Below are 144,179 nucleotides of genomic sequence, written 5' to 3'. Positions count from 1 at the left end.
ATCATAACAAAGCAGTGACAACACGAAGTACAAATGCCGCTCAGCCACATTTGGACTTATCGTGAGCTTGTTTTGTTATGGTTCCAGACTACTAATACCCTTAAGCTTTAGGCTCTAACTTGAGCAGGAAGATTTTATTTTTGGAAGAAGAATCTTTCCTGTAAACGAGTTCCAATAATGCCAACAAATGTCCTTTTTTAAAAAAAACGATACACTGTACTGCATTGTTTGATCTAAAAAAGAGCACGGCTGCTACGACTTATTACAGAAGGCTCTGAAAAAGCTGTTTTTGAACAATGAATGTAACTACAGTGTCACAGTCAGATTCCAGCTACCTATGTAGTTCTGTTTTTTTGTTTTTGTTTTGTTTTCAATTTAGGTGCAACCCAACTCTAAACTGAATCAGGGTAAATAAGGCCCCTGGCCCCATCCTATAGCAACTAACTGCTCTGCACAATCCATACTGGTGCTTTAACTGTGGTTCCACAATCATGGAACCCATTAGATCTCAGAATGAGGTGGGCTAGAATGGAGTCCTACTGCTTTTCTAGAAGACCACTCTCTCCCTTTTCCTTGCAGACAGATACAACTGAATTAGCTTAATAACTCCACTCCCTGTTTTTGTTCCAACTTGGAACATTCCACTTTTTTCAAACTCATCCTACATTTATGCTTTTTTCTGCAACTCAGGTACTGGAATCAGGGCCACTGGGACCATTAAGGAGGGCGAGGCAGCCACTTTAGATGCAAGATACTGGAAGTCAACAGGATTTATTCATGGTCATGATGGGATCTGATGGAAAGGGACCCTATCATTTCTCCCAGCACTGAACATATGTGTGTTCACACAGAGAAAGCTATTATCACTACAACATTTTACTATGTATTTTAAAATAGTGCCTATATATTTTGCTGTATATCTTGGATGCTACTGCAGGTAGTAACTGGATCCTTTCGGAAGGAAGGAAGGCAGGCAGGCAGGCAGGCTAACTAATAGGACCCATGAGAAATTGGGTTGAGTGACTGGGGCCCCTTTAGTTCAATGATTAAGATTGGACTGAAGGCAGCATAAGGCAGTCTTCCACCATGTCCTCTAAGTTAGCTTTGTGACCCAAGGGCGGAACAGGACGTTTTCTCATCACCAGTTATAAAGCAACATTTTCCAGTTCAGTCTGATGTTTGATGTCAAATGAGGCATACCATTTTGCCCTTTGCCCCAAATGAAATAAATTACTCATAGCCCAGTTCAAAGTCAACTTTTCAGAGGGCAGCGCAAAAGGAAAGTAGAAGGGATGTAGCAAAGCAGTTTGCCTGAGCTCATTAGATGCATTTGTAGTGATCTAATCTAAAGTTGAGTGGAAATTTAAAGTAGGAACCACAGAAAATTTGCATCCTGTCCTATCAATACTTACTGATAGTCTCATCAGTGCTTACTCAACAGGTTCTACAGATATTACAAGAATTCATTCCCATATCATTGTATCACCTAAGTCATGATTACCCAGTTTCCCATATCTTTCCATGACTTTAAGAACTAAACTGATGTCTCTCCCCATCTTTCTCCTCTTAAATGAAGACCCGGGACTAGATGAAAAGTACATATCTACGTATTTCTAGATAGTGGGAATTGACAAGAAATCTCTACCTGAAAGTAAATATCGTATCTAAGAAGCTACGTGCACCCCCTTGGTTTCCTATTACAGGGGGGAAATGCTAAAGTGACCAGATACTTTTTAGACAATTAACATAACTCCCAAATTAAGGCAGCCTTTAAGTTGATATTTGTAAATGAATGAGATGATTCACCCTTATTCTCTCCTCTCGTCAAAGGAAAGGAGGAACCTAATTCTGTAAAACAGAACCAAGAGGAGACGCTACATGTTAAGTCAAGACAGATTCAGAAAGCTGAGAATCTTGGCATATTGTGAACAATCACTGTACTAGAAAACCCTACTTAGTCTCTTCCAGTTGTCTCCTCCTTCTGGTAACAACAGTCATTCTGTCCATAGTTCGTTTAGCTTTACATGAAAACTGGAAACTCTGGCTTCCACTTTCATATCCCATCCCACTTGACTAGATGACATGAGTCAAACTATTACAGAGATGACTATTTTTCTTTTGTGTCTGATAGTTCGCATGTCTTCCCAGCTGGAGAAAGCTGTCAACTTTTTTATCCAGATTTCCCATGTGCAAAGATCCACTGTGAGAAATGAAACCCTAGGATAACTTTATAACATGTACTGGTTATAAAGGAACTTCTCTGTTTGGGTTGTTATAAGACAAAATGTATAGCCATTGAATGGTGCTCATCTATCAGACAAATGCATTACATTTCTTAAGATGATTTATGTGGACTGAAAATCAAATATAGGACTGTGATGTCAGCCCTCCCAGATTAACCAGATGGGAAACACACCTAGATGAACTAAGTCTACTTTATTGTAAGGCTACATTAACAGAATCTCGCCAGTCTGAAAGTGCAAATCTCCCACCCTCCCCATTTACCACCTGAATAATTAGTGCGGGTCTTTCCTAAGTTTCTGTCCCTGGCCGTCACCTTGCTGAGGACTCCTTTCTCTTTTATCTGATCATTCCCTAGGTGGCATCTCTTTCTCCCCTCTTCCAAGGCCATCCTCACATTCCATCACATGTGATTACACGGATGAGGTTTATCCATAACATTTTGTTTTCTTCCTCTGGCTACAACACTGGCTTCAGTCCAAATGTACTATTGTTTAGTGAGTACAAATCATTTCCATGTCTGCAAGGCAAGGGGACTATATTTTACAGTTATACACACTCCCACACCAGCCCATTGGATCGTCATAAAAGATGTTTCTATGTAATTGTGCAGCAGGTAGGCAGGAATGGGCTTATGAGTTGTGTGCACAGAGACAACACTCTTACTCAGTCCAGGAAGCCAACCTATCTTCATGATATAACATTTATTTAAAGACTGTTCAATGAGGATATTTTGCTGCAACTGGCCATTATTTGTATCATAGGTTCCCTGAACTTTGCTATGCTTGGGAAGCAAAAACGGTTGTCGTTGCAAAAACAAAAAGCAAGAAAAACCTATCTCTGTTCCAATTTGCTATAATTAATTTTGAGAGAGGTAGCATAATTTGCATTGAGCAAGGAATAAAATAATGAAATTTAATTCAACATTGCAGGGAACTGGGGCAAAGAGTCTTTTTAACCCCCTTATTATCCGACTTCAGACATATATGTGAAGACCTAGCTCTCTGGACAAGGCTATAATGCAGGGAAAGATGAAAGGAAAAAAGAACAGGACAACCAGCGGCAAGGTGGGTGGACTCAGTTATAGGGCGACGAGTGCACTATTGGGAAACCTGAAAGGCCAGGTTAGGGACAGATCGTCATATGTGATTACTATCCAACTTGATGGCACATAATCAATGAATCAACGAATCAATCATTATAAGAATTTTAAAATAAACTCTACATACAAGAGTGATCCCCAGTAAGGTACTTCTAATCAATATTGGAAATGTGGAAAACTTGAAGGATTATTTTACCATGCATGGTGGACATGTGCAAAAGCAAAAAAAATATTGGATGCAAATACATACCTTGATGCAGAGAATGTTAAAGATTAATATTCAAATGAAACCAGAACTGTCCTATTGGGGCCTATGGATAGCCAATTAGAAAAGACCTATGGAAGATTGGTTTTGTATATGGTGACCGCAGTGAGTTTATTATATGCACAGAGATGGAGAAATACTGAAATACTCACAATGGAGAAATGGATTGTGAAGATAATGGAATTCCCAGAAATGCTAAAATTAACTTGTTTAATCAGGGATGAGAAAACAAGTACTTTATTAAAGACTGGAAACCTCTTATGGAATTTTTGCTGAAAATGGGGAAAAAAAGAATTGGTGATTTATGGATTTGTTGATTAAAAAAGGTTGAATATGGGAAGAAAGGAAATATGATGTAATTTTAAAGAGGACGGTGTGAAGATCTGTTTGTAACTGCTGTAAAGAAGATTGAGAGTCACTTTATATATTTTTCTTTCCTTATCTTGCTTCTAATAATCTTTTATACTTTTATACATCTAATCTTTTTTATACTTTTCTTATTTTCCCACTTTTTTCTTTCATTTCTCTAATTTCACTTTATATTACTTTATGTTTATCTTTTATATCTGAGAAAATGTTTAATAACATTTATTATTTAAAAAAAGAGTTATCTCAGGCAACATCCTGTCTTATTTTATTTTATGCATCTGTTATTTTTATATCCTGTCTCTCCTCTAAGACTCAATACTTTGTCTTTTACTGAGCAGGTGTTTTGTGATTGGCCACACCAAGCACAACTATTTTGTAAGAGTATTGCTACCGTGCTGTCAAAATTACAGATGTGCGTATGGACTCCCAAAGGATGGGGGTATCTTAAGCACTGCACCTCATTGGCTCACAGCTCTCAGGATATGCTGCTCTATTAAGCTATCATCATCTGCTACCCACATTTGACTCTGCTTCCATGCATCTGTCAAAGGATCTTTTCACGTAAGCGTTTCAGCTACGCTATTCCCTGTATGAGCCTGTTTGAATAAGCAGCTGAAATGCAGAAATGCCAAATCCTCACTTCATGATTTGCATCTGAATTTTGTTGGTATGCATGGGAGAAAGCAGAAAGAGAGAGAGTGTCCATAGGGCTAATAGGTACAAATCCAGAGAACCTGAGGATGTGTTAGCTCAACATAATAAATGTGAACAGAGATCTTAAGAATCCACAAGGAGATGAATAACTCCTTTTAGCTCATCCACTGAATACCTAGAATAAGATATAATATATTAAAACAGTTGCCTGTTAAACAGTTCTAAAACAGAACAGTGACAAATAAGGAAAGTATAACTGAAGAAGAGCACCAAGGATAGAGAAACATAACAAAATTATTTCAGATACATGCATCAAGAAATAATGGTCAAGCATCAGAAATAATGTGTGGTGCAAGGCTTATTCCTAAGTAATATAGACGGGGTTCTTGTTTTACCATCTTCTTTTCATTGCTCCATGCACAAAAACTACAGAACACTGTAGAAAAGTTTCAAAACAAATATTGAAAGAGGCCAAAAATTAATTGGCGTAGAAGAAGTGAGGCAAGAGCAACTGATTTCTAATATATTCAGTATACTCAGTAGCTAAAGAGAAGTTTCAAAATGTCCACAGTAGCCAGAAGAATCAGAAGATTAAAGGGGGTGGGGGATTAATGGATGTTTTGAGCCCATATTTGGGGCTCAGAAGCTAGAAGAATGAGGTGCCCTAGAAATACCTCATATGAATGACACAAAGCTCCAATGGGGTTAAAGAAGAATTTGTTGATGAATGTTCCCCTTACATTACAAGGGTAAAATTCAAGGTCATGCACTAAATTAGGGAAGAAGGCATATACTAGAAGGCTTCTTTTAATCCCCAAAATGCACAGCAGATTACATGAAGCTGCCTGAACAAAACAAGAAGATATTTGTAGAATTAAGGCATGCCAATGCTAGTTATGCTGCCAAGACTGAATACGGAAATTCTCGGAAGCAATGAAATGAAATGGATTAAAATATATTCCTTCACATCACAGAAGCATCAGATCTACTATACAGTAGACAAGAAAAGCATAGAAAAAATAGAGTAGCCATAATTATTAATGAAAGGATGCCAAAGTCAGTGCTTGTATACTACCCCAAAATGATAATACATTATGATCTCAATTTGAATCCAAATCAAATCAATAAATCCAAGTTCCAACCATAAATGGAAAAGAAGTGGACTTTGAACTCTTCTATGAAGACTTGCAACATCTTGTTGACACCACACACAATTTTTTTTAAAAAAACCTCATACTAATTATAGGAGTATGGAATGGTAAAGTGGGAAGTAAAATAGCATCTGAATTATGGGGAAACTTGGCCTTGGTGTAGAAACAAAGTGGAAGACAGACTAATGAAAAGTTCTGCCAAGAAAGCACAATGTTTATAATTCAAAATATTTCTTTTACCTTCTTCCAACATCCTGAAAGATTACTTGGAGATCACTAAATGGAGATTACCAAATGGCAACACAGAAATAAAACTGATTATACATTCTGCAAACAAAGATGGAGCACATCTACTCAGTCAGCAAAAAACAAGACCTAGTACTAATTGTGGTTCAGACTACAAATTCCTGCTTGCAAAATTGCAACTTAAACTAAAGAAGACAGATAAAATTACCAGGCTAACAAGATATGACCTCAGCTATATTCCATATAATTATGTGGTAAAGGTAAAAAACACATTTCATAGATTAGATTTCTGTGCCACCATGCTGTCTTCCTGGCTGGGAGGCATTTGGCCATGGTGTGCCACCCACTCCCACCTGAGACAACCTCCACCTTCAGTGTAATACCAGTGAGAGCTGGGTGGCAGCAGGGTCAATGCATCCTGTTGGCACCTTCAACAATCCTCTTCGCTGAGTTGTAGCTGGCTCCTGGTGAATCCAAAATCTGTTCCTACTGTGAGATGCTGATGTTGGACAGGCCATCCTCTTTCTGTGGCCAGGCAGTGAAGTACATCTACAAGCTGACCATTGCCTGCCAGTGGGTGAACTCTGCCATCATTCCTCCATGTCCCTTTCCAAGTGCTGCTGCTCCAGGAACTGAAAGACAACCCCTTCCCTCAGGATGAGTCTGTAGCCTCCTCCAGCTTGTTCTTGAAAGAGGAAGCGGGATGTATGAAGAAGTCTTCCCAGCTGGCAAATGTGGCTATAGAGCTCCCACAAATCCAGAATCAAGAATCACAGCACTGCAGCCTTAGAGTGATACAAAATAAATTACTTATTCCAATTCATCCATCTATATCTGAGCATGACCCAATGGACCCATTGTGGTCCTTGATATGAACCCTAACCCTATAATAATAACAACCACATGTTATTATTATGCAGTTAGCTGTACATGAAAAATATATTGTATGTATGATTCTGACAAACAGGTGTTTAAAAATTATAATTCAAATGCAACAATTGTCAGTTGCCTGGCTGAATGTCAATTTGACACCAAATGTGGGTTTGTTATTGTGTAATGTGACATGGATGGTTTTAGACTCAGAACAACAGCCTACCTAAAAGGAACCTCCTGAATGCAAACAATGCTGTGTTTTATTATTTAGAAAAGTATTTGGTAGAAACTACATTAATCAGATTCTTCCTAATCTCCTTATAATATATTTATATTACATTCATAACTTTATATTTATTTTCCTCTAGCCAGCTGGCTCTTATGCATAAAACAGATGCTGCTTCAAGTGATGCATTATGTTTAACCTGGATCTTTTCTTGGTCATTTTTACTTCTCCACCAGACACCACCTGTTGTGGATTATAGGAAAACTCACAATAAGGATTCCCTTATTTGAATATCTATAGTTAACCATACAACATGGTTATAGGGGTATACCAAATAAAGGCGAGATACGTTTTGGTTTTACTGAAACATTTTCATACCCATATCAAATATTTTCCAGGCTGGGTGATTGGGGGCTGCATGGGAGGCCTGAAGGTACAAAACTGATGGGCTCATGGATTTTTTGGGGGTGGCAGTTCTTTACATTTCCTCCCTTTTAGGAAAATGTACTTTTAGGTTTCCACTACGGATTTGTTTTTTAATTGTTTCCCACCACAAAATGGCAGGAAATTATACCATCAATTTACAGCAACTATAGTCAGAGGGACTCCGGTAGCGACTACAAATGGGTCTGTATTTTTCAAACTGCCCAGTCCTACTTTACTGCAATGATGACATGAACAAAGCTCATAATATTACTGAGCACTGGTATAAGAAATGGTATGATCTGCATTCTTGCCCTTTAACATTCTGAGATAGAGTGTTATAAACAATCTATGTCTTTCCAGAGGACAAATAACCTATCAACAATAACCTCTATTTAACCCATGCAATGAATCTGCTTATTCTAGCCTTTTCCACCCTTGGGATCCTCGATATGGTTGAAAGTCCCATCAGCCCCCAACTGTTCTATTGTTCGGATGGTGAGGAACTGAAGCCCAGTGACATCTGGAGTCTTGTGGCTTGAAGCAGCTGGTCTAGTCATTGCCTTTGCTGCACAGATTGACCTCTTCTGGTACAGGGCAGGTTATATGGTTAACTATAGATATTCAAATAAGGGAATCCTTATTGTGAGTTTTCCTATAATCCACAACAGGTGGTTTCTAGTGGAGAAGCAAAAATGGCCAAGAAAATGTACTCCTGGTGATCTTGAAGAATGATCTGAACCAGGGGCTAGGGATGTTGAGGGATGTGATTCTCAGAATAATATCTGGGCCATCCCTGGAATCATCATGGTAGGAGTCATTAAGCCTATGCAGAGACTTTAAGGTGGTACCATAGAATCATTGTTGATTCTGAGACAGACTTTTGTTTTTTTCTGCTTCCATTTCCCTTAGAAAGATTTCAAAGCATGGCAAGTAAATAAATAATGCTAAGTTACAGTAGTGTGACTAGAAAGTAAAATAGGAAAAAATGGGAAAAATTATTTTATCAAATTACCTTCACCTTTCTAAAGAACATTAATCTATAGGCAAGGCTGGATTGTCACTCATTCTGGAAAGAAAGCTCCCTGAATGTTCATTTCAACCTGGTCTCCATGGCCCTCTTCTCACAGCATCCCATATTGAGGTAATACTTCTTTCCCCACGTTTTTTCTCTGTCGAAGTCTACGACCCAGTAATTTGGAGTGTGCGAAGCTCAGCACATTAACACACATAAACACCACTTGGACTGATTAGTTTTATTACTCTGCATGAAAAGTACCAACTCTTCAAATCACTTTAAACACTGGACTATATTCTGGTGCCTGTGGCAATTTCCTCCATGGCTTGCTCCTAAAAAGGCTGAGCATGGTGAACCATATTTCCTGTTAACACAAGCAGAAGGAATAATATGCTACTGGCTGCATAGCCTTAAACTTGCTGCCTCCTCTGGAGGGGTCTCCGGAGGAGAGGTCAAATATGTTAACATGGTGACCATGATCATGAGACTGAAGCCCCATCTGCCTTTTACATGCATCATGTAAGATGAATTGGGACTACAATACCAAGCATTCCCACCTCCCATAGTCATTAACTGGGAATGCTGAAGGTTGTCATCCCAAAATATCTGGAGGTACCTGGATGGGGAAAACTAGATAGATAGATAGATAGATAGATAGATAGATAGATAGATAGATAGATAGATAGATAGATAGATCTCAACCCTGTTTCTTGGACCTTTTAACTGGTCACAGAATCTTTTTGCTTCATCATACAATCAATCATCTGACAGTATACAAATGCTGTGTTGCTTTAGTGTTACTTCTTAAAATTTTCGTAAAAAACCAATATATTTTGTCCCCACATTAATGTCACCATTCTTTTGCCATCTTTTCAAAAGATGCCCATAATTTTGCCCATAATTTTGATTGAAGAAGAAAGTATCACTCCTCTTAGCGAAAGGGCCCTTGTCTTGAGCAACGTCACTTACCACGGAAGCTGGCCATAATCTCCTGCCAAAGATGAGCAGTCTGCTTTCCTCAAGTTAAGGAAAACATTCTGAGTTTTGAATTATCTAACAGAGCATTCAAAATAGTTAAGTAGCATTGCAGATTCCTGATCAGGCTGTCTGTCTAGGCTACAGTCATGCCACGGGGGTGGGGTGGAACAAGAAGTCTCTATTGACAGATCTCTCATCTCTGAAAGCCCTTTGATAGACTGGCAAGCTGCTTGATTCCCCACGTTATATGTGGATCCAACAGGTCTGAAATTAGAAAGTTATAGCTGATCTCCTCAGCCACATGAAATGCAGCAGAGATTCCTTCCTAAAGCCAAGGGGGGCAGTGGCTTCAAACAACAGATGTAAGCTGAGCTCCCATAACTGTCAATTTTCAGAGGGTTTGCATTGATAGGAGAGGAGGTGCTCCTCTGATTGATATTTTAAGGCTGTATATAAAGTGGAAAAATTCTTCTCACTCTCTGCTTGTCATACTAGGCTGCATTTGAATCCAGGGGACTGGATGACTACTTGCTGTTATATTTGCACATACTGGGAATAAAGAGGAACTGAAACAATGCCAGAACCCACTAAAACAGAGGGTAAGTTTAACTGTTTCTTTGAATAAATGCAAATATCTCATCAAAATGCAGAAATGCACATTTTCAAACCAGCTTGCAAAAGAACAGAAATCAGAGAAGGCAAACTGTATTAGGGCTACATCGAATTACCGTTCATGGAGATCTGCTAAGGTATGCCATTAGCCTGAAACTAAAGCAATCTACACCATTAATAACCATATTTGAATGGCTTTGCAGTAAAGATTAAAAAGCTCTGCTTAACTGGAAAATTATGATTTGGGTTGCATGCAGGTCTATTTATCAGGAGTGTTGGTAGCTGTATTATTATTCTATTCTATGATTACTCCTTTTACTATGGTACTTAATTTTTCTGAAAGCATCCTGTCCTAACATCTACAGATCTGGAAATTTAACAGGAAGTTTTAGCTTCACCAATTCTCTCAATCTTTATCATGGTAAATAAACCACATTTTTAGGTTTATAATTTATAGTTGATATATATAAATACACTCTTTGTACCTTATGATTTATGCATTACGTTTCAAGGGTGTACCTTTGCTTCTTGCCTGAAGTTTGGAGAAGGACTTTATTCCTTTCCAGCAAAACCTTTACGAAGAGTTACAGTACATGTTTACCAACATTTAGTCAAGCACTGCACAGTGTAAAGATTGGCCAGATTGGCTAGCTGTTTCTTGACAGCTAGTTCTTGAGGTACCTCAACTTTCATGGACAGAAGTTCCCAACAGCCCAGCTATTTGGTCTTCCTTCTTATACAGCAGTTCTTCTTCAATCTGCTATGGCTCCAGGCCAGAAGCTTATTTCTTTGCTTTATACTATTCTTTTAGGAACACTGACAAGATCACATACAGGCCAGTTCTATACAGGGCTAGAAAACTTTGGGGATCACCATAGACATATTTGGAATTTTGAAAGGCTGTTGTGGGTGCTTTTAAAAATGGTTGTCCAGCATTTACAAAATGGCTGATAAAAAGGGTTAGGCCGTTCACAAAATGCCTATTTGCCAGGTGGTGAGGTACTGACGTTGCTGTCCACCCCCACCAGCTGAATGCCCTTTACAACCTTTGGCTTCTTTTTCCATGCAGGTCAAATAAAGGACTACATACTGGCCACCCACCATTCCATTTTTAAACAATGCCTCAGAAGCCAGTGTGCAGAGGTATTCTTAGAAATAAAGATGATCCTGGTTGCTGGCACTTTGCTTGGTCACACGTCACATTATTTTTCCTAAGCTAAAATAATAAAAAGGTTGAAGTCAGAAGTGGGGCAGGGAAGTTATTGAGTGCCACAGAAGGATGACTACAGGCACAATGTACCCACAGGTCTTGTATTGCTTTTCAGTTCTGTGTATTCTTTCTGGGAACAAAGTTCTATTAAGTCGAATGGGATGGCTGTCAAGTAAGAAGAGAAAGGATGGCAACTTCAATTCTCCCTGAACAAAGCCCGTCTGTTCCTTCTCACTACCATAGGTGTGCACTGAACATCAACTGTAGTGCCGTCCTCTTAGGAGAAATATGAAAACAACAAAATCCTTTCTTTGAGAGTTGATGCAGCTGTTGTTCAAAAACACCTCTTGTGGGATAAACACACCCTTTTTAAATCTATGAACATGGAAATGATATTTCCATGGATAATTTCCATGTGTGAAGGCACCATCCTTATTGCTCTCTGGATTAAGAGAACATCTGAAAAAGTATGTCACTATGCTAGCAAACTCACACCCCTGTGATGTGTTTGAGGGGATTCTGTGTGCTCATGCTGCAAGTATAACTCACCTCCATTTTAGGCATCTGGTAATACCCTCTGGGAATATTAGATAGTGCCACAATGGGGATTTCACCTTGTCTGTGAGCCTGTGGCGGGGATGTTCTGAGTGTTTTATGAGGTGCGCTTTAAATGACTGCCCTTACACAGCTAGTGTGTTTGACACCTTAGATCTTGTATTTCCTTTCTCTTTTTGCATTCTGTGCTGATAATATGAGTTAATTCATTAGAGGCATTCCTTTTATGGCCGACTTTGGTTTGCATGGTGGATTGAACATGGTATTTTTTTCAAAAACTTTCCAGCTAAGTTGTGACTTAGGCTAAAATCTATTGTGCGGTCTCTGATTTAATGGAGTGGTGTGAGGTTTGAGCTGTTGTTTCCAGCATTTACAGTTAACTTTCTGAACATGGTTGAAGCTACCTTGTTATCATGTGTATTACAAACATGATAAGATAAGATCATTGCTTATTTCCCTTTTATTGGCTTTGTTACAATCTGCCCGTTTTGTATTACCTTTATAATTGAGTATTTCCTTGAAGGTTTTGTAAGAAAACTTTAGGCAAACTTGCAAACTTGCATACCCTAGAAAAATAATCTTGAGAAGTGGTAAACACTACAAGGTTTAGCTGACAAGGTTTAAGTTCAGGATCTTTATTTTTAAAAATTCTGTTACAGTCATAAAGAAAAGGTATTTCTCTCTCTCTCTCTCTCTCTCTCTCTCTCTCTCTCTCTCTCTCTCTCTCTCTCTCTCTCAACCCTTACTTACTAATAATTTCTAAGACCCCTGTGCGGTCAGACCATTTTAATATCATAGTTCTTGATTGAACCTAAAGACAAAATTTAGTGACCCTTCAGGGTAATCCAGCCAGAGTGACATTTAAAAAACAAACAAGGAACAGAATGTCACATTAACAGATTTTAAATAAAAGGTACATAATGAGAAATATCTATCATTCTCCAGGATTAAGAGCTTTTAGAACATAGTTGTCTCCTTTCTGTCAAACCATGGAGATTAGGGACCTTTGGAATGGGGTAGTAACAAGGAAGAACACTGGTTGAGATGACCTTCCCCAACATGGGGGAATTGTAGTCCAGTATATCAGGAGGGCACTAGGTTCAGGACAGCTCATTTTCTGCAGCATTGGAGGAAAAACCAGCAAATCACTTCTTTACTTTCTATTAGATATTTTAAATTCAGGGGTCTGTGATTCGATTGAGAACTTTATACTACTTGCTGTTGAGCTATTTAGTTAAATAGTTTTCTGTTCTCAGTAGAAAGAAGAGATTAAGATCTCTGTAAACTAGAAGGATTTTAGCACCTCCAAATGGGATCCAGCACCATACAGGGCTGAGTCCAAGGCAACTAGCGATGACAGATTGAAAGGATTTATTGTCTTGCTGCCATAGCTCTGTAATGCTGGAAGACAATGTATGAAGTATCTTCCCCAAAATAGCTGTACAAAATAGGCATGCAAATTTGAAAGACCAAACCCTACACAGACCTTCCTTCTAAACTATTCTATTTGTAATGCAAATGGGATATATATATACACACACACATATATATACATACACACACACACACACACACACAAACATAATTTCTCTTCAGAGTAGGATTAAATTAGCCGTAAGGTCTCTATTGCCAGGATTTATTTGGATTCGCTGATTTGTGGATTGTGATAGAGAGGCAATTAAAATTATATTTACAGCTGAATATATAAGAAACACTAAGTTTTAAAAGTCTCATGATTCATCTGTTTTGTGGTTGTTATGCCAGAAAATGGCTGCATATAAAACTGAGCATCAGCTAACCGAATTTCTGTTCCATTGATCTATAGTTCTTTGGATAGAAATATCATTGATATGACTCAACACAATGGAACTATCTTAAGAGTATACTAGAATGAAAAGAGTCTAGAAATGATATGCATCACATGTATCAATCTCTTGCTATGTGTAGTGGCACCATGGTGTGTACAAAATATTTCATATAATGCTGCATATTCAGATTGTTTAATCTGTCCTACACACTCATAAGTGGGAGATTGCTACATGTGGAGAGCTGGAATTGTTCACATGGATATAGCAGTTCTCCAAATGGCCTGTGTGTATGCAAGACCAGAAGGAACATAACTTATGGATAGATGCTTGCTATAACATTCAGCTACATTGTTTTTTCACTTTCTGAACCCAGGTGTTATCTACCTCAGACTCTTGCCATCATGTGTCAATGCAAGGAATTACTTGTGTGCAAGTATTTTTGGACTGGAATTGCATTATCCCTTTTGTAATTCAAAATGCAAGTCAACGTTGTTCAATTAATAATGCGTAGGAGTCATTGATTGGCTTTTAACTTTCTCTAGTAAGCTGAGAGGTTCACAAGATTGCTAAATCAATTGAGTTTTATTATCTTTAGGCCATAGTAAATTCAATTCTCTTTTTTAATAGTACAATAGTTTAGGGGTACTGAAATTATGTTTCAAATAAGTGAAACTGAACATTATACAGCAAATGAGTTCTTTGCCTAGGTAACTTGTTTTTATCTTATTTTTAAAGAATATTTAAAAGTAATATAAAAATGAAGCTCCCTTCTTCTTGAACATGACTAAAGACCTCAGTAGACTGGGACAAGCACTTCAGGGCATCTCCTAGAGTTAGAATTTGTTTTTGTAACTGCCATAGTGTGAGGATATAATGTATTTTGTTCTTTCAGCATTCAAAGTAAATGTATTCTAATAGCTTTGGATTTAATGGTGGGAAGGTGATTGACGTTAGCAAATGTATGACATTTAGAATAATCAAATTCCTTTTTTTAGCTATAGAGATTCATGCAAAGACTAAAGGGACAAATGGAAAGCAATATTAGGACACCATTCTTCTGAGAGAGTTTATTGGCTATACATTGTTAACGGCTAATGAATTGCTATATAATGGCTCATTGGAACACCATAATAGAATGAGTGACTAATTGAATATTTGCTAATAGACAGACGATCTTTGGACGATCTTTTTCTGCAACTGAAAAATCAGTTTGTAACTGACAGATACAGTAAATGGAGCATTTAAAAAGGTAGAACAAGACATTTAGTTTCTCCTCTGCCACAAAAATACAGAAATGAATATCAAGGGGAAAGTTCTGAGAGCTTTGATCCTTTAATGTTAAGCACTAAGAGCTATGTTAATTGTCAGTCATCTTCCCGTCTTCCTTTTCAGGGGTGTCTGACCCACGTAAAAAAGGAGACAGGGCATCAATCATGTGGTTGCAGACATCATTTTGACTTTTTTGATCACCTCTGAGGATGCCCCTGTTCCTTTTTCAAGAGCCTCCAAGCTGAAGGAGGTAATACTTCCACTTTATTCTGCACTAGTCAAACTTAATCTAGAATCCAATGCCAGTGTGGGATGTTGTGTTATTGGAAGCATTATAAAAGCATTACAACCAAAGCAGATAGCATTATGAAACATAAATCTTATGTATAATTTTATTAAGGATTTTTATTACAACAGTAAAAAACTAATACAACTAAACTTAAAGAAAAGAGAACAGAAAGGAAGAATGAAAAGTGCAAGAATAAAGAAAAAGAGAAAGAGAAAAGGAAGAATATAAGAAAGAAAGAAAGAAAGAAAGAAAGAAAGAAAGAAAGAAAGAAAGAAAGAAGTGACTTCCAACATTCATTACAACAAGTATAGACAAATTTAGTAACTTCACACCTTATAAGGTTACAAACAAATATCTCTTCACCCCATATCCCATCCCTAATCTATAAGCAAATCCATAAAACATCAACTTTTCAATCCTGGTGTCAGCAAAAAGTCCATAATGGGTTGCCAGAACTTTGCAAAAAATGTCTTATTTTAACTTTGATTAAATAAACCAATTTTATATTCCTTCCTTTTACTTCTAACAGTTGTAATTGTTTGTTCATTCAAATATTGTTATAGGATTTGATTTCCCTTCAGTTCTTCTTTATCCTATCACACAGACTTCTTCAAGGGTGTAACAAGCCTCTTTTGTAGATCCAATAAGAAAAACATTTTCCAGATCATTCTCTTGATTTGTCATTTGCATTTCCCCTTTAATTTTTAAAACTTCAGCCAGTATCTTTTGTATATACAATAAAGTGTCCTTTTCCAAATCATTCTCTTGGCCTGTCATTTGTAGTTCCACTTTCAATACTTTCTCTGTCTTGTCAGACAAAATTTGCTCCATATCTGTCATTCCCTCATTAACATCTTTTGGACATAATCTGTCCATAAATTCAGACACCATTACTGACACTGTTGATATTGTAGCTACTAATTTCTGGCTCCATTCTTCAAAGACCTCCTTTAATATTTCCAATGTTGTGAGATTTTGTGTCGTTTTTTAAGTCCCAGTACTAACTGACATCAAAAGCAGGCTTGTTTTTTTCCCCCCTTCTACTTAGAATCTTTAGTCCTCTATAGTGTCCAGTTTCTAAAATCATAGAGTTGCTTATCTTTGGTATGATGTGCAATAACCTAAGATAGCCAAAATAAATCTGGTTCCCACAAGAAGCTATTGATTTTTTAGAGTTAATTCCAAAGTCAATATACCAAATTTAACTGTACCCTTAATCCATTTATAACTTTCTTAAATCAAAATCTTAGTTAGCTTTTTGCTGTTTATTTCAAATTCTTTAAATTCTTAAGCTTATAATTAATTTTTCTTTTATTCAAAGTTGAAGTTAAACTCACCTGGCGGCTTTTCAAATTTGTCATTCTGAAGGTCTCTAATAGTTTTTAAATGGTTAACAGGCAATTTCCAAAAGTGATTAGAAAGTGAGGGTTGCGAACTTAGTGTCCTTTAAAAGGCTCTGCCATGGTTGCAAACAAGATGGCTAATCCCAAAGAAGACTGCTGTCCTATGGTCATCTTGTGAAGAGCAGCCATCTGGAGCACATGTACATGATCTCCCATCCTCTCCTTGTCTGAAGAGGTTCCAAAGAACCGGTCTACTCACCAGTTTGCTGTGGTCATCGACTTTACTTTTGCGTAGATGTTTTCAGTTCACTATGCTTTCCCCAGAAGTCCATGAAAAATAAATCTTAAGAGGAAAGATTGAAGGTATAAAGGAATAGTAGCCTGGGCAACAAAATATTAAGGAGGAAATATAGTAACACATCAAAGCCCTGAAAAATGACCCATAGAAAAAAGCAACTACAGTAGTACTTGTTTTCTGCTATTCTGACAGGACTAGATCTAACAGGCTTAAAATCTAGAGGTAGATTTTGGTTGAGTTTCAGACCAATGTGCTTGACTACAAAAACAGTCTGACAATAGGGGCAGGTGCTTGCAGGACACAGAAAGTTCTTCTCTTACAGGAATGCTTCTAAGAGAGACCAAACAGCTATCTCTTAGGTAGGTATGAAGCAGAGATTTCACCTTAATGACTATGATTCTCTCACTTTGTGGGCACTGTCCACAGGGAAAGCTGAAGTCAATGATAAGGGCAAAAGAAAGGAGATTATATGGATAAAGGTTGCAACGAGCACATGCCAAGAAGTAAGAGCTGTTCTATCTCATGGCTCACAGGTTGAACTGATAGAATCTTGGACTTTATTTCTGTACATTACAGCTGGAGGTTGTTCTTACTTTTGAATGTTCCTTCTTTAAAATATCACTTTGCACTGAGTAAACTATCATGACAAAAAAGTATGCCATCATTGATGTGCTGGTTTACCACATGTAGGGCTTTGTTTTGTCTAAAAGGTTGACTTACTCACCTGCAGTCCAGATTGTTCTCATGTCAGTTTTGTCAGATGTGTGGAACAGTTTCAAACATAACCCAAATATTCTCTTTACTAGGGCTTGGAAGTCTAATATGGAGCAGTATAGGCTACCACAAGGTGGAAAAAAGTAAGAAAAATAATAGATCATGCTAGAGAATAGTCATGGAGACTCTGTACCTCCATATTTATTATCCAGACCTTTCAAGATCTGTTGGAGCCAATCAGAAGCACTGTTAGAACAGCTTTAATAAGCTGCTAGTTCAGACCCTTTTTAAGGAAAAGAGAGAATATACTTGTATAGTTAAACTAAGACATGCTGGTAAACTACAAGCTTTGCATGAAGAAGATCTCAGATTCAGTGCCTGGCATCTTAGTTTTAAAAAATCAGATTGCAAATGTTTGGAAAAGCCCCAGCTGGACATGATGGATAGCTGCGGCTAAAGTAAATCCTGAGCTAGATGGAAAATTATCTGAGTATAAACTTGCTCTTTATATTTCAGAAAAAAATTTAAGAGAGCAACAATTTATTTCATTTCAGGGCAATCCCATTTATTTGCCCTAATGGCCATTCAGCTGTTCATTCATACCCATGTAACTTTTAAGGCAGTCTGATTTAATGTGGAAAATAATTTTATTTTATCTCCTGCAAGAACAGTTAAAAATGCGATATTGCCTGCAGTTCTTCAAAGAGTGATATTATTCACATCTTTATCCCACTTGCTCATTATTTTAAGATTATTTTAACCTTCTTTGACCATTGCATTCAAACATTATCTCTTAAGAGAAGACCACAGACTCAGATTTTATGTTGATTTCTAATTGGCCATCTCCTTGTATAATAGAATGAGTCTTGGAAAGACGACCTAACTTCTGCTGGGAGGTTAAGGTTACGAATACTGCTATCTGACAAGTGTATTTTCATGTTCACCTCCCACACTTCCTCCTATGATATCAGATTAACGTTGACCTTCAAACCTCCCACTCATCATTTTTGTATCAAGATCATTATCCTTAATTGAAAATATGCATCCCAGTTAAATATGATTTAAATAGGCTGTTGCTGAATTGGTAAAAGTTGAAAAATATATAAGCCAACGTTGGATCACAAATTATAAGAAATTTAGTTCGCTACCATTTAGGGCTACTTTAAGCAATCCCAAGAGTTCATGACCTCTGGAGAATGTTTGATTATTTTACATTGAACATCAGATCCTTTCCCACACAAGCACATATTACAATGTCACAAATTATTTTTGAAATTTCTCAGTGGGGAAGGAGTTTGACAAATACAGGCCAAAGCACAGTTGTCAAGTTTATAAATCATAGTCCTCAACTAACCTATTTTCTCTAAAAGTTACCACACTGAATCCCAACTGACAGTTCTAAAGGAAGATGTTCTTATACCCACACTGTTGTAGTAGATACTTTCTGGTAAAGCATACTTCTACAGGTTGGATTTACCTTCAGATAATTCAAATCTTTCATGAGTTGACACTAAGCAGTGCTCCTGGGAAAATACAGATATCCACAGGTATGTGTAGCAGTCAAGAAGAAAAGGGAGCAAAGCATCCGCTTGCTGATGGAAATGCCAGTTAATCATTTTATGATTACTTTGAGAAGGAAAAAAAAAAAACCTGGTACAAACACTGAAATGAAATGCAAATATGATGAGCATTGCAGTCAAAAAGCAAAGCCAAGAATTGTTCCCCAAAAGAGAGATTTTTTTCTGGAGTGGGAATGTTTTTTTACGACATAAATTATCCTCCACAGCTTGACTGATTATTTAGCAGATTTGCATGCCACTGCAATCAAAAACAACCCTCAGCGGTTCATATAGGGAAAAAAAATACAATATAAACCAAACCTCATACAAAAATAAAAACACAAGAACACAACAGGAATAGAAGGAAAATACAAGATGGCAACAACAACTCAAATCAGGGGGAGGCTCTCAGAAAAAGTTTGGTCTTTGAGAGCTTGCAGAAAACCAGCAAAGAAGGTACAGCCTGATCTTCATGGAGAGGATCTTCCACAATAGATATATCCATCCTGCACAGGTGATATATAAGAACATGCAATTGACAATTCACTTTTCAGTACATGAGAGCATGTGCAGAACAGATCACACTTTTTTTTCTGCTTTCCTTAGATGCAGCTGTTGGGCAGATAAATTACAAATCAATTCTTTCTCTCTCTAACATTTCAATATAATAATTTAAGCATATTTAACAAAGCTGGAGAGCACAGGGTTGTTTTCCCCAGCTTTACACACAACTAACCCTACCTGATATATTTCGGTGTAGAGTGTTTGGAGCACAGCCCTCTTTGGCCCACAGGAGGACCTGCAGAGACGGGAAATTTAATGAGGTTTGTTGGGAACTCTGAATTTCCCTAATTATTATTTATTTATTTGCTCATTTTTTCAGAGGGAGCTGGGAAAGAGGCAGGAATGAACTCAAAAGAGCAAAAAATATTCTTCCGCTTGAATGACTGTGTACAAAAAAAGCTGGTGTGAGACTGTTGAAGTAAGGAAATTAATAACTAAATTAAAATGATTAATGTAGTTATCAGCCTTCTGCTTTGCTGTCATCGTTGTTTTGTATTTTGAGGTCCACCAGTTTATCTGGCAGGCTTCCTAGTTCGCAGCTTCCAAGTGATTTGCTGCAGCCTCCCCATGTTCACAGGCTAAAATCCACCTACCTTCTCAACCTATTTTTGTGCAAACAAGATTGAAAGAAAGGTGCAGACAAGAAAGACAGTGATGAATATCTAAGCATAGGATTCCATGGGCTAGAAAAGCATTGCTTCTAATCTGTTGGTACTCAGAAATTCTACTGAAGATCATTCTTTATCAAGTTGATGCTACAAGTTGTTATGATGTGTGGGCTACATAAAACAATTCAGGTAGTAAATACATATCTAATTTTAGATTACATTTTTGGTACAAAATGTAGCTTTAAAAGGCCTTTCAGAGTGGAGGGAGTACATACACAGATGCAAGCATAATCATGATTTTATTTTCCCACAAAATGGGAACTGTCATGCTCTTAAAGATGCGAACAATTAAAGTGTTTCTCTAATTGAGTGGTTGCACATTTTCTAAATGTTTATTTAATTATCTATGTTTGCAGAAAATTAGAGAAACACTGCCCTAAGCAAATATTTTAGAATCAAGGCAGCAGGAGCAAATTCAGTTTTATTTCTGTAATCATGAAGATGCTTTGATTTAGTTAAATGTAAATGGCAGAATTTAAGGATGGCAAGTAGCATTACTTTGTGGGGAGTTGTTCTAATATAATGAGAATATAGAAGCATTTGTAAAGCTTGTATAGAAGGGAGAAATATATTAGTTATGTGCTTTATAGTTGAAATAATATTTTTCACTATGTGTAATGTATATATAGCCAGAAATTTATAGACAGATGTTTTAAGGGGCCACCTAATGCTTTTCATTAATAAGCAGTTATTATTATCTCCTTCCTCTCTCTTTTTCTCACACACACATTTTACTTATTGATAAAGAATTTTGTAGTTGCCATACCTTTATCTGATGGAATAGCGATGGATTCCTTGGGGCCAAGTTTCATTTAAGGACCATAAATGAAGCAATCTGTCATGTACTACATACATCCTTTCAAATTAATCTGATTTTACATTCAGTCCATATGAGCAAACTGGTACTTGTTTGACAATACAACTGAGTACAGTAGACATAAAATATTTTAGATTGGACAGTGAAGAGGTGTGTTTCACAAATCTTTGCAAAATTGGTATGATATTGGTGTCATAATTCCTACATCAGTCTATATTTAAGTACTTTCCCTCTATATATGTTAATTTGTCCCAACTTGATTGTCAAACTATAAAAATAATTTAGACTGAAGGAGAGCACCATTTCATATTTGGATTAGCTAGGAAAAAATCTGATGACTATCAATAATTCAAATAGAAATGGTTAAATGTATTCATTCATTCATTCATTCAATTGATTGATTGATGGATTGATGGATTGATTAACATGGCCAACCAACTTGCCAAAGTTACTCTGGGCAGCTTACAATTGAATAGAAGAATAAAAAAAACAAAGGAACTAAAACAAATTCAGCAAACATCTAGAACCAAAAAACAGAATAATAGAATAATAACAGAATAATAGCGCAGGGACAAATTTAATAAATAAAATTAATAAAATCAATAAATTCAATAAAATCAATAAAATTAATAAAATCAATAAAATCAATAAAATCAATAAAATCAATAAATAATTGATTGTTACATCAGTTAAACATTAAATCAAGGTTTAATGCAAATATAGAAATAATGTGAGCATATGTTCTGTTTTACATGGCTGCTTCTATTTGAACGGCTGCCAGTCCAAATCTGACTGACGAATAACGAATCATAAGAAATCTGTGCTATCTTTTAGTCCAGCCCTTTCCAGCACTGGTAGGATTTCCCAGTGTCAGTCACCTCAGCTATCTGTCAATGGTACATCCCATGAGGGCCTTGTCTTGCCATGGCACTTCCTCTGCCTGAACTTCCTCCCATGTCTGCTGCCTCCTCAGGCATTCTCTCAGCAACTCATCTTTGGGTGCCATCTTACTGATGTACCCTTGGATGCTCTGGATTTCATCCAGGACAGTGGCTTTGACACTCACCAGACCCTGCCTGCCCACTTTCCAGCTTGTGTACAGTTTCTGGGTGTTGGACTTAGGGTGGAAACCTCCATATATTGTGAGGAGCTTCACATTCATGTCTTCCTTTGGCCAGCTCACTATACTGGCAGGGTATCTGATGACTGGCAGGGCGTATGTGTTGATGGTGTGGATCTTGTTCTTCCCATTGAGCTGGCTCTTCAGGACCTATCATATCCTTTGGTGGTACTTGGATGTTGCTGTCTTCTTTGCCTCCTCAACATGGTTCCCATGTGACTGGAATACCAAGGTACTTGTAGCTGGTCTATATGTATGCTGTGTGGCTCGCTGGTAGTTCCACCCCATCACTCTTAACTACCTTCCCTCTCTTTACCACTGTCCAGCCATACTTCTCCAGTCTGAATGACATCCCAATGTACTCACTGTAGATCCATGTCAGGTGGATCAGTGAGTCGATGTCTTGTTCACTCTTAGCATACAGGTTGATGTTATTCATGTAGAGGAGGTAAATGATGGTAGCTCCACTCTTGAACCTGTATCTGTATCCAGTCCTTGTGATTATCTGGCTGAGGGGGTTCAAGCCTATGTAGAAAGCAGCAGGGACAGTGCATCACCTTGGTATATAGCCACACTTGATGACCACTTGTGTGAGCTGTCTTGAGTTGACTTCCAGAGTTGTCTTCCACAGCCCCATTGAGTTCTTGAGGAAGGTCCTTAGTGTCCTGTTGACTTTGTATAGTGCCAGGCATCCACAGATCCATGTGTGTGGCATTGACTTGTAGGCTTTCCTGAATGCAATCCAGGTTGTGCTCAGATTGGTTTAAACCTTGAGTCTTAGGCGACTGCTTTATCTTTGAGCCTCTGGTATTGTTCCCAATGCCCTTCTGAGCTGTGCTCATGTACTGGCCCATATCGTCCTGAAGCTATGATGCCTGATAGGATTTTCCATATTGTGGGGGGGCAGGTTATTGGCCGGTAGTTGAACTGTTCTTTCATGATCAGCACTGTCCTTCCTTGTGTTAGCCAGTCTGGGTGATTCACCTGTTGCTAGGCATTCATGCATTGCTGTTAGTTTCTTTAGCCAGTAGGTGTGGATCATGTCCATGCCAGGTGCTGTCCAGCTCTTCATGTTCTTGACCCGCTGTTGGATATCTGCTACTGTGATAGTGACTGGTTCCTGTTTTGGGAGATTGCTATGGTCTGCTCTCAGGTCCTACAGCCACTTTGCACTGGTGTTATGTGTCTTCTCTTTCTCCCATATGTTCTTCCAATATTGTTCAGTTTAAGTTGTTGGCGACTCTGCTGTTACTGTGTTGTTGCACTGTAATTGTACACCTTTGATGGTTCTCTCGAGAAAGGACATTTATTTTTTTGGCTTCTGCTTCTCCAGTGTGCTTTGGCTTCTGCTTCTCCTTAGCCTGGTAGCCAGTGCTGTTACCCTTTGTTTAGTCTCTAGGGATTCAGATGGTGACAGGCCCTTATATTTTTTTCAGTAGCCAAGTCTTATCCTTACTCACCACACCCTTCTGTAGTTCCTCCAGCTGACTAACTTCTCTCCGAGTTGCCTTGATCTTAGCCTCCAACCTCATTTTCCGGGGTGCAGGGGTGGGGGGTGAGTGAGTGGGTGGGCATGTACTGCTATTCTTCTTGTTTGTGTAGCCAAGCATCTCCAGGATTACAGTGACTGTAGTGTATACCAATTCATTGGTTTGAGTTATGGTGATAGTAGGGATTGTCGTGAGGGCTCTATTGGCATCTTGGTAATGAGTCCTAAGGGTTGACTGTAGCTAGTTTATCCATGATCTTATGCCTCATATCAGCTACTGTGTTCTTTAATGAATGGTGTTGCAGTGCAGTGCAACTTCAGGTGTTGGCTGCACATCCAATTGTTCTTTCAGGTCTTCTTGAGTCCTGGATGTAAAGTGTAGTTGGTCTATCTCAAGTCGTGAGATCAGCTTCCTCTTCACTATGTTGAGTGTTGGGTAACTAGATGTAGGTCTTCTGTCCATCCATAGTTCCCTCATACATTTCACATATCCCCTCTCATTAGGTCCACTGTGATAGTAGCATTCCATCAATTCCAGGTTCTCTTGTCTCATCCATGTATGGTTTGTTCCAGTAGTCCATTTATCATCAGATTGCCCTGGTTCCCCAACATCTGGCATGGACCTTGTTAATCTGGGTGATGTCGGAGCTGGCATGATTGTCTTAGTACATGTCACTCTCATATCTGAGGTAGGCAGGTGAAGCCTTAGGGGGTGTTTGCCCAAGGACCCCTACTGGTACCAGCTGGGATTTGAACCCTGGTCTCCCACATCAAAGTGCAGCGCTCTAACCACTACGCTATCCAGCCACTCCATATATATAATGGGTATATGAGTGTACACATATACACATTTTCTCCAGATCTGTGCCCTCTTTAGTTCTTTACTTTTAAAAAAAAATAGCAATGTAGTTCTGTCTAAAAATAAGAGTGATGGAAGCGCATAAGTAGCCACCCTATTTTCATCAGTCAGCATATGGTCTGGCAGGAATCAGGCCCCTTGGCTAGCTTGGCTATTGGTGTAAATCAGGATCCATAATCCTCTTCTTGGATGGCTAAACCATGAAAGCATTTCTCTGTGTACACCTAAGTAACAGCTGTGCTTTTACTCTCTTAATTAGATGTCACATCTTGATATTCTAGGTATGTTCTTCTAGAAGTGTATAAAGCAGAGATGGGGTACTTGTCCAACCTTGTTGCATATAGCCTTCTTCAACAGGGCTGCCTTTGAAAATTCAGATCAACAGACACAGTAACACAAATTTAGATGGAAATCCATTGCATACTTTATTGGATACTGGCTCCCAGTGAACACAATGGAAGTTACTTTTTAGGAAATATGAGTATTTACAATTCATCTGGGAACATTTGATGAAAATGGGGGCTAGTTAATACAAAATAGCTGGAGGAGATTTGCTTTAGATTTTGTGTTTTGTATCTGATAGGGGGTGGATACAGGGGCTGAACAGCACAGCAGGAAGGAGACTTCTGCTTCACAGTGCAAACTGGCCACCCCATCATCATTTAAGCACTACATCTGTGCTTAAAGATAGCCTGCCAGGTGCTTTATTGGTTGCGTGGTACAGCAGGAGTCTCAGTTCTGCCTCAACGTGCAACTCTTTCCTGCATGGACCTATTGGCTGTTAAGTCCCAGCTGGCAAGCACACAGAAGGAAGGCTGTGCTGTGCAGCAGGAGAGAGATTCTGGAGCCCTGCGTGTCTGCCTCCTGAAGCTTTTCTGACCTGTATCAGTTGATGCGATAGGTTTCCCAATGCAGAGGGAGTCTCCCTCCCACAGCAGCAGACAACCTCCTGCCTCTTGTCAGCTGTTCAGTCTGCACAGAAGAGGCTAATACCTTGAGTCTCCAGTTCAGTGCTGGAGAGGTGGTATCCTTGCCCATTGACCTTTAGGGCTGCCTCAGGACTTGATCTCCCTATTAATAGTGAAGCCTAGTGGCAAAGGTTGATACTCTCTGAGAAGAAGAAAAATGAATTTTTTTGGAATAAATATTTCCTCTTTTTAAAAAATCTTAGTTTTCTAGATTATATCTTTGAAAGAGATATGGAAAATCTGGATTTTTAAAATGCAATTATACAGGTTTTCAATTATAAAATGTCTTAAAACATGCTTTAAAAGACAGAGGTGCTCAGAGATAGATTGAGTGTCTTCAGCAGACACTCTAGAGCAGTGTTGTCCAAACTTGGCCACTTTAAGATGAGTGGACTTCAACTCCCAGAATTCTGGGAGTTGAAGTCCACTCATCTTAAAGTGGCCAAGTTTGGACAACACTGCTCTAGAGGAAATGTGCAGAGTAAATGAAAAGATGTCCATGGAACATGCTCTCCAGAACTCTTCCAGTAAACTTCTCTCAATGTGGCTGAAGAGATTCTTCTGGGGCAGACAAGCTTTGAAAATGCAGGATGCAGGGTTTGCTGCTGCAGCATACCTGCAAATATTCTTCTTTCCATGGGTGCATTCTTTGTTTCTCAGAGTTGCATGCCATGACGTTTATATGCGTACGCGGAGTTGCGGGAAATATTCAGAACTGGGAATTTAACATCACGAATGTAAAAACATTTATATTAAAACTTCTTCAAAATGTCCACAGGACCTTATGTGACAACCCCCCACCCCCATGGATGCTTTGGTGTGGCCATAGACATCACATATAAGCCATAATAATGTCACACATGTTTTAACATTGCACAAATAATGCAGATTATATCATCTCTGTCATGTACAGTACATGACAACGTAGATATTTCCTGTCCCAGAGATATGAATGGCCATAGCCCTCGGAACCCTGGAAAAGTTATCCAAGTGTGATTTTTAATATCAGAGGAAGAAGAAATTGTTAAATACGTGAATGGTGAACAACCATATTCACTGCATTTAATGTGAATTATGTATAAATGTAAGGAAAGAAAATCACATTTAACTTGGCTCTATCCACGACTTTTCAGATTGTGGGCCCTGGGTGGTTATTCAAAGAAATATGAGTCAGAAAACAAAAAGTGTTACCTCCAAACTTTATGTTTAATTGATAGATACTCTGTGGGGGAACATGGAAATTGATCAGGGTCCTAGAAGAAAACTGAGCTATCTATTTAATTTTTTATATTGCTATTTATCATTTTTAAAAGAAATCAGGAAAGTAATGGAGTTTTTCTCAACTTAAATTGCTTCCATTGTCTCTTGGACAATAATGTCTAGTTAAATATTTTTTTAAAATGTCAGAGTAGCCCTCTAACTTTCAAATGTTCTCCCAACAGAAGAGAACATTTAGATGTATACATCTAAAGCACACTTTTTTGTCTTTTCAGCATTGACCCCCCCCACACACACACACAAGTAAAAAAACAAACCCTCCAAGGACCTTTTCATAATTTATTTATTTATTTATTTGATTTATACCCTGCCTTTCTTCCAGGAACTCAAGGCAATGTTCATAATATTCCCTCCTCCAAATTCATCATCACAGCAGAATCTCTGTGGAGTAGGTTGTGCTGCTAAATATCAATCACGCTAAATGTTTAATAGTTAATTCAGTGTTAAATGCTTTATTATAAATGCCCTTGAGAGTTCTAAATGGGAAATGGCATACGAATGAATGAATGAATGAATGAATGAATGAATGAATGAATGAATGAATGAATCAGCCAGCCAGCCAGCCAGCCAGCCAGCCAGCCAGCCAGCCAGCCAGCCAGCCAGCCATAGAATTCTGGAAGAAAAGTTTTGGGCCGGAGCTTGAAGGTCTGAATGGGACAAAACGAGCTAAAACTGAACCCAACCAAACTGTATGTTTTGTGCAGAAGGGATCTCTGTCAGCTCTGAATGGGCTGGTATCCCCCTTGAAAGAGCAGGACTGTGACATGAGGCTCTAGGACTCATAGTTACTGCTAGGTAAGCAAGTGGAAGCTATGGGGGAAGGGGTGTCTTTTACTCAGCTTTGGCTGATGCATGACTGTGGTCCTTTCTGAAGCAGGACTCCCTGATAAGGGTGACTCAGGCACTCATCAACACCCAGTTGGAGTACTCTAGTCACTGTCCATGGTTCTGCCTTTGAAGACCACTTGGAAACTGCAAGTGGTCCAGTTGGTCCAAAATGCAAGCAAATTGGATTCATCACAGTCATATAACACTGGTTTCTCAGTCGCTGCATTGGCTACCAATAAGTGTTCAAGTGCAACTTAAAATACTACTTTTAACTTATAAAGTCCTATGTGGCTTCACAGCTAAGTACTTATAAGTGCATACAGGTCTGCCTCCTTCATGTAGAAGTGGCTTATCCAACCTATTCAGAACATACACCTTGTACAATCTGTGATGTTCTCCCAGGCTGGTGAGATGAAGAGGTGAGAGCCCATAGCCAACACTCATACCATAGAATGGTCCCCTCTTGAAATGGGTCAGCTTTCAGAAATTATTTCCAACCAAACTCTCCTGAGGTCATTTGGGGAATGAGAACTGTGACTATCGTGCTTATCTGCATCAGCTGTATTTCTGCACCTGATTATTTTTATCTTGATTTTGTTCTGTTTTTATATATGTTTTATGCTTTTATGATATAAACTCCTGGGAGTCCTTATGAATTACAGCAGAACAAAATGCAGTAAATAAATGAAATGTAAATGTAAATCTTTTATGTCTTCACTCATGCTGTCTAGTGACCATTTTGACTGATTTTTTAAAAAAATGTATTAGCCTTGCAATTTTTCAGCTCAATGCTATTGGGTTGTATGTTACCTGAGATAGTCTGAGAGGGTGGCAACATTTGGCTGACCTTGTACAACCTTGGAAGTTAAGCTGGTTTAGCCCTGGTTATTACTTGAATGAGAGATCTACAGGAAATAGCTGAGCTGTAGGTTAGACTGAGAAATCAGGAAATAACTTGGAAGAAAGCAGTGGCAAACAACTTCAGTATTAATACTAAGAAAATTTCATGGATGTACAGTATTTCTGTTGTCCCCAGAAATTGAGTTTAACTTTTTTTCTACTGAATCTTTCAAAATGCATTTTGAATTTGTGAAATCAACATGAAAATAAATATTGCTACTTTCTAAAGCATAAAGATTAGACTTAAAGGCCCTTAAGTCTTCTCTTATTCTGCAATTCTGTTACATGTATTTATAATCTTTTTGGTCATGTTCTATTTTTAGCCTGAAGTACCTTCAGCTTTCCTGGCTAAAATTGTATTGACATTTTCCCAACCTTGGCAGCTGAAGAGGTTCCTCATGATTCAATGAGGAAAACTTCTCGCCCGAGGGGATGGAATGCTTTGTCAGGCATTCAGTGTGAGGAATTGATCCATAGTATAACCCTTCACAACATCTAACCAGAGAACCTTGTAAGGCAACTGGATGGTAAAGAATGACATCTAGGGACTCCACAGAGCATGCTGGATCAGGAAAGACAGAACAGCTACGGCAGTAACATGTTCTCTTTTTTTATTGTTCTTTCTTTCTTGGCAGAAAAGTCTATCCTGAAAGCTAATAGTCTGCTTAACCTTTGGCACTGGGAGCTGTGATATATTTGCTACTGGGTTGCTTCAGAACTGAAGGTGCCAGCCAAGGACACCTTATTGTTGATAGATAACTGAACCATGCAGTCCAGGTTAATTGCCAACTGAAAGAGGAAATCTACTGTGGGCCTAAGTTCAGCAAATGGATATCAGTGCCAGTTCTTGTCTTACCATTTGGACCTAATCTTGCTCTTTCCTTCAAGTAGGCTACTATTGCCTTTCCCATACCCATAGCTGAAGTGTATTAGTATCAGGATGCTTCTCAAGGTAAGGGCTCTTCTTGGTCTTTTGAGTGATGTGTTGGAGTCCACATTCCAAAACATAAATGGAACTAGGACCAAGAAGTGGGCAAGGCCAGGAGAGAATTTAAATTTAATAATTAAATATTCAGCCCCCTCTGCCACATATCAGTGCCCACTACTGCATCCTACAAACCTACAGGGCTTCTGAAGAGTTTAGAAAGCTGAGCTGATTAATCTTGAGCTCAACTTCTGGGACAGAAGAAGTACTGCAAAGGCAAATTTGCAGTATTTCTTCTGGAACATGGAACAGGTGGCTTCCCAATCTTGGGAGCTCCTGCTTTGATCCCTTCTTGGTTCCTGGCTTTCTCCTCTTCCCATCTGAAGTCAAAGCATCATAATGCTCTGACTTCTGCTTCCCAGTCTCCAGGAGTATTTAGAGGGTGGTTTGGCTGCATCTCCACCTAGTCACCCTGCAAGAAAATGCAGTGTGGAAATGAGGAGAATAAAGAATAGGGTGCTAGCCAGAGCACCCATTTTTCTGCTCCCCCATTGGGCATCCAGATGACCTTTCCTTCCTTCCCCTTCCTCATCCACCAAAATCCCAAGGAAAAGCCATGAAACACAGCAGAATATGAGGAGGAAGGATGGTAGCTGTGTGGTAGTGTCAGCCTTAGTAGGTAGACGAGACAAGAAACATGACCAGATAAGCTAATTCTACTTTATTGTAAAGCTACATTAACAGAATCTTGCAAGTCTGAAAGTACAATTCTCCTACGATCTCCTTTACAGCCTGAGAAACTACGGAGGGTCTCTTCTGAGCCTCTTACCCCACCCACTATGCAGCTGTGGGCTATGCAGTCTCTTGTCTGACTGTTCCCTAGGCGGCGTCTCATGGCCTATTCTCCCAAGGTCTTTCCTGCATACTGTTACAGGTAGTTAATATGATTACTCCATATATATTGAATCATTCTCCCCCACCAGTAACATTTGGAAGGACTTTGAAGTCTTTATCCAAGGTTTTGGAAAGCTTCAGGTTGCACATCCTTGGCTCTGTATTGGTTTGTTTTCAGAGGTCTTCACTGTGGTTCTTCAGCGTTTAGTGTCATAAGTTAAATGTCATAAGTTGGTTGCAAAGAATCAAGTATCTAGAGCCAGTGCAATGGCAATGTACACTTCAGTGGTGATGGTGGGAAAGTACAAAACAAGTACATGAAAGAAACTGCTGGCAGAAAAGTGTATATTAAGTGAAGTAGTGTATAAAAATGCATATAATGGGGGAAATGTGCACAGTGGATATTTTAAACTAATGGTTTAAAAATGAATGTGAAAAGAAAGCATAATGAATTCAGGATTGGAAAAAACAAAAAGGTGAGAGAAATCAGAATTATTATTGATTGATTATGTGCCATAAAGTTGGTGTAGATTCAGCAGCCACATAGATAATTTTCTCCATGACAATCTGTCCCTAACCTGGTCCTTCAGGTCTTCCAACAGTGCACCCATCACTACTGAGTAATTGAGTCCATCCACCTTGCTGCTGATTGTCTTCTTCTCCTTCCTTCCACCTTTCCCAGCATTAGAGCCTTCTCCAGAGAGCTAGGCCTTCACATAATGTATCCAAAGTATGATAATTTGAGCCAGGTCATTTGTGCCTTAAATGAGAATACTGGATTGATTTGTTTGATGATCCATTTATGTTTTCTTGGCTGTCCATTATATTTTCAGGAGTTTTTTCTAATACAGTACCAAATTTCAAAATCATCAATGTTCTTTCTATTCTGCTTCTTCAAAGTCCAACTTTCACTTCCATAGGGTGTCACAGGAAATGCCATTGCTTGCATAATTCTGATCTTTGTAGGCATTATTATTAATGCATCTGTAGTAAATAAGTTTTGTCCTTGTCTTCTAACTCCTTACCTACTTGGGAACAACCTATGTAGATCCTGAAATCCAATATATCATCTTTAGTACAGTGGTACCTTGGGATATGAACTTAATCCATTCCGTGACTCTGGTTGCAACTCGAGTTGGTCTCAAGTCGAGGTAAAGTTTCCCATAGGGTTCAATGTAAATCCGGTTAATCCTTTCCGCCCTCCGAATTTGGTCGTAACCCGAGGTAAATTTTCCTGCTGAAGGTGGTCGTAACCCGAAATGTTCGTTAGTAGAGGCGTTCGTATCCCGAGGTACCACTGTATTTTAGCCATTCTGATTTTGTAAATTAATTGCAGTAAGAAGAGCTGAAGGAAATTGAACAAACTAAATGGGCACAAGCAGGAATCTCCAGAATACAAGCTTTTCATTTGATGCAGATGCAACCACTCTGTAAATATCTGGTTACTCTATCTACAATGGTAGAGCTGTAATTATATAGAAGTTAATTCTTTTAGTAAAGAAAGGTTAAGGAACCTGTGACTGTTTAGTTTAAAAAATGACTAAACTGGGACATACCCAACAATTGCATTTCATTTTTTTTCTCCATCTCTATATACAAGAATTTGAAATACCTAGTGACAAAATAAATTAATTAACTTGTGGAACCATGAGAATTGGCTACTAGCTTTCACTAGCTTTCAAAAAGTGTATAATGCTATTACAACATCCAGGGCAATAACTCAAAGTTGTTTTCAAGCTTTGGAACTCCCTGTTAAGGAAGGACAAAGTAATTTCCATTTTGTGTATTTTTCTGCTGGCAGACAATGTTTATATTTAGGCAGGGTTAGGTACACAAGCTGGTTTTACTAGTGAGTTGGGTGGGTACTGAAGTTTAGTTATTTATTTAGATATGCACCTTTGTCACCTTTCAAACCTAAGTTGCCCTTTGTATTTTACAAGTCCAAACAGTTAAGATTAGAACAGCAACACAAATATCAAGAAGTGTTCAAAGTGTTGTGGTTCAGGTTTGCATTTGGAGGGGTGAGGCCAGGTTGAAATCTCTACTCAGCCACAGAGATCAGAAGGTGGCTTTGCGCCAGTCGCTCTCTCCCAGCCCTTTCAGTTTCTGCAGGCATCTGGTGCAAAGAAGGGTGCTGAACTAGGTGGACCAGCGGGGCACCTCTTTGTGGTAACATTATTTTAAATACTTCCTTTCTGAAATGTTTCTGCATAAAACAATAACAAGAATGTTTTATAAATGTAATATAGCTAAACCAAGCCATAAGAAAATAAAGATCAGGATTCCTACTGGAATAGAAAACCAGTCTCACGAATGTGTGTGAACATAAGAGAATAAGAATGCCTCTGGAGTCCTTGGGGTTCTCTGAGCTGACTCCACAGTTCAACCCCGAGCTACATATATTCTCTTCTAAGAATGCCTCTGCTAGATCAGGCCAAGGTTTATCTTAGCCCACCCAATGTTTCTCACATTGGCCAACCAGATGCCTCTAGGGTGCTTGCAAACAGAAGATGGTGGCATTCCTCCTTTCCATCTTTGTTCCCCTTGTTGTAGGAAAATTGCCCACCTAAATAAGGAACCAAAGCATTTGGAGATAGATGCCATGAAGTAAATTTTATTGGCATGAACAGCTACAGGGATCACTGGGCTCCTGGCCAAAACATGCAGAACAGCCCTGGTTTCAACAGGGGTATTGGAGTCATACACCCTTAGAAATGTTACACAACACTCATAAAGGCAACATAAATTATAGCATGACCTTACAGGCATATGGGCTGATCCCTTATGGGCTGACCCAGAGCCTCTAAATTCTACATTTCTAAGGAGACTCCAAGCACCCCCTTTCTAGTGATATTAACTAAGGTAAACCAAGGAAAAGACAACAACCTGGTTTTGTTATCTGACTCCTTCCCCTTCAGACTCATTAGGCAGTTTCAATTTGCCAGCTCCTTGTGCTGTGCAGACCAAAATCCCTCACAGCAATCATGAATGCAAGGATAGAATATGTGTATTCTCCGTACCCTGCAGGATTTGGTATTTGGGAGCATGCTGCCCCCCAACCTGGAAACACACATTCAGTCTTAAAACTTAATAGCTCTTAACAGACTCCTTCCATGAATGTATCCAGTTCCCTTCTAAGCCATCAAATTAGTGGCCGTCATCATCCCTTGGAGTAGTGAATTCCCACAGATTAATTATGCTTCCTTTTGACTGCTCTGCAATGAGTCAGCCTCACTGGTCTTGATTTCTCCACGCCTTGCATAATTTTATAGATCTTGATCAAGTCTCCACCTCAGTTGCTTTTTTTTCCAAGCTAAAGACAAACATTCTTGCCTTTTCTCATAGGAAGGGGATTGAGCTGCCTGATAATTTTAGATAACCTTTCTGTACTTTTTCAAGCTCAATTAAATCCTTTTTTTTTTTTTCAAACCAGAAATGTATAGAGTTTTTCAGATAGAGATGTACCATAGGTTTATAGGAGAGCATTACTAAGTTGAGCATTTTATTTTCAACTAAGTTGAGCATTTTATTTCTGAATGATCCCTAGCATGGAATTTGCCTTTTTTACACACTGTTGGCATTTCCATCCATGTGCCAGCTGACACCCTCAATAAACTCTAAACTATTGGAGAGGCAGGATTTAGCTCTGCAGAATCCACACAGATTTTTTTTTCCAAGACTTATTTCCCTCTGTGCTTAGTTATTTTTTCTTTGATTAGTGTACCAATTTGCCAGGATCAGACATTAAGCCAACTGGCCTATAATTTCCTATACCTCCTTTGGGTCCATTTTTAAAAACTGGTGTCACATTGGCTACCTTCCAGTCCTCTGGCAGTGAGCCCAACGCAAGGGATAAGTTACATATTTTGTTAAGGGGTCAGCAATTTCACATCTGAGTCCTTTATAAACTCTTGGGTAGATGTCGCCAGGGCCTAGTGATTTATTACTGTGTAGTCTCTCAAGAGGTCCTAGAATATCTTCTCCTGTTACTTCAATTGGCTTCTCTCCATCAGAGAGATAGGCATTGTCCTATAGCTTCTGTAGCAAATACAGAGGCAAAGAATTCATTCAGTTTTTCAGCAATCTCCACAGGAACCCTTTTTCTCCTTTGCCATCTAACAGCCCAGCTGCTTTCTTGACTGGTTTTCTGCATGGAATAGAGTGAAAAAAAAGTTCTGATGGATTGATTACCATACCACCTCCTCAAATTATTTTTTCTTCCTCATGATCACCTCACACCTTTTCTGCCAGAGTTTATACTCCTTTTTGCTCTTGTTCCTGAAGGAAGGCTTCTTTTTTTAAGGCTTCATGGAGGAGTCATGTGGTCCTGTTGACCCTTTCTTACATTGTGAACACTTGGGCTTCAATTGTTGTGATTTTAAATAATTTCTAGGCGTTATGGAGAAATGTGGTCCTCTTAACTTTTCTGCCTCTTTTTAACCAGTCCTCTCATTTGTAGTTAACTGTGACTATGGCAGTTTCCCACTTGTACGCAAGTTAAAGGTAATAGCATTATGGTCATTGTTTCCCATTAGTTCATTTGTTTATTTATTCAATTTGTATAGGTACCCATCTCAAACAAATGACTTTGGGTGTCATGTTTGTGCGTCACACCAGATTATGGCAACCACCTGGGTTTAAATCAAGGTTGTCTCTCTTCTGGTCAGAAGCACTCCTAACAGTTCCAAGGCATCGCTATTTAAAGCATCTAGAAATTTGCTTTCTTCGTCATGTCCACAGCCATGTACCCAGTTTATGTGAGGGTAACTGAAGTGCCACATTACAAGAACTTATCCTCTGGATGCTTCCCTGATTTTTGTCACCCAAACAGCATGTGAAGAAACTATGGGAAAACAACTCTCCATCACTGCCATTAAATGTCAATGGGCTCTTAGAAAATGTCAGTAAAACAGGTGTAGGCAACCTGTGGCCTTCTAGGCATTACAGAACTACAGTTCAGGGCAGCCTCAGCAAAATGGCCAATAGGAGGAAACTGAGTATAGTACTTTAACAACATCTGGAGCACCACAGGATTGCAGTAGGATGATGCAATGCATTCAGAAAAGGTCTTATTCAAAACGCACTGGCGTGCATGAAATACCTTCCATGAGGGTAAACCTAAAGTAAACTTCCAGGCAGTTGCGTTGTATTCCATGTTCATCTGAGCCTGCAGGAATTCTTAGGATGCTATGTAAGACAGGGCCCTCATACCAACCATCCCTGCTGTCCCCCACCTAAAAGTCTATTGCAGGCGCTCAGTAGCTAAAGTTGTCCAGGAAGGATTAAATGTTCTAATACAAGGACAAACTCACTTGTGTAGACAGCCCAGTCCCAAAGCCAACTGTTCAATGATCCACTGATGAAACCATGATTAACCGTAGTTTAGTTTTGTAAATTAGGGGTTAGCAGCCTTATTTTTTCTGATGCAGAATGTGTATCGCCGTACAGTAAAACAGAAAGCATCAGTGTGACTATTTCTTTCTTTTTTTTTCAGTGTGTTATAAATATCTTTCTTTTAACCTTTTCAGATAAACCAGAAACAGAAAGTGCACCTCCTCCTCCTCCCCCAGGTTAGTAAAAAAAAAAATATATACATTGGTTAAAATAGCAGAGTATTGTAAAGAACCCTGTATTCTCCTAGGGTAATATCTTGGAGAATGCATTGCCAGCAGGGTTTCAGCAAGTTCAGAGCTAAAAGTGGGTATGGATAATTATTGTCTAAAACGATCCCCTCCCCTATTCTCTTTCCAACAACCTTTCCTCTCTTTCCCAGGCCATGGGCTGCAGGGGAAAAACAGAAGTCTGAGCAGGGATCAGCACTGGCTTCTTTCAGAGCAGATTGGAAATTAGATTGAGGGTGGGATGAAATTGGGCTGAAGGCTACATGAGGTGCTAGACCCACCCCTGCTGCCAATCCTAGTTTTGCTTGGAGAAAAAGAATCAGCTTTGGCCCTTGATATTTTTAGGTGCCCTGCAATCAATTTTTCCAGACTTGGAGGCAATCTGGATTGTTGGCACTTTGGGGACAGTCCCTTTTTGTATTAAATGTTTGCCAAATATTGTGCATTAATGTTTGCTCATAATAACAATAATTAGCTATTTATTATAGAAAAGGGGGAGGGAACCTTCTAAGGTGAGTAGTTTGCTTAAAAAAAACCCCTCTGAAATAATATACCATATGGTCATAGGTTATATGCAAAAACAATCCAGTCGTATACAAATCCATAATAGGAAGAATAATATTGTAATTTTTTAAAACTATCACAATGCATCACCGTACAGTAAAACAGAAAGCATCAGTGTGAATATTTCTTTCTTTTTTTTTCAGTGTGTTATAAATATCTTTCTTTTAACCTTTTCAGGTAAACCAGAAACAGAAAGTGCACCTCCTCCTCCTCCTCCTCCAGGTTAGTAAAAAAAATATATACATTGGTTAAAATAGCAGAGTATTGTAAAGGTCTCATTAGGAACATGAAGACGTGATTACAACATTAAACTTGTTCTACAGCACATTAATAAAGGTTTTTTCCCCCTGTCAGGGGTCTCTGAGAATCTCTCTAAGGATGCAGTTCTTAGCATTCTATATTGTCTTGGAAATTGAAAGAATAAGCTCCCTCAAATTAAACTTGCCTCCTGTTGACTACAGGGACACATCCATATTGGTTTGTTGTTGTTGTTGCTGTTTTTTTGGCAGCATCCTCTGAGATGTATATCTATATTTATCCAGTCTAGCCTACCCAGTCCATGGATTTGCTGGTAGTCTCCCATCCAGGTAATAACCTGTACTGACCCTGCTTAGTTTTTTCAAGATCAGCCAAGGTTCAAAGTGCTGTCAATTGCTGTGGTATCCTTGGGAAAATTATGGAGGTTTATTTATAAAATAAGCCATCATATTTCTACTTTAGTACATGAAGCAAGCACAGTCCTTCACATTCAGAAATATGAAATTTGCACATATGCATCTTGTTTTACTACCTCCTACCTGTAGGAATTTTGGAGGGCGCTGGGCTTAGCCCATATTAAGTTCTACTGTTAAGAGCTATCATCCTATTATTAGATAGAATCGTAGAACTGAAAGGGGGTTTTTCAGTGTTGGAACCATAGTCACTATAATCAAGTCTATCTACCTTTCTCCTGGTTGCCCTCTTTTTCTCTTTCCTTCCATATTTCCCTGCATTATAGATGTCTCTAGAGACCTAGGTCTTTGCAGGGTGTGTCAAAATATGATGATTTGAGCTTGATTATTTGTATCTTGTGAGAACTCTGGATTAATTTGCTCTAAGGATCCATTTGTTTATTTTTCTGGCTATCCGTGGCATTCTCAGCATGGCCACTTTGCTCCAATGCTCCTACTTCTCGTGCTTCCTAACCTTACTTCTTCCGTATTGCTTAATATCATCAAGTTAAAGTTAACTGATCTGCCTTGCTCTTCTTCAACTCCTTGAAGGAGGAAAGTGTCAGCAAGACATGTCAGGAATTTCTTGGAAGGACCATGCTTTACAGAGCTTGTCTCCTAAGAGATGTCTGGAGTCAGAAAAGTATAAATACTGCTACTTCATGCCTCTTTGAAAGATCTGCAAGTTTGCTTCTGGAAAGTATAATCCAGATCTTCTCTTTGGTTAGGTGGGAGATAAAAGATACCAGCAATTATACTACTTTTATTAATTTTCTCCATGTATTTGACACATTGAACTTACAGTGCAACTCCTTCTTTGCTATTTACTTCTCTTTTCAAACAGAAATTGGATTCTTCTGTGCCTGAAGAAAAAATTAGAGATAATAAGTTAATATAAAAACTGTGTTTAGTTTCCATGGCAATATATTTCTTCTAATTTATCTAATCATAATGAGTGACAAGTTCAGTTCCTTTATTATTATTTATATTTATATCCTGTCTGTCTTCAGGAGCTCAAGACAATTTTACCTGGCAATCATGCTTCATTTTATTTCCCCCTCCAATAATCTTTGGGGGGGGTCAGTCACAGTGACTGTCCCAAAGTAACCCAGTGAATTTTTATGGCTGAGGATGGACTTGAATGTGGAACTCCCCCATCATAATCCAATATTTTTTTTCATAATCTTAATTTCATTAATGACCTGCCATGTTGTCTTTCTGTTTAAGAGTCCACTTGATTGAAAGGAAAAGAGCAATAATTTAACCATAACAACAACTCGATTCAAATATTTGTTCATTTCACTTGCAATCTCAAGAAGTTAAAAAAAATGTTTTTAAAACTTTTATGCTACTCTAAAATTCTCTCCAACTGTTTTATCACTAAAATGCATATTTAATATTTTGAGCTGTTTTTGTTAAACTAAGCTTTTTTAAAAATAGCATTACAGAGTTTCTCCATAAAACAGTCCTGTAATAAGCTCTTTAAATTTTTTTACATCCTGAAGGGTATTTATTTTACCTTGTATAAAACAGATCTAATTCTGCCAGTCTTGTAAAATAACGATTTCTCTCTCTTAGTTTTTTGAGCAAATGAATTTTGTCAGAGACCTTCTTGAACAGGGCTATCAACTAAATCTTCTCCAATCATTATTTGTGTAAGAGATTATCCAAATAATTCCAGTGATATAATTATTTAATTGACACTATGGAATTTCTTTTCCAGAGTGTACAAGTAGTATACAAGTGTATAGTGTGCAAGTACATTTTACAAGTAGCTCTATAAAGGCATTCTGTCTGAAACTTCTTCCCATTCAATTCAAAATTGTCTTCCCAATAACGCTGCTTCCTAACATGGCTGCATCTGTCACCCCTGCTTTTCTCACCCTCAGGTAATCAACCATCACCACGGCTTTGATTTTCTTCTAGGATATGAGTTATATTTCCCTATTCTTTAAAGAAGTACAGAGAATTTACTTCCTGTCATTTCAGCCCCTCTGTATTTTTGCTGTGGAATTGTGGCTGTCATAATTTGTGTTATATCATGACCATCAAGGGTTTATCATTAAGATCGAAACACCACCTAACTCCACTGGGTTATTCATTCAAGATATGGTATAGGGAGTAATGGAATTTTAATCCAGCTGTCTGGGGAATTCTGAAAGTTTTGCTTCCAACACATCTGGAAAGTAACAAGTCAGGGAAGGGAAGGCAATTTATCCTGCAAAATATATTTTGGGAGTAGGGCAGTGTTTTTCAAACTTGGCAACTTTAAGATGCATGGACTTCAACTCCCAGAATTGCTGGCTGGGGAATTCTGGGAGTTGAAGTCCACACATCTTAAAGTTGCCAAGTTTGAAAAACACTGGATTAGGGCAAAGAGAAGATTCATTGGAATTAGCTTTGAAAAATATGTTTTTTCTTGGTTCCAGTGGTTAATTGGTTTCTACAAAATCTATAAATATGTTGGTTATAATTTATCAGTACAGTTTACTTTAATTGTTGTATTTTTTGTAGTTCCATAAGTTTCCTAGACATTTTTAAAGGTTACAGTTACTTTATAGATCTTGATCTTTTGCTATAGATCTGTTACTGAAACAGACTCTTTTAAGTCACAGATTAGAATTTCAGTTTACATCCAATAAGCCATCTCATTCTATCTTGGCTTATGTACCTTCCCAATTCCTTACTGTTCAGGCTATTCAACTCCTTTTAACTTTCCCTCCCACATTTGCAAACATTGACTTTACTTCCACTTTTCTCTTTTTTTCTTCATCCCTATTGATTACTCTGTTCACAATCTAAACAGAGGTTTTTTCCATAGCTATTGTTAGCAGATGTCATTGCATTATTCCATCTCCAGCACAATTATCCACATTTTAAGTGCAGACTGATGGAAACTGTAATCCACCATCTGTATTTGGGTGTTGTTCCAGCCCTTGAGAGGGTGCATGCTAACAAGTGTTTTGGATTTTTTTTTACATAAATGTATATATTCAGCTTTATACTGTGCTAAAGGTTTCAAGTCATTTGTAATGCTGCTATGGAGTATCCCAACAGCTTAGTTTACACATTTAAAATGTTGATATAATGTTAACACTACTAGCTGAAACATACACATTTATGATCAGGGTGTTTCTTCTAAAAAATGTGCTTCTACTTCCTATACAGAACAAACTAAACTTCAGGAAGATGGGAATCCTCCAGAAAAAGGTGAGTACAATTATTCTTCAAAAGCTAGATGAGATTCTACAGTTCAGGTAGATTATGTTTTTGTTCTTCCTTGTTCCAGCCAGTCCCCTACTGGATTTGGATTTCATTTCTTTTAAAAATGTAATTAAGTATACTTCCTGGATTATTTTCTTACATCTCTCAGGGCCAAAGTTTACACAGTGTCTTTTCTCCCTTTTTCTTTATCAGGTTGAACTGGTACATAATGTGCACCCTTTTCTAGAAAGGATAAATCTAACTTTTCTGGGTGGGGTAAAACAATCTGGAATTATTCATGATTTAGCATCTTAATACTGGATTATTGCAGTATACATTATACTGTATCTACTCTGGAAAAGCGTACACAAACCTTCAGCAATATAAAATGTCACCTCCAATCTGGAATAAAATCATTAAAAGATATAATTCCAGTATTATTCAAGTTTCATTTAAATAAATATGTGGGTTCCTGCTCTAAATCTGGGTGTATACATATGTTTGTTTGTACAGACATGCAATATACTGTATATGTATCATTGTTTCTCATATATCTTATTCCATAATATGCATTTATTAACATCTTTTTTGCAGAAAAATATAGTAACTACAATATGCTTATAACTTGGAATACTAACATTAATTTACTAATTTTCTCTAAATTCCATCAGGTATCCAGTTATCTAATGAGCTATCTGTTAATTTCATTTTAATTTCATCTAGCCAGGTTCTACCCTGTCAACACATGCAGTTTGTGATTGCAGTTTTTGTGAAATCCCTCTACAAAACTCTCTTGCTTTCTAGAATATGTACTTTCACTGTTTTTAAAGTTGGACCAACCATGACAGATCTGGAGAGGAGGCACAGACAAATTTTCATCCCAAGTTTCAACTCATCTCTACATCTCATAAATACTAAACAAGTTGTCCTTTTCCTTCTTTCATACTATACTCTTTTAACAGCCATTAAACTAAATTCACATCATACTATATTCACAGATCATCAGGAGAAACACTGGAATCTCTGTGTGTAATTCTACGGTTGTTATTTCTTTATTACACTTTTATATTTTATTCCACTTTTACATGAGTAGCATACATTTTATGACAACAACTCCCCTCTTTTCAGTATTTATTTCTTATTTATGTCTTCATTAGATTTTTACAAAGCAGCAATCATACAACTCTGTGCAGTGTATGGATAAAACAATTATTATAAATATATGTAAACTTAAAAACAATTCAAGAAAACAGTTTTGCAAACGTTTTCAAGAATTGCATTACTAAATGTATTTATTCTATTAAAATTTCAATTGCAGAATAAAAGAGTGAAATCATTGCAATATTTCTACCATCAGGTCTGATTTAGGGGCACTATATTTGTTACTTTTAATGACAGTGTTAACACAGGTTAGATTTTTTTTTTCATTTTAAGTAAGTTAAAGTTGTTAAATCATCATGCCTCCATTTCATAGGGAAGAGAATCCATTCAGTCCTAATTTCAGAATCAATTAGGAAAATCAATTAGGGAGGAAAAAAACAATATTAACCCTTTCTGTTTGGAAAAGATAGGTTCTAACGGTTGTTGGAATTGCAGTTGTTTTGTGTACCAAATAATTGCTTTTTTACTGTTCTAGTATCCCAGATCTTTCAACAAAATAGTAACAAACTAGGGCACTCTTTTAGAGGATAACCATCTTCAATTTGGATAACACGCATGACCTTGCAAACGTTGTGCTGGCTGAGCTAACCATATGACTTAGTTCTTACATACTTTCATTAACCACATATATTCAGAAGAAAGAAAGAAAGAAAGAAAGAAAGAAAGAAAGAAAGAAAGAAAGAAAGAAAGAAAGAAAGAAAGAAAGAAAGAAAGAAAATGAATTGATGCTGCAGTAATGAGCTGGCAATATTTGAAGCCTATTGTTATCTTTTGATCAATTAGCACAATATGTGGTTCCTATATTATCAAACAGCAATCATTTATTGCAGTTATAGGTAATCCTCGGGTTACAACAGTAGCTGGGACCAGAATTGCCATTGCTAGTGATTTGGTTGTAAAGCATGATATCACGTGACCATGTTGCTTAGCAACAGCAGTTCCAGCAGTTCTGGTTGCCATCATTAAGTGAGGACCACGTGGGTCATTAAGCAAGTACCTCATGTGATCATGATTTCTGACTCCCTGCAGGCTTCCCCACTGACTTTTCTTGTGCGAAGCTGGCAGGGAACTTTAGAAATCGCAATCACATGACCATGCGGCTGCTGCAACGGCCAGAACTCCAGGGACCAGTTGTACATCCCCCTCGTTCAGTGCCGTTGCAAGTTTGAATGGACGCTGAACAAGTGGTTGTAACCTGAGGAACAGCTGTACAGCTCTGAAGACTAGCATATTCATGCCATACTACCTTACACAGTCACATTTTACGAGTTGGGCAGCCATACAAATGGCTTAAATAAACTAATTCCACCATTCATAGAACTGACAAATATTTTGAATCTGTCAAATTTTGTTTATTGGAAAATGAAATATTTTTCTCGCAATCAGAGAAATTCTTGCTATTTCAGATAAGCCAGTGTTCTGACTGCTTACAAAAAGCTCTTGGAATCTCTTCTTACAAGGCTTTCCTTCACAAACTATATCAGTAAGGTCTGTTATTCACAGTGAGGTGGACAACAGGTGGTGCTCCGAAAATTGCAAGGCTGCATCCCTTGTCATCCCTTGCCACTGGCCGTGCCAGCTATTCTGATGGAGTCCTACAACGTATTGTGGCCATAGGCTAGCATTCTTGATTGACTGGATTTCAGTTGTATCAACACCTCTCTCTCTCTCTCTCTCTCTCTCTCTCCTACCATTTCTTAAAAGATCACTACTCCAAAAGTTGACATTTTGATTTCTCAAATTTCAGCTCTGTATTGAAAGTGATGGAGATTTCTGACGTATTACCTGTCTTTTTCTTGCTTTTTTCTTTTCATGATTTTGACTGAAAGACAGTTTGCTTACACCAGTAACACTGTGGGGAGGGGGCTATTTTCTGGATCTTTTCCTCAGCTAAGGTGTGCTTCATGCAAATTGCTTCCTTTCTTGTAATGAGAAGCAACAGTTGAGAACTGGAAAGGAGATTTTGAAAACATGGGGAGGATTAAATATGTTGTCTATTGCTATTTCTGCTTGGAAGTGGGCAGTTAAAGGGGATCAATGGTGTGTGTGGGGGTCAAAATGGGATCTCTGACCACGTGATTGAAGCCCTGTCCCTTTTTAATGTATGTCACAGTGCAACACAATTTTAAAAAAGAGCAGGACTTCAATCACATGTTTGTAGCTGCCATATTTACTTTTTTCACACACACACAAGCAGATACTCCTGGGTGGTTATATTCAAGTGTAAAAAATTTTTTTAAACGTTTTTTTTCTGATGTTAATATTAGGATTCAGAAGGCAGAATCAAAAAGCCTGATTTTGTCTTTACAATTTGGTTATTAATAAATAAAAAAATAATAAATTAATAAAACATGGAGGCACAGAACATGCACTATAACCAGTTTTATTTTTATAAATTTGAATAATATAAAATTTTAGAGACATATATTCTAAAACAGGAATAAAATAGTTTGGTTGCTCACCATCTCCTCTGAAGTAGCAGTATCTTTGTGTTTAAAACATTTCTACTATTTTCCATTTACTCTTATTAATTATAGCCTTTCACAGAACATTGAGGTAAAGCATAAATTATAGCAATAATACATAGAAAGATTTACATAATCTTTCTAGCCTTGGGAACCCAGTGCTCTCTAAATTGATGACAGTTCCTATCTGTCCCAGCTGTAATTGATGATTCATTATAGTTTACTTTGTTGAGGATGGATAGATAGATAGATAGATAGATAGATAGATAGATAGATAGATAGATAGATAGATAATCTTAAATAACTAGATGTAACATTACAATGTTAATGTTGCCAGTATAACTTCTTCTTTTCATTTATCATCTGAATTTAAACACTGTGACAAGCCAACTGAAAGAGTAGTGTTTAAGAAATGGATTTTATCTTGATTCCAGAGCTCATATCTGTAATTGATTCTAACCCAGAATGTTTAAGGGACACAAGTATCTTGATAACCTTCTAGAACTCTGCTGATAATTTATTCACTGTTTCTTAATATCATTATAGAAGTAAGTAATATTGAATGAAGTCCTCATTATTGTTTTTAATTGATTTGAGTTTTAGGGCCTATCAACCTATGATGAGTAAGACCATGCTTAATTCTTCCTTTGAAAGGAATGGAACACTGAATGAATGATCTCTTAAATTGCAGTCTTCTACTTGGAAGAAAAGCCTTTTGAACTCAGTAGGCATGCATACAACATTTTGTAAGGCTGGGTTCCCACAACATACTGAACACTGTACAGTATAGGTTAGCAAAACACAATTGCTGTGTCCATGCAGCATGCTATATCCAAAAACATAAACCCAGATTGTGGCTGAACATGATGGCCTGTTTCACATAATATGCTATGACAATAGCTACATTCCTGCAACAGGCTGAACCATGATCTACCCATGATCTAGCATGTTATGCAAACCCAACCCTGTGTCTTAATTTTGACAGAAACAATAATAGTTACATTGTTTTTACCTAGACATCTTAATATGAATGAAGAAAAATCATTGTTGGATTTCAGCACTTTTTGTTCTTTTTATTCTTATTATATTATTTTTACCTCTTAAAAAAACCAAAAAAGTCATGATGATGAATGTATCTATGGTACACATTTTACTTGCAGACGGGAACGTCATTGAAACAGCATCTTCTTCAGGTCAGATCTGTGGTTGACCTTGATTTTCATTGTGACTTTTTTGTATTCCATTTCCCTCTTCAGTTTTTGTATTTTGTATCTAACAAACACAACCATTTTGAAAACTCCCATTCAAACCCATGTTTTAATAATAGATTACACGTCATATCCCATTTTTGTATTTGCGTGAAGCATTAAAGTTGACCACTTCAGCTGCTCGATCCCATAAAGCTTTTTCCATAAGTTTACCCTTGTCATTACCTGCTCCCCAGCTATCATGGTTTCCCCTTCCTTCTATTACAGGTTTCTTGTTTTCATTCATTTTTACTAAACTACATTGTTGCTTTTTCTTGCCACAATTCTCTATTTTACCTGTTATGTATTTCTTTTTACAGATGAAGAGGATTCTTCAGCAGCAGGTTAGAAGGATTATTCCATTTAATGCTATATAATGCTGGGATAAAATATAAAGAGGTAGTAAGGTTCAGTGCTTCTGCTCCCAATTCCATCTAACAGAAAGTAGATGCGTTAGTAAATTCATTTACTTTTGAAAAAATTGAAAAAATTTCAAGTTGATTTCACTTCAACTCCCCTAATACTTTAAAGAGAGACTTTAAAAGACTGTCTTTTAAAAACCTGCTATCCTTAATGAAGAAATGTATTTCAAAATATCTTAAGGAAGATTTAAAAAAAATAGCCTAACATTTATTTGTTATACATAATTTCTTTATCATGATGAAACTCAAGAACAGGAAACTTATGATCATTAGGTTGATTAATGAGAATATAAATGGTTCTGCTGGATCTGGTGAAAAGTCTATGATCAGAATTAGAATAGCCATAAACATCCGGGGGGAAGCAAGGAATGGGGTAAATGATCATCCAGGTGTCATGATATCATCATACAAATGATGCAAGCTGTGTGCTTGTGTCAGATAGCATGACATGAATAATTGCACCATTTACGTAATGATGTCATGACAGCTATGTCATCATTTTAACGTCACTGTTGTTGACACCTATGCCAACCAGGGTGCAGAAAGAAGCCATTATGGGGGCATTCTCTGAAATTACTAGGAGATGGAATTAAGGAATCCACACTCTTTTGTGCCCCTGGAATGAGAAAAACATATGCCAGTCTTGAAGAGTCCATAGTTCAAATTTAAGAACAAAACAAAACAGATGATGTTCTTCTCTATCTTCTTCCCTTCTGCTCTGCTGAGGCCAGGGTTTAGGAAATATTTTCTAAGGCTCTACCATAGCCACCCAAAATCTTTTGGAGTGGGCAGCCATAATAAATTTAAATAATAATACCACCACTAATAGAATTCCTTTCCACAGGTAGGATTGCTCTACCCATTATCATACCCATGTGGGGCTCAAACACCAACTTGCTCAGCTTTGACAAAATTACTGCAGTGATATACTTCCCATTGTCCCCTTAAACAATCCCATTATAGTGTACAATTTCTTCATTTCTTTTAACATAGGATGTGTCCACAATCCTACATAGCCAATTAAACAATCAAGATAATAACTTTTGAATGTTGATATCATCCAGTTTATGCTTACTTTTCAGACGGAAAAAATAAACCTGGAGACAGAAAGGACTCAGGTGAGATACACAAAATCAGAAAGGAAGAAGAGAAAACTCAAGACATTCCAATTTTCTCATTTCCTATTAACAATTTTTTTTGTAGCTTACTTTTTCAGTTTCGATGTGGTTTATACTCATGATAACTTTTCATTTTTGTTTTATATTTGTTACAGATCTAGATAAAGAGCCTGCTTCAAAGACTCCTGAAGTCCTAATGTGCAAACACAGCTTCTTATGAGCAGGGGCTTCCCCACTCTTGTCTCTGGAGTGAAGTTAGAAGCCTCCAATCACATGAAGCTTTGGAGTACATTAGTGCATAGTGATATTTAAATGAACTGTGATATATGAAATGCATTTGGAAAAACTAAACACAGACCTTTTTTCATATACCACTGGAACTTATTTTTACAGTGGAAATATTAAAACAAAAACAAAACCTATTTTAAATATTTCATATTTGGAGAGCTATTTCTTATTGATTTGTTTAGCAAAATGCATTATTCTTTTGAATTAGTTATCAAATATATTATATTTGACATAGAAGGTATGTATTCAAGCTATTTTGATGTATTATTTTTCTTCCCTCAGGATTATACTGCAGACTAAGGATTATATAATTACTGAAGTATATAGCTGAAAGAAGGGAGTCATCTCTAAGATGAGTTCCTTCACAGAGAAACACACATAGACCAGCCTGATTATTGATGAAGACATTTAGTAGCAACACTTGCAATAAAAACTTATCACGTTTTTGCCATGTAGTCTAGTATACCTTGCATATGATACAGATAGAAATATGATAAAGTTTGGTACATTCATCCATCTAACCATCACTCTTTGGGAGTATACCAGTACTTATATATAAGCAACAGTCACCAGTCAATTGTCCATGACCTATGTATGGATCCAAATGCCGGTACCAGAAGCTGTTGGAGTACAGGATGCATGGAGTAGGGGAATTTCTCTGCTGGTTGTTGAAACCTCTCTGCAGGTTTATTATTAAAAAGGCTATTCTTAGTTATCCTCTTTTGTCTCATAAGATGACCCAGGCTTTAATATTCACCACCCCACAAAGTTGGCCAGAGGACATAAAGTTATGACCATAAGATACATATTAACATGCAACTTTCTATAGCCCAGTATACTTCTTAGATTCCAGTAGCATATATCTGTCTAGACTCTAATCCAGAGATTAATATCTTGTACATACCAAACATATGTCTGCACATGCAAGGGATTATATGAAATTTGTCTTCTATTGAAAGGATGGAAGAGAGCTTTCACCAGTAGGATAACTCCTGGAACAGCTGATATGGAGGAACTATTCCGCCAGGCAAAAGAATTTTACATTTTTCTCAGGCAAGGTCAAGGATTAGAAATTGAAAGACTTATTTGCTATTGCCCAATACTTTATAGTTAGCCAGTAGGGATCTGGACTTCATCTCTGACATTCAGCACTAAGTTTTCCACCTCTTTTGGATCCGGGGATAGAATTTTGCTTAGTTGCCACGAATCTATACTTTGAGTCCTGACATGCATGTCCCCAAGACTCCACTTTCATTCTACAGCTGGGTGCAACCTAGAAGTGAGATGGGATCACCATGCTATGTGCCTTAAGGCTTGAAACACAAGGAAACATGCTGTGTTCACTGTTAAAACAATGAAGCAGTTCAAGATCAGTTACAGCTCAAATCATAAGTGTGTGCTCTATACGACGTGTAACTCCTCTTATTTCAGTAACCTCATCTTACCCTGAAAGAGAGTTCTGGGGAGTGCGTGTCTATTTTTAAGAAGTAATATTAAAGCTGAAAGAAAGAACCCAGGTAAGCATTGTTTGACTAAAAGGTTCATTCTGATAATAGTTAATTTCCCTTATTTTCTATACTAGTATGGTCTGCAGGAGAAGAAGGAGAAAAACAAGATTCCCAGAAATCTGTTTTATTTGTTGAAAAACCAAAAGGTGGATCAATTAGTGTAGGTAAGTGTAAAAAGAACCATTATACCTGCAATCCTATTCATATCTAATTGGCAAAAAGGGACTTACTTCTCTGAAAGCATGTATCAGGTTGCACATGTATGCCTTATAAAGTTCACTTGTATATACTATGATTATAAATTAACATTTCTCAGGGACCTCTAGTCAGTGAATGTGAATATAATAAAATCATACAATCATACAACTCCCTCACCCACCCCCAACATTCAATCAGAATCTCCCTTCCATAAGTTAAAGCTATTATTCCATGTCCTGCATCCCAGAATGAGAAGAACTTGTCTTGACCTTCCTCAGGGTGACATCCTTTCCAGCCTTGTAAGAGTACTATCAGATTTCCCTTCAGGCATATTTTCTCAAGGCTAAACTTACCCGCCACTTTAAATCTCTTTTCCTAGGATTTAGCCTTTAATCCCTTGATCATTTTCATTGTCCTTCTCTGAACCTGTACCAATTTCTCTCCACCCTTAAAGTGTGGTGCCCAGAATTTGCTGTTGATACAGCCTAAAATTGCATTTTTGCTGTTTTTTTTGGGGGGGGGCAGCTATATCTCTCGGCTAGTTCATGCTGAATTTGGAATCCACTATTTCTCCAAGCTCTTTTACACAAATACAGTTACTCCTATCCTATATATATATGCATGTGATTTCTGTTTTTCAAGTGAGGAACTTTACAGTTTGTCTCCACTCAGTTTCATGTTACTTTCTATCCATTTTTCTTTTAACCAATTGCTTTTCTGACATCTGGGCTACCTACCTGTACTCTTCCTTTGGCTCTTTTTCTTCTTTCTGTATCCTTTCATTTTCAGTAAGCTTTACATGTAGCCCTGCAGAGATGACACTATACAGGTCATAAAGGCATAGCAATGATGCAGTTGACCTAATTGTGGTACTTCATGTTGTTCTGGGGCCTTTTCTACTACCTCCAGGAGTGGGAAAAAGCAATGAGTGAAATGAGTGACCATACCCCCCCCACACCCCACACACCCCCATCCCCCCTTCAGATCTCTATAAATACCCACAAAAGGGTCACATCATCCTGGGCACAGAGAGAACTGCTCCTGTCTGTGCTCCTGCTCTCTGAAGATGCCGGTCACAGGTGCTGGCGAAACGTTAGGAAACAAAACTTCCAGAACACGGCCACACAGCCCGGAAGACCCACACCAGCCAGTGAGTGAAATGTTAAAGAAAACCCCCAAGCAACTTGTCATGAAGTGATGCAGCAGGTTCTTTAAAAGCAGATGAATGTGTTGCCTAGTCAAGCACCTTCAAAAGACCCCCTCCATCACTTCAGCTATTGGAACTCAATGCTAGGTTGAAATTATGCACATGAACCTTTCTCTACTTCCACTTCCTGTTGCCCAGCAATCAGATCCTTAGATAGGGGCTGGATACTGTTTCTTTTTCCCTGTTTCTCATGCAACAAATGAACCATAGTTTAATCACGTGCTTGAGGGCTCTAGGCTCCCTTCTGTTGAATGAGGAGATTTCTTTTAACAAAAATTTAATGAAATAAATAATTTGGTATTGAAATCTCTTTTTTTTAATTAATTTTTACTGAAGAGATTTTTTTACAAAGTAAAAACAATACAAATTTTAAAAAATAAAAAAAGTAAACGAAGAGTGATAAGTAAATAAGAAAGAAGTAAAAGAAAAACGTCAGAGAAGAAAGAAAAAAAGAAGAAAGAGATATAAAGCAGCAGCTCCTGATCTTCTTTACACAGTTATAAATGCATTTATATTTTATTCTCTCTATATATAGTTTTATCGTAGCTCCCTTCTTTCCATATTCTACCCTTTCTAATCATCAAACTTATAAGTCACAAGTTCATTTTTTTCTGGTTTCAGCAAAAAGTCCACAAGGGATTTCCAGTCACTGACAAATGTAGTTTTTGTCTTTTCCCTAATCAAACAAGTCAATTTTGCCATCTCTGCAAATTCTGTCATTTTCGCCAACCATTCCCCCGTTGTGGGTATTTCAGAGTCTTTCCATCTTTAGAATTTGGTATTTAAATCTCATTTAGATGTGTATAGTTTTTAGATATTCCCTATTGATTAATTCCATGTTGGTTTACATTGGTTGGCTTGCTTGTTTTCAGGGCAAAATATCACATTCATAGCCAAAGTAGAAGCTCAGGACCTTCTTCGGAAACCAACTATTAAGTGGTTTAAAGGAAAATGGATGGACTTGGCAAGCAAAGTAGGAAAGCACCTTCAACTAAAAGAAACATTTGAGCGACAAACCAAGGTATATATAGATGATCTTTTTCAAAATATACCAGAAGGTACAGATTTATCTTTTTTTTTTTTTTTTGGAGTGTACAGTCCATCAGCTTTGAAGTCAGGTCAAGGGATTTTAATTTCCTAGATAATTCTACAAGTTATCAGGTAAACTTGGGGTGGGAATGCCTATATATGCCTTACGAGATGTGCAAGATCCCTGCATACAGAATGTGTGAACTTGTCTCAACTAGGGATGCATGAAAAATGACATGATAATACTTGAATTAATGTATGGATTCAGCAATGGATATCCATTAAGTTTTGTATGGTATAACCTAATTCTCAGTAGTTTTAATTAGAGCTCTGCTGTGACTTGAGATAAAACCCAGACCCAGAATAAATTGGGTTAATTTGAGGCAGATTTTATTCACTTTGTTTTTAACCTCCATCAAGTTTTGCCCCCAAATTGTCATTTGGAATTCTGCTAACTTGCAGATGTTAGCACCATAATAAGTACACCCAAAAAGGAGACAATTTAATGGTGTTGGCTGGGTGGGGAGCATTTGTCTAAAATGATTTGCTTCGAAGAAAAGAAAGAGGATATGGGATTCAGTGATCAAAATGATTCTTGTGAGTACACAATTATGGATTGCCTTAGACTCAGCCTTTCAAATGGATAGTGAGATCAAAAGGACAGGTCATCACAGGCACTGATTAGATAGTGAAGGAGAAAAAATGCAGAAATCAAGGTTCAACAAGATGGAGGTAAGTCCCGGGCAAATTGTGAGTTCATAATATTGCTGGGACCTGGGGAGTTGCTGTAATCAAAAGGATAACCTATGGCAGATCTGGACTCAGAATAAAGTTATAATCTAATCTGAGAGACCCAGAATTGCTGTCATCTAAATGGATGGCCAGAAGAAAGTCAAGATGGGGTTGGAAATGAATTATTGGCACATTAGTATGGCAAAATAACAGAACTGTAACTGAGAACATATGCAAGAGAAGTAGAAAATGAATCCATTTCATTATGTCAAAATACAAGATGCACATAAGTAAGCATGTGTGCATGTGTGTATTAGTTTCCAATTATTCTTGTGATTTTATATGAGTAATTGCATTATATCTTTGGATTTCAGATTTATACATTTGAGATGCAAATAATCAAAGCTAAGGAAAATTATGCAGGAAATTATAGATGTGAAGTAACATATAAGGATAAGGTTGATAGCTGTTCTTTTGATCTGGAAATCCATGGTAAGAATCCTTTTTATATTTCTTTTTAAATAATGAATATATGTCATATATTGGGATAAAAACTTCTTTTACCAGAACTGGCCCTGAACTTATTTTCCTATAGCCACGTTAGATTTCAGCTCCCATAATTCTACAGCCAGAATAGATTAACTCTGGGCAAATGGGATTATGGAAGATGAAATCTAGAGACATCTTTCCCAGGTTTGGAAAGGCCACTTTATATTTATGTAAATTTCAAATGGCCCCCAGGTTAAGTATTTTCTTCCATATTTTAAAAGTATCCTTCTGTATTTTAGGCACTATTCAGAGATAGTGAGCAGAAGCGTGCTTTCCTGAATAACATTTTAGAGCTGGAACTTAAATCTACCTTAAAAAGGGTTAAAAGAGGCTTTTGATCTGGCACTGTGAAGTAGGGTTAAGGAAACTGAACTCAGAAAGAAACCAAAGAAAAGATCAAGAGACTCATAGGAGATAAAAGCGTCAAGAATGGAGCAGAGTATCAGTTGTCAGACCCAATATATTTAGAACCAAATGAGTACTTCACCCCTAGAATTTTGCACCTCTGTCTCCATTTCAAAAAGATGTCAATCATATCTGGAAATAAGAATGGTACCAATATATTGTGATAATTTGGCACCTAGTTCATAACCTAGGCTTTTAAATCCTAGGGTATAAAAGATTCCTGACAAAGACTTTTCAGGATACAAGCCCATTGAATCTGATAATGGGTCTAACTAAAACATCCAGGAAGTCCACAAGGAGAACCTTCCAAAAGTCTACAAGGAAGACTAAGGGTCCATTGCTTTTCTCTACTGCTATTGTTGCATCCCAGCAACTGGTATTGAATAGCTAAGTGCTTCTGAATGTGAAGGTTTCATGTAACATTTTGGCTAGTATCCATAGAAAGTTCTATCTACCCTCCACCATCTTTTAAAACACTCACTTTCATTCACAGTTGGCTGGAAAAATAATTCAGAATATCTTTGAGTTGATTAGCTCCTTGAAGCAATTATTTCTGAAGTCTTTATATTTGGAAAAATGTATGATGAATAATAGTGCTGACAGTTCAAGACTATAAATTTATCCTTTATGAATGTCAAAAAACAGCTTTCATCTTTGTATTGTCGAAGTCTTTCACGGCCGGCATACGATGGCTGGTGTGGGTCTTCCGGGCTGTGTGGCCGTGTTCTTGAAGTTTTGTTTCCTAACGTTTCGCCAGCACCTGTGACCGGCATCTTCAGAGTGCAGGAGCACAGAGTTGCTGGGCACAGAGAGAACTGCTCCTGTCTGTGCTCCTGCACTCTGAAGATGCCGGTCACAGGTGCTGGCGAAACGTTAGGAAACAAAACTTCAAGAACACAGCCACACAGCCCGGAAGACCCACACCAGCCAGCTTTCATCTTTGCTTGAGCAAAGGCTTTTCCTGTTACCAGATGAAACCTCAAAAGAAAGGGTATTAAGTCTTGAACTCTGTTGGAAGCAAACTCTTCCCATCCTTGTAGACAAAAAGATGAAATAAAAGGCCAGCAGATTTTAAACTCTTTTAGCTTAGGTATAGACTAGTTTACCAAAAAAGAAGAAGAAGAGCTTATACAGACATGTATGCAGAACTCTCTTCATATTGCATGATGAATACATGGTGACTTAGAACCACCAAAAAAACAGGAGTGTCTACCATTAACACATCCTATTCTACATTTTTCTAGGAGGGTGAAGCAATTGCCAGGAGTCAACTGGCAATCGACTCCAAGGCACCAAAAAAAAAAAAAATGGTCCTATGGGAATCTGGGGCATATAGTTTCTTTATTTATGGATTGAGACTATCCAAAATCAAGGATTTTGTTCCTCAGAATGCTACAAGTCTAAATCCTGATTGCTGACCATGTGGCTTCAGCTGTCAAGAACATCTAGGCAAGCCTTCCAAATATCCAAGACTTCCAGTAGTTTGGCAGCAAACCCATTAGATGTTCATCCTAGCAAAACAAGCCTACCAGATTACCAAGGTCAGCATCCTCATTAATCAGCCAGGGGATCAGGACACAATCAATCAATCAATCAATCAATCAAATCTTTATTACGGTCATAGATCAGCATAGATCAGGGCACGTTAATGGAATATCTAGCAGCTGACAGCCAGCTAACCAGACAAACCACAACCTCTGACTCCATTCAGAAGCACACTGGCAAGTAGCCAACCTCTTGGCAGACATAAGCTTTCTGCAAGAGTGAATTGTTTTATCTAATTACATGGCTAATCAACACAAGGTGAAACTGAACTCTGCATTTACCAGTTTATTCAGATGTTTTACTGACTTCTAAAGCCATTTTTTCAATGAGTATGAAAAATCTGATACCCAGTTTATAGAAACACTTATGATTTATTTTAGATTTCCTGATTATATAATCTTATCCTCTATTTCTTAGTCCACTGTTATTTTTAGCTGTAAGAAAGAGATTTTTTTTCCCCCAGGAAAAATCAAATTATATCTAATTTGGGATTTTTCTGTGGCAGCATAAGGAGCATGAAATGAACTCCCTGGAGTTCTTAATATTTTTCACACCCTCCTATAAAAGGAGATATGAGAACAAAGGAAAAATTCTTCACCTTTATTACTGTTAGGAGGCTTCCTGTCTGATCCTAAGAGTAGACCTCATCCAGAAGAGTTCTCTGTAGACATTTTAAAGATGGCTGCCAAGTTCCCAGAATGGTTGGAATCCAATCATATGCTTGGTAGAATAGAATGGGAAATATCCTTTCCTCCCACAACCCTCCAGGCACTTTTCAGAAACTGCTCCAGGGGATTCTCCTGTCTTCCAGAGCAGATTTGAAAGGCCTTCCAGATGGGGGAAAACAGAGAAACTGTGTTAATAGAAGTCTGCTTGTACAATGTTGGATTCTATCCACTCTACTTTCATGTCATTTTACTTTGTTTCTAGTTATCTAAATATCTACCATCTTTAGAATGACAGCTGCAACCATTTTTAAAATATATTTGCATATATACACACAAACCTAATCACTGCAAGATGAAACTCTTTTCATCATTGAAGGTTATAAATTATATTCCATCATGCAACTGTAGTGTAGGATGGTAGGTAGATTTTTTCAACCCAGCCTGGCCTGAGAGGGAATGACTGACCCAAAGTATCCAGGGGGCTTCTATGCCTACAGAGGACTAGAACCTGGGTCTCTCCACTCTGAGTCTAGCATTTAACCACTGCACCACACTGACACTTTCTCTTCTTTATTCTGGCTTCCTCTCCCCCCCCCCCCCGTATATAATTTCATTGCTTATTATATTTGATTACATTGCAGATTCAGGCTTGCAAATTTGCTTTCATTTTATGAAGTGTCTCTTCCATTGCTCTCAATATTTATCATTTCAGGTAAAGAGTTATGAATAATGAATTCCACTGCAAAGAAATTTATAATACTGTTCAGAGTTGGATCCTTTTGTCACTTGCCAATAGGATTCTATTCACCATGTATACATGATTAGGTGGGCTGCCAAAATCAATACATAATATTGAACTAACACCACGTGGGCCATATCACATTCTAAATCAGATATATGTCATGTATTGCATAGTCACTCTGTGCCCAGGTTTAATACTTGACAAATTACAAAAATTAAACATTCAATTTTTATTTCATTTTGTAGAAGTAGAATCTGCGCCATCAATAGATATCCGGTCTGCATTCAAAAGAAGGTAATTTTAAGTGATCTTGGAAACTTCTTCAGTAATAGGTATTGAAAACATTGCACACGTTACACTATCTTTAAAAACCCATTATAGGAAGTAAGTAGAAACAAAGCTAAAATGAGTGGCTACTCTGATTGTCCCCCACAGAACCCCTTCCCTGACTTTTCTGTTCCCAAGCTGGTCAGCTTAGCTCTAAGTAGAGATCACTACATCTCTGTTGCTAGTGCTAGCCAAGAGGCAACCATTGGAAAGAAGAAGAAACAAAGTCCCCACCACTACGATTTCTAGCAACTCTGCACAAATTCTCTACTGCAGTTCTGCCACAGGAATGCTGGGAGGAAGGAAGATGGGGAAGATGTTTCTAATTATGGGGATGTATGTTTGTATATGTCTGAGAAATGAGAAAGGCTCAAACATCCTTAGCAACTTCCAATTCTCCACAAAGCAGTTGAAAAACATGAACAACAAGGTGTTTGGAGGTGTGGGTATGTGTGTGTGCTAATTTAAGAGCTCCTTCTTCATCCTCTCCTGTCTCCTTGATTCTGGCCAGTGAGATCAGCTTACCATAAGTGTAACTTGGTTTTACAATGTCTTGAATATTTGGTTCAGATCAAACAGCAGGTAGTATATCTGAGCTCAAAAATGTTGCTACTGCCTTCTGAAATTATCTGATTGTGAGTTCTATGACTCCTACAGATTTAGGGTGAATTCCTGGAAAATTTGTGGGGATCTGCTCCAGATATGGAAAGACTCTGTAACCCTCTCTTCTCTGCTATATTTCACGAGGTCATTAATTGGCCTCCACTGAGACCAGATATTCTACCATAGAAAACATGCATTGCTACTAAGCCAAGAAGGCAAGGAGGACTATCTCTTTCTGCCAACTAATTTGCAATGATACGGTCTCCTTTGACCAGCCATACCTACATGGCCTGATCACTTCAACAAATTAAATAACCCCAGAAAAAGGTGCAGCCAACAGAGAGTGTAAATCAGTTGTAGAGCTTACATTTCCTAACACTTCCTTCACTTAAGAAGCAGTTGAGAGGAATGATTTTGTCTGAGACCATGAACAGCTGCTGCCAGTTAGAGCAGACTGTAAGATTTAAGCTTACAGACAGCTTGGCCAGCTGTAAAGTAAAAAAAACAATTAAGATTCTGACTCAGAGATATATTATGAAATGGCTTTCTATGGTTTAAGACCATTTAGTTGCACCACATATAAGGAGCATCACATGTCTCAGAATTATTCAGACTTAATAACTTCTTAAAAAGCTGGTGCCACAAGGGAGAAATATTATGAACATTTTAATAAAATAATCTTTCCTTAAAACTCCTGATTACATTTCCTATACAGAGTACTTCCTATACTTTTTGTGACTATTGGACCATTAGTCCCTTGTTATTAAAGAAAGCCATCTGAGCAGCTGAATCCTTTGTTGACACAACTACCCCCTGTCCAGCTCCATGTAGAAACTGTGACCTCCCTACTCCTTCACACAGTCAGAAGGACTCAAATGTTTTCAGACATTCAAGCATTTGATTCTGCACAAACTTGAAGCTTCTCTATTTCTTTTTCCTGCCAACATCCAGGTTCTAAGTCAGGCATTGTAGGGAGCCAAGGAGATGACTTTGGAGAAAATATTCAGAAGCTGTTACAAAAACCAAAAGTTCAGAAGCATGCCTTGAGCCTTGGAAAGGAGAAAGTATCTGGAAGAGACTCAGGCTGGCTCCTCCCTGACTCCTTGTGGTATAAGATGGAGGGAAGGGAAAACACAATCAGACTTGCATATATTCTTTGAATATAGCCTATCTCAAGAAAGCATAGTTCTAGTCCTCTTGTGGAGTCTGTTTCCTGATCTGGACAATCTCAAAGGACTGACAGGCATTCATTTTTAACTGGGCAGTGCAATTGCAGAAGAATGCTTTTATAAAGCTTAAAAGGAACTTTTATACCCAACAGAAAACAATGGTTAATGGCATCCTCAATACCAAATTAACTTTTCTTAGTATTTTTTAATAAACAGGAATTTTAGATTCTGTTTCAGGAAAATACAAATTGTGATTTCAATTTTTTAAAAAGACAAGACTACTCAATTTCATTTGTTCCAGTACTCCATCTAGTGTTATTTCTGGTGACTTTGGGTTTCGATGTTGGAACTGATGGAATGGAAGAGAAATGGAGGGATCAGAATAAATGTGGGTTGCATATGCATTAGTGCACAGGGGATAGAAAGTTTTATCTGTGCAATTGATTGATTAATTGATTATGTGCCATCAAGTCAGTGTTGACTTTTAGCAACCACGTAGATAGATTTTCTCCATGACAATCTCCCTAACCTGGTCCTTCAGATCTTCCAGTGCTCATTGCTGCTGTAATTGAGTCTACGCACTTTGCTGATGGTCATCTTCTTCTTTTCTTTCCTTCCACTTTCCCAGCATTAGAGCCTTCTCCAGAGAGCTAAGTCTTCACATAATGTGACCAAAGTAGAATAATTTGTGCCTCAAGTGAGAACTCTGGGTTGGTTTATTCAATGAGCCATTTGTTTGTTTGTTTGTTTTTTGGCTGTCCATGGTATTCTCAGTTTTCTCCAACACCAAATTTCAAAAGTGTCAACACCTTTTCTATCCTGCTTCTTCAAAGTCCAACTTTGCCAAGTTCAACACTCACACCGAGTGCCACTGGGAATACCATTGCCTGCATTATTCTGACCTTTGTAGGCACAGACACATCCTGACATCTGAATATCTTTTTCAAGGCCTTCATGGTTGCTCTACCAAGTACTAGCCTGTATTTATTTCTTGACTGCTTATTCCTTTACTGTTGATGGTTGATCCTAAAAGCAGATGCTATCTCCCACTTCAATATCTTCACTGTCAAATCTAAGGCTGGTTGTTGTACCTGTTGTCATTAGTTTGGTCTTCTTTAAATTTAACCTTAGTCCTATTTTTTTTCACTGTGTTCTTTGGTTTTTATTACTAGAGCTTGCAGACCCTTTGCATTTTCAGCTATCAGAGTAGTGTCATTAGCATAGCACAGGTTATTGATGTTTCTTCCTTCAGTTTTAAAACCACACCCATCTTCTTCCAATCCAGCTTCCCTTAATATATATTCTGTGTATAGGTTGAATAAATAGGGGGAGAGTATAACATTTTTTCTCATTCCTTAGCCATGCAATAGGAAGAGAGAATGCCCCATTCACACACAGACAAATCAACAACCCAGCTGTCCCTTTTTTTTATTAGATACTAGTTATGCATTTTCCCAGTCATTGTACAGCAAGCCGGCCTGGTTTCTACATAACCAGCTTTTTATCTCCTGAAAAGCTGGATTATCTTCAAGATGCTGAATTCAGTGCCTAGGGAATCCTTAGAGAAGCAAAATGCATTAAGTGCTATTTATAAATATTGCACGGATAGTGTTAATGCTCAACATGTTTTAGAAATGAATTGGTCTATATTTAATCCATCTTTCCCCATGGCCGCCCATCTTTAAAATCATGCAACACATTATGCATGTGAGAGAGATAGGATCTCAGTTTCTCCTTGCTAACTAGTTTAAAAGAAACTTAACTTATTTTATACAGTTTTGCATTGTTTCGTGCAGCATAGATAACAATGCAAATATTTGATTTACACTTAAAACTGAGTTCAGCACAAGCCCTTTGTTTTTTTTAGGTAGGCACACTGGAAGATGTTAAAACAAAGCCCTGTGTGCTAACTCACCTTCCAACACGTTTGTGTTACACAAACATATAACACAAATTGGGGCAAATTTATGATTCAGCTTACAAGAATTTGCCTGAACAGGTATAACTTGGAGCAATGCAAATCTTTGTGTTCATGTTTCACAAGGGCTTGTTAACAGAAGTTGTAAATCCTGTGAAAAAGAATACAAATTTGTGTTGACGTAATAGTCTTTCTTGTGTGTCTGCATATATATTGCATTGGTAGGGCACCTAGGATATATGCAATATGTGTTGTTTGACTTTCTGCATATTAAATGAAGACTTGATCTTTTTTTGTTTGTTTGTTTGTTTGTTTATTAATAACAGTGGTGAAGGACAAGACGATGCAGGAGAACTTGACTTTAGTGGTCTCCTGAAACGTAGGTGAGAACCAAGTAATGAAGTGAACAAATGTTTATTCAAACTGGTTAAGTTCGTGCACAGAAAATGGCAGGTGTAGAGTTAACACATTCAAACATGCTATCATTGCTTCTTTTCCTTTATTTTACAAAAGCTGAATTCTCAAAAGAACAACGCTTGCTCAGATTTAAGCCAGTTGTCAGCACGTTGACAAGAAATCACTTAAGTCCTAGGATATAATACTCTTTCTTACACGTGATACCATATTTTGCTTTAATAACCCTGAATATCTCAGAAAAGTTAAGTTATAACATGGGATGAGGTCTTTCTGTGTTTGTTTCGTCTTGCATGCTATTTTTCCCTACACGGGGATGAGAAATTCAAACAATTGATCCTGGTATGGAAGTTTTAAAAAGAGAAAATAAAACTAATCTTGAGAACTTATTTTCAGGGACCACAGATGCAACTGCAGCATTTTAAGCTTTTTCGTAGCCTGCTTTCTGCTAGATGTTACAAAATGATTTACTGAATTCTAATAGTACATGCTTTCATTATGTGACTACAAACATAAGCATCTCTCTGGAATTTGAGAAGGTATTATAAAATGAGACACATGGAAACATTTTTTAAAAATTTAGAATAATCCAAGAAGCTGTCAGCTGTACTTAAAATCCTGAGATATGAATAACAATATGAACAAGTGTTCAGACATTTGTTTGTTTTTTTACATATGGTTTCAGTTTTCAACACCCTATTCTGCTCAATAGGCTACAAGAACAATTCTACTCAGTTAAGGCTCCAAGACTGAGATCCCATTCAGACTTACCCGTGAAGAAGGTACATACAGCGTCCTGCAATGTTTCTTTTCATTTCTTTTCCTTTTAATTATATTGTGAGCTGCCAAGAGTCACTTGGAGATGGGTGGTGCCTAAATTGAACTATTTTATTTTGTGCCTTTGAGTCAATGTTGACTCCTGGCAACTGGCTGGACAAGTCCCTGCAGTTTTCTTGGCAAGATTTCAGAAGAGGTTTGCCCTTGCCTCCTTCCTAGAGCTGAGAGAGAGTGACTGGCCCAGGGTCATCCAGCTGGCTTCGTGCCTAAGGCGGGACTGGAACTCATGGTCTCCTGGTTTCTAGCCTGGTGCCTTAACCACTGCACCAAACTGGCTCTCAGTGAATTAATTAAATAAAAACAAACCTGTGGGATAGGCAGTGTACAAATCACAGCAGATACTGCTCTCCAATGACATCTTTAAAAAGTAAAACCAATCCTTTTTTCATTCGTTCCTGCCAGGTCTTCATGTTCTCTTTCTCTTCCCGTGTGCATATTGCACGTGTTTGGCTTCTTCTTCTTCTTCTTCTTCTTCTTTTTCTTTTTTTTTGTTGTTTCCTACTAAGATGCAACTTAACGCGTGGAAAATATTTTTATTAGAGTTTGTGAGAGTGTGAAAGGATGGCTTTGGCTGCTATTAATCTGTTGCACATGGATAGAAATGTCTCTAGATTGATGTATAGAAATATATTGCTTTATTGATCATGGGTAATCATGCTTTGAAGTGAATCTGAGGATTTCACTTAAGTATTAAAACTCAGACTTCGGTCACCAAGGTTAGGATACTGAAAATCAAGATGAACATTGAAATAGGCTTCTACTTCCTTTCTAAGCATAAGGGAATTTTGATTAATTATCCTACTTGCAATCTACTTTTCTATTTGTAACTTCAGTGCTTTTAAGACAGTGCTTATGCCAAATGTACGGTACAATTACTACATTTATTTTACTGGGTTTTTAAAGCATCCAATTCTGAAGGTCACACAATACAATTCTGCAGATTTTAAGCTGGTAATGGGGGAATATCAGTCATTTAAAAACCATTCAGTAGTGCTGACTTCCATAGAATAGAAGCCACATTACATGGATTGATGTCAGATTACATTGCAATCCATGTGAGCAACTGATAACCTGATCGTTAGACAAATGCATAACTGCATTTGTAAAATGTGAGCCTTTGCTTTGCACCAGATAGTGGCCAGATTCTAGATAAAACTGTCAATGGGAATGTAATCAACTTAATTTCAAAGGCAGGGGGACATGTGCCTAACTACATCATTCCCTGAGCAGGGAAAAAGGGGTATTAGAAGCTAGCTTGATTTAACATCTTGGTTGCAATGGACATAATAGTTAATAGCAGGACTTTAATTATCTGAGCTGCTTTTTGAATCTAAATGAATAAAATAGTTCACATATTTTAATGATTTCTGTTTTTAAAAAATCAGACCATGTTTAACAAAGTATTTTCTAGGAAGAGAGAGAAGAACTACATCATCTTCTAGAGATTTGTCTAAACAAATGAAAGATCCATCACATTATATATCCAGCAACAACGTTTTCATCCATGAGATGAAATTGTGGTTCCACCAAGATGTTGTTCTTCATTCAACTAAAGAACAAATCCTTGTGGAAGCACCACGTTCAACTAAATGAAGAGGCTGGAAAAGTTTCTTATAATGGTTTGAAAATCAGGAGGCATCTTATTATTTAAAAAAATAAAGGGGCACATCCTCATCTTGATTTCTGTTGATGGATGTGGGTGTCTTGCTGGCAGCTTCCATAGCTAGAAAGCACAGTCAGTGCACTGAAATGAAATATTGTCTCTTGAATGTGTGCTAGTTCTACAATATGCTTGTATTGTGACCTGACCTTTGGGAAGGTACTGTATGGTTTTTCAGTAAGTAGCCAAGCTCTGTAAACTCTAACTGTAATAAATAAATGAACAAATAAGCAGTAAGACACTATCATAAACATTAATACTACAGTTTAATTGCGTTGATATTCCATAGCTGCTTACAGTTTCCTTAAAATATATTGACAAGCTGAAAATGTATAATTGTAACATGTGTTGGCTCGCCATGTTGTTATACTAAAAGAACAAAAGATTTTTCTGCAGGGTGTCATTATAATACCAGCTACAGTCTGGAAACATCTAGAAAAACATTTGGAAAAATCAGGTTGGAGAAGACTGGGCTAATTTCAAAGCAAATTTGACTGGCCACTTTTTTTATTCCAGAATTATTTCAGTAAAGTTCCATGGCAAAAGTAATCTTGAAATATCAAAATATTGATCTTCAGTACTACACTTCTGATGATACTTAGAAACTGATATGAATGGCTAGTAGGCAGAATTCTTCTGAACTTGTCCTCCTTCCATGTTGATTTCTCCAGTCCATGGAGAAAAACTTAGTATGTCAGGGGAAAATAATCTAATCATCACTTTGTAAAAGAGGTATTGATATCCTTAGAATGTCTTCAAGGCTAACTTTCTTTTTGTAGGTCAGTAAATGACTTCTCATTAAGATTCAGACTGAATTTTTAATAGCATAATGGTCTATAATGAGATCCTTCACACAATGGATCTAACTAATCCATTTATTGTTAATCCCAGGCCCTTTGAAATTTTCTAAGTACATCTCACAGTTTTCTTTTCATCAGTTGAATTCCATATTTTGAAAAAACAATAGATTGGTGCAGAGCTCTAGTTTCATTCTTGTGAAATTGCATAGGTTTCAACTCAAAAGGGCTAATTCAAGATCTGTAAATTATTACCCACTGAAGACATGGGGTAAGTGTGCATCCTGCTATTCTCTTCCTTTCTGCTATTAAGATGTTTAGTCATACAAGCAAACATTTTAGCTCAAATCCATTCCTAAGCCTTGGCCTTAATACTAAGCTTAGCTAAAGCATTTCAGACATAGTCTTTCTTGGACTTGATTTCCACTTGCCCAATTCATAATGTAAGAGATCTCATTAATCTGTGCCGCATCCCTTTTCTTCTTTCTTTTCTTTTTTTAATCCTTGTTCCTGATTAGGGAAATTAAACAGGAACCAGAAGAGCCAGAAGTAGATGTGTGGGAACTCCTGAAGAATGCAAATCCCAACGACTATGAGAAGATTGCATTTCAGTATGGAATTACTGACCTGAGGGGTATGCTGAGACGGCTGAAGCGCACTCGCAGGGAAGAAAAGAAGAGTGCAGGTATTGAATGCTTGGAAAAGTTGTACCATTTTTCCCCAGGAAGCCAGAAGAAAATCTTCCTTTAAAGCTTTCAGAAAGGAATTGGTTTTAATTAAGCAACTCAGTTTCTTTTTACTGAATAAAATAAAGTTGGTCTTTGTGTACATTATGAGTTTAAGTATCCGACTCCATAGACAATGACAATTCAGCCGTCTTTCCTTCACATGTTTCTCTGAATACGTGAAGGTAAAAGGTAGGTACAGGCCAGGCCTACACCCTAGTATGCCTTCAAATCTGCTTTATGTGCCCTTCCTTTCATTCTCAAACCACCTCATACAAACACAGTGCAGTTAAGACTGAATCTCCAGAGCTCCACACATTCGAAGGGAGATAACTGTGTAGAAAGGTGTACTGAAATTCCAAAGAACATGAGACATGACATTTGTAAATCCCTAGTTTATCATTCTTATTTATTCATTTGTATTTTATTCCTTTATACCTTTTTCCTGTTTCTTTTTCTTGTTTTTTTCTATATTTTCTTCAAAATGTTTAATAAAGAAAAGAAAAAAGAAAAGATCCCCTTCAAATGTCATACTTAATGCAAGGATGCCCCAAAAACAAAAGCAGGGACAATACCAAGACCAACGTGTGTGGCCATAGCTCATTATATATTCCTAATCCTTGTACATTCATAGGAATGCATGAAAAAGTTTCCTATCTATCTACTGCTGGTTCCCATTACAGTTGCCCTATTTCCCTTTTTCATTGTTTCTGAGACATGTACCATGTACATTAAGAGTAAGAAATACTGTGTCCTTAAGCATTTAGTTTTCAGTGACTTTTGTTGAGTTCTGTGCACAAAAATACTCAGGCTGCCATCTGGGACAAAGTAGGATCAAACTCTAGTTCTCATTCTGCATATTGCAACAGGGAATTTTTAATTTATACTCTGGTTATGTCAATTCATTTTTATGGGTAAAGGTCAACCTAAGGACAAACACTGAAGTGGAAAAGAAGTTCTGAGTAGCCAATATCTTAGGAGTTAATGACATGAGAGAGAGCAGTACCGTTTTCCATTCTCCTGATGGTATATTTGGGTTGTATGGGAAGAACCAGTATATTTCTAAGGTTTCCAGATTCTCCCCAATCTCTTGAATCTGGAGAATATGGGAAGTGGCCCTGATTTCCTTCTTAATGAATGACTGCTAAGTCCAGTTTAAGGGAAGAGCTAAACGAAGTTGTATTTCAAAACACATGCTTGGATCAGATGAATGGTGAACAGAAGAACAAAATTAAGTAAATGTAGGTGAGAAATGTGGAAAGAATTGGGGAAAGAATTGAGACCCTTCCTTCTCTTTCCCTGTCCAAACTGAGTTTTGGGAAGGAAAAGTTAATTCTTAAGAAAGTTAATTTTTATCTAATGTAGGGCTGCCACATATAGGCTGCAAAAATACAGATGAGAGCAAGATGTTGTTTTGTACCTTTTTGCTACCCTGTAATAATCATCTTGAGATTTACAACTCAGATCTGGAAACCCTACTATAATATCCATTCATTCATTACCCCAGGATTCCCTACCAATTCAATGATACAAGCTACATGTGAATAGCTTTCATACAAATATATATTTTCCTGGTAATTATTTGTATTTATCTTTTCTATCAAGTTAGGATAACTTCAGCATTTTGTAAACTGCAGTGTATCATTTGAAATGTCTTACACATACTGATAAAAGAATCAGTTAGAATATGTCATTTAGACTTTGTAAAGTTAAATACAAATTTTTAGTTTCCAAAGGCTTTCTTTTTTTACTTCCTATTCCCATTGTCTTTTTCATCCAACAGCTTTTTCTAAGATTCTGGATCCTGCTTATCAAGTGGACAAAGGAGGTAGAGTCAGGTTTGCGGTGGAGCTGGCTGATCCAACAATTGAACTAAAGTGGTATAAAAATGGCCAAGAAATACGACCAAGTGGAAGGTAAGTATATGCATGTGACTTAAATATAAAGAATCTTCCTTATTCATATTCTATTGGCGGTGTTAACCATGGCTGCTATTAGGCATTAGTGAGATGAAATTCATATGTTCAGATTCATAAATATATGGGCCTGGAGAGAAGCAATCTTGGCTTTATTTATTTACTGTGCAATTTTAAAGTTTGTTGGTTGGTTGGCTGGTTTTGTGCCTTGGAATCAGTCTTGACTCCTGATGACTTTCTGGACAGGTCCACACACTTCTCTTGGCAACATCATGGAAGTGGTTTGCCACTGGTTTCTTCTGGGATGTTTTTTCAACTTTCCAATCTAAGGATTAGAGAGAGTGACTGGCCCAAAGTCACTCAGCTGGCTTCCGTTCCTAAGGGAGGACTAGAACTTGGGTCCCCTTACTCCTAGTCAACACCTTTTCCACTGCAGCACTTTGGCTCTCTACACTTCACTGGCTCTCTCAGCATTATAGATTACCCCAATCTGGGTGACATGGGCAGTCATGTGATGACACCATGCCAGCAGGGTAGAACTGACACTTTTGTAAAGATTTTTTGATGGGGGGGGGCAGTGAATAGGAAGGAAATCTTTTTGTTTGAGTGTAGTTGCATTATGTCTTTTATTTTGAAAATCTATAGAAAACTATACCATTTAGAATACAGTTACCGCCAAATGCCAACAATCTCTTGTGGCTGTAAAAATGATTTGGGAATCTATGCAACCCATTAGTTGTTGCAACAGAAAGAAAAAGAAACAGGAAGGCATAACTCAAACGAGAAGCAGATGCTCCCATAAAGTCTATCCCACTGCTCCATTTACTACCCCAGCTTTTACTCAAGGGATAGTTGAATTTAATTAATATAGTAAACGCTTGCAACCATTTTATGGCCTTTGCCATCACTAGGCTTTACCAGGGAGAAGCCATCCATCATGCAGGTCAGCTTGAAGAGAACTGACACATATCCAGTGGTCTTCACTGGATACATTTAAATTAATTATCTGATGGTCGGAGGTAAAGTGGAGCAGCATGGGTTGAAGCCAGAGAGCCTCCAAGCTTCATCCTGCAGTGCTTCTTCTCACATGCAATATGTGAAGTTAGCTATTTTTTGTTTGTGTGCTTGTTTGTTTTGAACATATGTCTAGTGGTCTTCCAGAAGACCATCAGACATGTGTCAAAAATGCCCCCTTTATCTTGTACTCCATCTTCAGGCTGGCAAGAGAAGATGGGAAGAAGCAGCTCTTTAGCTGCCAGTTGATTGGAGAACCAGCAGCAAAAGAGCAGTTTCCCCACATTTCTCTTTCTCCACTTTCTCGTGCCATCATTCCTGTTCCTAGGAGTTGGAAGGGTGACAAGAGAAGGGGGAAATTTAAGTGCAGGGAAGCAGTTCTTTGACTGCCAGCTCTCCAATCCTTTGGGTCGCTTCATGGGATCAGAGAACTAACTAAAGACCTAAACTAACTAACTAAGAACTATGAGAACTAACTAAGAACTAAAGGCTGCTTCCCTCCCAGAGCTTCTTTGCTAGCCCTTGAAGCCTGGGGATCTCCAGCCCAGTCAGGGGTGGCAGAAGTGTGGAGCAATTGCTCTTTGGGGCAGGGGGAGAGCCTGGTTTGAAAGAACCAGACTCTTCTCCTGGCAAAAGCAGAATGGCTCTGGTCAATGGTGCCCAGACAGAGGGGGCATGCCTGCAGCAGCCACAGGTGGCCAATAGGAGAATCATGGCCCTGATCATATCATGAGAAATGATTAACAAGGGATGTTTGCCCTGCATTTCGCAAGACATTTACCAAGCTGTTAAATCATGGCTGCCTCCATCTTGAGACTAAATCTACATTTTGTACTCTTCCCTCCCCATGATAAATGCTTCTAGAGAACTCTGTTTGCACCATAATCTGTGGTATGTTTGTTCTTTTCAGTAAAAGTATGGGGGGGGGGGAGATTCTGCTGAACCAATCTGAATAGCTTTGCCTTAAAAAAATTCAAATGAAGATGACTGCAGTAGGTCCTTGCTCTTGTGTAAGCTCTCTCCATCCCTGTTGACTGAGCCATGGCCATATGTTCGTTAGCAATGAAATCCAGAAGAAGGAAGGAAGCAAGGAAGGAAGATGAGCTAATTAACAGAATGCATAAGAAATTGGGTTAAGTGACTGAAATCACTTTAGTTCAGTGATTAACGTTGGATTGAAGGTGACATAAGATAGTCTTCCACCATGTCCTCTAAGTTAGCTTTCTGACCCAAGTGTGAAGGAGTTTTGATTTCAAAAATACAGTCTGTATCTCTATCTCTATCAATGCCTTCTCCAAAGCCCAGGACTTCTCTTAAGAACTAACTGACCTGAATGCACCAACTCCAGACTACTGAGCAACTGCAGGATGGCAATCAGCTTTGGTCATTACTGACCTGAAACAAATGTGAACCAATGACCTTAAGGTGAAAGGCACCATATCCCATTACCTATCCCATGAGCCATATGGCCTACCAGTAATGTTGGCTCCTTTACCCCAGCTATTATTGTACTTTTGAAAATATGTCAAGAGTGCAGGAATGGAACCTAGGCTCCTGTTACGGGTTATTTCTATCTTTCCTGAGCTAGAGTTTCAACGACTGTTGTGTTCAGAACTCTTGAAGTTTGCATTTGCCCTGCATATTTCCCCACACCATAGGAAGTTTTAGGGCCAAATGTTAAATTCATCCATGCATCAGTCTTGGACCCTAAAATGCTAAAAAAGCACTGAACATATGGAGGTGGGGGAATTTAGTACCAAAAACATTAGCTGGAGAGGAGAGGACAAGAGAATCATTAGGATTGCCAGAGATCATCTTTCCTTTGGGGAAAATCCCTCATTGTTGCCAAGACTGGAAGGCAGGAAGGAAAGGGCTAAATTGCTGCTATAATCTCTGTCTATACATACGCTATCTATCTGTAGTTTTAAAAAACTGCATGCCAAACACAGTGACATAATTAGATAAGTGTTTTCAATACCTCCTGTTGCATCAGTCACTTAACACTGAAGTACCCACTTAGGATATGAAGATTGAAGAATAATTGTGTCAGCTAATAATTCCAACATCGTTAATCTGCCATTTTCCAACAGATACATTTTTGAATACAAAGGTAATGAGCGAATCTTGTTTATCAACAACTGCTCGATGACGGATGATGCCCATTATCATGTCACCGCTGGAACTGAGAAATGCTCTACTGAACTCTTTGTTAGAGGTACAGTAATGAATCATAATCTTTATTCCAAAGCTTCTCTCTGTTTCTTTAGTAGAGTCAAACCTCAATTTAACGGATGCCAGTATATCAGATCTCAGATTTAACAGACAAAATCGAAGCTCAGTTTTATCCCCATTTAGCAGACAATCACCCCCATTTTGCAGACAAAGGGGAATATTTCAATAAGATCTACAAATGGAGGATCCGATGTGTCTATGCAGGAGTTCTGCCATTATTGCAGGTTGAAAATAGGGGACTGGCTTGCTTCTCCTTTCTTTCTATGACCCACAGATGATTGTAGACTTTTTGTAATAGTGTATAGCAGTGTTTCTCAACCTTGGCAGCTTTAAGCTGTATGGACTTCAACTTCCAGAATTACCTCACCAAGTGCTTTATGTAGATGCTAAAGAAAAGTAGGAGGAGAGTAGAGGTCTGATGCATCCTGTAAAGCAGTGATCTAGGGCTAGACCTATCTCCCCCCACCAACACTGACTGGAACCAACCTCAGAGGAAGAATGAGAACCACTGCATCACCTTAATTCCCACTCCCAATCCCCTGACCTGCTCCAGAAGGATATCATTATATCAAACCTATGTTGTCTCAGTATCACGTCCCAGTCTGAACACAGTCTGAAATGGGACCAGAAAATCTGTATCCCCCAGGGCTCTTTGGAGCTGCAAGCCAATCACCTTCTCAACAATCTTTCCTGAAAAGGGAAGGTTGGAAACAAGACAAAAACTGTCTGTTGGATCCAGAGAAGGGGTAAAGCACTGTCTTCTTAAGAGTCAGTGGAACACCCCTTCTTTATTATCCGTGTACCATTATATGTGGATCTAATCACACAACATCACCCTGAAGGCCTTGACCAGCTAGGAAGGGCATGGAACTAAAACACAGGTGGCCACTCCAATGGGTCCAGGGACCTTGCCCACATCCTCAGGACTAACTGGCTCAAACTCATCTCAGATAATTGAGCAGGTCTGTGTCTTAGTCAACTCAACAGGACCTCATAATTGGAATCCAACTCAGAGTGGATCCAAGTGCATAACCCTGAAATTTAATGTCTGACCAGCCTCTGAAATCCCTGAGAACTTCATTTTTTCAGGTGGTATGTAGGAACTTGGTCTTTCTGAGTCAAAGGAAGCTGCAGCATGAGAAAACATCTAATGTCAGGGTTGGCTTGTTTTTATTTTTATTTTTTTTAAAAGATGAGTCTTTGTGATCATTTGTTTCTGATATAATTTCTTTTTCCTTTAGAGCCTCCAGTAATAGTGACAAAAGGCCTAGAAGATACCAATGGTTATATTGGTGACAGAATAGAATTATCAGTTGAAGTATCTGAAGACGATGCAAACGTGAAATGGTATGTCACCTACCTCTTTCTTTCATAAATATTTTAAACCTGATCTCACTAAGGTTAGTGATAACTAGTCAAGACACTCACGTGTAATTTCACTCCCATTTCTTTTACCTGGGTTTGATTATGACTAACTTTAGCTGGAGGATCCTTATGATCCTTTTATTTAGTGAAAAATAAGAGGTCTTTTTAATACTTGCTAAAGGAAGTCATCAAAGCTGACAGTAAATAATGCAGGGCCTTGATAACCTTTCACAAAAGCACATAGCATAAAATGAAGACAAATGGAAACTGTCCTGAAAATAAGGTTTTCATCAGGTTTTTCTAAACTGGAACAAAAGAGCCAAAATGCACATGAAATTCTGCTCAAGTAAGGAACTTGCATGTCCGTGTGTGAAGTATTCCTCAGCAAAGAGGAAAATAGAGCTTTCCTTGTTCTTATCAAAAGAAGCCTTCAGTTTGCACACATGTTGATCATAACCTAAGCAGTCAGATTACAAATACATGGATGTCTGTGATCCCTCCTGATCGCCAATCTGATTCACAGCTACTGAATAAAACTTGACTTTGGTGAAATTTAATAATGGTGTAGAATTATATTTGATGGTAAAACTCTTGCACTAGATAGGAGATTGGATCTTATGTCCTAAATGATCCTTCCAACTATATGGAACTATGATTTTATGAAAGTGAAAAACCAAAGGTAAAGAAAATGCTTATTCGCTGGTGGTGGTTACAGCTACATGATCAAAGCCATGTAACTTTGCGTATCCATGCAACCATGAGCTTGCGGGTGCACTCACTGTTAAAAAACAAAGCTAAGCTAAACACTGTAACTTTATAGAACTTTCATGATTCATCCTGAGCTTACATGTGAGGGTGATCCAGAAGATTTCCCTCTGCCCCTCCTTCATTTGTCTTGTAGACCAACCTTTTCTTTGTCTTGCTTCATTTGAAAGATGGCTTTTTTTCCAATCAATTTAAGATTATGAGGCCTTGTTTTAGTAAAAGTACGATCAAGTTATTTATACCATTTTGGGTTGTTGTTATTGTTCATCAGGTTTAAGAATGGTGTGGAGTTGCCCCTTGATGGTAAATCAAGATACAAAGTTAAGATCGAGGGTAAAAAGCACACTTTGATTATTGAAGAAGCAACTAAAGCTGACAATGCAACTTACTCAGTCATGACAACTGGAGGACAATCAGCTGCCAAGCTGAATGTTGATTGTGAGTGAAGATTGGATTTCTACATCTTCAATCTTAGAAGGAATCTTTTTTAAAAAATTATTTCTATTAACCTGTTATTGCTACCTCATGGATAGGCTTTGTAATGCACTATACGTGGGGCTGCTTTGAAGATGACTTGGAAGGTCCAGTTGATCCAAAATGTGATGGCTGTCTGTTCACATGTCAGTAGCAGATTAAGCAATCTAACATTTTTACTGCAGGGCCAGCACTGGTTCTGGGTCCAATTCAACACACTGGTTATCACCTTTTAATTCCTATATGGCTTGGTGCCTAGATACTTAAGGACCACCTTTCCTATCCAGATCTTGCTTATCCTATGTAGTTTCTGAGGAGGGATATACTAAGGCTGCTGGGGACCTAATCTTTTATCCTCTCCATTTGAAGCCCCATGCCTCCTGAGATAAGGAACGCCCCCAATCTGTTCTACTGTGGCATCATTGAATAAATACAATAAAACAAGGCTACCATTCTCTCATTCTTCATTTCTTAAGTGAGGCCACTGAAGATATTGCGTGGACTGGAAGATCAGACTGTGAGGCTCGGCAAAGAGCTCTCTTTGAAATGTGAGGTTTCTGAGAATGTAGAAGGAAAGTGGTACAAGAATGGGCAGCTGCTCCAGCCGAGTGATCGCATCAAGATATATCACAAAGGAAGGTAAGCTTTCAACTTAGATCAGGAGAAATAATTATAGAAAAAGTGGTGGAATCAATCCAGGATATTCCTAAAGGTATTTGTGAAATGAACTAGTGTTTTCAGCAAAAGTAATTTGGGGAAATGCCTTGTCCTAACCATTATTTTTCCAAATCCTTCCATTTATGCCTCAACTAAATTTGGGAAAATTTGATTGTGTGCAAAAGACTCTTCCAGTAGTAGAATGTTCTGATGTTGAACAGAATATTCTGGCTTTCACATGGTATGTGCCAACCTGGCCATTCTGGGAACAATCCCTTGTTTTCTGAGTGCTGTTTGCCAGATCAGCCATGTCTGGGATGAACTATGCCTGGAACCATTTCCAGAATAATCATTACTGGAACATGTTGAATAACTTCAAAACAGCTGGATCAATGCATTCTGGGAGAAAAACAGAAGATTCCAGGGAACATTAGAAAATTCTGTTACCAGAACACAGAATGTTGCACATCTATATGAAGTTCAGATATTCATTTCTGTGAATATCTCAAGCTTGGTTCATTATGCTTGAGAATTCTTTTCTTTTTTTAAATTCATGCTAAAAACTGTATTTTGTTGTCCATATCTCCAGATATTTGTATTTTTCTTTGCAATTTTGTTTACTGTAATCATGTTTTTCAAATACTTTTCCTTAATATTACACATTTTTGCATATTACTTTTATGAATATATGTATTTTTATACAGCTTTTTCTCACCGTGGGATAGTTTTTAATGATAAAAAAGTATGATTTAAAAAATAAAATATTTTTAAATTATGATGGTTGAACTAATTTCAAAAACTGGAGAACTGTGAAGAAAATTTATTTCATGTATTGGTCCAACATTCAATTCAAACATGAACTAAATGAATTTATTCCCCCACCTCTAGCTTCAGTGTATTTACTTTAATGAAAACTGCAGTAATAATGATAAATAAATACAAATGTACCTACGTACCTGGGAATATGTTCCATCAAACTCATTGAGCCTTATTTCTAATTAGACATATTAGACAATCCTAATTAGGATTGCTTTGTTAAACTCTTTTCACCACTATCCTTTTCCTGAAGACTGTTACATATCAACCTCTTGAACTCAAGATTCTATTTTCAAATAAAGTATCTATTCAGGTTTTTGCAATACCTCCTTATTTTTTAAAAAATATATATAAAGTATAAGCACATTTTTTCATTTGGGGCTTACTTAATATTGCATCTTGCACACAAAAGAAATGGCCGATATGCTGAATTTGCCAAAGTTCAAAAAGTACTGTTGGGCTATTCCATTGCCTTACCTTTCCACAACAACAACAAAGCCTATTGTAGGTTCTACACAAATTAATTGCAGGCTTGTGAGAAGGAGTGTGAGAGAAGAAAGACAATCATGTGAACACTATAGATGGGATGTGATTACATCTCCTCCATTATTTTTTCCAGATTAATCCTTTCCCCCACAAATTACTATATGGACCACAGGGGAAAATGTGCAGGTATTGATAACTCCTTCTCTTTGTACAAGGTTAATCATAACCACAGGGATATCTTAAAGTATTTATAATTCTCCCTCTCTCTTCCCCCGCTCCCCCCACCACAAATGAAACATAAAAAAGTAGTTTGAGAGGAATAATGAATTTGAAAAATGGCACGGAAAAATGGGGTTGCAATTTCTCTGTTTTGGAAATAACAATTCAGGATGATTTAGAAATCCTGTGGCTTGTTATGACAGCAACAACAAAAGGGAAGACTCTACTCTCAGATATTCTTGGTAATATCTAATTTAGCCACTAGATCATGCAGAGCATCTTTCCAGCTTAGCTGTCCTTTTTCATTTAGCCTCACCCAATTTCTCCAGGATGGGACCCCCTGTCCCATATAGTTACCTGGCTTTGCAGGAAGAGGATATTTACTTTGGTTTTTCTACCTTGATTTTTTACAGAATCCATCGGCTAATTATTGATAGCTCACTTGTGGATGACGATGGTGAATACATGTTTGTTCCAGATGCCTACAATGTCAACATCCCTTGCAAAGTTCATATTATAGGTAACTCCTGTGTGTCTCTAGTCTTTGGCTCTGCCATGTATTTATATTCTAAGACGAGTGGACAGACTGCAGGAGTGATGCTTCCAAAATGATCACTTGGATGATCTAGGGGTGACCTCAGGTACTCCCCTGCTGTGTTAGGACTGCAACTTCAGAATTCCCAGACAGTCGCCAGGTCTTCCAGTCTGAGATGTGTTCCCTGCATTTCAGCCCTGCAGAATTCTAATGCTACTTAACTTGCAGTAATTGTGTTGGCCACTTACACAGCAACACTTCTTGTAGCATTTTAAATACTGTGGGAGATGGTCCAGGAGATGCTGACCTGGACTGGAATTAATCAGGAGGAAAGCATTAAAGATCTGGATTGTGGACTTCCCCAGCTGCTATTTAATTAAATAAATATTTATGTGGTTACTAAGTGCATGGATAATGTCACGCCCCATATAGATAATATACTGTATGTATCTATGTATATGTGTGTGTATCCTTAGGGCTTAGTGCAAAGCATTAAGAGACTTCACCTTGATGAAGGTTTGTGCAAAGGACTTCTTCAAAGCAGTTTTATGATGCAATACCCCCCCCTTCCTTCTAAAAATAAAGTGAAACTGTTACATTGCTTTACTTCACATCACTCTCACATGCCTCGCCTCCCTGAAGTGCATCACATCATGGAGGCAATACAATTATCTTTGCAGAGTGAGAAGGTAACACCATTTTCCTTGATAAAGTGCTTTGCTTTTCTCTGAATCACATTTCTGGCAGTTTTGGAAGAGAAAAAGGGCTGAGCATATGCAGCAGCCTAAATTTTCCAGTTTGCCTACCCTACAAAAGCACACCTAGCTGCTTCTTTTAATTTCCTTTCCAACTCCAGCTCAGGTGGCAATTTATTATGGTCTTTGGCTTTAATCATTGCCTGGGGTTGTTTTTTTTAATTTCCTAAGAGGCAAGATATCTCCTTCAAGATCCCACAGAGATATCTTGCAGCCACACATAATACAGAGCGACTTCAAGTTATTAATGTTTCATAGCATACACTCAGCTATTTGTCCATGATTAGGAATTAATTGCTCTAATGGGATTTAAATATCCTGGATAATCCTCATTTTTCCCATTTCTGGTATAACTTCAAGATTGTCAGGCTGTCTGAGGTGAGGCCAGATGGACCTATGAAACCATGCAATAGACATTCACTGTGAAAAACTACATTTCAACCCATGAAATAAACTATAACAATAACAACTGGAAGTTGCCAGATTAATGCAGTTGTGATGTGAGAGGACCTTCAGTTTACAACACTATTAATACCAAAGTACCTAGGAAGTTTAGTGCCTAACTTGTACCTATTTACTTAGATATATTGGGAACCATTCATAAAGAAATTAGGACACACTATTTGTCCATATAGTGCTGACTAGATCACATCATCTTTTACCAACTCATTTGTTTCTTCTTAGAGATGCCAGGCACTTAGGTAGGACCTTTTGAACATAAACTATCAATGAGTAGTTTTTATCCATATATCCATATCTGGCTGCAACAAGAATTGGAATTGGAATTGGAATTGGAATTGGAATAGAATAGAATAGAATAGAATAGAATAGAATAGAATAGAATAGAATAGAATAGAATAGAATAGAATAGAATAGAATAGAATAGAACAGAACATGAATTCGGGTAAATCAGATATATTCCTGATTATAGCACATGAAGGAACTAAAAATATTGACACTGTTTTTATTATAGCATCTGAAGGAATCCGTTTTTGGGACAGTATATAGGAAGGATTGATTTATAAATAATAAGGAATATTAACTTTTTAAAATGGACATGTAGAAACTGTTTGTCTGCTGCCCTCTGTACTATAGGAGAATTTTTCCAGGGATAGGTTTAAAGCAGAGACCAGGGCACAATTATATCAAAGCATAAATTAGGATATGGGGAGTGTTGGAGGCAAAGACAGCTTAGAAAGATATAGGGTTATGTGCAAATTAGGGTATACATGTGAGCAGCAAGTATTTGATTGGGTGTAGCACATCATGGACTGTATCTAGTGAAGTCAGTGAAGCAGTTAGGGTGTAACTATGAGATAGAGGCAGAACTGCAAGGACAATGTGGGCTTTGAAAGAACAAAAAGGCTTTCATGAACATAGTTTCTTTCTGAGGACTTACTGTTATAGGGTTAATCAAACTGTCCCTAGTTCCCAGGGTCTATGTTTGCTTCCAGGTATCACTTCCCAGAGACCGTCAGCATTCCTTGCCTTCTAAATGTTTTATGGCTGAGCTAATAGTTTAGTTTCTCTGGGAAAGTGTATTTGGGGAAGGGGGAGGGGTTTGCTTAATTTGACACTATATAGCTGAGCCAGTGCTGTGTTTTCTCTAGGAAGATGCATTTGGGTTAGGGCCTTTTAGCGTGACTCCCAAAATTCTTCTTCAACATTATATTAACATTGGCTTTGTATATATGGAGATGTTTCTCCATACTGAGATGGAAATGTTTCTCTCATCCTATATTCAAATATTGAGATGCTTCTTTTATCGTGGAAACTCCTTAGTACCTTGGTTTTGCAGATCCTCCTAGACTTCACCTTGACGGCCTTGGTGACGATAACACAGTGACAGTTGTCGCAGGAACTAAATTACGTCTTGAAATCCCTGTTTCTGGGGAGCCTACACCAAAGGTTATGTGGAGTAGGGGAGAGAAGGTAAAACTGTCATTTAAACATATACATATCATCTTATGTCTAATCTTTTAAATAAGCTGTAATAAAATATGCAATGGTACGACAGTACTCAGAATCTCTTGTACCAAAAGTACCACGAATTTGAACTAAATTTGGCAGGGGCTATGATTTGTTGCAGTTGCAATCATATCTAACAATCTACTACCAAATAATTAGGTATATTAGGAACCATTCATAAAATATCACAGGTATCCAGAAAAGAAAAAGGATAGAAGGGATAATTGGCATCCTTGGGACAAGAGGTGACAAACAGTGGATAGAATTAAGAAAATGTTAAAAACAGATCAACATTCTTTAAATTCTTCCCATGAATTTAAGTCTACTATCAGGGATGTCCACAGGCAATGGTCAAAAAAGTCAAGATGGCAGCTGTGATGGTTTGATCAAAGTTCCATCTGTTTTTTATGTGTGATGTACATAAAAAACAAGCACAGCTTCAAATGCACTGTTATTACTGCCATATTGACTTTTTTGACCATACCCAGTGGATACCTCTGTTCCTATCCTTCTTAGTTGCTAGAGCATTGTTTCCTAAATGTTTTGAAAGCCGTGACAAAAAAATGCAGGCAGTCTTTGTTTAGCGACTGCCTCGTTTAGCAACTGTTTGCAGTTACAGCAGTGATGAAAAAATAACTTTGCGACCAATCCTGGCCTTTATGACCTTTGCAGGTCTGTAAAGCAAAGGAAAAATGAAATAAGATCATAAGCACAGTCACAGGTTTGCTTAGCCACTGCTTCGCTTAATGAACAAGTTGCCAGTCAGAATTGTGGTTGCTAAACTTATTTAGCTAGATCTCAGGTTGTACATCTAGTCAACCTGAGGCCTAGTCCTTGTTTAGCGACTGCCTCATTGGTACAACGTGAAAAATACTGCTACTGCTGTATGTATTAGCTTCCTGAATGGCTAGAGCAGGGAGATAGATTTTAAGTATGTAAGTATTTTTCAAGGGGGAATTCAATAATACCTGTGACTGGGCCAATGGGCACACTTGAATATGCCGCTCGCAAAACACCCATTTATCAAAAGGCAAATTCGTAAGGTTGCTGCTCCTCCCCCTCCCCCATTTCCCTTCATTGGCTGAAATGGTTTCTGTCTCTCTCTCAATAAATGGATATACTTCCAAATCAAGACTAAGTTGCAATCGTGCACTTTTAATTTTTCTAAGAAAGCCTTGAGGACACATGTTGAGCCACAGGTAGTCTTAGACATAAACATGTCCTTGTGGTCTGGTACTTTGCTTTATGGCATGCCAGCCTCTCATTCTGATTTAAAAAATTTTTAAACACACACAAAAAACCATTGTTTAAGGTCAGCCAGAAAGCCTAAGGCACCAAGAACGTGTCTGTGGACCATTTGATCAATTTGCTACTGAATTTGTACAGTTTCTTATTATTTATCCTAATTCAATCCTGATTTGCCAATCTTCTGGTGGTTTCTAATTCACCTCTTTTAAACTATTTTTCTCCCTACCCTATTCCCTTTTGCAAAATGATTGGCAGTGGATCATGGATTCTGCAACCAGAATACGGGCAGAGAGTTATCCAGACAGCAGTTGTTTGGTGATTGATTCAGCTGAAAAAGATGACTCGGGTGTTTACAGAATAATGCTGAAGAATGAGGCTGGAGAAGACGCAGCCAACATCAATATAAAAGTAGTTGGTAAGTCAGCGTAGTGCAAGACTTTTGTACCAGAGTAGCACCGATGCAGAAAGCTCCTCCTATTTTAGCCTTCTCCAAACTGATGTCCTCCGTAAGTGTTGAGACTGCAAACTTCCATAATTCCCAACCAGCATGAGAATTGGCCTAATGACTGAGAATTCTGCAACTGAACAAGTTGCAATTTCAATCTCTTTGGAGGGTGTCACCTTATCTTTGCAATAACTCTCTGAGTTAAAATAGGACTCTAAGTGATTTTTCCCAAATTAATCTCTTTCTAGTTCAGCAGGGATTTCAACCTGGATCTAGACCAGTGTTCCTCAACCTGAGTAACTTTAAGGTGCATGGACTTCAATTCCCAGAATTGCTGGCTGGGGAATTCTGGGAGTTGAAATCCACACATCTTAAAGTTGCTGAAGTTGAGAAACAGTGATCTAGACCATAACATTTGTTCGTAGTCTGTCCGTTTCATGAAAACCTAATGTGAAATCCCAACTAAATCCTCCTTAGAGCCAACCTACTGAAATCAATAGGATTTAGCTTATTCCTGGTTAATTTAAATTCCATAATTTAAATAAGCCCACATTTGGATTTTTCCCTTTGTTTTTGCTCCAGTATAGCTATAAGTAATTCTGTTTGAGATGAACAAAAATATCTGCTTTTCCAGTGAAACTGTAACAACATTAAAATTTGTGATTGTAACAGATATCCCTGATGCTCCAGAGGCACCTAATGTGATTGAGGTAGGAGAAGACTGGTGTACTATGACCTGGGAACCTCCAGCCTATGATGGCGGATCCCCTCTTTTAGGTACGTAGACCCATCATTGACACTGGTATTTTAATGTTTTTGTACAATTATTTGGTAGTTCTTTGAAGTGGAAGCATATTCATAAGCAGAAGGGTTTCAGCTGAGAGTTTTTGCTCAAGGAAATGTGTAAGTTATTATTATTATTTAGATAGCATGGTACTGACTAAGTGAAACAGGTCGTGTATATAATAGTTGCATTTGCTCTTTTTAGAAATGCTGAGCCATTAACTAACAGTTTTATATTTATGCATATTTATTTAGGATACTATATTGAAAGGAAAAAGAAGCAAAGCTCCAGATGGATGAGATTAAATTTTGATCTTATTAAAGAAACAACTTTTGAGCCCAAAAAGATGATTGAGGGAGTTGCCTATGAAGTCCGTGTGTTTGCAGTTAATACCATTGGGACTTCCAGACCAAGCATGCCCTCAAAAGCTTTTGTGCCCCTAGGTAAGTAAATAATATCTGTGTATTTAAATATTCAAAACTTTTATTAAATATGTTATTTACTGTAGTACCCTGGACATTAATTTAAAATGCAAGAGATATTCATTGACATAAAATCCAGGAACAAAGATAGTTGACTTATTATTCAGTTTCAGAGAAGACTTCAGAACTCTGTAGAAATAGGAAGCTGGAAAAGAAATTAATGTTCCTCACTTGACATTGCAGCATGTGCTGCTTTGGTCTGGTCCGGTCTGGTCCGGTCTGGTCCGGTCTGGTCTGGTCTGGTCTGGTCTGGTCTGACATACTGGATACCATCAGAAAGAAATCCCTTTACCAATAAAGTTAACTAATGTTAAGCATAATTATTACTGGTGATTCAGTATTGGTTGCAGCTTCATTATTTTTTTTATTAACATATATTTTTTCTCAGAAGGTATTACAGAGCTATGTATGGTCATATGTTCTAGAGCAGTGTTTCTCAACCTCAGCAACTTTAAGATGCATGGACTTTAACACCCAGAATTGCTGGCTGGGGAATTCTGGGAGTTGAAGTCCACACATCTTAAAGTTGCCAAGGTTGAGAAACACTGGTCTAGACTCCTGCACTCTTCTCAGTAGCACCCCATTTAGAATTTCTTAGTGTAAAAAGTTGTTCCTGTGCTAACCTCTGCCCTATCTCCCTCATCTTTATTTGAACAAACATCTCCATTCTAATCCTTATCCCATTCACACGGCCGTTTCATTTCTATAATGTGCTTTGATGATTTTAAGGTGATATTTCTTTTTTAAAAATCTGATTTTTCAATTGTTTATCTTAGGGACTGCAAAAGATGAACTCAAAGGTTCTAAATCTCACCTAGTCTAATGAAAATAACATACAGTAGGTATACAGATGAAGAGCTGGTGTTATCACCTATATTTTCCTAAGGCAAAGTTCATTTAGATTAGTAGTGGGACATTGAAAGTCTTTAACAGGCTTGTTAATTTTTAATGTGCTGTAAGATTATTTACTAACTAATATGACTACCATGGAAATTGGTTAGTGATCTACAACAGATTATGAATATTTTATCTTGCTAACCCAAACTCTCTTTTGTTGTTTTTAGCTGTCACCAGTCCTCCTACCTGTCTGGTGGTTGACTCTGTTACTGATACCACAGTTACCATGAAGTGGAGACCACCAGATCAGATTGGAGCTGCAGGTTTAGATGGCTATGTTGTAGAGTATTGCTTCGAAGGAAGTAAGTGCCAATCATATTTCATGCAAAAGGTGAAATATATCCATGTTTTCCTATTCAACAGCAGCTTTGGTTTTACTTATACCTATAGGCCAAAGTATATAAAATGTAAAGATTCTCCAAAGTAAAGTAAAAAGTCCACTTCAAAATTTGTACTGAATTCACCTCAGAAGACGTTACTAAGTGACCAGTAAGCTATGTGTTGTTCTGTTCTATTCAGCTTCTCAACTGTTGAATCAGTGAAATATAAATGCAGTTTCAATATATAAATATAGTTTCTAGAGTTTCCATTGGCATTCCAGGCATATAACACTAATAAGAAAAAGTCATGTTTGCCTTCAGTGGGAAATATTTGTTTACCCATAAGGAAGACAGGAAAACAGAATTAGTATACGCTGAAATCAATTAAAGGTAGTAATATCAAGCCGCACATATAAACTTGTGTGGGCTTCAGTGTGAGTCCTGCTCTCCACATGATCCAGGACACAAACTGACATCTGGCTGCATGGGATTTGTGCCACCTATTATACTGAAGACAGCCATGTTGGATTTTTATGAACATGAGCGTACTGACCAGACCGGAACTTCCAAATTGTTTCCACGCGCTTCCCAGAGCCTTAATCTAAGTAGAAAAGATACTGATCTGAAGCAATGAACAATGAATGTTGATTTTAGTTAGAAAGAGTAAGGAAACAAGGCAAGAATGGAATGGAATACAAAACACATTGTATTTGATGATGATGATGATGATGATGACGACGACGATGACTACTACTACTACTATTATTGTTGCTGCTGCTGCTGCTACTTTTATGGAACAGCTCAAGATAGCTCAGAAATCTCAAGCACCATAAGTGTAATGTGAACTGATTTATTGGTGCAGCCAGCATATACAATTCTTGATTCATAAAAATCTGGCAGCTGGTTTGGGAAATTTTCTTTCCAAAGCAAGTAAATGGAATATACAGTAAACTGCAGAAGAGTGGGAAAGACAGCAAGGACACAGCTGAGAGCTTTCAGTTTATACTTTACCCTCCTTAGCCAACCATTTATCATTTCATCCTCATAAATATTTAAAAGCAAGCGGCCTTAGTCTCCATCTCTTGCCTTCTCTTGTCAACAGTTGTCTGCTGAACAAAGTACTCAAGGCAATTATCTGGAATGTGTCTGCTTTAGAGCAGAGATGTAAGGATTTGTGTGTTGTAAAAGTAAGAAGTGTTGTATTTCTAATTATAGCTGAGCAGAAGCAGTTTTTCCAGGTCTGGCCTTAAAAAAGAAAAAGTGCCATTTAGATTCATTGGCTAGGCAAAAAAATTTCTATCCTACTGGAATTTAAATTTCTCCCCATATTGCTAGCCAATTCCATCATGTGGAATTGGTTTTCAGAAATAGAAATTACTTTTTTTAAAAAAGCAAGTAAGCAACATTTCATAAGCTAACTAGGTACTTCAAGAAACAAAAGAGCTTAAACACTGTTGTTTCACAAGGAGGAAAAACATGTCCACAGGTATCATAAAGGGACTCCTTGAGAATGATTCGTTGCTTTTCAAAAGAAAATGTGTGTATGTGTGGGCAGGGGGTGCCTTCCATCAGTCTTGACTCCTGGCAACTGCCTGGACAAGTCCCTGCAGTTTTCTTAGCAAGGTTTTTTGGAAGTGGTTTGCCATTCCCTCCTTCCTAGGGCTGAGAGAGAGTGACTGGCCCAAGGTCCCCCAGCTGGCTTTGTGCCTAAGCGGGACTAGAACTCACCGTCTAGCCTGGTGCCTTAACCACTACACCAAACTGGCTCTCAAACATACATGGTTTTTGTTTTTTGGCAGTATTCCTAACAAAAAACAATCTGTTCATAATGCACTGGGCAAAATGCAAGAATAAATCAGTTTTCTATAGGACTGGAGAAGTTTTCTTTTCTTGATAAGCCATATTTCAACTTTACAGAAGACTGAATTTGCCAAATGTTTAGTTCAACGCTGCTGTTGATTCAGTTTTCAGAAGAGTCAGAATGTTCTGAGGCACAATAATAAAAATTAATTAGGACATGAATATCGTCTCTTGTTAAATCCAGGCTGAATGTATAACAAATTCACTACAGGTTTATTATAATTGTAAAATTATAAATTATATTGTAATTAGCCTGATGTTTATGACTCTCATAACTCATTTATTGTAGTAAACCTTAAAATGTGGGATATGGATAGCAGTGTTCAAATATAAACTCAAGACCTATGTGATTATTCACGAAATCAGTGCTGTGCATGGGTATTTATGGGAGGAAGGGGGGCAAATAATTAAACATCTGTAATAATCATCATGCAAATGCCACAACCTACTTATTTGCATCAGACAAAGATGCAGTGTCAGCATTTCCATGATGCCTCCATAGTTTGCTGTGGATGTACCTGTTTCCACATTCTTGGAGAGAAAAAACAAACTGTGATATTATCAACCCATTTATTACTTCATAAAGTGTATATCCTTTGTTTTCTTTTTTTTTAACCATCTCAAAGTGGGGATATATGATCAATGGGTAAATATGTGTGCTTTAGCCACCATTCAGTTATCAGAGAACAACTGCAAAAAAACCCAACCCTCACTAAAACCATGGTGAATGGTAAAATAATAATAATAATAATAATAATAATAATAATAATAATAATAATAGTCTTTTTCAAATATATTTCTGAGTTCAGCATGTCAAACATTCTTGTGAAACTGTTGAACAGAGCAAGCCCTTTACTTTCTTCATTCAGATAAGTTTAAAGTATTAAGAACGTATCTCAAAGTGTAGCTTGTATCTGCCATTTTGATGTTACCCATCTTGGATAAAATACAATAGTGATGTTCTTTACAAAAAATATTGTGTGCAGTCTGTATATTCTATTTGCACCTCACATATCTAGATACAAATTATACACGTCCACATATACTGTCTGTCTGTGTACCTGTATGCGTGCAAATACACCCACACACAAAATTAATGTCACTCATGTATATATTGTAACATTTTAGAACAGAACTATCTAGCGAGTTAAACAATGCTTTGTGTTTACTGCTATATCTCTTGCTACGTATTGTTTCTTTTCTGTGTTCTTCTGGTATCTGGATTTCTCTGTTCTTCATCTTCTTTCCTACAGTACTTTTCTTTCCACTAATGTCTCTACAAAACTTAATCTTTCACTCGGATCTTCAGCAATTCTTTCTTTGACTGTCAATCTTTCAACTCCACTTCTTCAGTTCTACCTTTTCTTGCTTACACTTATTTATTCTATCAACCAATCTCTCTTTTCTCTGCTTTTCTCTCTTTCTTATCTATTACCCTTGAATGGGGTATTAGTAGGGCCACTTTAATCATAGGTAAATTTTATTTAAAAAAATATTTTCAAATATACAAAACCAGCCTTAGAAAAATAGACAAACATCGTGGCTGTTTAAAAGTTAATAAAAATATCCTCAGCTTTCATTGGAAGCGGTATTATATTCTAGATGCACTGACATCAGTAGCTTCCAAGGATCAAACATTGGTGTACAGATGTGATCAAATCTTAGGTCCCCTGTTCATTTACATTACAAGAATGGAGTGCAAAGCATTTAAGAACTGAAAATAAGGGAGCAAACCTGCCAGTTTCTCCTGTTTTGCCTGTTTTTGTCTCAGATTAACAACAATGAAAAATAGGTGAAGTAAAAATAGACTTATTTTTGTAAATTCAGAGATAGGCATTATTCAGACATGTTCTTCAGGTAGTGAAAAAGATTATCATAAAGTTATCCCCATATGTGTCTTGCATTTCTTTTTCTCAGGTATCTGTACAATATTTCCTCTAAACCTATCACTCAGTGGAAAAGCTGGCATACAATCACCTGAATGTTGATCCAATAATTTTTGAGCAAAGATTATGATATAGTAAAATATGTTTTCTTAGATTGTCAGCTGCAAGGAATCACTAACAGAAGTGTGGATTCTATTGAAATCACTGTACCAATTCTGTGGTTGACAGATTTGCGACATGCCCCAGAGCTAATTGTCCAGGTCCTGCACATGATGGTCCAAGGCACACCCTCTTCCATACATACAATGCAAGGTATAGTTTAGTTGCAGGATACAAAAGGCAGAGAGCTACAAATGCAAACTGTTCAGCAGGAAATATCGGCAGACCCTGAGTTTCTGATAATTAGTCAATGGATTTCAACGATAGTCATGCCAGTAGTCTTCCAAACCATCTTAAACTAGTATATCCCTCCATGTATATCTTTTCTTTTTCTTCTTCTTTCGGTTTCCTCTTGCTTATCCTGGAGTATGCTTTAATTTTCTCTTCTTCTTAAACTCTTTTTCTAAATGGATGCCTCTTGCCTATCTCTTCTTTTCACATTTCTCAACTGTCTTGGTTTCTGACTCTCTCTGGGTGCTCAGTTATATCAGTCCAAAAGGCACTTCTGCCTATGACTGTAAATCCCCACCTGTGCTTTCCAAACCATTTAGGTCCCCCTGACTCTGGTTCAGAGCAAAATATTAGTGAGGACACAGCCGGGGGCCTGGCGCAGACTGAAGAGAAGACAGCCAAACCCTGTGAGTGTTCAGCATCAAGCTTTTTCTTCCCCTCTTTCTCTCCTCTTTTCATTGTACCATTTTCTTTTGATCAGTGGTTGGAGCTGAATGAAAACAAAGGGGGGGGGGAAGCAAACAGTGTTTTATCCTATAGGAATTGCTGGTACCCCACATAAACGCATACTTGATTTTACTGTCTCATCAACTCTGTGATCACAAGCTCCTCTTCAAGGTGCAGTATGTGTCTCTGTGTACTCACTAATAGAAAGTACTAACTGCGTTGTGTCTGTCTGAAAATGGATGTCTCTGAATTAATAATAAAGATGAATCCCAAATATGGTCTACTAACAGAAGTATATGATGCTGACTTTCTGGAGGCAACCCATAACTTGGAAGGTAAAGTATGCAAGATATTTAAATATTCTTCTTGAGATAGAGATAGAGATAGAGATAGAGATAGAGATAGAGATAGAGATAGAGATAGAGATAGAGATAGGGATAGAGATAGAGATAGAGATAGAGATAGAGATAGAGATAGAGATAGAGATAGAGATAGAGATAGAGATAGAGATAGAGATAGAGGTAGAAGTAGAGGTAGAGGTAGAGGTAGAGGTAGAGGTAGAGGTAGAGGTAGAGGTAGAGGTAGAGGTAGAAGTAGAGGTAGAAGTAGAGGTAGAGGTAGAGGTACAGGTACAGGTAGAGGTACAGGTAGAGATAAATAGAGATAAATACAGATAGATAGAGATATTTGGATAGATAGGTAGATTGCAATAAAGACAGCATAATTTGGAAAGCTTGGGAAATGATCAAGGAGCTGAATTCCTATTTTAATACATACAAGTGCTTTTCAGCTCATGCCTTTATAGCATCTCTTTATAGCATCGTTATTATTATTATTTTATAAGTGGGATATGGAAAGTAAGAAAGAGTGGATGAACCAGAATTTGAACTTGGACAGTTTAGAGCAGTGTTTCTCAACCTCAGCAAGATGTGTGAACTTCAACTCCCAGAATTCCCCAGCCAATTGCTAGCTGGGAATTTCTGGGAGTTGAAGTCCACATATCTTAAAGTTGTTGAGACTGAGAAATACTGGTTTAGAGGCCCAGATCCAATGGCCCAGCTACTGGGGTCTTTTATGGTGAGTCTTGTTTTGCAAGAAGACATTATTCAAACTGCATTGAATGCTACTTTTTTTTTTTTTTTTTAACATAGAACGCACTTTTGGTCTCAAAAGAACTTTTTAATAGCAAACTAGTTAAGGCAATTTATTATTGTCGTTGGAAGTGTTTTTTGTCTGTATGAGAGATGTATGTTCCATTTATATTTCTGTTATCTACAGTATGTCAGTAAAATTATATTTTATTTGATGGTATCCAGACAAAGGCTAAAATGCAGTCTAAAGGCATATGTGGAGTTCTAATGTACACATTGAACTTTCATGCAACGTGGCTTTCTCCATGTAGAACAATTTCAGGGACAGCTCTATGCACACATTTTCATATGTCTGTCCACAGCTTTCCTCCCTGGCACTTAAATAAATTGGGAGGCGTAAGGTTTTTGGAGCTGTATGATGTCTATTGATTGATTGACTTAAGAGAATTATAATTGTTTTTCAGAGACTGCCCTGCATTTTTAGAGTGGTGCCCACAGGAAGCCTAACAACATAAAATAACCTCTTTACAACTCTTAAAGGGGTAAAACATCAAGGCCCAATAAAGCATAGACTGAAATAAAAGTACTTTAAAAATTCCCTTAAAAGCTTCAAGTACGGAGGCTCACATGTTTTTGATAGGAGAGGATAACTGGGGAGTCATTACTGATAATACTCTGCCCCTGGTCCCTGCCCACTTAATATCTCTCATTTGTGAACCAGGCTTCAGGGCCTCAGAAGCTGAGGCTGATGTACAGTTCAGGTGCTCTTACAAGTTGAGAGTCCTTCAACTTGCTGGTTGACCACACCCTTCGGTTCTTTAAAGCTAAAACCAACAATTTGAAGCACCAATGAAATAAACGTCTAAATGGTGACCTGTTCATGCGGCCGCCCCACAAACGTTTTCTTCTGCTGTGCTCTGCATCAGATGAAATTTTCAAGTTACCTTTGAAAGCGCTCCCATGTGGTTCTAAAAGTTCTAAGAAATTAGGCTAATCGATTTTATATGTAACTAGGTTATTTGTCATTAAGCTAACACTACCACAGGTAAATGCTGAATCCAATTTTATAAGTATTCATAAACACATAAGACATTTGCACTGGGATTAGTTCACTGGTTCCTAAGTTTAGGTATCATTTTGTTTTCATTTTATGCTAGACATGGTTGTAAGTAAATCCTATTACAATGTAATATATAAGGATATATAATTATTTGTCTCTATTAGTTCTTGTACAAGGTAGTTTCTTTCTATGTCAGACAAATGCTGAAAAGAAACCCATTCACGTCAAGTAATTTTTATGAATCTAGCCTCTTCTTAATCAGTTGTAGTTTCTGTTCATATGAGTACTCCTGAAATTCACTAATGAGCACAAAAATAAAAAATAATCAATCACGTGAAGTGGCTACAAATAGGCATGGCAAATCATTTGTTCCTAAACTCATGTCTTCTAAAGAATCAGCCATTGACATTTTTTCCCTACTAGTGTTTTTACTGTTCTAATTCCAGAATACCTAAACAGAAAAAAAAAAATCAAATTTGCATGCTATACAAGAGAAAAACTTACTACTGTCATGTTGAACGGTAGATGTCGGCATTTGAACTTATTAGTGGCAGAAACCAGCTGAATGAGATCACACACATTTCTCATGCACTTGATTGATTGATTGATTGATTGATTGATCAAATTTATACGCTACCCATCTCACTGCATAAGTGACTCTAGGTGGCTTACAAGTAAAAAAGAAAGCTATAAAAATCTTTACAAAAATATACAAAGTTAAAAGACAGAGTATCCTCAAGCCACCAACCACCCCCAGTTCTGTGAACCCCCATGTGATCCCCATGCTAGTTGGCAGAGCCAGGTCTTGTCGCTCTTCCAGAAGGCCAAAAGAGTGGGGGCCAATCTCACTTCAGGGGGCAAGATATTCCACAGGGCAGGGACAATGGCAGAAAAGGCTCTTTTCCTAGACCCCGCCAGTCAAAATTATTTAGCCAACAGGGTCCATAACATGCCCTTCCAGTGGGATAGATCAATATAATTGAGACAAGACAGTTCCTTGGGTAACCTGGGCCCATGCCACAAAGGGCTTTAAAGGTAATAACCAACACTTTGAACTGGACCCTGAAGCAAACCGGCACTCAATGCAGCTCACGCAGGAGAGGTGTTACATGTGCAGCCCTAGAGGTGCCCATAACTGCCCACACCACTGCATTCTGCACTAGCTGCAGCTTCTGGATACTTTTCAAGGGCAGCCCCATGTAGAGTGTGTCGCAGTAGTTCATATGGGAGATGACCAGGGTATGCGTGACTGAGAGAAGGGCTTCCTGATTCAGGAAAGAGTGCAACTGGCACACAACACAGAGTTGAGCAAAGGCCCTCCTAGCCACCACTGCCACCTGCTCCTTGAGCAGGAGTCATGAGTCCAGGAGGACTCCCATCGGGTCTGTGTGGGGCAGTGCAACCCCATCCAAGACTAGAGATGGTAAGCCCCCAGATACATGAGAGCCCCACACCCACAGCCACTCCATCTTACCAGGGCTCAGTTGAAGCCTGTTGTTTCCCATCCAGACCCCCACAGCCTCCAAGCACCATAAAAGAACATCCACAACATCACTTAGTTCTCCTGGGATGGATATGTACAACTGAGTATCATCCGCATACTGATGATACCTCATCCTGTGGTGATGGATGATCTTACCCAGTGGCTTCATGTAGATGTTGAAAAGGAATGGAGAGAACACCAAGCCCTGTGGCACCCTGCAAAGCAGGGGCCGTGGGCTGGACCTCTCACTCCCTATCAACACCAATTGGGACTAGATTCAGAGAAAGGAGGTGAACCAGCACAGAACTCTGCCCTCCACCTCTAACTCCCACAGCCAACCAAAATGATACTATGGTCAATGGATTGGAAAGCCATGGAGAGGTCAAGAAAAGCCCGGATGAATACACTACCCCCATCCCACTCCCACCAGAGATCATCTAAGAGCACGACCAATGCTATTTCTGTCCCATACTCAGGCCTGAAACCCAGTTGGAAGGGGTTCAGATAATTCATTTCATCCAGGATCCTCTGGAGCTGCAGTGCCACCAGCTTTTCTACCACCTTTCCCAAAAACGGGGGGTGAGGGACTGGACGAAAATTTACTTTACCAAAAATTACATTCTGTATTCAGAAATATCACAGTTTGCATCACATAAAAAATAACCTGTTTATGCAATGTCTTCACATAAATTAATTCAATTTTCATGCATAAATTAATTCAGTTTTCATGCTGTCTTCTAAACTTAATACTGATCATAGCAAAAATAACATTTTTATGTTTGAAAATGGAGGAAGACTTGCTTGCTGGAAGTTCCCTGTGTATACTGGAGCATTCTCCACAAGATTTACATGAATGCAGGGGGTATTTATACTAGGATTAAATTAGATTACTCTGTGTTTACAATGTACTCAGAGATTTGCAGGATATTTTGGAACTTTGGCATTTTGTTGAAAGAAAATGCTGTGAAAACAGAAAAAAAAAACATGGATTGCTGAGGGGTCAGCAGAGCGCTATTTGTGAATAAAAGATCTGTATGTTTATGTGTCTCTGTGTGTGTTTGAATGTGTATTTGAGAATATGTATGTACTACCCCATTATCTTAATAATTTCCACAATATGGAAACCTCTTCTTTAAAAAAATCAGGAAATCATTAACCAGAATTTGGATAGATTCCATGTGGAAATGTGTTTTTTACAACTGACAATTATGTTGCTTGCATCCTAACATTTCTCTTAAAAAGACCACACAATAATATTAATGGCCTGTCTGACTGGATTATAATTCCTATTTCTTGACCATGTGTTTGTTTTTTCTCTCTCTCTTTCTCTCTTTCTGATTTTAACCTGAAAATATTGATTCTTCTTTGCAGGCTAGTAACCTTTGTTTCTTCTGGTGGCACCATAATAGGAGCTAGTGATTTGAACACAAAGGTGCAAAATACCATAATACATTCAGTCTGCTATACTTTAAAAGTACTTTTTAAAAAATTGAGCCACATTTCATCTGTCTTTCTATATAGTTCTCAATTTTTTTCTTTTTCTTTTTTTCTTTTTCTTTCTGCTTTTATACTACTTTAGCGGAAGAATGGATTGTGGCCAATCCAGATCTAACAGATAAAACAAAATTCACCATCACCGATCTTCCAACTGGATCAAAAATCTTTGTCCGAGTAAAAGCGGTGAATGCTGCCGGTCCCAGTGATCCCCGACTACACCCGCAGCCTATTTTAGTAAAGGAAGTTATAGGTGAGACTGGTCATTTGTTTGTAACTCATATAAACATCCATAAAAGATATCTTCCCTTGCCTAACAGCTGTGTCATCTCCCTTTACCCAATTGTTTTGTTTTCCAATAAAAACAACATTCTCTATATAGCAACATTCTGTTCTTATGAATTAAGAAACAAATTTCTTTCTTTAAATTAAGAACCTCCGAAGATTCGTCTGCCAAGACACTTAAAGCAAACTTATGTTCGAAGGGTTGGAGAAGCTGTGAATCTTGTTATTCCTTTCCACGTAAGGAATGCACGAATGTTTGTGTGTGCTTATGTATATAGGTCTACATCTAATACTACATGCTTGTGTCTGTAACTAATACTATTGCACTGTAGATCTATTATTGAAGAAGTTCTAGGAAGTTTTGATATTTGCTAAATGGCAGCAAATGTTAAGAAATGTTGAATTTTTAAAAATCCTTGTGTTCAAAATATGGGGATTATAATACTGGTCAATTTACTTGCAATACATTATTGCAAAGATATTCAACTGTAATCAAAGCAACTTAAAATGTCATTTAATTCCCACTCAAAGTCATAGAATACTCCAACCCTATATTTGAAAAAAAGCCCATTTTAAAAATATATATTAATTCTACTAATCTCCCAAAGCATAAATTTGACAAAAAAAGGTATTAGAAGAAACTAAACATCTTTCTCTTGCAATCTCTCATGACTATGTAGGGCACCTCCACATCTAGCATTTGCACAGCTGCTGGACCAACTCCATGCTTGTGTGAACTTGCATCATCTGATCCAATTTGCTTCTAGATCAGTTGGAGCATAATAAAAACCCTCTGAAATCAGTTTGAAACAGTGCAGCTCTGAAGAGCTTAGGGCAAGCCATTTTCCCCTTGATGAGAACTTCATGTTGTTTCCCAGCTGGCATTCCCCCACCCCCCGCCCTATAGAAGTAGACCAAGTTTCCCTCTTTTATTTTTGCAGCTGATGGTGCCCCTACATTGAGCAGAAGGATGGCACCATGATAGTTCTTTTTCAGAGCAACTATCTCGGCTTTTTTAAACACACCAAACATACTTGTTATGACTTGGAGGTGAATGGGGTGGGCAAGCTGGATTCCAATTTTTATGCTCTGAATGGTCTGTTCACTGCAGATCAGTTCATGTGGTCTCCCAGGATTTTGAAGGGGGTTTCTATGAGGGCAAATGTGGAAGTGCTTCAATTTCTTTCTGAGAGTTTGGAAGTGAAAATAGAGGGAGCATGCTGCACAGTACCTGTTTAGATGTACAGTATGCTAATAATATTTTAAAAATCGAGGAAGATAAGCTGAAGGTGCAAACACAGTTGGAATATTATGAGAACGAGTTTATCATATTTCAATAAAGGTAATGTCAAAAACCTTATTTGTATGTTAAGTCCCAAGTTGTTATTTTCAGGGGGCATGCAGTTTTGAAAATACAACACATTTCTTTAAAACTGCCTTCACCAACCATATGTCCTCCATATGTGATAGGAGTACAACTTGCAGAATTCCTAGCTGACAATGTTAGACCATGTCAGTTGGGCTTTATAGTAGAGACACAAACTGGAGGGAGCCAGTTTGGAGAAGGCTGATAGCTAAACATATTCCACCTGCTTAATTCAATAAGCAGGTCATTGATTTTAATGTGCAGTTCTATGTTATTCTGACATATTTAAAGAACATCTTAAAAATGAAATAATCATCAAATAATACTATAATATCTCAATGGATTATTGAGGTTTGGGGATTTTTTCTTCCATAGGGAAGACCAAGACCAAAAGTATCTTGGAAGAAAAACGGTGCCCACGTAGACAAGAACCAAATTAATATCCGCAACACTGAAAATGATTCTATCATCTTCATCCGAAAGGCAGAGAGGAGCCATTCTGGGAAGTATGACATGAAGGTCAAAGTAGAAAACCTTGTGGACAGAGCCACAATAGAGATTCAAATAGTTGGTATGTATTGAAATTCCACCTGAGTAGAAAACAGCCTGCTAGTTTGACAGCACTTTGGCATTAACATAACATAAATGGAGGCTATTTTACATAGGAAGAAGGATAAAAAGGATAGGAAATCTTGGAGGGCTGAATGAAGTCCTCTTCTAAAACTTAAGAGTTTGAAATGAGCTACCATTATGATCCTTATAGCATCTTTCTTATCTACAGCCCAAACTAACCAGAGTCAAGACAGAAGCTACATTTCATCTGGACATGAAAGAAGCCTTAGTATCTGACAGTTACAACCCAGTCATGACTGAAAAAAATAGTTTCTGAGGGGAGAAATGTCTTTAGGGGGCACAGGAGGACAAATTATGACACATATATAATGAGATCATCATGCAACTCGTGTTAGACATCATTAACAATATTACATATTTGGTATCATTTGTGTGATGATGTCATGACACCCGATGTCATTTTGATATCATCATGAGTTGTTACAGATGTCACTGGAAGCAGGTTATGATATCTCAATGTAAAGCAGGCAGTAACAGTTCGACTATCCTAACCTTCAGCTCCTGGTCATCTCAACATCAAAAGATTAATAAATTATTTTTCTGTATCTTGCTGCTCTTTTCATAAGCTGCCCTCATTCAATAAAGTAAAATAAATGTTAAAAAGCAAAGTCATGTAGCTTAAGAATGTTGCCTAGGATGTGACTGAAGGACTGAGATGTAGTGGAAGATGTGTGAAATATACCGAGCTGGAAATTGATAACTGTCATCAGATGCACATAGTGGCAGTGTGCAAAGCTGAGTTGTCACCCAGAAACAGAGGGCGAAGCCACATGAAGGAATCAGGAGCAGGAAATGCCATCTGACTAACCTTTTGGCTACCTAAAAAACATAAACTTGGTACACTCTGCAAAAGAAAATTAAAACCTGCCAAACTGAGACAAGCTGAACAAAGTTAATTTTACCAGAACTGTTAATATTTCCTCTTTATTGCCACAGATCGTCCAGGCCCACCCCAAGTGGTAAAAATTGCAGATGTCTGGGGAGAAAATGTTGCTTTGGAATGGGTACCACCAAGAGATGATGGCAATGCCAACATTACTGGTTACACAATTCAAAAAGCAGACAAAAAGAGTATGGTAGGTAGACATTCTAACATGGCAAATCTCAGGTTAGCCTCCTAGTTCTCACATAGAAGAGCATGCTGCCTGGAAACATTGCTACTATTTGTGAATCTAAATAGCTTTTGAAAACAAGGGCATCTGCCATTTAAATGGTTCTTCTTCAACTGACACTGTTATAAAAGACTTTATGTGAACCTGACAAGTCTCTTTGATAGGTGGTCTTTGTTCCTGGAAAAAATCCTTGGATTGTTGCCTTCAGATGATCACTGCAGTCTCACAGTTAAAGACTGAAAGATTTTTCTAGGCTATAAGCCATCCTATTTGTTTCTGTATACCTTCTTTATGTATAATGATTTGCAATATTTTTGGGGGTGGAGGTTGAGTCAGACTTTAAGATATTGCATTGTATTAGCTGTTGTTATACTTTTTTTACTTACAGGTATTATTGTTACTCTTTTAGATTCTTGTTAGCTGCCCAGAGTCACACAATGATAAGGGAGGCCATATAAGACTACTAAATAAGTTAGTTAGCTAGTTAGGTGCTGGATTGAAAATATCTGAAAATAAAGAAAAAATAAAATTATCTGTTAGGGCTCTATGAAGGGGTGCTTTGCTTTGATGAAGATGTAAACAAAGCATCTTGCTTGAAGCTGCTTCACAAAAAGTGATTCCTTTGCTTTTAAGACAGGAGTGAGGAGCCCATGTTATTTCCTTCGGAGTAGTTCAGAGCCCCTCTTAAACATTTTTCCTCAGAGCTCACACTACAGGTAGTCCCCAGTTTTAATGAGTTCCATTCCCGAGGTCTCTCCTTAGGTTGAATTGGTATGTAAGCTGGAACGGTATTATTGTATAATACTGTGTAAGTAGTATTGTGTGATGAACTTGAATCACTGAGTATTTAACTCAAATTTTGCTACAATAGGCTGTGTTCTTAACTACGGGTTGTCTGTAACCCAGGTGTTCTTAACCCAGGGACTACCTGTACTGGAGAAGGCTGAGAGAAGCCCCTCCTTGCAGTACTGGCAAGAGCAGTCTTGGGTTGGGTAGCCTTAAGCAGGTTGCAAGAATTTCACAGTATGCATAGGAGAGCATGAAGCATCCTGGATGGCACTGAGGGAGGTGGCCTGCCTTAAGCATCCTTGCTGGCACTGAGGGTCCTCCAGGATGGACAATTCCAGGGCAGACCAGAGGGAATTCCAGCACACAGCAGAAAGGCCAGCCAAGAGACCTCTTTAGTGCACACCTTAGAGTCTCCCAGCCTGGGCACTTCTGTCATGGACTGAAGGAATTCATAACTTGTCCAACTGAATGGCCAGCAGGACAAAAGATTTCTGTTCATACCACTGAGATCTCTGAATCAATATCCAATTGGCCAGTAGTTGAGAGAGGTGAGCAGAAGAAAAGGACATCTTTCTTTTCCTTCTGTTCACTACTACCTTCTCCTCACTACTACCAGTGGGTAAGAGAGACCAGAAGCTCCTTTGACAAGATGGGCTTTTCCACCATTTCTGGCTGACTAAAGGTAGAGAAAAGGCTGCAGTGGGAAAGGATGGGTCCTTCCCTACAGCTTGCTTTCTCCCCTACTGCTGCTAATAGTAGAAAGAGATCAGTGGCATGGAAAAACTCCTTTTTGTTGCTGGGCTTTTCCAAATGCTTCCAGCATTATCTGTTGTTTTAGAACTTGAAATGAACACAGAGTAGCTAATTAGATTCATAGAACAGGAGAGACACGCATTGTTCATCCAGCAAGAGAGACTGAAGTGTTTTAATCAGAGTCAGCTTACATTTTTAGCAGCATGTGGGCCTAATTAAGCAAAATTATGCCTGATTTAAAAATAGGTTTCAGCTCTTGAAATAAACAAAACAGATTACTGTACCTAGCCTCATAACTGACATGCTGTCATAGCAGAGCCATGATGGAAAAAGCTTCATGCACCTGAGCAGTCTTCCTCCTTGCATTTCAGTTCAGTTTAAGTTCTGTTAAGAAACTCATAGCTTACTCTTGGCTAAGAGGTCTACATTTCTCACTGTAGCACCTTGCTGGGGTGTAAATAGAGCTCTCAGGGCCCAAGACTAATCTCTCAGATGGGGCCTCACAACGGTGAGAAAGCACAGAGGATGAGCTCCAGACAAAACTTAAAAAGAACGCGAAGTTCATAAATAAACTAGAAACAGAATCAAAGACAAACAAAAAGAGGAACAGGGAAAGCAAAACAGAAAAGCTAAAAAGTAAAATATTAACACATGCCTAACTGAAGAGAGAGAGAGCCAGTGTCGTTTAGTGGTTGAGGCACCAGGCTAGAAACAGGGAGACTGTGGGAGACTAGTCCTGCTTTAAGCACAAGCTAGATGACCTTGGGCCAGTCACTCTCAGCCCTTGGAAGAAAGCAATAGCAAAGCACTTCAGAAATCCGGCCAAGAAAACTGCAGGGACTAATCCAGGCAGTTGCCAGGAATCAAGACTGACTTGAAGGCACCAAAGCCAACAAATTGAGGAAAATACAGAAGCTTAATCAGCAATATTTGGTATATTGATGTATGCTTGATGTAGTCAGCAGAAATCCATTTCTGGAAGTCTTTCTGTAGGGAAACCCATCACTTATCTACTTCACTACTTTTTCTATTCCAGATTAATGTCCCAGACTATCATATTTTTTCTGCCAGTTTTATCCCGTGTGGGGCTTTACTGGTTCAAGCCGTTCAGAAAATGTTTCTTTCAATATAAACATATTGTAATATCTATATCTATATCGGTATTGAATAACAGCATTTACATGTATATTTTAATCTATATTGCTATTTCTCATGTTTGAATCTAAATTTATGGGTAAATTTACTTAATTTCTTTAATATTTGATATCTCAATTGTCTTTTCATGGTGGCTATTTATAAAATTATAAATTATAAAATTACGGCCATTCTTTAGGCTATAGCATAATACAGATAGATTCTTCTAGAGCAGTGTTTCTCAACCTTGGCAACTTTAAGACCTGTGGACTTCAACTCCCTGCTGGCTGGGGAATTCTGGGAGTTGAAGTCCACAGGTCTTAAAGTTGCCAAGGTTGAGGAACCCTGTTCTAGATTGATGTCTCAGCCCGACTTACTTCTGAGTTCCTAACTATTATATTACGAGCCCAGGTTAACCTGTTCTGTCTTTCAGGAATGGTTCACTGTGATTGAACATTACCACCGGACCTCTGCTACTATTACTGAACTTGTCATCGGAAACGAGTATTTCTTCCGGATTTTCTCTGAAAATATGTGTGGCCTCAGTGAGGATGCAACAAGAACAATGGAGAGTGCTGTGATTGCTAAAGATGGTTAGCTAGAACTTTAAAACTCCTGAAATATATGATGCAAATACGATGGTGGAAACCAGCTAAAAGGGATACAGGAGGCTTACATTAATCTATTAATTATATTAAGCTGCCTATTTTTGGCAACTGCACTACTATGTAGCATAGTCAATCATGTTAATAGTACACATTGATAATGTTTGATTCTTTTTAAAAAAATATGGTACAGTTTGGAGGCAAAGGATAAAATAAGGGAGACTCTGTTCTTGTTTGAACTGTAACACAAACACATCTACATTTGGAAGAGAAAACTTTTGTTAAAACTACTTGGATTTTTTTCATAGATCCCATCTGCTAAAAAGTATGGGTATTATACCTAATTTGCAAAAGTACTGATTGCAAACAAGGTGACCCCATGTGGATTTTGCATAATTTGTTGTAAGTTCTTAGTAAAATCTAATGATTCATATTGATCAATATCTATGTCTGTCTATCCAAACATAAATGCTTTGTGATCCTTGACCTCTCCTGCATAGAGGAAGATGCTCAGAAAAGTGACCCAAATTTTTCCTGTCACAGCACTTTGTCCAAAACTACTTAAGTGCTTACCACCCTATTTTGAGGAAGATTTAAGGAATCTAAGGAACATTTAATTCATGCCACCTGTATAAGAGAAATGTTCAGCCTGTGTATCCATTCAGAACACCAGTATACATTTAAACAAGGTGTTTTTGCTACCTTTGAAGGAGAATAGATTGGGTTAGCTCATACCTTAGGCCAGTGTTTCTCAGCCTTGGCAACTTTAAGCTGTATGGACTTCAACTCCCAGAATTCTTGAAGTCCATACAGCTTAAAGTTGCCAAGGCTGAGAAACACTGCTTTAGGCAGAGACAGTACATTCTCCTCCTTTTCTTGAAAGATATTCTGCAGTGCATCAGGCTAAGGACACAATGGTGGAAAATAGCTATTAGCCAATTGGAATGTCTAACTAGGCTAAATCAAAAACCATTCCTTCCTCTAATCTCACTTATATTCTTTGAGATAGTAGGTGAGATGTCTTGCTCCTTTTTAATCCTGAACATCAAAACCACTGGGCAGGAAGAATGGAAGGATCTTTAAAAAAAAAAAAAAAAAAAAGGGATAACTGTACAGTCTAAATCATAGGCAGTTAAAGGTTATGACTCCACAAAAGACAGAGTTTTAAAGGGTCTGTGTTCAGTCTCTTTAGATTTAAAGTTGTCTATGAATGTGGTCATTTAAAAACAAAAGTTTGCACCCATGCTTTAGCACTCTTCAAGAAAGAACCTTTGATGATATATCTTATATTCTGGATAGTTTATAAAATAGGTTGCAGACTACTAAACAATATGAACTATACAGTATGTTTTCTGAGGATTAAATGTCAGCTGCAGAGGTTAGCTGCATGACCCAGGAAATAATGTTGCTGCTTTCAGGAATTAGAAACACATACTACATTTGCATGTCCATGCTCTCAGAAGTACTTTGAGCTTTCAAATCTGAAGTACAGCACAGCACTATGATCTCCAGATAAAGTTCGTTCTTATGTACATAGCAATCAGGGAAGCTAACATGTTAGAAATTCTATGTTTTAGCAGTTCTTGAACTTATATAGTATTATTTTTTTAGCTAATTTAATATGGATATTTATATTTTTACTGTCTTTACTGTTTGATTTTAATTGTGAGGCACCCAGAGTCTCTGGGGGAGATGGGTGGCATAGAAATTTAATAAATAAATAAATAAACTTCTCTTTTGCAGGTAAAGTCTACAAGAATCCAGTTTATGAGGAATTCAATTTCACTGAACCACCAATGTTTACTCAACCTTTAGTTGATACATATGCCGTATCTGGTTATAATGCAACTTTGAACTGCAGTGTGAGAGGAAATCCAAAAGTAAGATACTCATCTCATAAGAATCTCAATAAATGCACAAGAGAATTTAAAAAGCATATGGATAAGGCAGATCAGGTCTCAGATTGCTACTTCTTCATCCCACTTCTTGAGCATCACGCATATAGGTTCTAATGGTGCTCTGCATAGGTGTAGAACCTATATGTGTGATGCTCAGTTTCTGTGGCTGGGCAGGTCTTTACGAAGGAAGCCCACTTGCCCAGTGCATGTTGAGAACATTCCTTCCTCTCTCTCCTTATTTCCAGAACTTTCTTTGCTGTAGTTGGGTTGAGGTTTAAGTTATTTTAAAACTTAATATAACCTGTAATGACCTCATTTGCTTTACTTTGTGTTTGGGGAAAAGGGGGAGGGGTGTTCCTATGAGGTGACAAACGGCATTGTAACTCATGTATTGTCCCCTACTCCCAACTGTAATGGCACCTAGAAAATCCATAGTTGTGAATGCACAGCTGCTCACTTAAAAATAGTGGTTACCAGGTAAGCTGTTTATTCTTCTGCCTCATCATTCTATAGCAAAATAAATAAATAATCTCATCAGTGCCACTCATACAAACCTACATTGTTTCTCCATCTCTACCAACTGTGTTTTCACCTCTTCCTAGTCACCTAGGTATTCTTGGACTTGGAGACCCAGCGCAACTGCAATTTATCAGGGAGGGATGTTACTGTGGTACTTAATAAACTGCATGAGGTCTTTATTTAAACCACATGTCAAATTTATAGTTGTCCTCAGGCCTGTTTCTATTTCTGTGCAAGCAACCTAAAACTTAGCAATGAAACCTATTGCCTACTGATTTAAATTAGGAAAAACTGTTTTATTAATACTTCCTGTGTATTATTCCCAAAGGAAAATATATTTGTTTTGGGGAGATGGATGGGTTTTTTAAGAATCTTGCTATGATGAAAGGATTTACATTAGGTATTCTTTTGGTTCTGCAGTTCTGGGACTTTATTTTTATTGGAGGTATTAAAATGTCCATCTTTGTTTAAAACTTTTATGGCCTCTTCTAACACTGTAATTTTAAAACCATATGTTCAGTAAAAATGCATATAAAATATACATGTAAAAATGCTGCATTTGGAACTCACATTTGAGAAAGGTATCCCACAATCTAACTGCAGAAATTGAAATATATTCCAGTATAGTTCATGGAAGTTTAGCATTCCATAATATATATGGGTCTTCCAGATGGGCAATTCCCAAAACACTTCACACTTTGATATAGTGGCTCAGTATGAAATGGACTGAGAGTTTCTGTCATATTTAGATGAGAGTCTTCGAGAGAAAGTATGGAATGGATTTATCCAATTAAATATTTAAAAACCTAAAAAAATAGTACAATTTATTTTAAGATGTCCTTAGAATAAACAGAAAATGGACCACGATACTAAATTCAGATGTTAATGAAGTAAAAATTCTTTGAACCATTCACTTCATTAACATTTGATTTTAGTATTATGCTACAAAAAAGGAATTTAATGTTTAATTTCATAACTTCTCTGTCTGTGTTCTAACTGCAGCCCAAGATAACATGGATGAAAAATAAAATCATTATAGTGAATGACCCACGCTACAGAATGTTTAGTAACCAGGGGGTTTGTACACTGGAGATTCGGAAACCCAGCCCCTATGATGGTGCCACGTATACTTGCAGGGCTGTCAACAGTCTTGGTGAGGCAGAAGTTGAATGCAAATTGGAAGTAAGAGGTAAGATGTTCTCTGTTGGGTGGTGTAGCTTTCTTCTGCTTTGTGGGGGAATAAATTTTAATGAATAAAATGTTGATAGAAGAATATTAAAAGACCAAGCAATACATTAATTCCATAGAAAGTAATAGCAACATTTGGGTAAAACATTTATGCTCTACTGAGAATATGCAACATGGTGTTTTGAATATCATAGTACATCTGTACATATATCTTTGGGATGTTTCCAGAGTAAACAACACATGTAGAAGATTAGTAACTGGATCTTAATGTTTCATTTTTAACTCTAAAATAATCTGGTTACAAATTGATCTAATCTACAGAAGAGTTAAAGCATTCCCTAGTTCCATTGACCCTATCAGAAATACTCTGTAATGCGCATTGTCCATATAATATGTATGAATTCTAGACTTACAGGTTTCTGCCTTTTGCAACTGTCTAGCTTTTGTTTTCTACTTACTTCTGAATCCTAATTAGGTCTTTTGTGCCTTTGTTTTATAAGTTATAGTGTTGAAAATCCAATGTGGCATTCTCTGCTCATATAATGCATCCTATTTAGTTAATGTATTATTAGTATATTATTCTACTTGCCTTAGAATTTGTGTACTTTCTTTATCTTGCTCAACAACTCAAGCAAGATAGAAGTGACCTGTCTTGTGCAATATAGTAGTTGCACTTCCTGATTATCCCAGTTTCTCTATTGCGTATTATTTTTCTGCATAGAAGCGATGCTGTCATTTCAAGGAAATTCAGTCTTCCACACCCCATGATAATAGAACTACAACTCCCCAAATTCCTAGCAAGCATCACAGAAGAAAACTAGCAGGTTGGGGAAAGCTGAGTTTAGATTAAACTAAGGTGTGGGCCTTCCGGGCTGTGTGGCCGTGTTCTGGAAGTTTTGTTTCCTAACATTTCGCCAGCATCTGTGACCGGCATCTTCAGAGGGCAGGAGCACAGATAGGAGCAGTTCTCTCTGTGCCCAGGATGATGTGACCCCCAGCAGCCACTCGTTAACAACTCAATAGAAGGAAAAAACCCTGCCTAACCCCCAGGAAGATACACACATATTCAGACACCAAAACAAGCAGCCACTTGTTAACCCAACCCCCCAACCCTCCCCCTTCCCCCCCCTTCAGATCTCTATAAATACCCACAAAAGGGTCACATCATCCTGAGCACAGCCCGGAAGACCCACACCAGCCTTTGTATGCCGGCCGTGAAAGCCTTCGACAATACTTTAGATTAAACTGTTAGATAGTATTTGTGGAAAGCATAGATTAGAAAGTTTATGAATTAAAAACTGTCATTGCAGTTCATAAACCTTCTAATCTTATGTCTTCCACAAATACTATCTGTAATTGTATCATTCACAATCCAACTCAAAATGCCACCATGGACATTCATAGTGTCTATGGCACCAGTAACCATGAATTATGTGCCCCATTTCTGAGCATTGAGACATTTTAGAGGTGCAAGGGTTTATCCAGTTTCCATGGAAAGAAACTACTGAAGGCGATAAAGCTTCTGTAATATATAAAGTGAGTATAAGACAAGAAAATTACATCAGGCTGTGGTTCCCCATCCAGTATCTAAGAAACCTACAGCAGAATATAATTTTTTACTGAGAGAAATTTCAGCTCTGCTATCCCTTTCCTCATTTCCATCACAGATTGATTTCCTTCTATCACATACACACCCTTTGCCTCTCTTCCCTTTGTATGGTAGAATTAAGGGCGGCAGGGGGATTAATCTTTCATTCACCTTTGTCAAGTTCTGGCCTAACCACATTCCTTAATATGGAGAGGAAAAAAACTTCTGACATCCTAAATCCTTTTGCAACCAAAAGTAATCTTTTAAAAGGGGCCTTTAAAATGCCGTTTAACTCCCAAATCTCATTATAATATTAATATCTTTTCCATTTCTTCTTCATATCCCAGGTTTCATCACTTTATTTCTTCCTTTTATCACCTAGAGATGGAAAGACTAAAAGGTCTCCATATTGAAAGCTTGGTTGCCATTTTGGTTTGTAGTCATAAAGAAATGGCTACTAAATATTTCACTGAAGTTGTGCTGTTTTTTTGTTTTTCCTCTCCTTCTCTTTATTCTCTCTCCCTTTTCCCCTTAGTATTTATTAATTGAAATCCTATACTGTTCACTGGCTGGCTTTTGGCCATCCAAAAGTAGGGCAGTTCAGCAGTTCTTCCTGCTAAACTGGTTAGACATGTAGTCAAACAAACAGCCTTCAAAGTCATTGATTAAGATTGCAATCACTTCAGAGTAAGCCCCATTGACGTCAGTGGGATTTACTTCTGAAGAGAGATACATATAACAAGGAGTTGTACTTAGTGACCTTTGTGATCTTCTGTAATCCTATGATTTTATATATAAGGCTTTACTATGAAAATACATTTCCAGATACTCAAAATCATATGGTTTCATACAAACTAAGTACCTCCCTTTATATAATGCATTTTAATGCGGGGGGTGGGGGGCGGGAGATGAAGATATCAAACACTGCAGGAATATGGCAAAGTACTGAAGAACTTTAATGCAGAAGTACATTGATTTATGGAGCTTTAGTGATAATAAGTAGGTCCCAATTTTGTTTTTCTATTTGCACTTTGATTCACATTTCCATGTTCATGTGGTACTTCATTTGAAGTTAGAAGTTCTCATGTGTCCACTATAGCCACCTGTAAATGGAATCAAAGAAATCTGATGTTTGAGGTATTTGAATTTGATGGAGCACCTGATACTACAGGTCAAGGTTTAACCCCTTCCCCTGCATTTTTTCCTGGTTGAAGTCTGCTTCTCAAGCTGTTGTTAGGTCCATAGAAGAAATTGTAATTTGGGCAGAAGCTATGTTTGAGGATAACATTGCACAGATGAAAAGGATTTTTTCCCTGCCTTCATTTCTGCTATAGTCCCAGTCTGAATGTCAACATTTCCAAGTGACTACTTATATTTGAAAGAGACAAAGCAGGAAATCTTCCACACAGACCTCCCTGGGTCACATCTAGTTAGATCCCTGGAATTCATACCTCTTGAAGAAAATCAGAGTTTTGTAACTGGCTTCATTGGGTCCAAAAGCCATGAGCTGAAAGAAGCATGCATCTTTCTGCTTAAAATGGATGCTGTAAGAGGGCAGCTACTATACGTTCCATACTCTACTTCCATCATCTCATGCGTATTGCACCCCTACCTGAACAATTACTATATTACCAACCCTTTATCTGTTGTTGCTACCCTCTGGATATATTTTTTTAAAAGACTGCTAGAGACCTATTAATCATTGAAATTTGGAAAAGCCTGCTTTAGAGCCACTGTTTGGAGTAGTGTGAGAAATGATATTGGTTTATTGTTGGTATAGATTCTGTCCATTGTTTAATCATTGCTCTCCCCCTGCCTAAACTGACACTGAGATATCCACCATATGAGATGCCAGACAGAACAAGCTCCATGAAACTAGGTATCCGTGATGACTCCAATAATGAAGACCAGAGACTCTGAAAGAGTAGACTCTTTATTATTAAAAAATAATAATGAGACATCTAGTTTCTTTTATTTTTTCTTTTCAAAGACTTACTTGGCAGGTGAAAGAAAAGACAAGGCACACTGCAATTAAGTCAAACTGACTCAGGAATATTCAGTTGAACTACTCATTTTGGATCACACCCAAAACTACAATTGCCTATTCCCAAGAAATCCTACTGACATCAGTAAAACTACCCTAGATTACATATTCTGATTATGGTGCTCTAAGATATATTGCCATCATAATGCACCTTTAATATTACTCATTGGAGTCTAATATTGGAGAGAATCATGTGTTCTCTTTCTATCTGTTGAGAGCTTAAAAGAATTACAGCTAGTGTTGACAGTTCTGAAAAGAAAAAAAAGCTTAATATTGTTAAACAACGGTGTGATAGAATGGAAAGGGAAATTAAATATCGGTCAAATATCCTAATTCTGCAATGATATATCATGGAGAAATTTTGCCAGGAAAAACCAACCTTCTTAGAGCAGACGACACTGGTCTTGAAAATCATATTCAACTGGACATTACCTTTTATTTCATTCCTTTCTTATTATATAAAACATGTTTGCATGTAAGTGTGTATTTTATATATGTTCTTTATCTTTGCTCCATGGCATACTTCTATGACATGGGCAAAGAAGGCCAAATTAATCAAGAATATAGAAACTAATGTCTAGACTATAGTAACTAAGTTCAAAATCCCATTCATCAGTAGATATACTGTAGTCTTATTTCCATGGGTTTTTTAAAAAAAATATTCATAATCAACATCAATTTTTTTCAATAATAAATGCATCATATGTTAAAAAACAGTATTTCTAGATAGTTTATATTAATATTCAGAAGGACTGAATTATGAAGAACAGAGCTGAATCAGTAATAAATTTTGAGTTTCTCAGCAGAATCACATTATCAGTGTTTTAACTGTCAAGAATAAAAACAATAACATATAACTTAGTGGCATATTAAAAAAGTCCACAAAGTTGGGAATAAGCTGTTCTAGTATAGCTGTCCAAGTAATTACTGTTGAGGAAATATTTACAGGATTGTGTAGTAAATTTTATAAAGTGAATTATAACCTGTAATACAATTATTTAGAAGCTACCTATACTGGATTTTTAAGAAAATAGCTTTTCTCTTATAAAATGCATAGTTTAAAAAGCTAATGTAGAATAAATACAGTTTGTTAAATTATATCAGCCTTGTTTTGCAGAAGTATATAAAGGAATGTGAATTATGTTATCTTTATACCGTAATACTTGATAATTTTGCCTAGTAGTTATTCAACTAAAAATAGATATAGATATAGATGGTTCAATGCTATGCATATGGCATTTTCCTATACTGAGAAACACTCTGGATACGTGTGTGTGTGTGTGTGTACATATATCTATAGCTATATCTATATCTATAATTTTAATTTTAATTAAAATGTTTTAATTTAGTTTAACCTAGTTTTTGTTTTAGTCCTAGATTAGTGACACAATCAGATTGGCTCCTATGTATCTCTTAGATTAGCGTGGCAGCCAATCATTTGTGTTTCTGCATAATTAATTAAGCTTCCTATATTAATGATAATGCTGAAAGTGTGCTAGACCCCTACGTCTTTTGACTTTCCATTGGCTTCTCTCTCTTCCATTCTCTCTCTTCCATTCTCTCTCTCTCTCTCTCTCATGTTTTACATGACTAAGGAATTAAATCACCATCTTCTCATCGCTGTGGACATACTTTCACTCAACAGATTCTGTACGTTTATGTTTAGCGAGTAAAGTGCTTACAACTTCTTTCTCTCTCTCTCTCCTGTAGTTACACAGTAAGGATTTTTGAATGTATAATGTCATCTAAGGTAAGCTTTCATATGGTCTCTGCATATGAAGCTTATTTCTGTTGTCACGTCATACAAAACCTACCAAAGTATGGCATAATTTTCATTATGTCATTTAATGAAAATGGGGTAGTAAAACCAATGTAGCAATGGACTGACTATTTATATTGTGTTCTTAATTAACAACTCTCGCTGAATCTGCTGAATAAATGCTTGTGATAGCAATTCCCGCTGTGATGCCAACATGTACTAACAAGCTATGGAGGGAGTGATAAAGCATGAACCAGGTTAACAGCTTACTATACATAAATAAGCATAAATCACAGCATTTGTACATCTAATGCCAGTTACTTGCCTCAAGGTTCAGGCAGCTAGGGAAGTGATACTGTTTAATTATACCGAACTCTTACCTCCTCTTCTTGAAAACTGTACACTGCAGCAACTTTAAGGGACTAGTTTAAAAGCATGCTAGATTTTGTGTGTCTTAGCACAAAAGGATGAAAAAAAGAAAGAAAAAGAAAGAAAAAGGAAAGGAAAGGAAAGGAAAGGAAAGGAAAGGAAAGGAAAGGAAAGGAAAGGAAAGGAAAGGAAAGGAAAGGAAAGGAAAGGAAAGGAAAGGAAAGGAAAGGAAAGGAAAGGAAGAAATCTTCAATGACATATTTAATTGCTTTAAGTTAAATCAAATGGCTTAGTTTTAGCTGGGTTGTGCACAGAATTGTCACTTGCATTTTCATTTGCCTGAATGTGCAAAAAAGGTGCCTCCGTAACAGTCAATTGTAAAATATGATCCATAGAGCTTTGAAAGATTCTTGCATTTGAGATTAATGGTACAAACTTTCAAAGGTAAGTTCTTTCTAGAGGGCATGTTTTTTTTCTCTCTGGCCAAGGCTGTCTTAAAGCAAGGCATCTCAGTGTTTGCTTTTGTTTTAACTATTATTACCCTACTGAATCTCAGCAAGCTAAGGTAACTTCTCTTGGAGTTTAGACAATTAAAATAGCTTAGATCCTTGCACAGAATTCTCACGATACCAACATTGCTAAACAATTCAAGAAAAAAAGCATGCAGTTACTATATTGCACTGGTGGGTGGGCACTTTATGTACATTCTTAGATTACTGGGGTGGTAGGTTTTATTAGTTCCCAATGCAACATGTTGTGATATTAAGCATTTCCCACCTAGATAGCACAATTTCAGTAGCTGACAAATGGAGAATGTGGTGAAAGTATTGATAGGGAGGTCACTAAATTCAATAATGTCATGCTCAGGGATACCCGTAGTTGGAGGTCATCAACATCAAAATGGCTGGCACAGATGGGCAAAGTCCCATCTCTTTTTATGTGTGTATGGTGCATGTGATGCATGTTAAAAAGGGTTGGGGCTTTGATTGCCCAGTTGCACCCACCATTTTGATGCTGTTGACCCTCTCTCTGTATGCCCCTGGTTATATCTCACTGTAGCACAGTTACTGGAATTGTAAGGAAGAAATGTGGAAGCAAAAAGAGTGACATGTTTAAAATGTAGTATTAGGCCTAATATTATTGTTTACAGAAGAAAGGAGATGGGTTGCCCTTGGTGTTTGGCTTTTGAATATTCTTGATGCTATAACAGGTGTTCTTATTTGGGGTGGCCTTCACTATGTGGATCTCCAGCATCCTGCTGTCTCCTCCTTCTCCTTCTCCTTCTCCTTCTCCTTCTCCTTCTCCTTCTCCTTCTCCTTCTCCTTCTCCTTCTCCTTCTCCTTCTCCTTCTCCTTCTCCTTCTCCTTCTCCTTCTCCTCCTTCCAATAATTACAATATGGATCAGCAACTTCACTTCAAAGCTTCTTCACCATGTTTGGCTTGGAGAATGTATGGCGACTCACACTATGAGTCTTCGATGAGTACCGGAAGACTTTACAGCTGCAACAAGAATGACTTGTCATTATTAGCAGCATTCTCAAAGCAACCTCATGCTGGATCCATCAAGTCCCCATCCACTGGACAATGTAAACGGTCAATGGAACATAAAGTTCCTGACCTACCACTCTTGCAAGGATTTATTTCATTCACACACAAAGAAAAAAAAGTAGCAATTGGAGAGAGATCCATTTTAAAAATCCTAAACCTACTTACACTAAAGGAAGCTCTGCTAAAATGATGGCATATTTCTCCTTTTGTAAATGCACACATGTGCACAGGTATAAAGATCAAACCTATCCTTTTGGTTGTTTTCATAATTGTCTTATCCCTAGGTGGGCTCTCGTTCTTCCGACTACTCCTGCAAGGGGTGCCTCCGCATATTGCCCAGTCCTATATGAAAGAAATCGAAGCAAGCAAGCTTGGAAGAAAATAAAGTCTGACCTGAGCACTTCTCTGCTACTGCACCAGAAACTGCTAGCCACTCTGCAGCCTCTCACTTCTGCTATGGTCCTCCTACACCATATATTGCCCCTTCCCTCTTCCTCCTGCTGCTGGGGGGAAAAAAACTCACGCATGGATTGCTTTTTGGAGTTGTAATGAAATAAGCTAATGCTTACTTGCATTTTGTAATGTTCCACACCGTTGTGTATTTCTGTTTCCTTCTCTCTCCCCTCTCTTTTTTAATGCAGAAAAGAAGACAAGCTAAACAAATATGCATGGGAGCTCATTTTTTAGTTTCTAATTTATATGGGTAGATACTTTTTTTTTTTGAAAAGCACATCCTGCCACACCCAGTAACAATGCAATCAGAACTTACAGTACCTCTTTTGATAACCAAATAACACTAGTTATAGGTTGAGATGTTGCCTCCGTACACATGATTTACAGCATTTAACAGTTATTTCAGCTGAATGCATCTCCAGTTAAAAGGGTTTTTTTTTTCTGTTGTTCATTTGTGAACCCCATTTCTTTGGGCTAGTACAGGGGTTTTTTTTTGTGATGTACAATAAAGCTGAAGTGTTTATGACCCAGCCACATATTTGGGGTTCTTATGTTTGTTTCATGTTAAGTTATCACTGCTCTTCTGTCTTTAAAATTTCTTTGCTTTTTATTTGCAACTACAGACACTGGATTATGGGCTGGGATGCAGATGTATATACATATACTCCTATCTATTATGATACTCGGTTTTGGGGTAAGCACTGTTGTATCAAGCACAGAAAAGAAGAAAGGAAAATGAAAGGCATCAGATAAGAAAAGGAAATACTATATAAGTGAATCTAGTTTGCACCAACTCCACTCATTATGTCTCTCCACACCTTTCTGTCCTGCAAATCTTCTGTGCTTTCTTCTTGCCCATTTACCACTTCATACATTACTATTACATTGCTTCATACATCTTGAAAACTTTATCCAGACACAACATTCTGTCTTCCTCTCTCAACACATTCACTCTTTCTTCATGTACTTGCTTTGCGATTCAGTCCTCCCTCTCTTGCTATGACTAAACTTCCTCAATGTACTTTGTCTTATTGGCCACTAATTTTTGTATACAATTATCATTTGTTCTGCACTTACTCATTCCTGATCCTATCTTTCCTTGTTTACTATACATACGTCTTAAGTACCCACTGCATCCAACTTTTGTGTTTTCATCATATGTCAAACTCTCGTTTTCATATAAGAAAGTATGCAGAAGCTCACTCTTACCTATGTACTTCTTTACGCAAACATACCCTGCTAATAGTAAAGACAGTACTGGTCAGTTTAGGCACATTTTGGCCAAAGCCCAGTTTTATCCCAAGCATGTTTACATTATTCTGTGCAAGGCAGGGTCTCTAATATGGGGACTACCTTTCAAGCTAGCATTGTTTCCTGCATCCCACCAACTAGTAGGTACATGCAGTGTATACACTACAATGCTAGGTAAGATACAAAAGTTCAAAATGTATTTGGAAGTTTGGAATAGAATAGAGCCACCTGGTTGATAATACAGAATATGTTAGCACACATGTAGACAAATTCTAGCACAGCAACTCATACATATTAATGGAGATAGCAACAATTACTTGTTATGAAGCATTTAATGTATAGCTATCACTTATTCATATAATTGTAAGCATGTTTTATACAAAAATGCCATTAAGCTCAGTGGAATCACTTTCAGTGTTTAAGACTGTATGAAGAGTACTTGTTTTAATGTATTATAACTTTACATCTGGCTTTTAAACTAATAACTTTAAATCTTCACTTGATGAATGGTTACTGCAATTGAGAGATAGCTCATATCTCCCAAACTTGAATGAAGTCTTTTGGAGGAAGTCAGGCTGATTGGCTTCCTTATTTCTGTCAAATAGGCCCAGGTTGAGGAATGCTAGGCAAAGTTCACATGCAAGGCTACTAGATCTGAGCTGCAAAAATCCAGATCACCATGTATTTGAGTTTTTTGTATTGTTGCTGCCATGTCACAGTTGTGTGGATTTTTGCTGCCCATATCTGGTGGTCTTAGTTTGCATAGCTGGTTTTGACTCCAGGTAATGCTTTCCAAGTATGCTCTGAGATATATTTTGCATCACAAAGATTGAGCAGTCCAGAATCTATATGCATTAGTCAAAGTAACAGAATTCCCCCTTCTTCAGAAAAAGTTGATTGTTTAGGAGCCCTTTTCTGCATAAATACATCCAAAGACCATGGAACACAGTCTAATGTTATACTTCACATTAGGACAGCAGTGACATACAAGACGCTCAACTCTGCATTCAGGGACTTGCTTACAGCAGGAGTTTCATAGACATAAACATGATATTGCTAGAAAAGTTGCTTCACTGCAGACAGGAAAGAAGCTATTCATGCACAGAAATTCTGCCTTGTGCAGAACACAGGAATCAAACTCTCTAATGTGTGTGCTTCAGGGTTTAAATTCTAGCACTCTTTGAGTTACTGGCATTCTGTCATTCTTTTCTTTATTATGAAACGTACACAGTAACTTTTAAATCAAGCTGTCATAATCATGGTATTACATGCAGCAAAGGGACTGAATAGAGAAACTACTTCTTAATATGCCTGAGGCTACTGTATTGCAACGCAAGGCTTACATTGAAAAATTCTGGAGAAACATATCAGTCTGATCTTTATATACAGGCAAGGCAAATATGTGGATATCAGCCTTCCTTCAGCCTTGTGCCGTCTAGTTGTCTAGGGCAATGTTTCTGAACCTCATTGACTTTAAGATGTGTGGACTTCAACTTTCAGAATTGTTGCTGCCATATAACAGTTGTGTGGATTTTTGCTGCCTAGATCTGGTAGTCTAGATCTAGCTGTAAAACCTGTATAGCTGGTTTTGATTCCAGGTAATGGAATTCTGGGAGATGACGTCCATACATCTTAAAGCCCATGAGGTTGAGAAACACTGGTCTAGGCTATGAACTCCTGTCATTTCTAGTTTGTATAGGCAATGACTCAGGATTGGGCAAAGGGAGGTTATGCTCCTATAGTAACCATGTACATAGTTTAGTACCATGCACATCCTTCTATGTTAAAATACTTGTATAGTTAAACTACATATATACCACTAGTTTGCGGTTCAGTGTGCTGTTCACATCCAAGCAACTGGGTTCACAAGGTAAAAAGTGGCTTGATTAACAGCATATTATGTGAGTGCAACCAAAATCAAAGCACACAACTGGCAGGTGCCGCCACGCATGGAAGAGCTCCTAGATGGCAATCACTGAATTGGAGACATGCTTAGCATTGGTTTACTTAACCTTGGTTTGCTTAACCCAGTCTTCTGAATTTGCACAGTCAGCTCACTACATGGACTAGTTCACACAATTAAAATGTGGTTAGTGGTGTTGTGGACTTATGGTTTAGAGTTATGTAAACCTAGACAACTGGGGTTATTTAGGAAACCATAGGAAGACAACACGAAGTTAAGGTGATGGGCCACAGCCTGCGGGATCCGCTCAGAATCGACACGACTTTTTCTGCGCGAGGCTGTCGCCCTCCCACTGCCTGTCGGTCACCGAAATCACCCCGTCTTCCCCAGACCGGACGGGAGGTGAGAGGAGACACGGAAACGACCGATTGCTCCACTACCTCCACAGCTGCCGGCAAGAAGCAGGACGCGGGAGAGGAGCCGCTTCGGAGCCGCTGAGCTCCCCAACCGCACCCGGGACGGGGCGGCCACCGTTCCCGGCTCGCAACTTCCTGCCCGCCTCCAGCCAGCCCCGCGGGCTTCCCCGCCCCCGACTCCTCCCGTTGCCGTCGCGCGGTTGCTTGGCTCTCCGAGCAAGATCGGGCGACCAGGAAGGCGCCATGGCGCTGCTGGAGCCGCTGAGCGCCGCGCAGCTGAAGCGCCTGGAGGAGCACCGCTACAGCGCGTCCGGGCGCTCGCTGCTGGAGCCGCCGCTGCAGCGTTACTGGGGTTGGCTGGTAGAGCGCACGCCGCTTTGGCTGGCCCCCAATGCCATCACGCTCGGCGGCCTGGTCTTCAACCTCGTCCCTTTGCTGGTCCTCATGTACTACTGCCCTAGCGCCACTGAGGAGGTACGGTAGTCCACGCCGGGGAGAACCGCCTCCGCCGCTCGCCCTTGTGGGGACGCCGCGCCCCCTGGGTCCCCTTCAGCGCCCTCCCGCTGGTGGGCGCTCCGGATGGCGGAGGGACGGGGTGGCAGGAAAGGGAAAGGCCTGGGCCGCCTGGAGTTCAAATTCCAGGGCTCACCCTCCCCAGCCTTCAAGGAGATCAGCGGTAGCGTTGAGATCTTAGCGTGCTTAGAGTATACTCTTTGACAGTTTCGGTGAGCCGAGCTGCCACGGAGTTTTGTAGTTCTGTCATGCACGCGTTCCGTAAGAGAAGCCCCCCTCTGCTCAGGGGAGGTGGGGGCTTATTGTTAGCCAATGCTGCAGCCTTGTTAGAAGCATGGTGGGCCAGAGTCCAGTACCTGTAGTTTGTGTTGGGAAAGGTCTGCGTTGGCTGTCATAATCCTTTTTTGTTTTTTAAGAAAAGAGTTGGGCCACCCTGGAATTTGTGGAAGTTGAAGTAACTCCGCAACAGAGTTAATGAGGCTATTATATTTAGCTTTAAAAAAAAAAAAATTGTTAGACTTACCTCATGCCTTTCCTCTGCGGATTAGAAACCTGTAAAATGTTATTCTACCTAAGATGGGCATGAGAATTAGACTGGTGATCCATGAGCAAAGTCCCAGTATGTACATGTTTTGTGCTCTTCACAAGTGGAAGCTAGGGAAGGGCTGATTTTAGTCTCTTGCCTCTCTATGAAAGAGAAAGTTTGCTCACTTCCGTTTTTATTTGCATGGAAAACATAAAGATACAATTTCCTTTTTGTGCAGTTTAACTGCTGGTGGCTGCATAGACCCATTAAGCTTCTTGATAACAATAAGGAAGTGATATCTTTATTGCTGCCGCCTCCTTTTTTAAGTGCCCAGTCTGGCCCCTTGCCTTTGGGATTTTCTGGTAGTCCCTACCTGAGGACTAACCAGGTCTGACCCTGCTTGATTTTTCAAGATCAGCAAAGATTGGCTAGATACTAGTCTATGGTACATATTATCAGCCCAATCCACTGCAGAATGAAGGCCTCTTTATTGATGTTCATGGTCTGTAATCTACCATGCTAGTCTAGTTTGGGTTGGTAAATAGATGTTTTCCCACTTTCCAGTCTTGGCTCAGAGAGAGTGACTGGCCCAAAGACATCCAGCTGGCTTCTGTGTCTAAGGGAGGACTAGAACCAGATCTCCTGCTCGTACTTTTTAGTAAGATAGAATAACTGTAGACTAGGTTATCAGCTTTAATCTTACCCAGCACCAGTTATGACATATTTTAGCCAATATGCCACAAGCACAACCAAAGCCCAGTTTTACCCCAAGCATACTCATGCTATTTTATGGAAACTTGGATCTCTAAACTTGAGACTATCTTGCAAGCCAAGATAATATTACCAGCGTCCCACCAACCAGGGGGTATGTGCAGTATAATAACACACACTTGGTATATGTGACTGGACTACAAATATGCAAAGGTCAAATTAAATGATTCTGATTGTGAGATGGGCAGCTATATAAATTGCTATGATTGATAGATAGATAGATAGATAGATAGATAGATAGATAGATAGATAGATAGATAGATAGATAGAAGCTTTGCATGGAAAAGATTCTAGGTTCATTCCTTTGTATTGAACTCAAGACTAGAAGCATGGAAAGCCATTGCCCCAGTGTAACAAGACTAAGCTGGATGAGTTTGTAGGGTGACTAAGGCTTGGGTTCCCAAAACATTTTCTAAAAATTGAGTTGAGACTCTGTTGGATTTGTTCAAGAAAGATACCAGCTCCCAACTCCTATAGGGGGATTAATAATTTAGAACAGAACCTAATTTAGAACATAACGTAATTTAGAATTTAGATTGGGCAACCATTTTTGTGGTCAAGGGCCACTCTTAAGATTTTGGGGAGGGTGGAGACATGTTTTGGGGGCCATTTGGGAGTTTTCTTTATATGCCCATTTAACTGCTTATCCTGCACTTTATGCTAAATCAAAATGGTTACTTGGTTAATGTGGGAAACCATATAAATTTGCTAAATAAAAAAATATGTGGAAGACTTAGACCTAGGTCTTGTTTGCTATTCAGTACAGTTGCTGTTTTTTACAGTAAAAGTTGCTCTCCAACAATTTTGATCAGATCATGTTTTTGCACCTGTTGTTTCAATGGCAGGGAACATTTTTTAATGAGTCAGGTTGCTAGCCTTACACCCGACCTTCCCTCATTGGTCATCCAGGCTTAGGATGGGCAATGTGGAGGGATTTAAAAGTAATTCCCACTTCCATTTTTTTTCCTTAAAATTTCCTATAAAACTGGGGAAATTGTAAAATGTATTAAACATTTTGCCTTTTGAGATGAGTGAAATTCCAAAAGACAAAGTTGAGCGTTCTGATGAATCTGGAAAGCACCAAATTGGAAAAAGTTGCCCTAGTGATTAACAACAACTACAGCTGTCACAAATTTTACTTAATCAAGATGAGAAAAATCAAAAAGGTTTAACTCTTGCCATTCTGGAGTACTGGCAATGATTTAAATGACATTTCTGGTAACCTTCCTCACCTGTCTGATCTGTGTTCATATCTGGCATGCAAAGTACAAGGCCAGCTAGCAGATTGAAGGGGCATGTCCTTCACTGGTTTTGTTACAAACACATTTAAAATGAGATTTGCCAAAGACCAAACAGTGATTAAGGGGAATGTCATAATAGATGTTCTAGGCCACTTTATGCTTATTATAGTCATTGGATAAGAATGGCAGAACAGATGGTTTCTGTATATTTGTTTCAGGCTCCTCCATGGGTGTTCCTCTTTTGTGCATTAGGACTCTTTATTTACCAGTCTATGGATGCGATCGATGGAAAGCAAGCCAGAAGAACAAATAGCAGTTCTCCTTTGGGAGAATTGTTTGACCATGGCTGCGATTCTATTTCAACAGGTAACTTTCTTAATTAGCTCAGTCTTGCATTTCCAGCACTGAAATATCATAGAATCATAGAGTTGGAAGGAGGTCTTTTAGTCTAGCCCCTGTAGACTAACCCCTGTAGTTCCCTCTTCTAATCCAAATATAGGATTGCTTCCCTCTGTGAATTCAGTCCAGGCCTTCCTAAGATATTTGCCATGGTTCAACAGACCCCCATCTCCCAAGCTTATCCTATAACCCTTCAGATGGAAGTGAAACCACCTTAATACTAGGCCTGTGCAGTGCTTCCAATCTGAAGGGCAACAGGCTCATGGAAGCATGTGAAACATGTTACACCGATCTGCAGCTCTTTAAACCATAAGTAGGTGTCTTTTTCCAACATCTGATGGCAACTACAGAGGGCAGTCATGTGTCTTGGGAAAAAATGCAGCTGTTTTTGAGTTGCCACTTGCTATGTGAAGGCCCTTGCACACTCCAAATCCAAAGGGCTGAACAATTCCCACTGTGCAGAGCCAGCCCAGGAAGGCAGTCCTTCCACCTGTAGAACAAATGTTCTTTCTGGGCAACCAAGGCAATTTCTGTCCAATGTTTTCATCTGAAACCAGACTGGAATTAGTCTTTTCAAATGTTTAATTCATAGAGTTACTCTCAGGTAGGATATTTTCAAAAATGTCCTAATAGTAAGAGAAATTTGAGTGGAACCACTTATCCAAGAAGTGGGTGACTCACTTTAAGCAGAGGCTGGACAATCATTTGTCCGGCGTGCTTTAAACTGGATTCCTGTACAAGGTTGGAAGTTGGACTCAAGGTCCAAAATAGTGTCTTCTGGTTCCTCAAACTAACCTGACACATATGAAGTAAAGTGGGTGGAAGTGGGTTGTTAATTGTTCAGATTAAATGAAGAGCATATTAACAACAATTGCTGGAATGCAGAGTAATATTTATGGAAGCTCAGCTCATAGGTATTTTTTTTAAATTACATGGTGTCTTTCATAAAGCAGTGGTAAGAAAACACATTAACTTAAGATAGGTAGAATCTACTAGTTAGTGCAAGGTTCTTGTTTTTTTTACTGTGAGTGTAGCTTTCATTTTACTTTATTAATGGAAAGTAGTTCCTGGTTACACACAAACTCTTAATTTATATATATTCTCCAGAACGGGTATGATATATAACCTAACTTATTTGGCCTTTTCAGTATTCATTGGTATTGCAGCCTGCACTGCAGTTCGCTTGGGAACAGATCCAGACTGGCTCTTTTTCTCTTCCTTCTTTGGGATGTTCCTGTTTTACTGTGCTCACTGGCAAACCTATGTATCAGGGATGCTCAAATTTGGCAAGTAAGTGGATGCCTGGATAATTTGATCTGCAACTTGTGTTAAGAAAAATTTGCTGTCATCTTCAACTGAGGTACCAGCTTTTTCCTGAGTCCTAGTAGGAAAAATGTTATTTGTAAATTCCATACTGAGATAATAGTACTGATGATAATACTTCACAAAGTAGTTTGAAAGCTAAGAAGGGTAAGTGGAAAGGATCAAAGACTTTGCAGGAAAGGTTATGAAAGATGAGGCAGAAACCCTAAACTTCTGCTACTGCTTTCAACTGGCAAGGTTGGAACCAAAACAGGATGAAAGTGTCTTATTTTTTGAATGGCTATCAGAGATAGGTATTGTCTGTTTGAAGGGGCTGTCTGGCTCAGATTCAATTCCAGTTTAGGTAGAAGACCATGAAAAGAGAGAACAGTACCCTTACCACTGTCCAGCAATTGGTACTTGGTCAGCAGCAGGCAAATAGGCAGATGTGAAGATTGGTTCATGTGTCCTAAATTACAATTTGCTTAATCATGATTTGTGCAATGCATCACAATTAGCTGGATTCATATTCATCATACTCAGGCACAAACCACAACACAAATCACATACTATGCAAAGGCAAAACTGAATCAACAGTGTTATCGTTTATAGCACAATGTGGGAATCCATCCCAGCCTCCCCACAAGAATGAGGCATTGAATTCTTTTATATTGATTGATTGATTGATCATATTTATATAGTTGCCCATCTCACAAAAAAGTGACTCTGGGCGGTGTACAACACTCAATTAAAAAAACAATAAATACATATAAAGCAATCATTAAAGCTATAAAAATTATAAAAACACACACAACAGGAGACAACGATGTTAACCACAGTAAGGGAGCCCCTGTAAAATCTCCCTGGTCCACTGGGACTCCAGGCCTGATCACAAAGCCAGGTCTTGAGGGACTTGTGGAATGTTAAGAGGGATGGGGCTAATCTCACTTCCGGGGGGGGGGGTGAGAAGATTCCACAAGGCAGGGGCCATAGCAGAGAAGGCCCACCTCCTGGGACCAGCCATATGGAATTCCCTGACTGGTGGGACCTGCAGCCTGCCTTCTCTGCCAGACCTGATGGGATGGGCAGATGTAATCGAGGAGAGGCAGTCTCTCAAATAACCTGGCCCCATGCCATGAAGAGCTTTAAAGGTCAAAACCAGCACCTTGAATTGGACCCAGAAGCAAACTGGCAACCAGTGCAGCTCACAGAGCAGAGCTGTAATGTGTACCCTTCTAGGGGCATGCATAACTGCCCGCACTACCACATTTTGCACCAGCTGAAGCTTCCAAATACTCTTCAAGGGCAGTCCCACGTAGAGCACAAGAGCACAGGCAGAGGCTATGCAAATTTGTGCTTTATCTGTTCTCCCTTGATATATAAATAATCACCCTAAAGTGGGTGTTACACCCATGTTTTTATTTATAATCCCAGTTCAAAATTTCAATTGATTATAATTCAATTTTGATTTATAAGTGCCAATTTTGTTCCAAAGAGCTGGCTTTTGAACTAAGGGGGTTTTAATCCTAAGAGGCCTTCAGACTTGATTTTCTTTAACAAAGCTGTCTTCGTGCTACATAATAAACAGTTTTGAAAGCAATACTTTCAAAAGCAGTTTTTGATATGGCATCAAGTTGGTTATTTAAAAGGAAAAATAATTCCACTATGCTAGTATAACTCTATTTCTTTGCTGTGCTTTTTTTTTTCCCCTTTAGTTGCTGGCTTTAAATTTAGCATGCTAAGTACCTTAGTTTTACTATAAAACTTGTACTTTTCTACATTTTGGGAACTCTTTAATGGGATATAGTGCAGATACTTGAGCCTCAGCTGCTAAAGTGTCAAGGCCAGTGATTATTTTCTATTTCTTTCATAATAATAATGGATAAATTTGCATCTTACTTTGGGTGGGAGGAGATAGTGATCCATGCCCTTCCTTATATTTTTAAATGCTGCTATTATAAAATAAATAAAATGTTATATTCCAGCCATTATATCAGCTAAATTACATATTGAATTAGGAAAATATAATTACCAGAAACAAAGTAAATTACTAAGCTAATTTCATTATTGAGTTCCCTGATGTTTACAGTTATTTTAGAAAATGTTTGATTAATCCTTGATATGATTCCCTATTCATAAAAACATTAAGTTATTGGTATGAGTCAATCAATTTCTTTTTTGTTCTAGAATTGATGTGACTGAAACTGAAATCACCGTAATGATAATCTTTTTATTAACCTCATTTGGTGGAACAACAATGTGGGACACAAAGGTAAGTAGATATATCTACAGGCTTAAATATATTTTCAGATCTCTGAAAACATATTGATACTAAGTGGCTCTTTCTAATCCTTTTCATTTTGTTGAACTTTGATTTTTCCCTCTTTTAAAAATAGGACACTCTTAAATGTTTATTGCAGGATGCCTTTTCTCATGTGGTTCAAGTATAATGTCACCTCTGGGTTTGTAATGTGCTCTCCAATACATGAGTTTAGAACTACATAAAGGAAGAAGACTCCATCTGCCATAATTGAAGTTTGTATTAAATTACTACAATTATTTAAACATATGCTGTTTAAATAATAGTTCCAATTCTGTGCCCTTTATTATTGCCTAGCTGACAACTGATGTTACTTAACATTTGTGTAGCATTCAAAGGCTGTACTGAGTTTATTGCTATAAATCAGGGGTTCTCAAAGTACGGCCCGTGGGCCAGATACGGCCCACCAGGGTCATTTATCCGGCCCGCCTGCCTGATTGGCCACCGCTGCTGTCTGTCAGAAGCGGAAGTGTCGGGGCTGTGTCAGGAGCTGCAGGCGATGCACGAGGAGGGAGATTGCAGACTATTCTACATGACAGGTATGCCGGGTCCGGCCCCCCAACATTCTGAGGGACCGTGAACTGGCCCCGTTTAGGAGTCCGTGAGGACTCCTGCTATAAGTCAACAGGATGCATCTCCCTTTTATTTTCTGAAAACTTCAGAGAAAATTATGCTCCTCCTGCTTTTCAAAGCTGGACTGTTTTTGCCAAGTAGAATTTAGGTTTACAGAAAGAATTCAGAGAACTACTGTTCAAAGAAGGCATCAGCTAGGATGACCTCTTGAAAATTTTGGGAATTAAGTCCACTGGATATGAAGACCTCAGGTTGGATAAGCCTGATCTTTCCACTGGAGAAATCAGTCTCCCTGGACTTTTCCAGCCATTTGGAAATCCAGCAGATTGAGTGAATGAATATTAACTGCATGGCAAGGCAATGCTGACACCACAGTATAAGTATTTATACAGCCACAATAAAATTTTAAACATTTACAACATTTACAAATATTTAAAAGTTTGTAAGCATCACTTGCCTGAGTTTACTCTTGAAACTGATTTTAATGTTCTGGCATGCTTGAATTATTGAATACCTGTATGTAAGAAATTCAGCATGTTATTACTGAAACTTCTCAAGTTTTCCTTTGGAAATGCATTTTTTCCCTTGAAGCTACAGTACACAGCTAAAATACTGAATTTAAGTCATCTTCATTGTGAAAGTTCTTTTGTTTGGCATGGAGTAATGGATTGTTTGAGATACCATGATCTTGGTAATAGCACCTTAGGCAACTTTGTATTCTGAAATGTAACCTGGTTGGTTACAGGATTCATTTAATTTACTTTTCTTTTTAATTCTGTGCTGCTTCTTGGAAGTTTCCTTCAAACTACTGTTGAATAAGAAAGGTAAATATTTATTCTAAAGTTGTATTAGCTAGAGTATATGGATAATACAATCTCAGGGTCTCATATAAACAAAATGGGCAGATGGTGTTTGCATTTCCTGTGGTGCTTATAGCTGTTTAGATCAGTGAACCTGGAGGAACTATCCATTTTTTGGAAATATAGTTGATGGTATACAGGTAATCCTCGTTCAGTGACTGTTCAAACTTATGACAGCACCGAATGAGAATTATGACTGGTCCTCGTAGTTGCAGGCATTGCAGCATCCCTGCAAACACATGATTGCAACTAGGGTACTTGGCAACCGGCTTGTAATTACGTACAATTACGTACAACCCGCAGTCACGTGGTTGTGCAAAGTCAATGGGGAAGCCAGCAGGAGGTTGCAAATGGCGATCACATGTTGTTGCACCTAACAACTGTGGGGGATTCGCTTAGTGATGGCAACTGGAACTGCCGCAATTGCCATTCTAAGTCGGCATGGTCACATGACATTGCACTTTACAACCACATCACTTAGCAATGGAGTTGCTGGCCCCAATTACCATTGTTAAGCAAGGACTAACTGTATATAAGGCTATAAATTGAGTTCATGTTGCTTAAGAATGCTGTTCCTTGATTCCAAATTTTAAGTCATATGTAATAGTGAGAGAATTTAAAGAACAGTGTCTGTATGTCTGCAAAGTCCTGTCCTCCAATCATAATCTGGGATTGCTAACAGAATTGTTTGACGTGAATGGCATGGCTATGTTACCTTTGCTTTTAGTGAAGAAAAATAGTTCAGATAAATTGCTAAGTTTTAGTAGTGCTGGAAAGGTTTAAAACCTTTTAAATGATAATTTTCCTTACAAGATCCCTGTGCTAGAACTACAACTGAAGAAAATACTTCTTGCTGGCGTAGTGTGTGTGGCAGTATATTCAACTTATAATTATTTCCGAGTAATCTTTGGAGGAGGTGTGGGAAAGAACGGATCTACAATAGCGGTAAGTATTTTTAAGATGTTAATTGTTGGTTTATATGAATAAACATTTTTTCAGTTGGATTTATTTGCAGATTACAGAATTTCTTCATTTACGTGACCTTGGTTAATATAAATAGTTCCTGTGTGCTCAGTTTTAGAAAGCCTTAAATCCAGTCTTCAGTGTGAAATGTACTAATAAAAAAATTGTGCCGTAGCTTGAATTGTTCTACAGCTTCATATTACAAAGGAGAAATGGAAAGGATATAATAACAGCAGCTACGCAGTTTCAAGATTGAATTATTTCTTCAGTTTTCTTAAGTGTCTGTGGAGTTGTTTGCTTATTCTTGCTAAACGTTTTCAAAGCAAAGCCAGTATAACAATTTGATAAGTCTTTTCCCTCTTCTATCTGGTATAAAAGCTAAAATCTTCATTAATGGCATTAGTGAGCAGTTGGGACACACAAGCTGTAACTCTTCCTGATAAAATTAGACTTCACTGTAACTACAACTCATTCAGCAACTGTTCAAAGTGACAATGGTGCTGAACAAGGGGGACTTACAATCGGTCCTCAGAGTTCTGGCCGTAGCAGTGCCCTCACAGTAAGGTGGTCATGATTCAGGTACTTGGCTCACAATTACAACACTGTGGCAATCTGCAGTCACTTGATTGCCATTTGCAACCTTCCCTGCCTGCTTTCCACAAGCAAAGTCAATGGGGAAGCTGGCAGGGAAGGTTGCAAGTTGCACCTGTAAGTTGCTCCTGCTGCTTTTTCTCCTGAGGAGCCCCTGAGACCTCATACTCTGTAGCACCCCCACCTGACTACACTCCATAGCAGCCCCCACCAGCCCACCTACATCCCCCGCTAGCCCGCCTGTGCTCAGAAGTGCCCGCCTGCAGCTCCTGCCCACCTGCTTGCACTCAGAAGTGCCTGCCTGCGGTACTCACCTGCCAGCCTGCTTGCCTAGGACTCCAGTCATTTGAGGTCCTCTTAATGACTCACACGTCTCTGGGTTACAACAGCAACCAGGACTGCCTGCATTGTCTTCACTAAGTGATGTGGTCACGTGACATTGCACTTGCTGCATCACTTAGCAACAGAAATTCTGGTCCCAATTGCCATCATAACCTGAGGACTATCTGTATTCATATCTTAGGAGTCTGGGAGGTTCTATGGCTTGCTTTCAAAGCATTTAGAAACTTCAAATGGTGGAAAATGCTACTTAGCCAATCCCATCTTCCAGTTTGCAGAGATTATCTTTTAAATTCTGGGTGAATTCAGAATTCTGCTTTTAATATTTAAAGGCCTAAATTGTTTACATCTGGATAGATTAAGGACAGGTTTCTTCCAGGTTTCTTCCTATATGCACTTTTTTTGTAAAAACAGGTTTGATTCAAATTCAGTAGATCATATTGTTTTGTTTCATTTCTTAGTGCTATTATATTTTTGATGTTAATTATTTTCTAACTTTTATATTTTAACATCTATTTATGTTTTTTTATTTTTTATTGTTTGAGCTAGAAAGAAAAAGCAGAACATAAGTTTCTAAAATAAATACATAAATGTCTTTATGTATTTCAGGGAACAAGTGTTTTATCTCCAGGCCTTCATATAGGCCTAATTATTACTCTGGCAATAATGATCTACAAAAAATCCACAACTCATCTGTTTGAAAAACATCCTTGTCTGTATGCCTTAACTTTTGGATTTGTGATTGCAAAAATCACACAAAAATTGATGGTAAAAACTTCTTGCTATTTGCTGTGCACATAACATTATGACGTATGCAGTGTTTTGAACACAATAAAGAATTCTAAGAATCAGTATTAATGTGATATTAATAAAAAATGTCAAACTAATAGTGTAATTTGATGTATGTTCACCAAGAAAAAGGGCCCACTGAGTTCAAAGGAACTAACTTCCAAGTTAGTGTGATTAGGATTGTAGCTAATGTGGGCAAATGGAACATTTTTTTCTTAAAAACTACCTAGAAATCTAAAATATGATAGTATATTAATTCGGTTTTAAAAAATGGACACTTACTACAAATTATGGTTCATTAAGACAAATAAAACAATGAATGGTTTCTTGGTACTCTTTTGCTAATAGCAAATACCTACAAACAGTAGTTTCAGATTTTATTATTAAGGCCATATTTACCAGAAAGAAAGCCCACTGAACACCAAGATAAACTAGAAAGTATGCATTTACTCCATGTAAGTCTACTTTTAATAAACACTGAATATATATTGTGTATTACAATTGCTATTCTATATTAAGCTTTTTAAAGTGGATAAGAAATGAGTACCTCTACCAGTAGACAAAATCTGTTCACATTTTTTGTAGTTCTGATTGTTGATCACTAATAAGTTGTTACTATTCTTGCTTAGTGTACATTTTAAAACAATTTGAAGTTTTTGATTTGATAGCATTCTAATGACTCCCACAGGAGTTGATAGTACATTTACACTGCAAAAAATTAAAATAGGATCTAAAGTCTTGATTTTATTTATTTACTCATTCAATTTATATAGCCACCAATCTCAGACCAGTAATTTCTGTTTATAGATAGCACACATGACAAAAAGTGAGATCTTCCTTCAAGATACTGCATTTATTGGGCCAGGCCTCTTATTTCTAAACCAGTACTTCAGTTGTTTTATTGATGAATATATTGTTCTGTGGATAGCACTGGTAAGTAAATTTCCATTAAATTTGCAAGCATTATGTTTTTATGTAATTATGTATATAAGAATACATAATATAATAATGTTTGGTAGTTTGACCTTTGCCCCACCCTGATCCCCAAAAGCAGCAAAAAAATCTAGTGGATTATCTAATTTAGAAATCAAACACGTATTAGTTTCTGGTTTATGACAAAAATATGAGTTCCCAAGGACAGAAAGGTATCATTAGTTCTGTTTAGTGTTCTGTTTTCCTACAGTAGAACAGGATATTTTGAAAACTGAAACATACCAAAGCAGTCCTCAGGAGCTGAAAGATACAATTTTGCAAGAATTTTAGGAATTTCCTTAACAAGAAGGTACAAAGACTATGTAACAGCTTTATTTGTATCAAGGCAGCTTGATGGGAAAAAGGTAAAGATGGCTGTGCTCCTCAGTGAATGGATAATTATTCTTCCAGAGAGGCAACAGTAGAAAGAAAATGTGGAATTAATCTACCTTGAAAACATGAATCCCTTATGTCTTAAAATAGCCTGCTCAAAGTTTATAGTCCCAGAAAGAAAATATGTTATCATTCCTTATGTGTCCAACCTATGCTACGTTTTATCCAGAGTAGTCTAGACTAAGACAAAATGAGGTCCTGAAAAAGAACTGATGTTGTTGGATCATATTGGAGACAACAGAGTAAATAAAATATAGATTTAAAAAATGAAAGGACATCAAAATTGCACCATAACAGTAAGCTAAAAGAATCACATTACTACTGAAAGAGATTGTGAGTTGTTAGCTTACTTATGTAAGGATGAGTGATAGATATTGATTGGGAACACTGGAAAACCTAGCATCTTTACCATATCACTAGAAACTCTATGCTGTGCAGCTTAATTATCCAAATGTCTGTAGGAAACACTAACCAGGAGAAGTGTTAAATAAGAATACAATTAGAGTGCATCCCTTCCAGTTGTTCCCCTGAATAACTGGCATACATAACAATTGCTATAAGAAAGCCTTATTGAAATACAGTAAATATTTTCCCTTTGAGTGGGCCTCAACTACTGTAAATGATGAAAGAATAGAGTGGTATCTTCTTTCTGTAAATCTCCAATTAATGGGGGATGCAGTTTCTCTCTCAGGAGAAATCTGGCACCAGCAAGAATATGCATTGAAAAAGAAGCTAAAGGTTAATTTGGCCAGAAACTTGGTTGTTTTCCCTTGAACTTGTTCTGTGGAGAGAAATTACATATATGAAACATTAGTGAATTAAGACTCTTAACTTTCTTGGACATAATGAAATTATCAAGCTGTTATTTGAGGAAATTTCTGCAGAAATTCCATCCTACCATTAGATGATATTAAATATGTTTAAAAAAAAACTCATGAAAATGAGTATTTTCCCTAACTTCTCAAGGAGGGTAAGACAAGTTAGTCTTATATTCTGTGTATTACCATTTTACATTTATACTGATCAACTTGCTTTTCAGCCTTAGCCCACATTCCCCTTTGTCTCCATCTAAATCAAGCTTGAGAATACTTAGCTTCTGAGCTTGTTTGTTTATTGCAGCCAAAAGAGGTCCTAGCAGGCTTTCTTGTTGTTATCTTTGGGAACACCCTTTAGCTCAGCTTTCCTGACTTTCCATGTGGAAAAAAAAACAGTGAGGGAAAATAGGATGGAATTCCACAAAGTTCTGCATGTTTAGGCAGGAACATAACTGAAGAAGGGTACCCTCTTCCAGTTTAGGGATTGTTATAAATCTTTTAATCCTGCCCACTGAATGAAGGGGGAGGAGCAACCCATTTTCAAGATACCGTCCTATAATAGAAAAAAAGACTTGCGCTATATAAATGATGATTTAGGATTTACCATTAATAGCTGTGTCACTAATGGATTAATATTTCTATTCATAAAATGTATTGCTTCCAAACGCATAGATTTTGTTGGATTGAAATGTACCATTACATTTAGGTCATATCAAATAGAATAGAAGCAACAATTACAGTTATAAGTTGGCAAGACACTTTGCGTTTCTTAATTCAACACCAACTTAGAAGGGGAGGCAACCATGGCTTTTCCTATCTCTTCTTTTGTTCATTCCTCTGTAGTTTACTGGATGCACAGTTGGAATTCTGTCTTCCTGGGGGTGGGATGGGGAGGAAATTCGAGTTCTGGGGAAAGCCATGTTTTCTGTAATTTTACAGAACACTAAAATTTAAAAAGTACTGCAATTCTCACTTGATTGGTAACTGCTTTCTTTTTTTCAAGTGGCTTTATATGATTCTAAATTATCTGCCAGATCAAATAGGAGGAGGATAAAAGGACAGAATAGTTCTGTTGTATACAACAGGTGCTGTAATATTAACTTGTAAGCTTTTTCCCCCTTTTCATCTTTAGTTCATCTCGTTGTTTGATTTGCTGAGATACTTCACTGGAATATGCATACAGATTGCTGCTCACCTTCACATACAGGTCTTCAAGCTTTCATCTCAACAAGCTCCTGAACAGGTTCAGAACCATAATGAGTGACTTATAGCTAAATACGAAGAGAAGAAGGAGTAGGGGGAAATGTTGAATTATGGAAAGTACTTTTTTTTTTAAAGAAATACAGATCTGAAGGCTTTTAAAGAAAACCAAATATATGAAGGAGTTCATAAAGTTTCAAGTTATACTAAGACTTGTAGTTAGTTTGATCAGGATCATAGAGTTTAAAGAAGCTTTTGTTAAAAGGTAACTGATCCCTGTGTAAAAACTTTCTGTTTGTAGACACATATGCTTGAAAGTCTAATGCAGGTGACCACTAGCATGGGCTATTCCATAAAAAAATTGACTTTTTAGGAGAGTAACTTTACCATTAGTATATAGGTACAATAACAGCATAAATAAGCCCATTTTGTAAATTCTGTAACTTTTTGGGCTTTCAAGAAATGTTAGTTGTTAATGGCTAAAAAATTAACCAATATGCTTAAATTAGCGATTAAAAGGATATGGTATTCTGTAAGGGCCATACAACATATAGTTTGCAGTTTCCCCTTTCAGCTGAAGTCTGTGGTAGACAGAAGCATTTAAACATTTTCCTCTTCTAGCAACTGGCACAATTTTTTTGCCTTTGTAATACAGGTAGTCCTTGGCTTACAATGGCAATTTGGACCCAAATTGCTGTCACTAAGCGATGCGGTCATAAAGTACAATGTCACTTGACCACATTGCTTAGCGACAGCAAATCCAGCAGTCCCAGTTGCGGTCGTTAAGCAAGGACCTCACATGACCGCAACTTCTGACTTCCTGCCAGCTTCCCCATTGACTTTGCTTGTGGGAAGCTGGCAGGGAACATCAGAAATCACGTGATCGCAGAGATGCTGCGATGGTTGGAGCTACAAAGATCCATCATACCATTCATTCAGCGCCGTCACAACTTTGAACAGTTGCTGAACAAATGGTTGTAACCCGAGGACTACCTGTATTTGCTTTTCATTACATTAGTGAGTGGGGTTGGATAGCCTATTCTGCCATTTCAGATTGTAACTTCCCAGGCAGCAGTTTATAAAAAAGAAAACTTGGGGCTGGGGTGGGGTGAGAAAGTACTACAGTTGAGTCTTGGATATAAGATGGAGAAGGAAATCATTAATCTTTTTTAAATGTGAAACCATTCTGTTTTTGAACATAATATAATCTGGTCCACTACATTTAAAGCAACAAAAATTCTATTTTCATTTACAAAAATGTGTTATAAATACATTGGGATTATATACCTGTACTTTTTGGTATGATATAGACATTAACATTTGTATTTAGAATATATTTTGCATAGCAAGCAATATGTGCTTTTCCTTTTCCTTTGAACTTTTATGTCACTAAAAAAATCTACAACCAGTTCTTTTCTTTGTATTGTTAGATGACTGTGTCTTCATGTAACACTGAGGCATTAACTTTGTTAATTTATGACCTTATCGTTCAAAAACTATTCTTAGGTTATGAGAAGCACAAATAATGTTAGTAGGAGCTATGACTGAACACATTTAACAGAAATCATGCTTGATTTTAAAAAACATGTTTCATCTTAGCTTTAACATTTCATAATAAAAGCAGTTGTAGGCACTGTCAGGATAGTTTATTTTTTTAAATATTGTTCTCTGATTTTATTGCTGGTTTCTGTGGCACAGTTCCATTAAGGAATCACTCCAAGGTGACCAGAGCTTATCTATTAAATAACGAATTCTAACATGCATCACTAATTATTATAACATCCCTCTAGAAATATTTTCTTATGGAAAAATTGCTGTCATGAACTTTGAGGTGCTGGCAACTTTATCCAACCTTGATCATCTGTTTAATCATGTGTTAACATTTATAAATGCTAATGAAATCATGTTAAAGACTGATTTCAAATGTTCAGTTAAGATCTTGTGTGTGAATTGGACCATAAATATTAAATGGAATGAATTGGTTAATTCTACTATGTCACACTGGCATATAGGCTAAAAACGTAATGTGTAAATATTTAAATATTAGCAGAAATTATTTCATTGAAACATAATGACTTCTCCCTAGAAATTTAATATGTGAAATCTGCCTAGGCTTCTTTATTAATTAGAAAATCCAATATAATTATAAGAATAATCTATTACCTTGAATTTTAAATAGGTGGTGTAAAAAAAGCCCCATAAGCTGATCTATATAAAAATAACATTTGCAAATCCAGTTTGAAAGATTTGCATTATGCAACCATAACGGTGAATTCTATATAGAAAACCATTAATTAATGGAATGGCATTATGGTAATTAAAACCTTTATATTTAAATATAATTAAATATTTCAAGCAAATTTCTGTGAAAAAGGAAGAAATATAGTACTTAATTTTTTTTTTAAAGAAATCAGACTCAAAAGTCAAATGCATTTCATCAGTAATTCTAAATTGCTTTAACTGCAATATTCCATAACCATGAAAATACTGCATCTGTAATGTTTGAAATGTAAATTACTTTTAAAAATTTTTATTTATAAGCTCACTGAATCAAGCCTTTGATATTTCAGATGATGGTAAAAAACATTTCAGTTGGGAATAGTGCTTTCTTACTCTATAAAGCTTTATTCAATAATCACTGCATTGGTACTTTAATTTAAGAGTTTTTAATTTAATTAGATAAACTAGTATTTCCAAAACAATTTATTAGCCCACAATGCAAAAAGTACATCATACCACTTATTACTAGTTTCAGATTACTACAGTACTAAATCTAGAAAACATATATTGTATTTTATGATAGTAAGGAATTTGTAAACAGTATTGTTCAAATCTCATGTTAAAGCACTTTACTCTTAATGTGTGTGATAATGCTTTTCCCCCCTAGTTTTTAGGAACTTTTCATTTTGACTTGAAATTCCAATTCTACTAATAGACTTCTAAGTACTACTGTGCTTAACTAAGGATCAGTCTATAGGTATTTTGAAGTTTACAAATACTATCATAACCCAGGCATTTATATTTGTAATTCAAAAATGAAGGAAAATTGTGCAGATATGTTAAGATTAAAGAACCATAATATTGTGAAAATGAAAAAACAGTAATTGCTTCTATTACTTGTTGATTTCTCTGTTGTTAACAATGAAGAACTATTCAGACACATGTAATTTTTAACATGGAATGTAAAACAGTTGCTTTTTTCCCCCCACGATGGCTAATGTGTATAATTGTATCATGTTACTTAGGTACAAGTTATTTCTCCACTGAACCATCAGAATAACATGGACTGAAGAGATTTGCGAACAGTTGCCATCTCTTGCTGTTGCTGTTATGAGAAAAAAGAAAAAAAATATTGATCAGATGCAATATTTTGTATCACAGCACTCTAACGTGTGAATTGTAAACAATGTTTTTTTCTATTTAAGTGTGCTATTTTAAAATGTTATTGAAGTTTTCATAAATCAGTATTAATACTTACTGTGTCCATCATTATTTTTTTCTGCAACATAGCCATTTCTTTGCGAAGTTCACTTTGTGCCCCTGCTAAAAGACTTTCATGAGTCCTTTCCATGTCTTCCATACTCTAAAATTAGAGTTCACCTTCATGAAAATTTGCCAGTAATTCACATCAAGAAATCTCTTGCATTTTTAAAATTAATCTATAGCTCAACCCTCAACATACATCAGTGTTCTAAAAGACATAATCGCATAGATACAGGAAATGTTAATCTTAGCAAGATAAAATAATTTCATTTGGAAGATATTTACTGATCTCGGTGCTATAATACAAGCTCTGAAGTGATTTGGGAAGAGAGCTACACAGATAACACAATCACTATATGGAACAAGAAAGCTTGAAAGTGGAACATAGTTGAGATAGTATTACATAAGAAATTTGTCCAGTTATGAAAATTAGATGTTGGATTTCTGTATCAACTCCAGTATGTTGTACTGGCAGTGTTGAATTGATTATAAAACTACTTGATTGATCAGAAATTAGTAGAAACTGGGCAGAATGGGTACAGAAAGTCATTATTTGGTAACAAATCTAAACAGCTAATACCTAATAGTAGTAATCGCTTTCATTTTTAAAGCATAAAAGTATTGCTGTGCATTAACAATATTACTGCATATGTTATTGCATGCCACGTATATCTTTAGCACCATTTAGGTGTTTTAACTGAAAACTACACTTTTAATTGTGAACTTGATAAAACTATGTTTCAGAACTACCATTTGATTTAAAAGTGTATAACTTGACCTTTATAAACTGTTCATACAGCTGCTTAATTGTTTTCAGCCTCTGACTTTGAACTATTCTTGCTTGCTGGAAAGCTTTCTGTTGTTGTCGAAATACATTCTGAAGAGAAAAAAAACCCCTAATGGTTAATAAGTTGATATAATTCAATTACAGAAATGTTCCTTGTCAATAAAAGACAGGTCAGGAGTAGACTTAATCCAAGTTGTATGGTGCTGCATATTTTAAGTTTCAAAACTACGTGTATACCTGAATTCAACTTGAAACCTAGATGTTCAAGTTTATTTTTCGAAGGAGATCATTTACAAAGCAAACTGGGACAGCTAGTATGAGCCCCAGTTCTGGCAGAAAGGAAAGTTGTAAGTTCCTGACCAACCTATTAACTGGCCTTAAATCTCACTTGTTTTTCATGGTAAAACATAAGCCTTATAAACTGATCAGTGCTTCACTTTGCTAATTTTACTTGAATTTCCTGTACTCTAGGTGAATATACATTATCGCAAAGAAAGTAATGCAAAGAATTCTACATCACTGAATATTGCATCTCTTATCTCTGATTATTGAGTGATAATTTCTCCTATACTGCAGGAAGAAAAAGCATAAAATAGCAATCTCTGACACTTAGCATATTCAAAAATAAACACAAGAAAACAAACCGCTAGCTTCTCTTCCTGTTCCTCTGCTTTCTGTATATCGGCATCCCATTGTTGAAATACATGCAGGAACTGCTGAGAATACTCGTGGTTAACCTTTTGCCTACAATATATATTTATCATTACAAAGAGTGCAATATGTAATATCTTGTAAAATAAATCCATAAGGGTGTGCAATAAATGGTGAATTTAACAGAATATAATTAGCGTATTCATGGGAACTCCTGAAAAATTGCAGACTTTGATGCTTTAAGTATCAAAATGGTGGCATTTCTTTATATTGTAAAATGCAAACAAATGAAAATCAATGATTTTTTTTAAAAATAAAATCACTATTTTTAAATTCCTGGGTTAATATAATCCAGATTCATTCACATTCTGGGTAATCGAGATACCTAAAAAAGCAGTAAGGATATTTCTCCAAGAGCTAAAGGAATTTGTTTTTCAGTAGGCAAAATGCTGAACAAAATTTAGTTATTATTTATAGAATTAAGTAATGATTTCCTATGAAATATATATTACTCTTGAAGTAACTTACCTTTGTTCCTGTTGCGTTTTCCAAACAAATTCTATTTTCTGGTTGCTTGTTTTAAGAGAAGCCTTTGTATACATTTCTAATCTTTTCCTTTTAGCCAGAAGAGCTTTGTTAATGTCCGCTACAGTAAGACAATTGTTGTACAATGCATTTTTAGCAAGCAGTTTTTGTAATAAATCTAAACATTACTACAGCACCTTTTCTGACTGATTTTGGGTATTACATAAATTGTACACCTAATTGTAGTATTTGCAAGAAGCCAGTATGCTAGTAAATGCTGAATCATTATCATTATCAGTTGGATAAATGCCACTATAATACCAATCTGTACCGAGAGACAGAATGTTTCTTAACGTGTCATGATCAACAGCAAAAGCAGTAAAACAGGACTTCCTTACACTTCCACTTTATCGCTGGGTGAAAGTACCAAGCATCTCTCAGGATTTTTAACTAAGTTTTTCAGTAAGGCAATTTCACAAGACTAACTTGGCTTGAGAACCAAACTGAAACTGCATTAAGTACAATTTAAGAATGTGCTTTTATTTAAGACTGTACCTGATTAAATGGAGTTTAACTGATTTTGAGTAAATTATATAATAAACTTACATATAAGCCATAAGCAATGTCAGAAGCAATAAGCATACAGGTAGTCCTTGAGTTACAATGGCAATCCAGGTAGTCCTGATTGCTGTGGTAACCCAAAGATGCCTGGGTCATTAAGTGGCAGCCCCAGGTAAGGAGTGGGGTGTGGGGGAGGTGGGTACTGCGGGTGCATGCAAGTGCAGGGAGGCCCAGGGAATGAGGGCTGGGTGAGTGTGTGCAAGTGCAGGGAAAACCAGGGAAGGGGTGCAATTGCATTCATGTGAATGCAGGGATGCTGAGGGAAGGAGAGCGCAGGTATGAGCAGAGAGGCCCAGGGAATGGCATGGAGTGCATGTGGGCAAGCACAGGGAGGCCCAGGGAAGGACAACGCAGTGTGCAGGAAGGTGGGGGGGGACTTACCAGAGCAACTTGTGACCTTCCTTGCCAGCATCCCCACTGACTTCGCTTGTGTGAAGTTGGCAGGAAAGGTCACAAATGAACATGTGATTCTGGGACACTGCAACTGTTGCAAATGCAAGCTGGTTGCCAAGCACCCAAATTGTGATCATGTGGCCATGGGGGCACTCCAACGGCTGGAACTTTGAGGACTGGTTATAAGTACCCCTTGTTCAGCACCATGGCAACTTTGAACGGTCGCTGAACAAGTGTTCAGTAAATGAGAACCACCTGTATTTTTTTCATAAATCATGTATTCTAGCAGGTATGATCTTAAAAAAAGTCATTCTCTGGACAACAAAGTGAAGTTATGTATTGTGGTTTCTGGTAGCTGTAAATGGAATTTCTTTATGACCAGAACTGAATGATGACGCTTTAAAGATTTGTTTACAACTGGGGGCAGATTTCTTTTGCTTTATCTCTTAGAAAAAGTGGTAAGTTGGAGCACAAAAGATTTATTTCATTAAGGGTAAAATATATATATTATTATTTCTGGTAGTTCCTAATGGACTTTTGCTGAAGTGAATGAGTTGTTATAATTTGTTTATTGATAAGAGATGAATTATGGGAAGAAGAGATTTTTTTAAATTATTATTAAAATACTAGAGAAGGTGTTAAGTTACAGGGGTTATTTATACTTTTGTCTGGAGGGAGGGGGAAGTCACTTTTATATTTCTTTTTTCTTTTCTCTCTTGCTTTGCACTTTTCTTTTTCTTGTCCTCGCTTTTTATATTTCTCTTAGTTTCTATTTCTCTTTTATCTTTGTTATTTGTAAACTTTAATTAAATTATTACCAAAAAAAAGTCATTCTTCCTATGGAAAAGAGAACAAATGCTTATTTTATGCTAGTGCTTGTCATCTGTAATTTATATAAATATTAAAAAAATACTGTGTGTGTGAATTAAATCAATTAGATGTAGCTCTAAAACAGGCGAAGGACAAAGGGAGACAGAATAAGAAAATTTTCAACTGTTTGGTTTTTTTCACTGAAAGTTTTCTACACTGAATAACAACTGCTTCCCTTTCTTTTAATCAATGGCTCTGTTCAGAAAATCCTATTTCTGTTTAGGAAGCCCAGATATATAAATATGCTCTCTGTGCACCAACTGGAAAAATACATTGGATACTCATTGTGAAGGTTCTTCCTTTTAGGTGCAATGGAGGGATCCACTGAATGGATTAACTCCATGAGAAAATGGAATAAGCAAGGAATAGATTAGCAAACTATAATAAACAGGGAGAAATACCATTCTAAGAGATATATACACTGAAAGGGTTAAAAACCCGGTCTGTCTAATCAAGTAAATGGACAGAGACCACCAAAGCCTGCAAAAATCAAAAGCCAACCAGGATCAAGGAGATTCCTCCCTCAGGTAAACTTTTTTAAAAAAGAAAAAGCAGTTACATTTTGCTTTTTTCTTTATTCTCTGCAGAGGGAGTGGGCTAGCTCAAAGCCAAGTAACCAGGATCCCAGCTCAGAAGTTGGATGGAGACCCAGGAAAAAAGTAGCAATCTAAGGAATGGAGGAGTTAGATATAGATTAGAACCCTTTTAGTTCTTCAACTTGATATATATAATAAAGAGTTTAATTTGTACTGAATCTGACTCTCATTGAAAGAATCTTAGCATGTGCATCTGCTTGGTTACACTACAAAAAGGAAAGAGGTTGCCACTTTATCTACTCCTGTGTAATTCAGCACCAGAAAGAATTTCTCTGAGGAAAAAATGGCTGACAGGGGCATAGGCTTTCCCCAGGAGCACGCAGTAAGGATTGTGGGAGAAGGGCTTAAGACTTCCACTCAATGGAGGCAGATAAGTCAACCTATCATTTTGCCAGGCATTCTTGTATTCGTGTGTACCTCTGTTAAACAAACTGATTTTATTTAGACTCACAGGTTCTTCTTATTAGGCAGGCAGTTCCTTCCATGACAAAGCCACTGGAAGCATATCTACATTGAAAATATCCAAGGCTATCAATACAGAGGAAAACAGGAGAATAATTTTCATCCCACTAGTGAGGAAACAAAACACAAGCTTAATTTGAAAAATAAAGGTGGGAGTAGATGCCTTAATCAAATCAACATGAAAGAATCTTATTGATGAATATCCAATGGTCCTTTCCCAGTTTGTGTGCACAGTCATCCCAGAATGTGATATACACAAACCAAATAACAAATATGGGTGGGCCAATTTGAAAAAATAAAATAAAAACAAGTTTAAGAAGAAACATTCTCCCTCCAAAAGCTGCTTCCACAGAATTTCAGCCAGAGAACTAGTGGGAAAAAATGGTTGAAGCACATAATGCCTAGAGTGATCAATTACTCTCACAGGTTTAGGCAACTTTGGAATATGTAAGCTGTAATATTAAGAGACTTTATTCTCCAAGGATAAAATGAAGCAAAACAATCTGATCTGAATTCTGCTATGTGTTCCTGTTTTTCATATACTGGTTTTTAAACTCATCTCATAAAGCTTGTATCCATGTCTCAGGGGTACCAAACTGACTGAAACTATCCACAACATTAAGAAAAACCTCTAAGGGGAAATTAGCAGTCTCTCATGCATACTCTAAACTACACAATCATGGTGAGGGCAGAGAAGGCTGTTAATAGATATGAATACTGTCTGTCAAGATAACTACATGTCATGTCCATGAAATTGCAGGAGCTATGGTCTACTTGAATGGGACTTTATTTTGAATAAGGAAACACTTTTTTAAATTCTTTTTCTTTAATACTCTGGCATTCTATTCAATGACTAGTCAAGAAGAATACACTGATTTGTTGTTTGAAGCTTCTATTCATATATCTACTATTAAGTTCTAGCGTAATATATAAAAAGTTTTAGTGCTATGCTCTACTCCTATCCACCATGGTCTGCTAAGTCTTGGGAATACAAATTGGTAATTATTCTTATAAATAAAAATTGTAAACAGTGATAATAATAATAATAATAATAATAATAATAATAATAATAATAATAATAATAATAGATCAGCAGATACAAAGCTCGAATAGCACACTACGGGCAGAATCTCCAATTTCAGTTGTATCAGAAAGGTTTCTACCAATCCATCAATGGAGAGAGTGCAATGAACCAGTCAACACATGACAAAGAAGAAACAGTGCAGTTCTGGGTGCAGCTATGGGACAACCCAAAGAAATATAACAAGAATCCAGCTTGGATAAAGGAGGTAGGTAAGAATAAAAAAGAAGCTGAAATTAAAGAACTTGTAATAACAGCAGACATGTTGGAAAAAGGGCAAGGAAGATCAAGAATTGCCCAGCACCAAATGAAGATGAAGTGCATGGTTTTTGGTTGAAACATCTGAGTGCTCTGCACTCACTCACTGCCAAGCAGTTTAACAACATACTGCAAGGAGGTGAAATTGAAGATTGGCTAACATCAGGCAAAATCTACCTGATAATTAAAGATCCAGCAAAAGGCAACTACAGGCCAATTACTTGCTTGCCAACAACTTTTGAATTGCTAACTGGTGTTGTAGCTGATGCAGTCCAACAGCATCTAGTTGAAAACAAGCTCTTTCCATCTGAGCAGAAAGGAAACCGCTGAAACAGCAGAGGGACAAAAGATCAGCTCCTAATTGACAAGATGATTTTGGAAAACTGTAAGAGAAGGAAGATCAACTTGAATGTAGCTTGGATTGATTACAAGAAGGCATTCGACTCTGCCACATGACTGAATAATCAAGTGCCTAGAAATAACAGGAATCAATAGAAACATCAGAAGTTTTGTGCAAAGATCAACAGCACAGTGGAAGACACAGTTGCTTCCACAGGTTAATGGCGACAGACTGGGAGAGGTTAACATCAAGAAAGGAATCTTTCAAGGAGACTCACTATCACCACTACTGTTTGTCATTGCATTGATTCCTCCGTCAACAATACTGAACAAGTCAGGACATGGGTATCAAACATCAAAAACATCTGCCAGGTTATTCCACCTCCTTTACATGGATGAACTGAAGCTGTATGGAAAAACACCATCTGAAATGGAATCACTGCTCAACACTGTCCAAATATACAGCCAAGGTATTACAGTGGAGTTTGGACTGGACAAATGTGCCACCTTTACCATCAACAGGGGAAAAATATTGAAAATTGAAGGAATCAAGGAATACCTGGGCATCCTAGTGCTGACAACATCAAGCACACTGAGGTCAAGAAGAAGGTTAGTAGTGAATACATCAGAAGAGTGAAGAAGATTTTAAAATCCAAACAGCGGAGGAAATACCATCAAGGCAATTAACACCTGGGCAATTCCAGCCATTAAATATACAGCTGGAATAGTGGACTGGACTCAAGCTGAAGTAAAAGGCCTGGACAGGAAGACCAGAAAAATAATGACAATGAATCATGCCCTTCATCCATGCAGCAACGTTGACAGACTCTACTTACCAAGGAGCATAGGTGAGCGTGGAATGTTACAAGTACACCAGACAGTTGAAGAAGAAAAAAAGCACTGGAAGAATAGGACAGTGAACTGCACTGAAGGACAGTGAACTGCACTGAAGCTAGTATACCATGAAGGCTTACTGAATACCAAAGAAACCAAACTGGCCTATAAGAAAGACCAAATGAAGAATAGAAAAGAGACATGGCAAGGCAAAGTATTACACAGCCAGTACACAAAAAAATTAGCAGGCAAAGCAGATAACAACAAGACCTGGCAATGACTAAGAGCAGGAAAGCTGAAGAAAGAGATAGAGGGGCTATTTCTGGCTGCACAAGACCAAGCCTTAAAAACAAATGCATATAAAGCCAGAATTGAGAAGACAGCAATAGACAGCAAATGCTGCCTCTGCAAAGAAGATGAAAAAACAGTGGACCACCTAGTTAGCTGCTGCAAGAAGATCACACAGACTGACTACAAACAACAGCATGACAAAGTAGCAACAGTGGTGCATTGGAATATCTGCAAGAAATGCCATTTGCCCGCAAGCAAGAACTAGTGGGATCACAAAACAGACAAAGTAATAGAAGATGAAGAAGCTAAAATGCTCTGGGACTTTAGAATTCAAACAAACAAGCACCTGCCACACAACACCCCAGACTTAACAACTGTTGATAAGAAAGACAAAAAAAGTCTGGATAGTGGACACTGCAATACCTGGACACAGCAGAATAGAAGAGAAAGAACTGGAGAAAATTGCAAAATATAAAGACCTGCAAATAGAAGTAGAACGACTATGGCAAAAGTAAGCAAAGATAGTACCAATAGTTATAGATACCTTGGGTGCAATCCCAAAACATCTGGAGTACCACTTGAAGACCATCGGCATTGACAAAATCACCATCAGTCAATTGCAAAAGGCAGCTTTACTTGGAACAGTTTATATCCTGCCTTTAACAGTTCAATACCTTTAACACCATCAAACAACAGCATCTGCCTATCCCAGGTCCTTGGGAAGGACTTGATAAGTGGATAAAAATGTCAAATCCAGTCTAAACATCTGGTTGACTGTGCCACCAACCATAATAATATTTATTTATTTATTTATTATTAAATCAATTTATATAGTCACCCATCTCACTACAGGGACTCTGGGCAGTGTACAACAAAGCTAAAAACAGTAAAATACATCAAAATATATAAAACAAAATAAAACAAATAAAAGGATGTTAAAAATAAGGGAGCCACCTCACTAATTCCCCCGTCCACTGGGGTCCCCAGGCCTGCTGGCATAATCAAGTCTTAAGGGATCTCTGGAAGCTCAACAATGACGAGGCCAACCTCAGGGAGAAGATTCCACAGCACAGGCACCACAGTAGAAAAGGCCTGCCACCTGGGGCCTGCCAAATGTAGCTCCCTAGCTGATGGAACCCATAACATGCCCTCTCTGCTGGATCTGGTAGGGTGGGCAGATGAAACCGGGAAGAGGCACTCCCTCAGATAGCTCGGCCCCATGTAGGGCTTTAAAAGTCAACACCAGCACCTTTACTTGGACCTAGAAGCTAACTGGTAACCAATGCAGCTCATGAAGCAGAAGTGTAATGTGTGTTCTACCCCCACCTCCACCCCCAATTCTCTGAGTCAGTCCAGAAGGATACCATGGTTGATGGTATCGAAAGCCGCCGAGTAAGGCAAAGGTGGAAGCACAACCACCATCCCATCCATGCCAGAGATCATCCAAAAGTGCGACCAATGCTGTTTTTGTACAATAATTAGACTGGATTTGGCATTTTTATCCCCCATCAAGTCCCAGTCCTTGGGAAGGACTCAACAGGTAGATAAAAATGCCAAATCATCTATACATTTGGCTGACTGTGCGATCAACCATAATAATAATAAACTTTCTACAGTTCTGCTAGAGACCATCATACTATAAGGTGCATAAAAATAAAAACAAAATAAATATAGACTTTACATTGCACATAACACTGTTATATTAATTCAATGTTAGCTAAGAATTTTCAATACAGTATCTTTACCTATTACTGATCTTGCACTTCAAATATTAATATATACTGAAGTATCTTGTAAACTGATTTGTATATTATTCCCACCCCTCCACACTTACTTGGAGGAATTATAAAAGCAGGAAACGCAAAAGATAGTAAAGCATATAAAATAGTGTTCCTCCATTCAGCTCTGCTGACATAAATTAATTCCTACATCTTTGGATTTTTTACCCACTAGTAAGATTCACTGTCAAAATTTGAAACATACAGTTTTATGTTACACAGTAAAACTTATTACACTGCTGCCAAAACAGGACATGTCACACCACATTGTTTAAAAATATTTTTAAATTGTTTTTATTATTTCTCCTCCTGCAGTCAGTAGCAATAGGTATATTACTAGGTATATGAGTATTTTCCAAAACATACCTCCAAATCGTTCCAGCATATTCTGTACTTCTCCCCTATAAATGTTTAATTTTAAGAGTAACTATTTTTGTACATTATAAGAAATTAAATTTATATTTTTAATATTTTTAATATTGTTTTACAGCAACAAAATAGAGATATTATTTAACATAGTATGACAGTTAATACAGTTAATATACTGCATATATAAAACATTACACAATACTAAAGCAAGCTGGCAGGCAGGTAAGTGGCTGCTGCCAGGTGGGAGTAGTGAGGGGGTGTGAAGGTAGCCGAGGAGGCACAGCATGAGCATGGCAGAGCTTGGGGTGGCTGCTGCCGGGTGGGTGAGGGTGCACAAGTGGCAAGGAGGTGTGGCACGAGCGCCTTGGGGCTTGGGTAGCTGCTGCCAGGTGGGAGAGGATGCATAAGGGTGCATGAGTGGTGGGGGAAGCGTGGTGCAGGCTCAGTGGGGCTTGGTGTGGCTGCTACCAGGTGGGGGAGAGTGTGCAAGTGACCAGGGAGGCACAGCGCAAGTGCAGAAAGGCTTGGGGAGGTTGCATGAGGGTGTGTGAGTGGCCAGTGAGGCATAAGTGCAGTGGGGTGTGGTGGGGGTATAGGTGGGGGAGACTTACATGAACAACTTGTGACCTTCCCTGCTGGCTTTCCCGTTGACTTTGCTTGTAGGAAGCCAGCAGGGAAGGTCGCAAATCATGATCATGTGACTGCAGGATGCTGCAGGATTGTAAGTTCAAGCCAGTTGCCAAGTGCCCAGATCACGATCACATGACCATGGAAGTCCTGGGATGGCCGGAACTTCAAGGACCAGTTGTAACCACTACTTGTTCAGCACTGTCATAACTTCAGTCACTGAACGAGTGGTCATTAACCAAGCACTACTGTACTTTGGTATAAATTGCTAAAATCTCTAATATAAGATATCTGATATGGGGCTTAACATATTTGGACTAAAAACCCAGGAGGACCACTTGTTGGTTGCAAAGAGTTGGTGTTTTCTGTATTTTTGTTATCTAGTTGCCATCTAGTTTGGCAGCCCAATATGGTAGTCCTGTTCTATTACCATATGGATTTAAGAATTCTACTCTGTGTGATATGTTTATATGTCACTTTCCCCATTCATTTCTTCTTAGTTCAAAAAATGGCTCTGAGTGCTTGAAATTTCTCACATTGGATAGCTTTTGATCCAATCCAGTAATTTTACAAATTCTTAATTATGTTTCTATGTAAAATAAAGGCCAACTTTATTTAAAACATGCACACATACACACATTTGCAACACAATCCCACACTGACCTGAAAATAAATCTTTCTATGCAGTATCATATCAGAGTTGATATACAGAGAATTACACCTTTTTTTAATGGCCAAAGTTGTGAATATATTTATACACACACACTTCTGATTGTGATAAGCTACTGTAACTCTAGCTGATAATATATAATTAAATTTAACAATACAATAGTTGTGCATCAAAAAAGTGAGAGACAGCAATTTACCCAACATCATCCTCAACTCCTGCATGAGGAGTTACTGAAGATCTTTTCTTCCCATGTTTATCAATCACTGGAGCTTCATCTTTATAGAAAAACAAAACAAATTTAATTAGCTGCATCACCAAGAAAAGATAAAAGAAAACAGCAGGTCAGTCCTCAGCATCCTCAGGATTGTGTGAACCTCCCCAAATACTGATGGGTCTTGTAGTGTCTACTCAAATGCATGAGGCCAATGAAGCTGTCACATAGTTATTACATTCATTCATCCAATCATATTTTTCTCACGTTTAAAATATCACAGATTTTATTTTTCCATATAAATTGAACTCCTATAGTTCTATACTGAACCTAATGTATTAAATTGTCACACATTATCTTCTGTATTGTGTACATCATTCTGTGAGGACAACAAAAAAAATAGTTTCAACAAAATAATGAAACATGATTCAGAAAATAATGTACAAGACTGAACAATGAATGCATTATTCTATCTATGCCTTCAATATTTATTCAGCTTAAAGCAGATATAATTTCCTTCTATAATATTTGATTAAATATTCAGGAGACTGCATCTAAGATTTTATGTTACAAAAAAGTTGTACTACCAAGTCACATACAGACTTCAGGGATAACACACGTAATTGCTTTATTAAATATATTATTTCTATTAATTTTTTGAACATGTTTTAATACTTTTAGAGAATAAGCTATAAATTTTTTCATGATTGGGTATGTACTATACTGCAGTGCCATACTCACAGTAGAAAATTATGCAAAAATCTCAGCTGAAATAAATGATAAAGCACACTAATTTGTAAAGACTGAGTCTAAAATATTTATTATATAATAAGCTTTCATGGACTAGCCACAAGTTAAAGCCACAATGAATCTTTTTATGTTTAAATTGCCACATGACTTTTTGTTGTTTTAGTGCAACAAACTATGAGTTACAGCTTGGAAAATTGTACTGTTTGTAAACTTGAGCTCTTAAGAGTTTTGAATTAGGACATGAAAACAGTTCAGGTGCCTCTAAATCAGTGAAAGTGTAACAATTCTGCTGAACTAAACCAAAGGTTTATCTAGTTCCACTCCAGATGGAAGGCCTACAAGCACAACATAAACACAATATTTATCTAAATAAATGACTACTGGGCTGTTTTAGCTCTCTTCTACATGATTGTTGATAATTGTTTACTTTGTTTACTTTCCATCTCTCAGAACCTGTTTGTAAATTTTACATGCCAGATAACTGTGAGTTCCTAAACAATGGATACTTGGTGGAATTATGGGTTTTTTAAATATTGAGCTGGTTACTACACCTTCTCTAATGTCCTCTTCAGAACCACTCAGATGTTTTTTTGGGTCATCTTCAAAGTTATAGACATGTACAGTTGAATCTTCCTGTGCTAGTTTGGTTGTTTTTCCTGTGGATTTTCTTCCTGATGGTGCCATGAAGATTTTCTAAATGCTATTAAAATTTATGTAAATACATTATCAGTAACATTCGAACCTCACATTTGTTAAACCTGAATTCAGAGTACTGTTGTATCTTGCATCTCTTTTTATAAAGCTAATTGGAATTCAGTAATGTCTCTTATGTGCAGAATTTCTTATACAAAGACATTTTCACAGATTAGTCTGAATTATGCCAAGATACTCACCTATTTTTTTAATCAAAGTGGCTATATATAAAACCGTGCAAGTTCAATTCATAAATTAAATCATAAATTAACATA

At 37.8% G+C, this 144,179-nt stretch overlaps 3 protein-coding genes across 5 annotated transcripts; 2 read left to right on the top strand and 1 right to left on the bottom strand.

Annotated features, from left to right (window-relative positions):
- Nucleotides 1-36,779: 36,779 nt before the first annotated feature.
- Nucleotides 36,780-110,003, top strand: MYBPC1 (myosin binding protein C1). Its single transcript, XM_088141515.1, has 32 exons — nt 36,780-36,789; nt 36,876-36,920; nt 40,577-40,618; nt 45,399-45,431; nt 45,806-45,829; nt 46,990-47,025; nt 48,896-48,985; nt 51,099-51,247; nt 52,362-52,479; nt 56,142-56,190; nt 60,240-60,296; nt 64,140-64,306; nt 66,130-66,262; nt 69,367-69,491; nt 70,750-70,855; nt 71,910-72,076; nt 72,589-72,751; nt 74,704-74,810; nt 77,379-77,512; nt 79,052-79,211; nt 79,914-80,018; nt 80,280-80,468; nt 81,572-81,706; nt 86,181-86,267; nt 91,521-91,688; nt 91,869-91,957; nt 93,462-93,657; nt 94,656-94,795; nt 97,941-98,100; nt 99,856-99,992; nt 101,532-101,718; nt 109,310-110,003. The coding sequence occupies exons 1-32, from the start codon at nt 36,780-36,782 to the stop codon at nt 109,408-109,410; spliced, it is 3,609 nt and encodes a 1,202-aa protein (XP_087997641.1). The 3' UTR covers nt 109,411-110,003.
- Nucleotides 110,004-113,106: 3,103 nt separating this feature from the next.
- CHPT1 (choline phosphotransferase 1) lies at nt 113,107-131,088 on the top strand. Of its 2 annotated transcripts, none has more exons than XM_015889482.3 (9): nt 113,107-113,522; nt 116,318-116,465; nt 117,647-117,788; nt 119,988-120,072; nt 122,367-122,498; nt 124,056-124,214; nt 125,043-125,168; nt 127,548-127,622; nt 130,861-131,088. In XM_015889482.3, exons 1-9 carry the CDS (start codon nt 113,292-113,294, stop codon nt 130,903-130,905), a joined length of 1,143 nt encoding a protein of 380 aa, XP_015744968.1. In that variant the 5' UTR covers nt 113,107-113,291; the 3' UTR covers nt 130,906-131,088. The 2 variants fall into 2 exon arrangements, with proteins under 2 accessions (XP_015744968.1, XP_007420011.1); XM_007419949.3 differs by having other exon boundaries at nt 113,109-113,522; nt 127,548-127,658.
- SYCP3 (synaptonemal complex protein 3) lies at nt 130,673-143,895 on the bottom strand. 2 transcript variants are annotated; one of them, XM_007419950.3, is made up of 8 exons: nt 143,763-143,895; nt 142,447-142,525; nt 140,951-140,985; nt 133,065-133,182; nt 132,530-132,629; nt 131,877-131,975; nt 131,094-131,198; nt 130,673-130,940 (listed from the first exon to the last, which is right to left on the bottom strand). In XM_007419950.3, exons 1-8 carry the CDS (start codon nt 143,893-143,895, stop codon nt 130,887-130,889), a joined length of 723 nt encoding a protein of 240 aa, XP_007420012.1. In that variant the 3' UTR covers nt 130,673-130,886. The 2 variants fall into 2 exon arrangements, 1 of the variants encoding a protein (XP_007420012.1); XR_015796230.1 differs by lacking the exons at nt 130,673-130,940; nt 132,530-132,629; nt 133,065-133,182; ... (1 more) ...; nt 142,447-142,525; nt 143,763-143,895 and adding an exon at nt 138,518-138,734 and having other exon boundaries at nt 131,159-131,198.
- Between the last annotated feature and the right edge of the window lie 284 nt (nt 143,896-144,179).

The sequence above is a fragment of the Python bivittatus genome, unplaced genomic scaffold (assembly GCF_059951505.1).
Source record: "Python bivittatus isolate LINGU-HERP-01145 unplaced genomic scaffold, Pbiv_v1 ctg000330_np1212, whole genome shotgun sequence".
Classification (NCBI taxonomy): Eukaryota; Metazoa; Chordata; class Lepidosauria; order Squamata; family Pythonidae; genus Python; species Python bivittatus.
Note: the sequence above shows the minus strand (reverse complement) of the source record. Positions and strands in the feature narration are given on the sequence as shown.

Bases quoted from the DNA above. Each gene is read 5' to 3' on its own strand.
- CHPT1 (XM_007419949.3), top strand. From the start codon at position 113,292: ATGGCGCTGCTGGAGCCGCTGAGCGCCGCGCAGCTGAAGCGCCTGGAG. The intron at 122,499-124,055 runs GTAAGTATTTTT...TATGTATTTCAG, and splicing joins AGAACGGATCTACAATAGCG to GGAACAAGTGTTTTATCTCC. The intron at 124,215-125,042 runs GTAAAAACTTCT...TTCTGTTTATAG, and splicing joins AAATCACACAAAAATTGATG to ATAGCACACATGACAAAAAG.
- MYBPC1 (XM_088141515.1), top strand. The intron at 52,480-56,141 runs GTAAGAATCCTT...TTCATTTTGTAG, and splicing joins TTTTGATCTGGAAATCCATG to AAGTAGAATCTGCGCCATCA. The intron at 70,856-71,909 runs GTATGTCACCTA...ATTGTTCATCAG, and splicing joins GACGATGCAAACGTGAAATG to GTTTAAGAATGGTGTGGAGT.
- SYCP3 (XM_007419950.3), bottom strand. From the start codon at position 143,895: ATGGCACCATCAGGAAGAAAATCCACAGGAAAAACAACCAAACTAGCA. The intron at 133,183-140,950 runs GTATGTTTTGGA...GTCTTACTGTAG, and splicing joins TATGCTGGAACGATTTGGAG to CGGACATTAACAAAGCTCTT. The intron at 132,630-133,064 runs GTAAGTTACTTC...TATATATTGTAG, and splicing joins AAAACGCAACAGGAACAAAG to GCAAAAGGTTAACCACGAGT.